The 142,692-nt window shown below is 48.2% G+C and overlaps 4 protein-coding genes across 4 annotated transcripts; all 4 read right to left on the bottom strand.

Annotated features, from left to right (window-relative positions):
* Positions 1-13,982: 13,982 nt before the first annotated feature.
* On the bottom strand, positions 13,983-31,671 carry KIF23 (kinesin family member 23). The gene is made up of 23 exons (XM_050903537.1): positions 31,661-31,671; positions 31,418-31,484; positions 31,122-31,250; positions 29,600-29,705; positions 28,736-28,872; positions 27,979-28,088; positions 27,208-27,378; positions 26,210-26,251; positions 25,663-25,775; positions 25,394-25,515; positions 24,729-24,831; positions 24,316-24,395; positions 24,105-24,224; positions 23,414-23,573; positions 22,694-22,861; positions 22,304-22,461; positions 21,746-21,919; positions 20,844-21,023; positions 17,998-18,228; positions 16,850-16,932; positions 16,473-16,554; positions 16,285-16,355; positions 13,983-14,695 (listed from the first exon to the last, which is right to left on the bottom strand). Exons 1-23 carry the CDS (start codon positions 31,669-31,671, stop codon positions 14,680-14,682), a joined length of 2,634 nt encoding a protein of 877 aa, XP_050759494.1. The 3' UTR covers positions 13,983-14,679.
* A 4,486-nt stretch (positions 31,672-36,157) lies between these two features.
* On the bottom strand, positions 36,158-44,280 carry PAQR5 (progestin and adipoQ receptor family member 5). Its single transcript, XM_050902941.1, has 7 exons — positions 44,230-44,280; positions 43,825-43,952; positions 43,489-43,694; positions 42,683-42,809; positions 37,780-37,876; positions 37,108-37,249; positions 36,158-36,476 (listed from the first exon to the last, which is right to left on the bottom strand). The coding sequence occupies exons 1-7, from the start codon at positions 44,278-44,280 to the stop codon at positions 36,229-36,231; spliced, it is 999 nt and encodes a 332-aa protein (XP_050758898.1). The 3' UTR covers positions 36,158-36,228.
* Positions 44,281-59,495: 15,215 nt separating this feature from the next.
* GLCE (glucuronic acid epimerase) lies at positions 59,496-112,462 on the bottom strand. The gene is made up of 5 exons (XM_050902937.1): positions 112,412-112,462; positions 94,234-94,333; positions 67,552-68,120; positions 63,652-63,897; positions 59,496-61,018 (listed from the first exon to the last, which is right to left on the bottom strand). The coding sequence occupies exons 3-5, from the start codon at positions 68,105-68,107 to the stop codon at positions 59,994-59,996; spliced, it is 1,827 nt and encodes a 608-aa protein (XP_050758894.1). The 5' UTR covers positions 68,108-68,120; positions 94,234-94,333; positions 112,412-112,462; the 3' UTR covers positions 59,496-59,993.
* A 9,179-nt stretch (positions 112,463-121,641) lies between these two features.
* On the bottom strand, positions 121,642-132,118 carry NOX5 (NADPH oxidase 5). Its single transcript, XM_050903536.1, has 15 exons — positions 131,999-132,118; positions 131,327-131,477; positions 130,227-130,437; positions 129,305-129,539; positions 128,720-128,873; positions 127,150-127,325; positions 126,609-126,791; positions 125,736-125,868; positions 125,091-125,233; positions 123,665-123,712; positions 123,169-123,293; positions 122,690-122,774; positions 122,398-122,497; positions 122,074-122,240; positions 121,642-121,773 (listed from the first exon to the last, which is right to left on the bottom strand). The coding sequence occupies exons 1-15, from the start codon at positions 132,116-132,118 to the stop codon at positions 121,642-121,644; spliced, it is 2,163 nt and encodes a 720-aa protein (XP_050759493.1).
* Between the last annotated feature and the right edge of the window lie 10,574 nt (positions 132,119-142,692).

Below are 142,692 nucleotides of genomic sequence, written 5' to 3'. Positions count from 1 at the left end.
CGCCGCTCGTTCCTGCTTTGCCCGGGGCTGGATGAGCAGCCAGGCAGGAGGGGAGCAATAAACCACTCCAGGAGCGCTGGCACAGACCCAGGCCTTACTGGGGCTCCTTGGAGACCCTCTCGCCTTTGCTCTCAAGCTCTTCCCCTCCACTGTGGGTGCATTAGGGACATGTCCCACCTGCACCCTTCACCACGGGGCCACCACTCGTGTCACCCCAGGCTGGCCAGGGAGACAGCGCTGGGCAGGCGGGACAAGCTGCTCTCCGGCCAAGACTCAGGGCTTGGGCTTTAGGTCACCCAGCCTTGCAGAAATCCCTCCCTGCACGGGAGGCACCGAGGGTGGCTCTGGCTCCAGCTCCCAAGTGCTGCCTTCCCCGAGGCACTTGTTCCACTCTCCCAGTGCCAGCGAGACCCTCCTGGGCAGCCACCACGGCCAGACAGCCCTCGTTGGGACCAGGGATTGCCCAGGAGACACGTCCCCCTTGCTAACAACAGAAAAGTCACCTTGATATTAAATGGAAGCCCCGGGGGATTGCAGTACGGAGAAGCAGCTGCCTTGCGTGCACACAGAGAGCTCTTGGCGCAGGAGCAGGTAACCTTTACACGGAAAAAGACAAAGGCGGCAAAACAAGCAAGCTTGCAAAGCCGGCATTATGGCCCATCTTCCACGGAAAGCACAGAAATTGTGGCAGCCTCAGCTTGGTCTTCCTGGTCTGTTAGGATAAACCTATACAGCTTCATTAAGGTTATTTTAATTTCTAGCATATATTTGAGGGGAGAATGGGAACAGTTCCCCTGCCCGCACAATGATTACGGATGTTTGAAGCCCTGGTACCGACTCGTTTTGCTTGTGCCACGCGGGAGGCGGTTGCAGGGAGCACCCCTCGCCCAGCCGCCCGCTCCCCATCCTGGCAGGACACGGCAGCATCGCCGCTGCCGCTGGGCAGTGCCCCCGCACCGCTGCAGCCGGGGGAGAGAGGGGTTTCGTCTCTGATGTCCACCACTAACAGCAGAAGTCATTCTGGGTGCCGTATCTGAACCCTTCATGAACTTCTGCACGTCTCCGATAGGCAAGATAGTCTCTGATGCACCCACACTGATCACATCTCCAGGTCAAACAGGCTGCTGCGCAGGCTGCCTTCCTTTGCCAGCCCCACCAAAACAGAAGCTACAGGAGCACAGCACGATTTGGGGCAACGAGGCACAGATTTTTGCAAAGCCCCGCCAGCTGCAAAGTCAGATGAGATGTTATTTGATCATAAAGCTCCGGTTTCCAACGTTGACGTGGAAGCAGCTGGGTGCAGCGCACACGACACGGCTCGCTGGGTCGTACGGGATGGAGCTGCTCCAGGGCGAGCGGATTCGAGGAGCCTTGTTAGGGTACAATAGCAGCTTTGTGGGGAAATGGCTGGAAGGGCGTTTGGAGAACCAGCCCCTGCAGCCGAGCCGCTCGGGCTGCGCGCTTGCCGGAGGTAAGCGAGCCAAGAATGCAATGGGCTGTATTAGACATGTCATCACGGCCGGTGCTGGGGAGCAACATGCTGTAAAGAGCCATTGCTTTTGGAAACGTTTGTTCCCAGCAGCTCTTTAGGGAAGTGCTACTGGTCCCCCTCTCCGACCCCGCTCCCAGCGCTTTCCCATGCGTAGGTACCTGCCTCCATCGCCCTCCCGGACCCTGCGGTACCTGGCCTGCGGGGCAGGGGGGATGTACGGCGCTGGGTGGGATGTACAGCATCCCATCCTGGGATGCTTTTCCAGGGATGCAGCTATGTAATGGAGATGTGTCCTCCAAATCCAGAGCAGTCATCTGGAGAGAAGGGGGTCATGCTCCCATTAGGATAACTCACCGGCCACAGCTATCCTATAGCCATACCTATATAATACCTGCTGTACGTTACAGTGGTGGCTTTGAAGGTGCAGGCTGCAGATGCACAGAGATCAGCGGGCGGCTTTAAACGAAGCAAGAAACCAGCCGGCAGCGGCATCAACCCTCAGCTTCCCCGGGAAGAGACAGGGACCCGCGAAGGAAAGCTGCTGCCCTGGGACGGGGTAAACGGCCACTTGGTTTTTTTCAGGTTCACTCTCCAGCCTCTCAAGCGACTGGTCCAGCTTCTGCTGACCTCAGAGGCTGTGCAAAGGGGGAATATAATTTTGTGTGGACGGCATGGATTCCCCTCTTCCTGCTAAACAAGCTCTTATTTCTCTTGTCGCCTTTCCTTTGCTCCGTTTGGCTTTGAAAACCTGCCAGGAGAGAATAAGGAGCCGCATTCAGGGCGGATTACCCAACCTCAAAAAACAAGGCGATGCTTTTAGAGCCACATCCACTTCGCTGATGGTGAAAGGCAAACTCAACCATGAGAGTCAACCTAGGGAAAGAAAAAATAAAAAAGCCAAACCCCACCACCTGCATTTACTTTGTGTGACCTCTAGCTCCGACTATCGCTCGCGTAGAATAAATACAGAGGGGAGAGAAAAACACTGTGTCCTAAAGCAAACAGCAAGGACAAGCTTGATGAGAGTATTTAAGCGGTTATTAGAGAGCGCTTGATTGCAAACCTTGTAGGAGCCCCACGGAGCATGTGATGTTTGTTTTACCAGCACTTAGCAGCTGTCCTGTTAAGGAAGAGAACAAAGTGTAGGTGTTATAAAGTCAATATTGTTACAAGGAGGCATGTGACAAAGGGCCACCGAGCTGCAGTTCAATGAAATCACTCTCTCACCGGGTTTATACAGCTTAGCTGAAGTTTATGTTATTTCCCCTGAATTACTTTTCCAGATGTGTATGACATAAAGGATTAAGATCATAGACCCAACATGATTATTTCCACTGATGAGATTAATGTGTGGGTTTGGGGATTTTTTTTTTTTTTTTTTTTTAAATCTTAACTAGAAGATGGATTTTTTGATTGAAACAAAAGCATATTTTCAAATGGTTTCACATCCCCTGACGCAGCAGCCCCGCTTCAGGTGAGGAGCTGCGCTCCTCCTCCCGTCCCATTTTTTCCCAATCCTAAGAAATTATCCCTTAAATTGAAATTTATCCTGTTTATTTTTGCCAAGAGGTGTATTGAAAAGAAATGCCGCAAATCCCATTGGCATCTTCTTGAATGGCTGGACTCTAAACAGCAACCTTCAGAAAAATAAAAAAAAATACTTTTTTTGCACCTGGATCATTAGAGCATTAAAGCTTTTAATTGCCCATATAGCCATCCCTGGGGCAGACACCTCCGAGCTGCTAGTCCACGGAGAGTTTTATTTTAACACTTGCTTTTCAATTGACAATTTTTTGGTGGCCTTTGCCAAAAACGTTGAATTGCAGTAAAAAAACAAAACCAAAAAAACCCCCACACATTCACAGAAACACCCATGCTAATAAAATGGATATTTTCCATTATGAAAATAATTCCTTATAGAATTATGACCCAAATCCCATGGAAGAAATCTGCCCCCCCCCCCCCCCCCCCCCCCCCCCCCAACCAGGGCTCCTGCTCCCAACCCCCCCAGCCCTGCAGCGGCTGCGGGGTCCCCACGGTTAACCTGCAACCATTGCACAACACCCCAAAATAAAAAACAAAAGCCCAGCCCGTATTTCCTGCTTCCTTCGCGGGAACCGCTGGGGCAGAGCCCTTCGAGTTTCATGTGTTTAAACTCTGCTCTGATGCCGCAGTCCCAGATTTGTGCTTTCAGGAGGGAGGATTAACTTTATCCTTATTGCAGCTATTAACCTCTGCCTGCGAGGACACTGGAGGTAAATGAGTAACTTCATTTCTTGGGTAACGTGAAAATATACACTACTGTCACCAACGCACACAGAGAAGTGATTTTCTTTCCATATGTGAGACTAAAAGCTTTTTTTTTTTTAAACACACTGGATTTTTTTTTTTTTTTAAAGGAACTTCCCGGTTTGCAAATTTTCACATTTTTATTAGGCATGTGCATCCATCAGAGGCTTGGCCTCCGCTCCAGATCCAGAGCCGCGTTTTCTAATCCGTAACTTATTTTTTCGCTTTATAAAACCAGAGGTGTCAAACCCAGACCTTGAGAGGAAGGTGGAAATCCAGGCTTGAATCCTAATACCGCAGCCTGACCTCTTCGCCTGTATTTTACACCTCTGGAAATACCATCAGCTAAACCCTGCTTTTCCACTTAAGCGCCATTTAAAGATGAAACTATCTCTAAGCTTCGCCTAGAATAACACAAAGGCTTTTGCGATACCTGCCCTGTCTGGGGGCGGGTGGAAGCATCCCACCCCGACATCCTTTGCGTGTGCATCCGCCATCCTATTCGGCAGCAGACAAGAAACCACAGCCCAAGAAACGGATCATTTGTTCTTGTCTGGGTTTTGCTGCATTTTCCTACCGAGTCGGTCCCCCCCCGGCTCTGCAAATAGCAGCTCTGCCTTGTTTATAAAGGCAATGTTGACATTTTGTTATAAACCGTAATGTCAATTTGATAAAGTTAATTACTTATTATTTGGAATCTAATTTGCATTGAAGGTTGAATTCATTAAAAAGCAGAACTCGTGTTTAACCAAGGAGGTGTCAGAAGCAGCCGGGGGGATGCGGGAGCGGGCTGGCCCGGCGCCGGTGATGGGCAGCTCCCCGCGCGTGCCGGGTTCGGCGGGCTGGGCTCCAGCCCCGCTGTCAGAGGGTTTATTAACACAATAGATGAAAGTATTAACGTACCCGAGCTAAGAATTCCCAATGCAATAACGCATTCGGATAGTCCAAGCTCAAGTAAATATTTACTTTGTCTTATTTTTCAACTGAATTTCTTAAAGCGGCTGAGGAATTGCACTTTCCAACTCTGCTCTGGTTTCAAGTCCACAGCAAAACACCCTTCCTGCTCATACTAATTTTAATATCGGTATTATGTTTAAAATACTGTTATTGCAACTTTTTTTTTTCCTTTTTTTTTTTTTTTTTTTTTTTTTGCATTGGTTCATTCCAACAGCACTTCTTCTAAACCTCGGAAACCCAAGCCCTTGCAGAAGGCCCACCCTGCCAACTGCGCTCCTTGGTTTTCAGCCACCTATCATCCCTCCACCCAACAGCCCTGAAAATATTCAAACCAGTTGATTTTAGCATATCACGCGCAGAAAGCAAGCCCCAGACCCGCTGGCCCCTAATGCAGAGCCAAAGCCACATGCACTCACCTTCTTCTCTCTATCTGGAGATAAAAACACATTTCCTAGTGAACAATTTTCCTTCCTAAAGCCTCTGTACTGCTCAGATGCTGCTACTAAAGTCTGCAGTGCATCCACCAAAACGCTGCTTAGCGCCCGTCTCTCCCTACGTGGCTGTCTGGGAATAATTTGGGGGATTCCGGCTGGACGACACGAAAGCAGAGCAGCAAAGCCCCAAACCCACCACCAAATAGCAGGCGCCTCTCCAAAACTCACCAGGCATCTTGGCAGGACCTGACCAAGCCCCCCATCCCCTGGGCTCCAGCCCGCTGCCTGCCCGCCCTTCCTCCCCTGCCAGACCCGAGGGAGAGCTCGTCCCCCCGGGCTCGGAGCAGGGGAGGAAGGAGGTAACGAAGCCCCAGTGCCCCGTCACACGACAGCCCTCCCCGGCATCCAAGGGCCACCATCAGCGGCTGCAGCCACGGTGCTGAGCAGCGAGCAGGGATCGGAGCCAGGGGAGGCTCATTTCACCCTGAAAGCACCAAAATGCAAGTGGTGCATAGGTGTTGCGTGGGGCATTAACCTTCGCAGCGCTGACAGCCCTCCACCCGCAGCTCTGCGTCCTGCTTTTGCCCCCGCTCACCACCTTTCACCTGCACAGCCGAGGCCAGGGGTGCAGACACCCCTGTGTCCCAAGTGTTCTTATCCTCATCACCTTGCACTGGCAGGCTCCGAGGCACTGCTCCGCCAGATTTATTGTCAAAGTGATTGCCACTGACGTTTAAGCCATCCTAGTTTCCCTTTATCTCCTCACCCTTTTGCATTGTAGCTTTTAGTCTCTAACTCCACAAGATCCTTTCACCTCGTAGCATTTAGTCCGTAGCTTGCTAGAACAAACACAGCCTCGCAGGTAAGAAGCGGGTAACACTCATTTTAATGCCATAAATACTGCCCAAGACTGTACCTGCACAAGGCTTAACAACCAATTAGTGCACAACAACCACACTTAATCAGGCATATTCCAATCAGTGCTGGTAGCATCACAAACAAGCCACTGAGAGGGAGCCTGAGCTGGTCTTGAGGAAAGGTGCAACTGTACCAGGGAGACAGCATCACCCCCACCGCTGGAGCCTGGCCAGGGACCCAGAGGAGGAGGATGCTCGTCCGGGGTCCCTGCTGCTTCTCCTCCAGCTGCCCACTAGCGAGGTTTTCCCTTTTCTTTCTCTCTCCTTGTTCCGTCCCCCCCGCCCCCAAGGAACATCAGGCTTGATGGGTGCTGTCAGCAAAGGGTGCTGCGATTCACACTTTGTGCCTCGAAGCCTGCCTTGGCTTTCTTAGCACAAGGAGGGAAGCTGGATTCGGGCCCACCAACGCCTCACGAGTCAAATCGAGGCAAATTCCAGCTAGCTCGGTATGCGGAGCCACTTCCCTTCGCTCCTGCGTTTGTCCTTGTGCTCGCTGTCGTGGTTTTTAAACCGCTGATGGAGGAAAACGCGAGAAGAACATCCTCCGCCCCAGCCACCTCGCAGCCGCGTGCTGCCGAGGCTGCCGGACCCGCTGGGCAGCGTGCTCCCTCGCAAGCACCAAGACGATGCGCTTCACTCCGGCCGCCTTTGGCTCTCACAGCTCTGTGCAAGCACAGGCTCGTCTCTTCTTGCACCAGCCCGGTGGGAGCGAACACCAGTGTTTAACCTGCAACAGGTGTGCATTCCCAGCAGCACCGAATACATCTCTCCCGCATCGGTGTCCTGGGGAATTCACGCAGAGAGGACTGCCAGTAAACGATGAAGCACAGCATGGGAGGTCTTCCTCTCTTCGTTTTTTGCTGTGTGCCATGAGAAGGCAGGGTGCTCCAGGCAGCCACGCTTCTCCAGAGCATCTCCAACACCCTCATTAACCGCTCCCAATATTTTTCTAGCTGTCCTCCAAAGGCTGCATCCCCTGGGTGCGGGGGTCCCAGAGGCGTTTCGGGGAAGGCAGAGGGGCAGTGATGGGAGCAGAGCTGGTGACAACACGACCGAGCACCATCTGCCACCCCGTGCTGCTTGCGCGTGGACTGGCGACCACATGGGACCCACACCACCAGTGGGGGGGGGGGAGGCAGCCCCACCGGTGCTGATGCAAACCCCCACGGCTACCCCACGGGCTCAGGGAAGGGGGGGAGCCCAGCGAGGGGCTGCTGCAGGACCCCAAGCCCCCCCTGCACTCCCCTTGCCGGGCAGAGGCTGCACAAACAGCTGCCAGGACTTGGAGCAGCGCAAGGGAAAAAGGCTAATCCAAGCCCGAGAAGCTAACAAACGGTTTCAAACATTTCCAAGTACAGCAGAAGGGCTAGTTCACTTTGAAACACAGTAGGATACAAGATTTACTAGGCAAAGCTGATGTTACTTACTGTACGTGTTCTCTGTAAAGGTTAAAGCTCTGCGAGCCAATACGGGTTTAGGGGCTTCGCCATGACCCGCTGCTCCACATACTCATTTAATTTCATTTCTCTGGCTTTTGTCTGCCGAACACCTTCTACCCCTTTCAACAGTAAAGGGCCAAAAGCCCAAAGCTAATATTTATGCCTTAGATCTCCTTGATGATGCAATCTAGTAACAAATCACTACTTAAATAATCCAGCCATTTAATCATCCAGAAATGTGTAGAAATAAGAGGATTAGCCTTCTATCCTAGGGAATTGTATTTTACAGGCTTTAGTTTTTTTTCCTAATAAAACAACAAGAGCAGATCGTGGCATTTTAAAAATAAATCTAAGTATCCAAAGCTCCAGAACAACCGAGCTGGTGGGGCAGGAGGAGGCTTCTCCACTACCGCCTAAAACTCCTTGCTCACTAATTAAAGAGTTTTCATCTGAACCACAGGTTAAATGACGCGTTCAACTCTTGCACGTCCAGTCTCGGGGAGCTAACGTGACTTCTTTGCAGGGACAAACTGGGAATCAGCCTGCTGCCCTTCCCTGGGAGCTAACTCGGGGCGATCCAACTGTGCCAGCGCTATCCCTGCCCCTGGGTAGCGGCTCTGGCCAAGGCAGAGAACAAACTTCTTTCATGCAGAAAACAACTGTTGTTCCCCATCACCACCCAAGCACCCTTTTACTCATCTTTTTATAGGCGCTTCATCCACAAAGCTGCCTATAATCAGAGACAATATAATTTTAGCATGTGGGTGGATTATTTTTAACCGCATCTGAACTCCACATAAATCAAGGCAGACACTGGAGACGAATGCTATTTCTGGGAAGTGGGGAGCAGCTCATTGGAAAAGATCGTTACTTATATGCCATTCAGGCTGCCAGAGCAGGTCCTGCCCAAAGGAGGACGGTCACCAGCGCTGCCGGGGGATGTCTGCACATAAACATCTGCCCTGTTTATAAGGAAGGATAAAGCCCCGTCCTTCGGACGCGGATGCTGCCAAGCTCACAGCCACCAGCCGCTTTTCACATCAGCTGCCCTCCCCAGTAAGATAGACGCTTTTGCCTGAAGTAGTAAGGTTCAAGGCAATTTTCATCGTCCGCAAGCCCTCAGACGCTGCTCCCAGCGTTGTCCCCACGCAATGCTAGCCCGCTCTGCCAACACAGGCTTTGCCATGTGCCAGCGGTTCATCTGCTGCCATGATTTCGTGAGGGTTGCTCCTGCCTGCCAGGATTATTGCTTATAATTACTCTCACCGTGCCATGAACAGTGAGCCCTCAGAAGAAAAGCAACTCCAATTTTTATTCCTTTGGGCAATCTAAAGCTTATTCCTGCAAACACTTACAAGTCAGCTTCCAGCCTTCGTACCCAGCCCCTAATTACCACTCGCAGACCATCCCCGTGGATGTAGCTGCGGGGAGAGGGAGGCCACCCCACCAGGGACCACCCCAGGCCAGCAAGCACTGCCTGCACCACAGAGCCACAACACAGGCCGCACACGCTCTGCAACAATCAGGGTTGGACACGAGAGAGGAGACCACAAAAGGGAGTGGAAAATAGAAAACAGTTCACTGCGAGAAAGCGTATTAAGAGCAAAAAACAATCACTAAAAAGTGAGTGTATCCCAAGCATCCGGCAGTGGCTGTTCTCTGATCCCAGCCTGCATTTTGGGGGATGCGTTGCTCAGAGCCAGATGAATTCCTGCATCCCTGTTACACGCTGAGCAACACCTGATGGAGACGGGGCGGCAGCAGAACCCCAGGTTCGCACATCGCAGGTCAGTGCCTGGCCCTGCGGCCCGTTCTGCTTCCCCGTCACACAGCGAGGACAACGCAGCAGCACCAAGCGCCCGACTCTGCCCGCTGCCAGCACGGCTCGCGTGCCTGCAGGCAGCGCTGCTTGGCAGGCACAGCCAAAGCATAGATGTTCTGCAACGACTTCGAACCAAAAGCTGACTTCCACTCCAGAGAGCCTCCATTACCCCTCAGACAGTCAGGTTTTTTTGGCCATGCCTTTGATCCCTCTCTGCAAATAGCTTCCACCAGGCAACACGGGAGGATCTGGAGACTGACAGTCCCCGACCGAGAGGCCAGGCTGAGAACAGCTGTAGCCATTCGGGTCAGGGTCGGAGCATGTCAGCATGCAAGTGCGAAGCACGCACAGGAGCTGGCAGGTCCAAAAGCAAACAGGGCTCCTCCGGATCAGCTTCTCCCTCCCCTGCTCTCTGGCAGCCTGCCTAGCGCGCAGCCTGGGTTCAGCCAGGACGCTTTCCACAGCAGCAAAGTGCAGGCACCTTTTTTATTTTTTTTTTTTTGCAAAGCACTTGGCAAGAAGAGCAGGCAGGCTAGCGAGGTAGGCAGTAAAACCCCGTTAACTTCACTGGGAAGAGTTCAGCTAATCCTACAGGCTTCTGGTACTTACATCCTTAACGGTGATTCACTGCTGCAGACGCAGAGGGGCAGAACACGACCTGGAAGAAGATTGGTGTCCTGAACTTTCGTACCCTATCTCGACCCATTTTCAACGGCAGACCTTGGAACAGCCCCAGTTCAAGAACAGCTCTACTCCAGCTCGCTGTGTCTACGATTTCAGGGTTGAGCCTGCATATTATTCTTCTGCTTTTCATTACTCAGCAGAGGCTGCAGCCAGTTAATGCCAAGAACATCCAAGCAGCACAGGCAACAGAGTCCAGAGCCTTCACCTTTTGCCAGTAGGAAACTCTGACAATTCAGAACTGGTAGGAAGATCGGGCAGCGTTAGCTGCAGACTTCAGCCCATTGCGGTAGGAATTTGTTACCTCAAAAGGTAAACACGAATTCAGTTCAATATTCCTGACAAATGCTGGCTTGCAAAGGAACTAAAAGACAAGCAAACTGACCAAGATTCTTCTCTGACACCAGGCTTGCTCACAGAGCAGGGCATCTGCTGCTCATCAGCTCTCTTCCAGATAGAAGCAGCTGACTGGAAGCACTGAAATTTTGCAGGCTTCCAGCTACATGAACCAGAAATCACAGAAACAAGCCTCAGAACAAAGGCACTGAGGAGCCGTTTTCACCAGCGGGCTACAAGCCTTTGCAAAACAGCGTGATGCATCACGCTGGAGTACGGTATGATCCTGTTGGCCAACAAGGACTGGCAGAAACAAGAAGGACCTGCAATGAACCCTGTTTAAATGAAGAAAAGCACTAATCACATAGATTATCGTGCCTTTACATCACACTGGTTACTTTGTTTCCATGTATAACAGAGTTCTCCTCAGCAACAGGTTCAAGCATCCCAACAGGGAGGCGAGCGGGCAGCTGCCTCTTGCAAGCACGGAGCAGACAGACCCCGAGCAAACATTCCTGCTGCTGACAGCGAGACCCCCAGATGCCCTTGGGTTTAGAGCCCTTGCTCTATAAATTGCTCCAGCCCAATAAATTGCTCTGTTATTGGGCAATAACAAATTCAGGGCTAATCCCCCCAAAAGCTTGCCTGTTAGGAACTTGAACTTTGTGTTACTCCATAGGGCTACTTCCTTACCCACTCTCGGGAAACACTAGCTGCAATCAGTGCAAAGCTGAAGGGGAAAATAAAGGAAGGTATACATGCACTGCAAGGAAAAAAAAAAAAGCCAAATTTCCAAAGATGAAAGTTTTTCCCCAAAAGCCCACTTGCTTCAAAAAGGCTTTTCCATCCTCACTGACAGCAGACTGGTGGGAGCCAGCTCTGGCCAACATCAAGCAGGCGGCCTCGTTCAGCTATTTCACAGAGGAGCACTGGTGGAGGCAACCCCTCCTACTGCGTGCTGCTGTTTGTTTTAACGCTTCCCACTGAACGTCAACGGAGACTAAAGAACGACAAGTACGCACAGATACCCACAATAAATGCCAGCCCTTGTTAGCTGAGTAAATTGTGTGCTTAGCTGAGTCTTAGAGGAATCTTTGCAGAGTAAACACTGCCAGTACTATGTGCGAGAGTAAATATGTGAAGAAGACGCAAAGACATGAAGAACGACTTCAGAGGAATGCGATTGAGTGGCACCGAACACAACTCTGCCGATGGAAAAGCGTTGCTAGACCTGGGCTAGGAAACTGAGCTCGGTGGGCACGCTGAGCTCCTCCTGCCATTGCTGCCGCAGGAGTCCCCGTCTCTTCTCCTCCCCCAAGCTAACAGGCTTCGGGAGACGAGCCCGAGTCCTCGTCCAAGTTCTGTTTCTTTCCAAACATGAACCCAGGGCAGCTTGCGAAGCTCTTCTCACTAATTAGGTTTCAATCTTTAAAGTTATCTATGGCACCCATCACAGGAGGTAATAATAGCGTTTGAGTAATTAAAGATGTAACCAATTAAGATAGGAGGGAGGTGCAGTATGGTTGCGTTGGCTGCACAGGGGTGATGACTAGTTAAGTCTTGAAGCCAGGAAGAGCAGCCCAGCCTTCACCCTACCCTTAAACTCTGCTCCGAGGCGCAAGGCAGCACAGTTAGCTCAGCGATAGACCTCAAGGGCAGCTGAGGCACATGAAGAACAAGTCACAGACTCGAGACAAGTAGTTACCATGCTGCCACCTTCCTCACAGCACTGGCAAGGACAGATCTCCTCCTCAGCGAGGTCTTGTATTTGCGCTTTTGATTAACCTTTACAATAGGACGAGGTGGCTGCAGCAACTGTTTTCTTTGTGCTTAACAGCTTTCTCCTTCAAAACAAGAAATTCCCGAGCAAAGCTCTTGCAAAACATCACGTGTCAAAACACGGAACTTGGCAAGGACTGAGAAATAAACACTTTGGTCACACGTCCTTTGCTACCAGTGATATAAAAACCAGCATTTTGAGAGCTAATTCAGAACGCCTTTCACATCGCTCTTGAAGCAACCCAAATGAAGCCACATTCTGTAGCTAAATATTTTTCCTTTACGAAGTTCTGAGTATCAGTTTCTCATGTCTCCCTCCCAGGTTTCCCCAGCAACACTTTCAACATGACTTGCACCGACGACAGGATGATTGAATCCAAATCAAAGAGATAATGCGTTTGTCAGCTTGCTCATCATTAATAGTAGCTTAATTATTTTAGTGTATGTGAAGGAGTTAATTTAAATGCCAGAAATAGGAGCACAGGCCTTATTTAAGTTTTTCATCGTTATTTCTGTTGCCTGCCCTTCCTGTACCTATCCTCCCACAGAGTAGCAGCAAAAGGCAGGAAGATGGGTGGCAGCAGGGAACCCACTGCACAGGTTAGGGGTATCCCAAGACTCCGCAGCAGCATGGAAAGGAGGAATTCCCTGCCCCACACCCAGGGCAAAACCTACCTCCCTGCAGGGCAGAGGAAGAGGGCTCCAGCACCAGCCCCGGATGGTTATTTCACACCATCTAGTGGCATCAGCTCACCGTGCAGCTACACCAGCGCAGCTTCCCACCGCTCCAGCACCGGACACAGCATGGGATTTGCCCGTCGAGCTCAAGTTCACAGAAGCCTCTCAAATAAACCCAGGTGTTTCTTCAGGCTGGTTCTTCCCCTCATTGGTTTTTCTTCTGTTTGCCACTTACGACTTAGGAGCTATATTCTAAGACATTGCATTTAACTAATTCGTCAGGCAGTAAATAAAAGCAAAACTGTATCCTGAACACACATGGAACAAATGCATGCCTGCCACACAGAGCTAGCTATCTCTGCTGGTAGCTTTTTGAAGTAGGACTTTTGTTTCCCAGACCAAGGCAGAAAGCCTCTGAAACCATCAAGCAGCGCTGCCTGCTCAAGACAACAGAATAGTGATGCTCTGCCTCGTGCTTTCTCAGGGTGATTACGACCAAGCCCGCTCTTAGCTAGGTGAACGTTAAGACTGCTACAGAGGACAGTGTTAGCGCTAGCCATTACTGCTGCTGTACAGCTTTCTGCTCCAGCTGTGGGCCTACCAGACCTGTGGAAAAGATGGTGTTTCTTTAGAACCTAAGCCTTTTCATGGACAACCGGATTTGTTTATACCAGCTATGAACAGACACTCATATTGGTCCATTTTTTCCTTAAAAAAAAAAAGCCTTAAAAAGCCCCTGGGCTTTATAAAAATGTTTTTTAAACTACTTGGTAAAAAAAAGCTTTTTCTTATGTTGGAAAAAGCTGAAAGCTTCAATATCTTAATAAGGCAGTCACTCAAAATGGAACCAACTGCCCTCAACAGCAATTTGCAGACAAGATAAGCTTGTCCAAAACATATCTTGGGATCCGAGCAGATTCCTTGGTTTAAGCTTCAGAAGTATCCCAAAAGGTACATTCATTCACAGTTCTTTGCACAAGACACAGTCAAGACGCTGCGGTGCTTACCCTAGTTTCTGTAGCTTAGCATACCCCTAAGTAACAAGAACATGGTTTGTAAGGGCCATTGAATAAAAGTATTTATTTTAACATGTTTGCAGAGCCACACATATAAAGTTCTCACCATATCTGTGAGCAAATTACCCTTTTACCCCATATCTACAGATGTAAAACATTTAATTATTTACTTGCACTACAAAATAAAGTAGGTCTGATGTCAAGTCACCATTACTCATCATATTGGTATTCTCGCTTCGTTACTATGAAGGTTTGAAGATTGAAATGTTTTCACAAGCTGATTCGCATGTTAAATAATCAAAGGTAATTCTTCCAAGAAGAAATCCATATTACCAAGCTATTGCTAGTTATAATAAAATATGAAATGGCATAGAAACACTCTTAAAGTGCGTTACTGCATCTAAATAAATAGCAGCATTTATGCCTCTTCAAAACAGAGGACCTGACAAGGAAGGGATAGTGACCATAACAGAAGTATTTTGCACTATAAAAAGAAAAAGCTGAAAAAAATATGCAAGGCAAAAGCCTTGTGTCATTAGTCTATAAAGATACAGCTTAATAACAAGGGCTTCATACATACGAGACAGGTGTTCTTCAGCAGTCCGGAGGACACAACGGCAGAACCCCCCTACATCTACTGAAAATATACACGCCCACACATACGCTTCTTTGGGGTCGCAAGAAGTATCTCCCATTTAACCATTGCCTAGCACAGGCCATTATAAAAATATAAGCCTGTAGTGACAACAAAGCAGTTTTTGTCAAGTGTATCACTGGCAGCAGGTATTACATCAGTCTGATAAAAATCAAGAGGATTCCAACGCAGCGGTACGTTAAGTTCATGGCTTTCTTCGCCTAAAAAAGGAAAGAAGAGAGCCACAAACAACTTTCAGATTTTACACAGCAGCAATTTTCCTTAACAGTAGTCAATAGCCTATTCACCTATTCTGTGCTGTATACACAAGTCTCACATACCTCCTATGCTAAGAAATGCAACAATTAACAGAAGAAAACTAAAGAGCTTATTTATCAAGAAACACTTGTATTTTGCTCTCTTTTTTAGACAGCCGTGACCGTAAAAAAGTTTTATTTAAATTATTTAATGAGTTAAAATAAAAATACAAGCTCCAACTCCATACACAGGCAAACTAAAAGATTTACTACAATATTACAAGGCTGCAGCAAGGCTGCAAGTAGCGGTAGCCACCTTGAGCAGGCCCCACTTTCTAATAAGAGATGTAATAAAGTATATGCTAACATGATGAAAGGCACATATTTGTCACCTTGTCTGAAAGAGGGGTTACTGTTTTCAGATACTCTCCAAAACACCCTCCCACCATAGTTCTAAACTTTTTGGATTCCAAATGCAATAAGTTTAGCTGACTTTGGCTTCATAGCAACCTCTACCTCTCCAGCCCTCTCTCCTGCCTGTAAACATCTTGCAAAACTGCAAATTTTCTTCCCCTGAGCTGACTAGGTGACTTCCACAGCACTGCCAGCATCTATCTGCAAGAGCCCAAACCTGGATATTGAATTCTGTTCTGCAACACCTACTTTAACAAAACCATCTTATCTGAAGCATTTTTTTTTTGTCAGTGAAGTGTTTTGTTAGACATGGGGGCTCGAGTGCTGGGCACCAGCCTTACAAACTGCAGGATCATTCGGACTTTTTGTTAGCAATTAGGACTTCTGATTTGGTAAGCTTGCATTTATGTGTGCAACCACCACTGATCCCACCATGTTACAGAATGATAAGACAGCCCTGAAGAATTCAGACTGTTATCTATGCATTTGGAAGAGAGGAAAGTTTCTTCTAGCATGACTAGAGCCCACGCTTCCTTAGCAGGTACCTTGACAATTACAGAGCAGGTAGCAGCTGGAATATGAGCTACATTCAGGTATACCATTAGGTATATCCCACAGTTGCTTCAGTTTCCTCCTCCCTAAACTATACTGAAATGAATACTAAGGTATTTGTAACTTTATTTAATTTAAATTTATCTAAAGATACAAAAATGAATATATTTTACTATATCAGCATCTGATAAAGGCTAGGGAGGTGGAAGAAGAGGGATATAGCTTAGTACTTTGTCACTGCCATCCCAAACCCTATGCCACTCTGGACCTGCCAGGCATCCTACAGTTCCCAGCTTTTTACAGTCAAGATAGCACAAGATCAAACTTGACATTCTGCTCACTGCACTGAATGTCAGAGTTTTACGCACAAGACAAGTTAATAATTCAGCTTAGAGTCTCCTACTGATCTACCCTGTCACCGGTTTCCAACACTGAATAAGCCTGCTTATCTTATAATATTAAGGAGGTATGCACCCCAGACCTAAAGCGCAAGGGCAGCAAGGTCAAGGGGGGGAAAAAGTTCTCACTTTAGATGTTACCAGGAAAGAGAATGCAGTACCCCAGCTACAAAGGAGAGATGCACTTACTTGGGCTGAGCATGATGCTGATATCCAGGTCCAAGAGCTGATCCTGCCCTCATCTCCACTGCCACAGAACACTGAGAAGACACAGAAAATCAGTCTCTACTGCTAACCCCCCGCCCAGCTATCAGCATTACCCCAAATTCTCATCCAGATCAAGCATGAGATGTCCCCCTTCTTCCTTTTTAGCTTACTCTGGTTTCTACATCAGTCCATTCAGAGTCTGCAGCATCCTCAGGTGGGTCAGGATTGGAAGGGGACGATCTTCGCTTTCGACTGAAAGAGGAGTAATATGGGGAAAAAAAGTTACAAGTGTCATGTATTTTGGCAGATTCTCACACACAAGAATACATTTTATACTTTCTAAATAAATACCTTGCTCACAGCAGCAGACCTACCTTAAAAGCAGCTACAGTATCTATAAGCCTCTCTGAGTTACTTTTATATGATTTCAAGTTACACGCAACAACTTTCTGTTCAATCCCTTGGACCAGAAGCAGTTACACATGCACTACTGGAGTTACGTTATCTCCAGCAGTGTCAGAACCTAAAATTAAAGACAACAACTCACCCAGTTGGAGATTCTTGCTTCAGAGTCTCTATCTCTGTGAACTGCACAGCCTGTCCACCACCCCTGGTTTTGAAAACATCACCCTGGAAACCAAAAGTAGTTAACAAGGTACAGTCCCTAGGTCAGTATGATAGCTACAGCACCGGTTTTCACATGAAAACTTAAGTGCTTACAAGTGTCCTTTCCTTGCAGGTTAGTAGCCAGCAAGCATATGCACACAAATTCGCTCTCCCCCATTACATATCTTCTCTTATTATACACGGGACAATAAAGAGTGAACACCATCTACCCTGATGATCATGGAAGACACCCATAGAGCAGTCACTACGATGACAAAGATTTCTGTATGATAATGATGACTAAGTAATACTACAGAAATCATGTCGTAGGCTTAGTTTCGATAGTTCCATTCCACAGCATGAACAGGTATGTTGTCAGCTATACAAGACTTTACTTTTGGAAACATCGCTGGAACCTACAAGGTTACCTTACAGCAGTGAGAGCTTTTTTAAAACTCAAAAAGAAAAAAAGACAATATCGGAAGGCCCGTGACCGCAGGAAAAATAAACCAAAAGCTTCTTGCTACAAATTACAAAGAGCTCTCAATTTGCCTTAGGTAAGTACAGCCAGCGTTTTGGGACACAAGCATTGCAAGCTTTCAAAGCCTAGGCTGTCTCACCAATTCGTTTGTCAGTTGACTACTAGAAATTATGTCCTGGAGCATTTGAGCATCAATCACTGCAGCAAGCTTACTCATACTGCTAGTGGAAATCAAATAACATCACTCCAACAAGGCTGACTCCACGAGATTAGCTGCAGTCACGAGTCTAAGAAACTTTCACTACAAATGGATTATTGCATTTTACTACAGAAAAAAAACCAAACTTAATTACTTTCAAGGAAAATGGTGACTGAGATAAACAAGCCTGGAATGGTTCATATGAAGTAATGAAAAAGTTCAAGAAAAGTATTTTCAGACTCTAAAAGCTCCCTTGAATCCAACCGCACAGAACTTTCAAATCAAATCTCTTAGCAGATTGAGTCAAACGTACCCTTTCACAAGGCAGTAAGCCCGTAGCACAAATACATTGCCAGAAATAGGTTTTGACAGGGTTATCACAAGTTTACGATGAAGGCGTTTGTTTTACCTTAATTAGTTTTGTTTCAATCTCCCCATCAGAGGCTAGCTCCTGGTGCGTCAGCATATACTTGTCACACTTAGCTAGTGCCTTTTCACTTGCAGCCGCTACCGTGATGGCATGAGGGACGTGTGGCTGCATGACTGTTTCAGTGGGCAGATTAGAAGGTGGCTTATGATCTACCCATCTCTCCCCAGCTGAGCGTGACCGTCTGTGTCTGAGGCGAACTGGAGGTGCATTCTGATCAGAGTGGAAGAGAATCAGAAGAAATCAGCATACAGTAAATCTCTCGGGGGATATCATTAGCAGAAGTGAACTTTGCAGGTCTGGTTAAGATGTGTTTGTATGAAGATCAAAGCTTCGCTCCTAAAGTGCTTTCAGAGTGCACCCTGAAAGGCACCATTACCAAGAGCCTTGCATACAATTATTAATGGATTATTTCTGTGCCAATTCCTACTTCTTGTAAATTTTAGCTAAGTGTTATCCAATCTGTTGCATTCCATACCTAGTAAAGTTTCCTCAAGGAGGATATCTTTGTTTGGTAACACTCCTCCTGAGTTTCCAAATCAAAACGGATTGCTATGAACATATTAACCAACCAGAAAAGAGAAATTTGTGTTTCCATGGATGCATTCATGAATCAAAATGTATTTCTGAGGTAGCAAAGCAAGCAGACTGAGCATGGATTTCCAACATCTCTAAAGGATGCAAGACCTTATAACACTTCTGAGTAAACAGAGCAGAGGAAGCATCCCCTGTGCTAGTGCTACCGCTTCTGAACCCAGCTGTTGGAAATCCATGAGAAGTGGTTGCAGTTCATATATTTTTTATTTTATGAACATTATTGTCAGTTGCTCAGGAAAATCAGAACATTCTGGAAACTTGTTTGAAAACCCGGGTCCCTTCAAGATCTTTGAATGGACTTTTGAAAGAGTATTTGTAGACTCTCTGTTCCATTTATACACTAATTTTAGAGACCTCTGAATCATGGTGAGATTACATAACCCAAACCTATGAATGCAAATCCCATCCACTGTATTTTCAGGTGATGAGCATCAATTAGGCTTTCTTTGACCAATAGACATGAGATTGGCTGTACCCTTTACAGATAAACCTCTTACAAGTTTAAAGCAGCTCTTAAAAATTACACATATATAGGGAAATGTGGCTTTCAGCAAAAATCTTCCATTAAAATAAAAAAAATAAAGAAAGAATTTCAATTCCCCCCCCCCTTTTAGTGGGCAAGTACTTATTTCCGTTGATGGTTTTTTGAAACAATTCTGCCAAGGTGCCTTAGAATTTATGTCTTAAGGAGAGAGTACGCTACTACTGGTCACATTTTACTACGGCAGAGACCACATCCCTTACTCCGCTGACAGTGGTTCGTGTACTAGTTAATTGGAAGAGCATTTGCTTAAAAGCATGTCCCTGACTTCAGAGGGCCAGCAAGTGACAGAAATTTTGAGAACTCTCAAAAATGAATCATACCACAATAAACTTTCCTCCTCTCAAGAAGCTCTCTCAAGAGGCTGGGGTTGTACCGTTCTCTTCGATTTACCTGAGCCACTGCGACAGTGCTGTAATGCGATAGACACCACCGATACAAACATTTACACGCATCAGTTTAGTGAGGGGAAAAAAAAAAAAAGTCTCCCACCTGTAAGCAAAGCCCCCAGTTAACGCAGATGTGAAAATTAGGGAAGACTATTCTAAGAGAGTTAAAGCTAACAGTCACACAAGTGAGATGTTTGTCCAAGCACTGTTTCCAGGAGACATTTGCAGATATGGCTCCTAAGACCACCTTTTAAGCTGCCCAAACAGACTATGGTAAATTGCAGGCTGCAAGATAGATTTGAGGAGACAGACACAAGTTAAAACACAAGGACATTCATAGCTAGAGAAAAAGTCTAGCTAGTTCAGAGTTCCTTACTAGTGCTATCTACGTGCCAGCAAGAGATACACACACTGCTTTTAAGGAGTTTCTAAACATCAAGTTAGAAGTCAAAGAGAATGAGTAGTGAGACTCAATTTGGAAACAGTACTGTCCTATGAGAAATACATTTAGGGGGAAACTCCAATCTATGTTAGGTGTGCTCAATGTAAAAGAGCAGTTGTAATAAGCTTTTGAGCCAGACTAAGCAACACTACATTTAGCTTTTGACAGGAGCAGCACTAACCCTGCAGCATTGATCCTCTTCTACTTCTAGCTCATCTCTACGCCTGGGAACCTCAATGACTCCAGTCCAGCACATCCCTCGCCTTCTGTCTGAGGTGTTATAGTCTCTACTTTGTTCTGGTTCTTGTTGTCTACTCCTTGCATTAGAAGTGCCACTCGTATGCTTGTGTGAAGGGGTTTTCTGCTCCCATTCCATAACACAGGATGCCACAGAAATGCTGCTACAAGAATTAGAACGTCTGTGCACCTGCGGGTTGCTCACGAGCCGCTGGCTGTTAGGGACCTGAGTAATAAAGTTACTAGAAGGCTAGAGAGAACGGGAAAGAAGTTAGCGAACATACAGAACTGTCAACTTACAAGGCAATAAAACAATGAATACTGACAACGTGCAGACTGCCAATTCAGCTATTCAAGCTTATGGTTTTGGACAGGTATCGTGTTGCAGTGACAGCATTAAGAATCAGGTATTCTTCCAATACTAGTAGCATTAGAAGGCAGGAACACGAATAAAGAGCACTGATAAATACAATAGGAGATGAAGAATTCAAAGCAAGTTTAAGTTATCCAATTTCTGCGCTTGGGAACTATTTTCTAACCACTAAAGAACTGGCCTGCACTTTAGTTCATTCTCATAAATACGCTTTTCCCTATATCAAGAAGTGTTTTAAAGGCAACTTACAGGTACTGGTGAAGGAGACACTGATCTCTGAACAGGCTTCTCTCTGTCTCTCTCCCGCGAAGGCCTCTCTGGCTTTTCATTTTTTGGTTCAGTAACAATGGCCTTCAGTTGCTTCAGTTTTTCATCTTTGACCCAAAGTTTGTTCTGCATCTCCAGCTGCTTTGCTGCTACACGACGCTCCTACAAAGACAAGTGAGGAAAAGCATGAAGTACCTTACACGAACGCACAAGTAATTGTGCTGAAAGTTTGCAGGGAATTGCATGTTCCACATGGCATGAAATTCTTCCCCACTGAGACACAAGCTATTGGAAATAATGACATATCAAGCTAAAGAAAGACTTTCCAGATTATAAAATAATACCACGTTTAATGCCATAATCATTTTGCTTCCTAAATTATGACAAATGGGAACATGTCTAACTATAGTTCTATCAATGATCCTGAAGTAGTAAATAGTCCTGCAGCAGTAAAAGTTAATCCCTCAGATTTCCTTTCCTTATTGCTTATTCACTTATTCCAAGTGCATAGCTGAGCAAGAGTTTATATGAGGATAAAGGGGAAACCCTGACGTTAGGCGTCTCCTGACAACTGACTGAACAAGAGAATCACTCCTTAGAGTGCCACAAACCCAAAAGAACAAATTCTAGATACTGAAATGAAGTGACACAGTGCTTAAGAGAGCTGCTCTAGCTGCACCAAAATTCCTTGAAGAATTTATCTTATCATACCACATTTACAAAAGTTAAGTTCAAAATGTCTGTTCAAGTCCATAATTAAAAGCCAAACACATCTCCATCCTTAATGCTACTACTATATAAAAAACCCTCACAAAAACAAGCCGCCCAGCTCCCCCCAGCATTGCTCCGTTACACATTTCTAATAGATATGGTAGCGTACTTACACACTCCTTCTCCCATTTCATGGTTGTTTCTGCCACCATGCCTTGCAATCGTGCCTCCAACCGACGCTTGTCAGAAGCCTGACGTTGCAGTTTCTGGCTCTTGCTTTCTAGTTCTTGCTGAAGATTACGCTTGTCTTCTTCATAAATTGTTGCAGTTTTCTCTAAAATCTCAATCTGGAGGAAGAGAGGAAGGACTTGGCTATGCTTCTTAGAAGTGCAACCATCTAAGTCCAGAATTGCTATTGTTATATTTGACTGTTAACACATACTAGAATATATTAGCTGTTATACAAATATACCCAGATAAATAGTCCACATTCCAAAAAGTTTCAGAGATTTTACAACTTTCTTATAAGTTGCCCATCTTAATGTATTAAGAAAAGCCTCACCTCATAAGAAAGTCAAAAAACTAAAAGTGTTCAGTAAAGCTCCCCACAAAACACTTTTAATCTTGTTTCTAATATCCATCTTGCAAGCAACTTCTGATGCCAAGAAGCTTGCCAAATGGTACATAGAAAATGCATTTTGTGCTTCGCTTTAGACAATGAAAAAACTGACCTTGTATTCCAAAGTTTTAATTTTCTTCTCCAGGCGTTCTAGCTCCATTTTCTGCCCTGCTATTGTTTTCTCTTTTTCAGATAGTTTTCCTTGAATATAGTTTTCCTTGGATACAACACTGGAGTCAAATTCTTGCAGCATTGTTTTAAATGCAAGCACTGCAAGAGAATCGATATATTTTATCTTCTCACCGTATCTCCATAATATCAAAAGCAGTTCTGTTTTTCTCCTACCAATTTAACACTACCAGCTATTTCATTACCTCGAAAAAGGTTTTTTAAATGATCGATCTAGACAAGACACTAATTTCACGTTGGTAGAGAAGAGATTCCTTGAGTAGTAATAAGGGTGCCAAAAAAACTAGCTCCACGCTGATGTTCAAATTCTTACCGTTTTTGGCAAACTCCTCTGACAACATTTGTCGTAGTTTATGGCGTTTTTCCAGGACTTCAATAAGCTTTGGAAGTGTTTGATCATCATTAACATCCAATAGCTCACATGAAGGCAATGGAGGAAAGTTCTGCAAAAACATTTCTGAAACAGATTGCTCTTCTGTTTCTGTAAGATTTAAAGCCAAGAAAGTCTGTCAGCAAGCTACAGAACAGAAAAGTTCCATTTGACAACGCAGAGCCACAGATCATTCATTCCACAGTACCATGAAGCAGACAGAACTTTGAGTAATTAATGAGAGCTAGAAGTTTTCAGAAGAGATGACAGCGTTGAGAAAAGATTAAATGTGACATTCTCGATTCATTGCTTTGTAATACTTCCAGGCAACTCTTGATTTCTAAAGTAGGCCCTAAGCATACAAAAGCATCAAAGCATCATCCTCAGCACAATTTCCTTTCAGGGGCTGCAATAACGTGACCATGAATTCAACTTCATCACCAACAACAAAGAATTACCTTGAGACTTACGCAGTAACTGGGTTTATACTACAAGGAGTGCTGCAGCATGAAAAGAGCAGCACCTATTGCAGAGAAGGCTCACAACTAACAGTTAAGTGAAGTTCCTTTTGCACTTCCAAGGCTCAAATAATTTGTTTTAAAATAGCCTTCAACTCCTGACAGAAAAAACGGTGCTGTGATCACCTAGCATTCTAGTATTTACCTCCATTTATCGGGCCACCCCGCATCTCCAATTTCCGTGAGAGTTCCTCTCTGAAGGCCTGATTCCTAAAGCGCCGTCCTGGCGTCAAGCCACAGAGCGGTCTATCAACAGGTCTTGCAACTTCAACTTCCTGGGTCATTTCTGCAAAGCGCATGACTTGCTACAAAAGAACAAAAGCAAGCTTGACAACAAAACTAACCAGAAGCAGTCCAATATAAGTTTGAAAGTGATATTTTAGGTCAATAAAAGTATTAGAGGAGACATTATCAAGCTATAATCTCAAGTAGTTCCCAACTAGATAGCTTGTGATTCTGAAGCGGAGCATCCAGAAACCTTCCCAGTAACACCTCCCTGACCTCAGCCCCCAAGGAACCATGAAACCGACTGTGCAGATAGCTGAAGTTTTTGCAAGTACAGTCATAGTAGGGATTAAGCACCTAAATATGGCTATTTGGACTTCTGTAAATAAGAGAAATCTTTCCTATTTTACAAGCAAGTAGCAGCTGTAATTTTTAAGAGGAAAAATAAGACTTGGAGGGCACGTTTGCCCTACAATATTATATTTCATTACCTGAAGTGCCCAAGCAACAAAAATTATCATTCCTTTCATCTACTTAAGTACAAGAATTCAGTGACAAACAGGAAAAAAACAGAGTAGGAGGGAATGAGGTAAGATCTGCAAGGAAGTTACCAAGCTTTCCTCGTAGTCCTCAGCTTTAGGATTAACGCACACAATCATACGCACTTTTCCTTCACCATCAAAATAGTTCTTGAAGAGATGAGTCAGTTTGGAATCTCTGTATGGAACCATCTTAAAATAAAAGTACATGAAAGATCTAGTAAGCTTTCATTACACCAGATCTTCATCAAATCAACAGATAGTTAGTTAATGGGTTACATACCTTATTTGTTCCATACATCTGGTTTTCCCGTAGAACTTCAATACATGTTCTTAATGTCATTAGTGACTGATTAATATTACCTTATAAAAAAAAAAACCCACAAGACAAAAAACTCTGTAAGCAGCCATTTGGATTATGTTGCCAAATTATTTAGCAGTTTACTTAAGAATAAATTGCCTGGACTTAAGTTATATTTATTAAGGATAACTGCTCTAATTAACTGAAGTGTCAGAATAAGTGCTACTAAAAACTTCTGGTTTCCAAACTGGAGGATTTAAGGTCATCAAATCAGACAACTGAACACCATAACAGAACCCTTAAATTCTTCGTATGATGTCTTCACTAGGAGACAAGACTAATATGAGCATATATTAGCACATAAAATTACCAGGCTGTCTAAAGATGGTACATACCTGCTTCTCGCAACCTGTTCCCTTCAGCTTTTGTTCTATTAGTTCTTTCACTTCCAGCCAGATCAACTAAAGACAGCTGGCTTAAAGTGATCTGTTCTTTCTCCTGTTACAGAAAACAAATTATGTTAGGCTAATGATTAGCTCTATATTCCTTCTAACAGGGTGGGAGGGAACACCCCCCCCCCCAACCATAAATCAGCATGCACACTTAAAAAGAACACATATTGTGCCTTTAAATAAAGTCTGAGGGTGTTTTCATAGCCCTTAATGCAAGACGCTGTGCACCACTAGCTTTTTTTGTGAATAAGTTTAGCAGATCCCTTCTGTCTCGGGCCACAAGATAGATACAACAACTGCACTCATTCAAATCCTCCAAGTTTCAGATTCTTAACAGTTTTTGCTCAAAAGAAGCAGAGGTAAAAACCAAAGGAATAAGCAGCCTCACACTCCATTTTAATGCCCTACTTTCATTACAAGAAGGAGACTAATTCCGTCAAAGACTCAAAATTTAATAATTTTGATTTCCTTCAAAATGAAATTGCTAACGCTCAAGACGCGATATCTGTTTTGGTAGGCCATACTGCAAGGTTCAGCACCTTTTCTAACCTACGTATACATGCATAAGCACGTGCAGTTCTCCTTTAATAGCCTGCCCCGGAATTCACCTGTAGCACATTATCTCCGTCTGCATCCAGGGGTGCCTGAGCCAACTTTATTATAAAAACACTGTGAGAGCGACTAGATTCTCGATTCAGCTGAGTGTTTGCAATACGCCTCTTCTTTTGACCTGTTCAGAAGAACAAAAACAACCCCTCCAAAAACCTGTTTTATTTAACAGGGTTGCCACCTGGCGAAGCCAATTCTGTTTTCAGCACGATAGTGTAAAGGATTACACATCGGTACTGAATTTAAGAAGTTATATTCTAAGATTTACCTCTCCAAAAGACTTCAAAAGCTTCTTCTGTAGATTTCACCTCTACTTCTGTGCATCCTGTGACATACATGTTGTGATTCTGGTCCTCACGAAGTATTTTGGACTGTGGAGGTCTTAAGGGCAGGGAGGAAATAAAACAAACAAAAAACACTAAAATTGAGTGGAGATTTCTGTACAACAATACAGTGTGTCATGCAAATTTTCTTTTGTTTAAGTACAAAATTCAGACTGAATATGTCAATTATCCATACAGCAGATGGAAGAGGAAGTACAAGTACATGGACACACATTCAGCCAAGATTAGTTACACTTCAGCTACTGCTTTAATTTAGAAGCTACGTTTAATTGCAATTCTTACTGGAAATCATGGGTTTGGATGGCAGCTATTGTTTTTCTACATGCATACAGAAGCAAGATGGCTTCAACAGCGGTCTATATTCGCTAGTAAAGCAAGAAGAGATAGGGAGTCAGTCTGAGTTTATTTTCTGCTTCTACTAAAAGAAAATTTCACTTTTCAATATTGGGAATAATATGCTTATGCACGTACATAAAGTCACCATTTCGCACAGGAGTGTTGCAACTGTTCCACCTACCAAAAAAACAGGGTTAAAAAATATTAAGTCATTCAGCTTGTGTCTAAAATCTTTTCATATATAATACACTATAGCTTCCACAAACAGAAATAATCCAAGATTCTTCATAGGCTGATTTTTGGACATAAGCACAATACCAAACCAAATAATTTTTTATTCTTTAAAAAGCATTCACATACATTCAAACCCTTTTCAGATCAGTACCCTGCAGACAGCTCTTGATGTTTCAGAGACATAGCATGTTTTGCTCTAGTTAGTCTTTGTAAATCAGCCAACTCTTCAATTAACACATGTACCGATGGACAGGCATAGGGTTTTCTTTAATGGATTTAGATTTTTTAAAAAATGTATTCCAAGTTGAATTTGCAGACTGTTTTTTCTGACGGTCTCAAGATTTACCGATTTTAGACATCAGCCAAGTACACACCTTTCCAAAAAACACCCAGAATTTCATTTATGAGACAATTCATTTCTGTTTTTATGGAAGTTACTGACATCAAGTGAAATATGGAAATTTGAGTTAACTGTAAAGCAATAACAAAATAGCAACTTTCGCCCAATACACTGTTTCCAGGGGAAAAGTGTCAGCTACGAATGGCTTACTCTTCAAGTTGCAGTCACCTGCAAAGAACCGTACCCATAGAATAGCACAAACAGACTGAATCTCAGTGGGATACAACACACCACCTAACAAAATAAATATTTGCTTATTAATCTCCCATTATAACGAGGAAGGGAGCACCAAGTCTTAGCAGCAACAGAACAACCATCAGTACTTGGCACACTTAAATACTATTGTCTGGACTCCTTTGCCATCACCTTTTTCACGGGATTTTTTTTAAGTGATTCCCATGAATTGAGCCAGACTCGCCAAGACTACAGCTGCAAAGTCATATTGTAGTTCCCGCAAAAGCATAACTGAAGTAGGAGTAACGATATTCATAAAACTAACTTTGGTTTTATAGGCTCAAAGGGAGCTTCCTCCAAGAGGTCATATATGTAGTTGTTGTAGATCTCAATATAGGAGACAAAAACACTGTAGACATTATCTTCATCAACTTCTTCCACTTTGCAGTGATCTTGCACATTGATCATATCGGCAAATTCTGGATCTATTTGTCGCCTGTTGAACACACACAGTAAGCGATTGTAACGGAGCATCCACAGCCAGCTAACACATCAGACAGTGACTACACAGTTAAAAAGCAAGTCTACTGACAGATAGCATGATTTGAGTATGGAAGTGCTCACACTAGCAATTAATGACAATGCATCCAGTCACTTTAGATTAAAAAAAGCACTCTGAAAAGTTTAAGTAGATAACTTAGAACTTTCATCTGACACTGCCGTACTCGGCTGCAGCAAGAAACGCCTTGCAAAATTCCTGGATAGTCAACATTTCTATCCTCCATTCAGCAATCTCTCTATTTTGCAAAATATCCCCAAGTTAACTTCACAGTATTCCTACTCAGTGAAGTCACAGCATTTTACTCATGGGTTAACAGGTACAAAAACCGGACTTCTGTTGTCTGATTCCAAGTCTTCTAATGTAAATACTTAATTACGCAATTGCCCAAACCATGTGAAATGTACTAGCTTTCCATTAATATTTTTCTTTCCTTTCTTCAAGGGAAGGATAGAGACCAAGTTAAGCTAAAACCATAATTTCAGAATAACATTTATATTAACTAAATTCATTCTGCATGTTACAATAGTTACTTACTTGCCAGATGGAGTTTTTGGAACAGGCATGGCATCTCTTTTCTGGCGCTCTAATAGAGCATCTACTTCACACTGAACATCCACACCATTCTTGTCATCAAGCTTAAAAACCTGAGCAGTGAGTATGTTTAGACAATATAATGAAAAACACTGGAGAAGATAAGGTGTTGGCCAGCAAAACAAATTATTTCATCAAGCTGTCTAGCAACCAGCAAATACCATGCCCCTCACTAACACTCGATCTGCTGGCTAATGCAAAGTAGATCTGACAGAAACCAGATATTTCCAAGACAACAATATTTCGTAAAAGCTCCCAAGCTAGCATGCTACCAAGGAAAAGACTTCCAGTATTATTTCAAATATATTTAGATACCAAAAATCCAGAGATGTTTGACCACAAGAAAAGCCTCACATCGTGTCCTATATTTCAGATACAGTTTCCTGTTGTGGGATTTCATTCCATAACTCAGAAAGCTTCCTCTTTCCTTTTTTTATTGTTTTAAAAAGTTAACTAAAGAATAAGCGACAATTATAAGGATAGCCAGACCATACATCTCCATGAAATGTCCGTCCTAGCTACTATGCCTGCCTCCTTGGCCCTGCTCTTGGGAGCGGGCGGTTTTTTTGTTGGCTTTCTTATTAAAGTGCTCCAGTCACATGACTAGACAGGAGATAAACACTTTGAACAGAACATTTTATCTAGTGTTTTTAGGCTGTTACAAGCAACAGCATGAAGAATTCAGTGCAAAACTACTCACAAATCGCTTGGCCTGGAATGGTCCTATGCTGTTGAAGATCATATCCAAACACCGCGGGAGAAGTCCTCCGTCACCAGGAGACCCTGTCATGGTGTGTGTTTTCCCGCTGCCTGTCACACCATATGTAAAAAGGAGACCTAGGAGGGACAGGAAAGTGATGTAATCATGCTTGCTGTCTCAAAAAAAAAAAAAAAAAGCTCAGTTATAATCACACACCCTGTCTTTCCCAGGTCAAATGTATTTGGAAAAAAACAATGACTGCTTTTGAACAGTTAACAATAAGCTATTCCAGCCCATCAAAAGCCACCATCATCACTGGTGTTTGCATCTCTCATTGACAGCCACTTCAACTACGACTGACAATACCTATCATCCTCTCAGGGGAGAGTGCATTTGGAAGCCAGAACGGAAGGAAGCCACTAAGTCCCAGGTGTAGAGGGCCGATTTGTCATGCCTGTTACTGAGGAGTCTGACATAAGCCAGATACTTCAAGAACCAGCACCGTGATATCAAACCACGCCCAGGAGATCAAGCCCTACAAATTGATTTCTGTAGTCAGTCTTTAGGTGGATAAGTCATCCCTTTCTGCAGAGAAAAAGCTTCTCCAGTTAATGGTGTACAAAAAGTTTAGACCTTGACACAAGTAACATGCACGTCATAACAAAGGTAAATAGGTTTAGAAGTAATGAAAGGCAAGAAGAGCTTCCAAGGATGTTGTATAGGGGAGCTAGTCTCATTGCAAACAAGGCATACGTGGTTTTACCTAGACAAGCTAAGAAACCTTGAGACATACAAAATCATAGCAATATAAGAAACTGCATGGTAGACATACAGAAAAGTGGTAGAGAACAAATACTTGCTTACCATTTTTCCCACGAATGAGATCTTCCACTAGAGGTTTAGCCACCACATCAAAAAGCTCCTTCTGAACAACAAGGGTGCCAAACACTTCTTTGAATGAATACTGCGTCTGAAGGAAAGAAGATACGCCGTCCTAAACCTTAAGTTTCCCTGTCCAGAAGTCCACTGCTTCAAAATGCTTCATTGTTTCACGCCTTAGAACCGCTTTCCATCAGCTTACCAGAATGATAAAGATTCTACTTTAGGATTATACCAGGGTTTGAACACAGGCAGTTGCTCCAATGTAACTATTCTGAGAATAAGATGTGCATAATGAAGAGCAGCAACCGTCTCATTTTCACAGAGCTCAAGCCCAGAAATAACCAGAACGATCACAAAGCCTGGCATCCCAGCAACTAGAGAATCTCACAATTTACAGCTTCAAGCTCAAATTTCTGTTTGAGCTCCCACCATAATCTACGCAAGCACTGAGTGAAGGAACACTCACAACAGCCAAAGTTGAGTTGTTCCAGCATTTAATAATTTTGTTTTAAGCTTGTGTCTTTTTCCAGTTTAGCCTCAGCTTCCAGTCATAGGTATTCAATACCTTTTTTTTTTTGATGAATCTGGTCACTTTTCAGTCAAAACACCTGCTTATGTAAATATTTGAATTTTAAGCTTTTGAGCAAAGGTTTGTTTACCAAACTTTTGATTAATCTCTGCCTATTTTATTTAAGCCTTTGAAGAACACTATGTACTTCCTAGAAGAATTTCCCATACTGAAATCAGAAACAAAGCAGTCTACATCCCAACCAACTTTTTTTTTCCTTAGAAACACTAGGACCTTGTCTCATTTAGAGTTACAGCACTGTGCTAGGAACCTGCAGTTAACTGTTTCACTACCAAATCACGTTCAGTGCTACAGTACTCTGGCTCCTCATTCTGTACGCATGACCTAAACCCTCCTTTTCTAGGAAACGTTTGTATTGACCAAGTAACAATATGAACTGCTCTGTGACCTGCCACCTACTTTTCCACACTTCATGACATTTCCCTACTTTGTATACATAACCTACAGCTTAACCCCCCACGTATTCAATAAATAGGGAAACGCTGACTTTTTGCCCAGCTTAAGTTTAGGATAAATCAACTGTTAATTCATTTGTGTCTGGTTTAGCTTAGAGCTGGCTTCCTTCAATTAGGAAAGTCTTGCAAGTGGCCTAAATATTTGCCAGTTTTGCTTTTGTTCCTTTTACCCCCTTCCTTCACCCTGCAGGAGAAGCCTTTTCATACATGGAAAATACATTTGATGGCTGAGGAAACGGTGCGTTTTTGCTCTAGATGGTTTTCTGGTTTTGAAAATTCTTTTTTCTAAAAGTGCAAACCGCTGATTTGCACACCGCAAGAGACACCGCAAGCCAGCGGAAAACATCAACAGCAGGGAAAAGGACCTCGATCCCTAATTCCAGGCAGCCCCTTCAGCCGTGCACAGCTCCAAGGCGGAGGGCACACGCACGGATTTCCCCGCCGACCCCCAGGCCGTTACCTCCCGGTACTCTCCGTTGCGGAATATCCTGTATCCGTCGGGCGGGTGGATCTGCACCGTGGTCTCGTTGATCACCTCGATGCAGCACTCCTGGTCCGGGCGGCTGAGCGGCCGCACCCTGCAGTACACCTGGGGAAGGGGAGGGGGGAACGACACAGGGCCCGCCGTCCCTCAGAGCAGCCCCGACGGGCGGCAGCAGGCCGAGCCCCCAGGGGCCCCCTCACCGGGGGGGGGGGCCACGGCCCCTCCCCGCCCGCCGCCCCCGCCTCAGCCGGGCCCGGCGGCCCCGCACTCACCCCCACGGGATCCTTCAGGCTGGGGTTGGACGGCTTCTTCAGCGCCGGCCTCCGCGGCGTCTTGGCCCTACTGGGAGAAGGAGGGAGGCGTGAGGGGAGGCCCCGCAGGACCGGGCCGAGCCGGACCCGGGCCGAACCGAGCCCCGCCGCCGAGGCGTGAGGGGAGGCCCCGCAGGACCGGGCGAGCCGGACCCGGGCCGAACCGAGCCCCGCCGCCGAGCAGGGGCTGAGGGGGCGACTTACGCAGCCTTCATGTCGCGAGGAGCCGGGAGGGTCGCGACCGAGGCGGGCGCTGCCGACCGTGCTCCCCGCTGCCTCCGACCGGCGGCCCGCGCGCTCGCTGTGATTCAAATCTAACCAATCAGCGCGCGCGGCCCCGCGAGCGTCACCGCGCAGCGCGCGGTGACGTAGCCGCGTCGCCGTCCACCACCACCACCACTCCCCCCCCCCGGGGCGTAGGCCGCAAGCGTTGCCATGGCGACGCCAACGGGCGCGGCCCGGAGCGCGGGCGCCCCCTGCTGGGTCCGGTGGGGACCCCCCTCCCGGGGCGGGGAGGCGGCGGCGGGGGCCGAGTCCCGGCACCGCGGGCCCAGAGCCCGGGAGGGAGGGGATGGGAGCCCCCGAGGCCTCGCTGAGGCCTGCGGCGGTTCCCCGGGGCCGGGCTGGAGGTGCTCCCGCCTGGGTGGGCCCAGAGCTGGGCCTGGAGGCTGGAGACAGGCCCTGCCTGAGGGAAATGGCTGAAGCCGCCGTGCCGAGGGCTCTGGGTGCCCCAGAGGGGAGCAGGAAGCCTCCCATTCCGCAGCCCGCCTTCGCACCCCGGGGGCCCCTTTTCCGCCAGGCGCTTGAGCAGGGACAGAGACAGTCTGTCACTGGAGTTCAGGGCCCGGGCTTCGGGCTAGGCCGTGGGAGCCTCTCCCTGGAAGGCTGCCCGGGCTGTGTCTTGTATTTGCCTGTTTTATCTGCTCAGTGTAAATAAAGGTTGGGGCTCAGCAAAAGAGGTGTCATCCAGCAAGTTCGCTGTGCCAGGGCCTCCCTGTGGCTAAGCCGCTACCTGCCTGGAGGTAAGTTAATTAATTCCTAGCCTAGTTAGTTAATCCCTACAGGAAATGCTTAACGGTGGAAAACAAAGCCTAAAATGTGAGGTTAAGACACGCATAAAAAACCCGGCCAAACAAGACCACTGAAAGACCTAGCTTCCTGACAAGGAAATGCACTTCTAATTCAAATGGGGAAGCTGGGGTAAAGGCTGAAGTAACTTGGGTTTTAACCCTGGGTAGCAGCTCTAAAGGCCTCCAGTGGGTTGAACTCAATCTCGCTTAAACCACAGACTCCAGCCAGTTCTCAGTTCTAGTGCAAATTAACTAAATCACGTAAGCTTACCCCCTTAAGGGAAAAAAAGAAAAAGAAAAAAAGAAAATCTAAAGAAATCCCAAGAATGTCTGTCTTTCATTTTTTAGTGTGACAACTAGCAGAAGAAGGCAGTGTCCTGGGACAACCTTCACTTCTTAAACAGGGTTTTAAAATACACGGAAACAGACACATTTCTTAATGGTCTCATAACACACATCAAGGATGCAAACAGTCAAAACTGAGCTGACCTCCCCAGGAGCAGACCCAGAGCCCCACGTGCAGTCCCACCGTCACGGAGCGCCTCGCAAGCCACGACCCTCCTTGCCCTGCACCCTAAAACTGGTAAGATGGGGCTGCCACCCTAAAAACCAGCCTGAATTCCCAGAGCCCTGGGAACAGCGCCTGAAGCTACACTTCTCACAGCAAAAAATTCCGCTCACGCTTCCACTGACTGCTGCGGCAGCGTCTTGCTTCTCCTGGATCCCAGACTGCTTCGGACTTAATAAATTAAACCCAGCGTACTGATACCCACCTGGAAAATGGTACACGCAGGATGGATGAGAGCGCAATTCAGTGTCATCACAGGAGGAAAGGTGGTTTAACGAACGAGCTAACGATTCGCACACCAGACGCCTTTCCCAAGACTGAAGGTACAGCAAGCCCGACGACAACGCCTGCCTCGCCTGGGGAGGTGTTCCAGAAGACAGTCCTAACTCTTGCCGCAATCACATTCGTACCCTCATTCCAGCTCATTTAAATCCACGTCGTGCGTTATACTCTTCTGGAAAAAGACATGCGTCTTTTGGATTAAGCGTTATTCAGGAATATTCAGATTCACCTTTTACCTTAACCCAAAGGAACTCGATAGACCTAAAAATCTGGTGTATCTGCATAGCTCATCAGCGCAGTGAAATCTGCTTGGCTGAAGAGCAGATGACTGACGTTCACTGGGATTTGGTCATAAAGTTAATAGTTTTGTTTGGGATTTGCTCTGGATTGGGCGCAGACACAACAAAACAACATGTTCCAACAAATAAATATCCTGTGTTATTTACTCGTAACAATTTGACACAGAGTTTTTATTTCTTTACGCGAATAAAATCTAGTACATTGAATAGATTTTTGAAGGCCTGTCTCCAACTGAAGAAGACATCTGGCTGACCTGTGCTGCTTCAAGAGCAAACATTCATCGTTCAATGTGTAAAGTGTGTGCCAGACAAAGCGTCCATGCACAGCGCTGCAGGATCCAGAGGGATTACGGTAGTGTATAATACGGTGTTATATTTTTTAATGCAGTTTTCCTACAAATAGTTTCACCTGAAGAGGACGAGAGGAATTCCCAAATTCAAAAGTTAAATGACCAAGAAAAAATGTATAACGATTCATGTAAATTTTACAGATTCTTAAATCATGTCTTGCACGCAGAGCCAGATTCCTTTCCAGTCACACGAGTACACAAGGTAAATAAGCTTTGCAATTATTAGCAATTATCTCTGAAGTGATTCATTGTCACAGACAGTGAAAGTTTCGTTTTTATGAAACTATACAAATCAGGTTAGCATATATCAGTGCGGTAGTTGTATTAGTTTTCTCTTTTAATGAAATAAAACTGTTGAATAAACAATTATGTTCCAGTGCTTATAAATATTAATATAAATCTTGGTCAGCTTTCAAAAGAAAGCTATTTTTCAAAAGACTTATTTGTCCCATAATACATTTAACGAACCATTGTATTGTCACTCAAAAGTGCATCAGTTATACCTTGATAGAGGCAATTGTACACAAAACAGATTATACACCCGTATGATTATCAAGAAGCTTAATAATATTCCCTAGCAGTAATCTTTGCACCCCATGTTCCTGTACCTGCTGCGCGGCGTTAGGTGAATCCAACGCGACAACCTCCGTCGCTGGAGCCACCAGCCGAGCTCTCCCCGCGGGCTGCCTCCCCCTCGCCCGGACCAGGCTGAGACCTCCAGGCTCTCTCCAGAGCTCTCTGCTTCTGCTTGTAAAATCCAAGCAGCAAAGGAAAGCAAGGAGCAACAGCCGGAGCACAGGGCTATTGCCGGGTGAGCAGAGATCTAACTCTGGAAATGCTTTAAAATTACAGGTTTTGATCCCCCGTGCATTACCAGCTCAGCTGTTCTAAATCCTGCCTTTTGTCCGACCATGCTCACGTCTCTACGCTGTACAGACTCCCGCTTCTTGCTCAGCTGGTGTTTTATTCGCCCCAGACACCTCCATCCTATTCACTCATGAAAAGAAAAACATTCTGCTATGCGAGTGGGACCAGAAACGAGAGAGGTTCAGAGGTGACGGCTCTACCATCAGTCACCCCCTCAGCCCAAGGGTCTGCCTAGCCCAGTATCCTGCCTCCAGAAACACCCAGGAGAGGATGCCTCGACGTGGCAGTCATGAATTTCTCAGCCGTCGCCCTCAACACGGTGTCAAAACGCCTTTTCGGAACAGCACGGCTGCCCGTGGGCAGCTTCACACCCGTGTTAAACACTCGGCACCAAACAGTGCTTGTAAGGAAGCCCGTGTCATCACCTCGCGGGTGCAGGCATTTCTTCCTCCGTTTATGTTTGATGCCACAAATGAGGTTAGAGAAGGAGCCCAGCCGTGAGTACAGGACGGAGGTGTCCGGTGCAAGGAGGGAGGGACGGTGCCCCCCACGCTCTGTGCTTGGGTCTGCATCAGCCGCCAGGCAGTCGCATCGCCCGCGCAGGCGAGTGCTCAGCTCTCCCATTGGAATTAATTTCCCAGGACTTACCTACGCACTGGAATTGGACCCAAAAAAAAGCTATTCTGGAGGAACGTCCCGTGGAGAGTCCTAGAATAACTCTTTCTGGGTAATGATTAAAAATGGCTGAATTTAAAACGTAGGCAAACTCTAGTCTCTCTCAATCCCACATCTGTCAGGCACTTGGGTTTAGTGTAAGGCTGTGTAACACAGATATTTGAGGTTTTAATCTCCAAAATAATGCCACTTTCAAGGTGAAAACCTTAGTTATGGAGCCCCTGCGAGAGCCCTTGCTCGTGTCTTCACCAAGGAGTCTTGGCTATCCATCTAAGCTGATGGCAAGGACATCTGTGTCACCAGATGACCAGCGTTACCCACGTTCACTTGCCTCCCCGATTCCTCCGTAAGGCAGACCTGATGAATGCCTATTGCTTTGGAAAGTATTAGCACTTATCTCCCTTTTACAGAAAAAAGTTAAGATAACTTTAAATATTTCTTGTGGTGAAATAGCAACTTGATTAAAAGCATTTCATACTCTGTTCCCAGCTTTAAAGCTCTATGTACAAAACCCAGTGCAATGTGTTTCGCTCTTGAGAAATTCTTAAATAAACATTTTCTCAGAGAGCGTAGGCGAATAAACTCCTCCTCATCCATACCATACACGTATTCTTTAGGGTCTGTCCCGTGGAGCAGCATAAGTACTATCTAGACCCGAAGCCTAATGCCCGTGTGCTTTTTCTCTCTGCAGAGGCTCTGGCATGAAGCGCAGGGACATCGAGCAGAGCCCGATGACAGCCAGGCTCACGGCCATGCAGATGCCCATCGACCCGAGCGTCTGCAGGGAGGAGGGAAGCAGCGAGGCGGGCAGGAGCCGGTCGTGGCGCTCGGCCATGTCCATCATGATGGCCTCCATCTGGAAGTGCGTGCCGATGATCCCACAGACGTGGAAAACTTGGTGGCTGTGCCCTGCAACAAAGCCAAAAGCACTCACCAAAAAACTCCTTGGGCTTTATTAAGACACCGCCGTGAGGGCTCAGCAGACCTTCTGCCTAGCATCCGTTGCCTTTAAATATTTATTCTGCTAATTTCTGTGGCTTTTATCGTTGTGCCACCAGAGCACAGAGATCTTCCTTTCCAAAAAGCAGCCTGCTGTAATGGAAGCGAGGGACGTGCAGCTCGCTGCTGCCGTCCTGGCACACGCGATGTGCTAAGGAGCACTGTGCTTGTGCACGGCATGGCGGGGGGAACAGGGAGAACCCCGATGCGGCCAGGACTGCCATCCAGTCTCCTTGGTGGCTGCTCCTGCAGTGCCCTGACATGGCACTGTGAAGCACCGCTGTGCCACCCGTGAGGTTTTTTGCATCAGAAATGAGTGCTTTGCGGTTATGAAACCCTCTGTGAAACGTTTAGGAAACAGCATGTTTCCGGAGCTGTTCCCACTTTACCTAGGCAGGACTGCTGTATCTCATATGTAAAACTACATTTCAAATTTCCAGCAGGGAATATATTATAACCCCTGGGAGTCACTCATGCATTAATGCGCTTTCTTCCTGAAAATAATGAGAAGACAATGCCAACTCACCCTTTTGGCACTCACCAATATAATCAAAGTGTCCTGGCGCAAGTCTCTCTGGCAGATGGCTAGCGAAGATGAAGCAAGTGAGGAAGGCAAAGACGGTGTGCTTGTAGTGGACCAGGATCGCAGCCTCCGTGCAGCTCTCCGCCGCGCACAGGTAGAACTGCAGCAGCAGAGAGGCGTCCGTGCAGGGGGACCGTGCAAAGGAAAGAGGGGAACAACACATTTCTAAAGGAGGCAGCGCCATTCCCTGAGCCCCCGTCGTCTCTGGCTGCCCATCACCCCGCACCAGGGCACGTGGTGCAGGACCCAGGGTTCAATACAAGAGCTGTCGCCTCCATTTCATGCAAACCCCAGCCCTGCACCTCCTGTCCTTAGACCTCACCGCAGGAAAATTCCCACCCCGCTCCAGTTTAGGAACTGGAAAACTTGCTGCTTTCAAAGGCAGTAACTTTCCAGCACGGGCAAAGTTTGAGCGCAGTGCTTTGAAGTGGAAGGAATCTGCCTATCAATAGGTGCAGGAAAAAATAACCAAATCTCTTTTCCTGCCGGAGTTTGTTTTCCTTTAAAGAAAAAAAAAAAGACTGGCATATTTTCCCAAATATTTTCAGACTAAGATGAAGCAGCTGATATTTCCAACCCTGCAGCAAGCAAATGTCTTGGTGCTGTGCATACGGGCCGTGAGAGGCGTACCCTGTAGAAGAGAGGGATGCTGTCGAAGAGGTATGGGTACACAAAGGCCAGGGTACGGGAAACCTTGCTGAACCTGGGCCGCTCCACCTCCGGAAACCTAGAGGAAAACAGAGAAAGTATTTCACATGGCACAGCACGGCAGATTAGGCTAACGCAAGCGCTGGATTCTGATTGTCCGTCGTTTGCTGGGGACTGTGAATTGCAGTATATAGGCTGCACATACATCCTCCCACGGATGACTGTGAATTCAGCCAGAGCAGCGCGCTTTTTTGTCTGCTGAGAATATTAAAGCTGCGACCACCCTCAGCTCACGTGGCTGAACCTTCCCTGGCTGAACCCCGAGCTGGGGGAGGAAGGATTTAGGGGTTCACCCTCCCCGGTTCTATGCTCTGGCTCTCGCAGGTGCAGCTCTGCAGCTCTGAAAACAATCTTTTTTACACCGTCCTGGCGTGGCTGATTTTGCTTCTTTTACCATTGCTCATTAACCATTACCCATCAGCAGCTAGGAACGGAGCTGGTCTTTAAACGGCTGCTGCCCCTGCAGTTGTTTTTAACTGAGCTTTCACTCTGGGTTTTGAATCCAAGCTTTCTGAGCACAGCAATCAGGGAGAATACATCTGCCTTGGTTTGGAGGTAATGCAGCATGCAGGCTGTGATTGTCACTGGTTGTTAATTAAGCTGTATTGCAGCTTATGTCTGAAATGCATCAAATGTCGCAGCATCCTTCTTTTTTACATCCTGCCAAGACTTTGCGATTGTCATTTCAGAGAACGCATGGAGTTACTGAAATCACAAACTAAATTAATTAGACAAGTTACTTTTTAATGACATCACCGTTATAATGCAAGAAGGAGCCTGTTGGTTATAATCATACCATATATGAGGAGGAAAGTGTATGTCTGGACAGAGAATAATATTCTCCATTTTGTTCCCCAGGAAATCACGCTGCTGAAACGTAGGACATACTTCATCGCTGAAATCACAAAATAATTGACCACCCAGGTCCCCAAAAAACCCATGATAAAACCTGGAGCTGGGTCGCAAGCCCTGTGCCAAGCCCCAAGCCTGCTCTTGCCGCATGGGGAACACAACTCAAACGAAACCTGGAGATGGAAAGCCCAGGGGAGCCTCAAAGAAGCCCAGCAGCACACGCTGGCACAGCCGCCAGCCATCGTGCTCCGTACAGCATCTCCAGCCGCCCGCGGCGAGACCGGCACGGTCAACGTGCCCCACACCAACCCCTGCCCCTCCGGCTGTGGGGGCAGTTGGGGGGCAGCACGGCGGGCGTCAGGATGCTCCCTACCACGAGGAGGGCTCCAGCAGCGAGCCCCTCACCCTGCCCTCCCGCCGCAGCCACGGGAGCTCCAGACCGGGAACAGAAAACCTCTCCCTTCGATGCCTCCCTGCTGGGAAAGACCAACTTTTACAGGGTTTTAGCCCGATGTGGAAACAAGGAGATTAACTCGAGCAGAATTACAACAGACCTGCCCGCTAAGCAGACGGGCTCTGTCAATATGACCCAAATTATGGGTTGAAACCCTAACAATTCAACTTATGCTCAAGAGCCACTAACCGCATAAGGGCTTTCATCTTGCTCCTCCTCAGTTTGGCCTTCCACCATGGCTCATAGCTTGCTCAGAAGACATCACGATGATGCTGAAGATGCCTCCTGCTCTATTTTCTCCTGTATTTCTGCATGATTCCTGCCGTATTTTCCTACCGTGGTTTCACCTGCCCGGCGCTGTACTCCCGTCCTGCTCACCTGCTGCTGCGCGGTGCTGCGCTCACCCTTGCCACACATCTTCCCACTCCTTCGGCCACGTACCGATCAAACCCGCGCTCCTCTCTTGCCAAAATAGAGCCACCGTATCGCAGCCTGGGCACACGGCCAGGCGCATGGTAACCGCGGGGACAGTGCCCTATTCACAGAGGACGGCCTGAGATGCAGCAGAGTTCAAGCGTACTCTGTTCTCATCCTGAAAAGCCCATACAGGTTTTTCTGCTTTCGCGGGGACGTCCGCAAGGAGATGCCAAATCCTCAAGCATGAACGAAACCTTTTGTGCAGCTGCTCATCCTGCATCGGGGTGGGGGATGCAGTCGGACGCTCTCTATTTCAGTGTGACAGGGGTATCTAGCGTCACGTAAAGGATAAACACGCTTCTTTCAGTCCATCTGCACACATTTCCCTGTTTGGCAATTCAATGTTCCTAGGGCACAGGATGCAAAAACCAACCAAACAAAAATTCTTACTGTTGACTCATCAACCAGCCAGCTAGGATTGGAAAATTTTCCTGAGAAGCTGGTAAAATTTGGTGCAGTAGCTTAGCAAATGCCTTGCTTCAGATGCCCCACTGCAAGTCTCTGCCTTCATCACGTCGCTGCAGGAGGAACCCGTCCTCCCCTCGACCTTCACAGCGTGCATACGAGAGGCTGAGCATACTCTGCCGCTGCATTCGGCCACGGTGCAGAAGCTCAGCTGGGGTCAGGAGCCCTTCCCTCACCTGAACCTCTCCGAAACAGCCAGGCGTGCTGCTCGCCTCTCTCTCCTCGGATGACTCCAGTCCCTGGCAGTGCCACGTGCGCCCAGGGCCGCCGGCAGCCACGGACCCTCCCGGCTCCTCGAGACAGCCCTGCCCAGGGTGCGGTTGGCGGAGCAGCCCCGACAGCATTGCTCTGCTGCTGCTGAGCCCTCGGCGAGGTCCCCTCCGACCTCGGTAGCATCACCGCCCGTTGCACAATTCGGTTTCGGGTCCGCCGTGGAGGGACGTTTTGGCTGGCGTGACTCAGGCGGCACGGCCCGGGGGTCGCACACGCAGCTGAGACGCTCACAGGCGTGAGCCTTGCCGAGGGGCACGGGGCGAGAGCGGCCGCCGCGGGGATGTTGGCAGCCCGGTGTGCCGGGGCACCGTCCTCGCGGCTAACGCGGTCCCCAGCCGTGACCCGGCGTGCGCAGGGTGCGGTGATGAATTACGGGGGCTCATTCTCTGCTCACCACCGCGGGGGTAAGCCAGCAGCATTGCTGGCCCACGCTGGTATGGTATATTCGGTATTCCTGCTCACCCAGGGATCTTTTGTTGATTTTTTAATTTTTAAGCCTACCTTTGATGGATTTACTGCTTCTCTAATGAAAATTACTGAGACAACAGGAATTGCTATTCTATCACAGCGATATTTGCATGTTTTTCACATAGCTGTACTTACAGTTTTGTAGTAGAGAGATGCTGACAATTAAATTTGCGGATCAAGAATTTTTTTAAACAATCCAAATTAATCTGGAACTGATCTCAAGTTGCTGATACTTCCTACGTGTTATCTTCAAGCGGTAAGTACTAGGATTAGCACACGGTCAGTGAGCTTCGTTTGCTAAGCCCATCTAATGAGACAATAAAGAGACGCACAAGACAAAAATAAGAGGGGGAAAAGAGACAAAAAGAAAGAGAAAGAAATGAGGAATATAAGGAAAAAATACCAAGGCCCAGCTGGCATCATCCACTGACTGATGCAAGAGAGATCCTTGAGTTTGCAGTACTGCTCAGTAATACCAAGGATAGGTCCAAATCTTCCACCCCAGGGAGTTACTCCAGTGAGTAACCCACAGACCAAAAGGCGAGTAAATCCTCCCGTACCCAACAGACACTTAAATGAGCCAAATTTGCAGGATCTGTAAGGGATATTGAGAGCTTAGCGCTCTCCCTCTCGGGAAGACAGGGTGATGCTCAGCTGCATCCCACCCTGCGGCAGCCCCTCTCTTGCAGCAGAGCCAGCCGGGCAGCGTCATTTCTTCCTGCTGCGTTTGCCACGGCGCAGGAGCATCTTTCTCCCTGCCGAGGCAGCAGCATCGAAACACAGCCCTGTGCCGGGACGGGGGGTCCGGGGGGGGCTGCCCGGGCCACGGCAGCCAGGGAGGAAAAGCCCCCCGGGGTTACGTGATGCTGCGACAGGCGACCACATGCCGAAGACACCCCAAAATACAAAGACGCCCCAAAACAGAAGGAAGGAATAATGCCGAACGATTCACGCCGCACGTGAAAACAGGAATTGTACGTTTTGCAAAGCAAACTGCGTGTCGTCGCAGTGACAGACACGAGTGCTTTACAAACACAGCCTTCAGGGAGGTATCTACCATGACTTAAATAAAAACCAATCCAGCTAGAGATCTAGCACGGCATGTATCGCTGGAAACCAGCCGAGTAGTTTAGACATTTGAGTTATTCCAAACAAATTGTCTAATGCCATTCAGGAACAAAATACCGCGCACGCAATGCTGCTCGTGCTTTAAAAATGATGCAATCGGCTGCGGGAATGTTGAGGTTCCTCCTCTGCAAATCTGTTCTACACACATATAAACACACACACGCATATAAACACACACACACGCATATAAACACACACACACATATAAACACACACACATATATAAACACATACACGCATATAAACACATACACACATACAAACACACACACACACATCAACACACCCGCACGCACACAGCACTCAGGCTGATCCGTGCCTTTGGCAGGACCGTGCTCATCTTTAAACCTAAACCCATACTTAAATGTTGGGGGCACTGGAGCCCGCTCCTTTTTGCAGGTTATGTTAGAAAAACAACAGCCCAAACAAGGCGCCGGAGGTGGGTATCTTCCTGCCAGGCACGTACCGTACAAAATTACCTTTTGAACTTTCAAAACTTAAAGCTGCTTCAATTGTTGTGCATTTTTGTTCATCAGACTCTCCTAGCGCCCACATGCAACCCGTTTCCCAAACAAAAAGTCCTCTTCTTCCCCATCCTGAGCTCAAGGCTCATATTGTTACAATACAGCCTGTAACTGAAAACCTTTATTAATAATACTAATTAACGACTATGCTGTGGCAATCGCGGCAGATAAAGCAGAAGCTTACCTGGAATAGCAGGACAGACTGGTGCTAATGACAGTGTTAAACACCGCAATGGGGACGTAGCAGTGGTGGAAAGTGCTGTTGACCCATTCTGCTGGGAAAACGTACGCCGAGTATGCCAGCGCGGACCCTGGAAATACAGGAGGTGCCCGGTTAGTTCTAGGTCCTGCCGGGACCCTCAGCATCCTCCTGGGCGCAGCCGTGAACCTTCGAATTGGCGCTTGGCATTGGGTGCTCTCAGGAAAGGGAGATACGAATTAAGGCAGAGGAGCAGCTAAGTAGCTAAGGGGAGCATCAGGCAGATGCCCCGATAGCCAGCTCCTGCAGACACCTTTCCATGAGGAGCCGGAGACGCGTTGTGCCATGCGAAGACCCCGGCTGCTGCTGCTGCTCACCCTGGGCTTGCACCCCAGCGAGGCACCACCGACTTCACTGACAGCATTTGTCTTTAATGTGGGGGTTTTTTTCCTTATTCCATTTACTACAAAGACCGAAGAGTGTGTCACACAGCCAGGCCTCCATCCCAGAGCTGCCCGGTACGAAACCCAGCCCCAAATTATTATTTGTGGCGGCGTCAGAGATGCTTCATGGTCCCTCCCAAGCACCAGGCTGCAGGGAGGAGGAAGAGGAGGAGCGGAAAATACACCCAAGCAGCCGCCGTTTCTGCTTGTCCCGTGGATACGAGCTGCCTGAGCACCCGGGGTTCAGCCCCGTCCCTGATGCCTCCCTGTGCTTCAGCTCCTGCTGCCCCGGGGAAGCGCTGGGGACTGGCACCCCACCAAAACCTCTGCGGACTTGCCCCTCCTTACCCAAGCTGTACATGCTGAGAGCCGCGTAATCGAAGAAGTAGCAGATGTGGCGGGCATGGGTGGACATGGTGCTGAAGGTGTGGGCGCAGCTGGAGGCGAGGGGGTAGATGCAGCAGGTCAGCAGGTAGGCGAGGAGAGGCCAGGCGTGGGGGTCCTCCCGGCCCCCCGGCCCCCGCAGCCGCCCCACCAGGGTCCATACGAAGTACCTGTGGGGTGGAGGAAGGTCAGCATCGCACCCTCGGGTGTCCCCCATCCCTGCTCCCCTAGCCTTGCTCCCACCACGGAGACCCACCGCCTCCTCCCACGGATGCTGAAGACCCAGAGCATGGTACTTACCAGGCAGGCAGAAAATGCGTCCAGATATTTAGGGTCTCATTCGTCATTTGGAAGACGCTGAGGAGGCAGTCTGCTGCCGAGCTTCTGGGGGGGCGATACCCAAAGAGGATCCCCTGCTCCCGGTACCCCTGCAAGGCAAGGACTGGCACTGGTGGCAGTCGGAGGAGAAGGAAGGACACATCGGAGGAGAAGGAAGGAAGGCTGCCGAAAGGAGGGTGCCCGTCATTCAGGACCCAGGACCCTGCTGCGAGGACAGAGCCGTGTCCCCGCCGTGGGAGGTGGTCCCGGGGAGGGGCTGAGCACTGTCCCGGGCGGGAGATGGCCACCCCAGCACCCTGCTCCCGCCTGTCACCTCCCAAAACCCCACCGAGCCTCGGGCTTAGGGAAGAAAAGCTCCTTTCTGACCTTAGGCACTTGGTTGATGCTGAGCAGCCGGGGTAACTTGAGGCTCAGCATCGCGCAGGTCGGGGCTCCAGCTCCGAGGGACGTTTTCGGCTCGGCTTCCCTGGGGACGAGCCCCGGCGGTGCCTCACACCCCGCCCGGCTGCATCTCACAGCCCGCTGGGGAAGCGACGGGATGGGGACAGGGCTGCCCCGTGACGGCCAAAGCGATGCTCCCCGGGCTCAGGACGGGTGGCCTGGGGGAGATGAGTGTTCACGGGGACGTGGCACAGTGTCCCCGTGGGGGGGTCTCAAACCCACACGTGGCAGATGCTTCCTGGGGGGTTCCCGTGGCATGGGGAGGGGAGACGGCATCATCCCTGCAGGGGATGTTGGGATCCCTCCCTACCACCCGTACCCACAAGGGACAGGGGGAGAAGGATGGCATGAGGGACTGAAACCCCCTATTATCACCCCAACAGAGCCAGGGGTGATGGGGGAACAGCACCCACATCCCCCAAGCACCTTGAGGTCGCACAGAAAGCCCTGGGCATGGGCTGGGGTGATGGGGGAACAGCACCCACATCCCCCAAGCACCTTGAGGTCGCCCAGAAAGCCCTGGGCATGGGCTGGGGGGGGCTGCGGGGTGCAAGCAGGTCCCCTCAGGGAAGCGGGGAGAACAGGGGGTCCCGGGCAGCGCCCGGGCTGGTTCCCCTCTGCCCGCTTCCCATCAAACTTCCCAGTGCCACGGTGCAGCCCCTCTGGCCCCAACATCTCCATCTCTTACCCGCTGATGGCTTCGGCAGCGCCGCCTCTCCCCCCTCCGCCTCCACCACCCGGTCTGTGAAATGAAGGTGAAAAAAAAAAAGGATCATCTCCTGCACCCTCCTGCAAGGGACCACCCGGCCCAGGGGAAGCCGGGCGAGAAGGGAGCCCGCGGCTCGGCTGGTGAGATCAGCCTCCCGAGAGCTGCTCCTGCGACGGCGTTTCGGCTGCCCCAGCCATCCCATAACTTCACACCGGGACACACCGAGCTTCAGCCGTCAGCACGCATTGCCGGCGCTGCACAGAGACTTGCCTGTCCCAAACAAACCCCTTTGCTGCCCTTTCCCGGCCCCTGGCATTACCCTTCGTCTTCCCCTGCTCTTCCTCCCTGCCCATACTCTACCTCTCCGCGCAGCCAAGCAGCTCCGCTGCAAACCAACATGGGCAAAACGCCACGGGCCACCGTGCGCAGGAGTGGCCGGAGAGAGGGAGGTGGCTGGGAGGCGGTTAACAGACGGGAAAAAATTAACGAGGCAAGAAAGCAATAAACCCGACACAAAATAAAAATGGAAATGCCTTTAGTTAAAGATTAGACTTAAATCAGGAGCTTTTTCTTGGCTGTTGAACTACAAGCGTGCTGCCTCAAAGCTACGTGGAGCCTGCAGCCCCCCGCGATCCCCTCGGTATTCCAGCACTTCTCCATGGTGGAAAGGGGACCTGAACCCTGCGGTGGCCTCCAGAGGCTCAGGACCCGGCTGGAGGGCAGGGAGTGAGGGCAGGGAGTGAGGGCAGGGAGAGAAGGCAGGGAGTGAGGGCTGCCGTTGGTTATTTGCATGCTCCAGAAATGAAGGGCAGCCTGGCACAGAGCTCTGCCTTTGCCTACCCTGCCGCACGGCTGATATAAACGCGTATGAGGGCGATGATGGGACGGAACAAAAATAACGTCCCTTATCTCGGTGAAGCCGAGGAAGCTCGCACAAGCTCTTCACAAAGGCACGCCGCGGGGTGCGGGAGCCCTGATTAGCAAAGAGCCCTTGGACGGGAGCCCCGAGCTGGGTGCGCTCGGGTCCAACCCAGGCAAACCGTGTCGAAAGCAGGGAGCCGCGCCGGGCTGCCTCCGCGCAAGGACGTGGGAAGCACCGGGCCCAGGCTTAACGAAGAACTTGTATGTTTAAGAGCAAAATGAGTCACCGGAGCTGCGGGGCGCAGCGGCAGGCCCGGCACACCCTGCAGTCCCGTGTTTTCTTCCTCCTTCGGGTGGCTTTTTCCAGCCGGGGAGCAGTGCTCCCGTGGCAGCGGCGTGGGACGAGGGACGAGGGCACATCGCAGCCGTGACCTCTGCAAACGGCTCCTTTGCGACCGGCAGGTTACAGACTCTGCAGGCTCACCCAGCTGGCTGCAAGCATAACTCTTCCTCCTCCTCCTCCTCCTCCTCCTCCTCCTCCTCCTCCTCCTCCTCCTCCTCTTCCTCATCCCCCCATGGCCATGCATGAAGCCCCGTGGCGATGTCAGGCACCACCGGCTGCAGGTCCAGCCCGGGAGCCTTTGGTTTGTGCCGAGTTCACCCGGGGAAGGTTCCTGCCTGGCACCGGCTTTCACCCTTAAAGGCTGCGGTTTGTCTCTGGCGAGAGGAGCCCTGACATGTCCCCTGTCACCGTCCCTCCGCCGCGTGTCCGGACTTGGCTCCAGCGAGCGTGGAGCGTGGCTGCGGCAGCTCTTGCGCGGCACAGCTCTCCCCGCCAGCACCAGCCGGCAGCTGGTGTCTTTCAACGGAGGGAAAAATATTTTAGCTGTTAATTATTGACTTTTATGACTTTCTTGCGGCGGCGCAAGGAGAGAGACTGGTTGAACTGTAACACTAGCGGCTGGGCTCCTTTGAGTGCTCGGCACCGGCGTCAGCAGCATGGGACATGCCAAGACCTTTTCCAGCAGAACAACAGAGGCTTTGTAGGAGGTTGTTATTGCTGCGGGTGGCTGCTGGTATCTGCTCGGGATCTGAGACGAGCAGGCAGCTCTGAGCTTACGCATAAGCTTAAGGCTTTCCAAAATCAGTGCGTCTCAGGCACGTGCTTGAGCACTTTCCAGACCCAGCGCTTTCATCCGTCCTCCTCGGGGGACAGCCGCGTCTCTGCGCCCCGTCCCGCTCCTAAAATGCTGCTGAGTGAAACTTCCATAAATTCTGCAAACGACCAGCACAGCCACGAGCTGCCGGTGCTGTAGGAGGGCAGAGAAAAAGCAACGTACTGCCGGCCCCGCCGCACCGTCCCTGTCACACGCAGCTCTTTCCCACCTTCATCTTTGCACAGCGTGCGTGAAAAACTCCCAGCCTCCCAGCGCGGACCCACGGGCGAGCATCACGCCGTGCAAACCCTCGGGCATCCCCGGGGCAGCGTGAAAAGCAGCGAGCCGAAATGATTCAGGGGAAAAAAGCAGAGCGGCCGGTACTTACGGCTCTGCTCCCGGGAGCGGGGCTGGGTCGGATGCTGCGTTATCGTCGGCGCTGGCTCCGGGCGACCGCGTTACTCATCTGTGTACAAACACAGCCCACATGGCCAAACGGCGTTGGAAGCTCGGCCGGGGCGTAGGCAGCCAAGCGAGAGGGCTGGGGCAGGTTTGGCAAAGCCGGCAGCCCGGCAGGAAGGGCAGGGAGGCTCTGCCAAAAGCCCTGCTTGCTGCCGGCACCCGCCGGGACGGTCCCGCACCCCGGCTGGGCTCGGGGCGGGGGGGGGGTGGGTGGGGGGAAGGACGTGGCGGAGGTCAGCCCCGCCGCCTGCTTTCCCAGATTAGGAACAAATTAATTCTGGCTCGTCTTTTAGTGGAACAGGAAAAAGGCAACAAAATAAAACCGGAAATAACTGTGGCCAAACGCTCTCGGATCGGGCTCTGGATTAGCTTCAGCCGGGTTGCAAGGAAGTGGAATAAGGGCAGGAAAAAATAGTAACTCACAGACCTCCCTCCTGTGCATCTTCAGCTCCCAGGCCCCTCTGCTTTAGCACCGGAAAACACCCGAAACTTGCTTAACTGTCTCCAAGGAGACTGTAAAGTTAAAACCCTCCCGTAGATGAAGAGGGAGGTGCTCCCAAACTGGAAAGGGTTCTTACATCATTCCCGGCTGGACGGAGGACTGGATGGGGGTCCCCTCGGCCACCACGGAGCAGGAGCCACCGGCTCTCCCCACGCCTGCGCCAGCTGCAAAAGCCAGCGTGTTTCCCCTTCTCCTCCTCGATACAGCCTCTATTTTTACTGCAGCCGTTGGTAACGTGTTTCACAATATTTGAACAGAGCGGTAGATGGAGGACCACGAGTTGCTGGAGAGGGATGCACGGGCATTGCTCCTGTATTATTAAGTAGCTGGAAGAACCGGAGCCAGGCGTAATGCACTGCTCACAGGTCGCGGGGAGAAGCAATAAGGGTCATCTGAAATCAGGGCTGGTGAACGTGCAGCACTATCCTGCATTTTAATCACAAGGGAATGTCTCTTGACATCAATTTCTGAGTGTAAGTGTGTTAACCCTCCCCTGCCGGCACTGCAGCGCGGCTTCCCCGCAGACGACGGCTTCCCAGGGCTCTGCAATCTCCTTTCGGGTGCCGTTCCCACCGTGAGGGATGCCCGGGGGCTGAGATCGTGCCCGTTTCCCGATGTCGGAGCCTTGCTGGCTGATCCACCCGCCGGCGGGAGGTGGCTGCAGGGTGGGCACAGGGATTTGCACTAATGGGTCCGGTAACGGGTTCCTTCACGAAGCGAACCCCATGCAGAGAGCCAGATCCCACCAGCAAAACCCAAACCCCGTGGCCATGACCTCTGCTACCACGAAACTCATACCTGGCAGCAAACAGGAGCTCGGGGGTGATCTCGCCCCGGCAGGGATGAGCCGGGGACGCGGGGATGGATACGTGCCAGCAGAAGCCGATGCTCACGTTCCGACGTGAGCCCACGCAGGGCTGGGTTCATGAACAGCCCTTTTATTTGGATGAAGAAAGTAAAGCCGTCCGCGGGCAGTACAAGGAAGACAATTTCATCACAGCGCTGCTCAGAGGAGGAGCTGCGTCGTGGATAACTGGGTGCCTCTGGGCCACCCACAGCTCCTGCAGCCTTTTCCCCCCTTGCCGGCGAATTGGCACAAAGTTAGGATTTGCTTTGCGGGCACGGGGCGGGTGAGGCCACGGCCGGGCTGGGCACACGCATGTCTGCATCCAGCTGCGGGGCAGGGGACAGCTCGGCTCCCGGGGGAGATCGTCACTGCCTTCATCCCCCCACGGCCCCCGTCCCCGCAGGGCTACGGGCCAGGAGAGCGGCGAGCAGGAGGAAAACGCTGCCTCTCTGCCCACCCCACGCTTTTGGCACTGAGTGTGTGTTTTAAACCATCTCCCGGGCTCTTTTTTCCTCCAAACCATTGCCCACAGAGACCAAGATGCAGATTTTACTCTACTTACCCCCTCTTTACTACCTCCCCTTACTTCGGCCCCGCTTTGGGCACGACCTCCAGCCCGAGGCAGGAGTTTCTTCCCAGCACCGTGCCTGCATACAAGCAGCCTGGAAAACCTCGTGTTTGCAAAACGGGCGTTTTCAGCACTTGCAAAGGCTGCGCCAGCCCCGCGGTGCCTCCCGCGCAACTGGTGCAACGAGTTTTGAACTGGTGGAAACTTCCCAGCACCGAACGGCTGAACCCCAGCTACGGTTTTTGCAGCAAAATAGGAACCGAGCAGAAATACAACCATGCGAGCAGGACGTCCCGGGGGTCTGGAAACCAGCAGCGAGCACAAACCAGCCGAGAGCTGCTGCTGGCTCTTGTTCCTGGGGTCAAAGCACCGGGGAGAGGCACTTGCGGTGGGGAAGCTCCCGGCTGCATGGCTCAGCTGCCTCCCAGGACGCTGTGCTCTGGGTAAACGCTTTGCCGGCACAGCACCAAGCCACTGGGAGACGGGGTGCTGCCGGAGCACCCGCACCTTCGGCGAAGGTCTGTGCAGCCCAAAATCCCATGGGGGTAACACGTGCGAGTGGGACATCCAGCCCTGCATCGGTGCAAATGCCCGGGCAGCTCTAAACGGGGCTCGGCATCCTGACCGCTCTCCCCAAGCCTCACTGCTGGCACGCGTTTGCCGAGGGCTGGCCAGGATCCATCCCAGCAGCATCCAGCTCCGCTCCAGCCTCCAGCGAGGTTCACAGCTGCCGCCGCAGCCCAGCTCCCCAGCAGCCGTGCTTTTACCGAGGGCTGTTAAAAGCCAGAGAGGATGAAAAATGAAAAATAGGTGTTTGAGCATTGGCCGGATCCTGCTGCCCTTGCTCTGTCCTTAACAGAGAAGTGGGTGAGCTGAGCGTGGCCGGGCACAGGGAGCACCGCTGATCTCGGGGGGGTCACGGCCGCTCTCGGTGCGTGCTGTGGGCAAGGGGTGCCCATGGGAAAGCCCCAGACAGGGCGCCCAGTGCGGGTTTTGGGGGGCCCAGCTTGGCCCAGCAGGCAGCTGCTGGGAACCTAGGGGCACAGTGGGGACATCCCACGGCTTGGGGACAGGGACAGCGCTGGCTCTGCCACCGCTTTGCCACCAGCCCTGGGGCACCGCGTGGCCTGGGGAGCACTGGGCACATGCACACCCCCGCACACCATCCGTCCCCCAAGCTGTGCACAGACACAGCCTTGTGCAGATGTGCACGCCCACTCCGGCTGTGCACACCCACCCCCAGCTGTGCACACCCATTCTAGCTGCACACACCCACCCCCAGATGTGCAGACCCACCCCCAGATGTGCACGTCCACCCCCAGCTGTGCACGTCCGCCCCCAGCTGTGCACGGCCGCCCCTGCAGATGTGCACGTCCACCTCCTGGGCGTGCACACCCCCTGCAGGCATGCACCCCGCCAGATGTGCCCCCGCACCCCCCCGTGCAGATGTGACCACCCCCACGCAGCCCCTGCACGGCCTGGGGACAGCCTGGGGACAGCCACCATCCAAGGGGCAGCAGATGCTGGCGGCCCCCACGCATGGGACCGGAGCAGAGGCCGTGCCGTGGGTGCCAGCGCTCATCCCACCCATGGTCTCGGCTCACGAGTCCGGGCTGCACTCCCCTGGCACTCACCAGCACAGCGCACTCTGGTTTTAATCATTCTCTGGTTTTTATTTGACTTATAACTGGGCAGCAGGAGCATACAGGTGACTTTTCCCAGCTGGCCGTACCCCAGAAAACCAGCGTCTGTTTGCTGAACTGCGGACAAACATCCCGCCCTTCAAAAAAATGACTCGGTGGGAGCTGCGGGGCTCAGCGTCGCAGCCGGAGCTGCCTGTAAAGCCCTGCCAGCCTGGGAGAGAGCCCCGGCAGGCTGCCCAGCCGCCAGGCACCCACACAGCCCCAGCCCTGGAAGCTGCAGGCTGAGCCCAGCTTTCAGGCCGAGCCCAACTTTTAGGCTGAGCCCAGCTTTCAGGCTGAGCCCAGCTTTCAGGCCAGCTCGCAGCACCCGTGGCAGCCAGGGCGGGCAGAGCCCGGCCCTCGCAAGGCTGTGCATGGGCTGCGTTCCCGCCGCCCAGCTCTGCCCGGGTCTGACGCACGTGGCAGTGATGGCAACGTGCTCCAAGCAAGTATTTCTTTTGCTTTTTTTTAATTCTTTAAATTAACTGGAGATTTTGGGCACAGGCTTTCCCAAAATTTCTGTCGAGGGGTGAAGACCAAGCATGGGAAGGGTTCCCCCCACCCCAGAAACATCCAAGCACGTGAAAGCCGTTGCACGGGAGGACCGAGGAGCATCCCTGGCCCCGCAGCCGTCAGGAGCCGCGGGCCGGGCTCGGCACACAATTCCCCACAGAGCCAGGAACCAGCACGGGCAGAGGCGATCCTCCGGGATCTCTCACCCGTCCCCTGCCCGAAGCCTGGTGCGTGGCCCCATCGGTCCCCCACCACCCCTGGGTGACGGGGCCAACCGTGCCCGGCACAGCAGCGGGTCCACCGGCCGGTGCTGAGACCCTGTGCCGGATCCTGGGGGGGGTCACCACGGCCAGAGGGAGCCTGGACTCCCGTCCTCCTCGCAAAGGGGACCTTGTCAGGGCAGCCTGGCTCATCCCTGGGCAGCTTACCCAGAAAGGAGCCGCTGCCGCCTGCTCTCCGTGGCTCCAGCCGCGGGGCTCCCCAGGCATTCTCCGAACCCCACAGCATCGCGGCGGAGCCGCTAACGGGAGGTGCAAAGGGAGAACTGGTTAATATTTAATTTAGCCCTAAGCCCGCATGTTTAATTACGCACATTTAATTCTTCGCCGTGTTATTCATGGTCTACCGCAAACCCCGCCGGGGACCGAGCCGGCACATCCCAGCTCCCGCAGCCCTGCGGGGCCTGATCCTGCTGTGCCCGAGTGCCAGGCAGAGAGCAGCTCAGCACGTGTGGACGCCTGCCGAGGGCAAGGGCTCCCGCTGCAACCCCTGCCTGCGCTGCCTGCGCTTCAGCAGCAGCATCTTTGCGGCAGGCATTGCTGCCGCCCCGGCTGGCGCTGCTGGGCATGACCACAGTGCAAATACCGACACGGAACAATTCACAAGGTGACAACTGCGGAATATCAATGCAACGGTTTATTCTGCGGGTCCGAGTTGTTTTTTCCCCCATAAAAGGGAGTTAGTTGTCTGTAAAGTTAGTTGTTGTGAGCTGGAGCTATTCTAAATGAAGACAATCAGTTGTTCCAGACCTTGTGCTAGTTCACAGCAAAGCGGAGCCGAGCTCCTGATGTGCCTGACTTGCAGAATTACAAAACGTCCGTAGGTGACCCGGGGCTGGCGCAGGGGCTGCAGCGCGTCCCACGGCCCCCTCCTTCGGTGGGCGTTAATGCCACGTGCTGCCAGCGGGACCTGCAGATGTGAGCAGCTCCCCAAGCACAGGCTGGCACCGGCAGACCTCTGCTGCAGTCAGGGCCGCAAAAGGCTTTACAGAAATCTCTGCAAATAACAGGGCAGGATGGGGAAAAGCAGGTGGCACTTGCAAGCCGAGCTGCATCCCTGCCTTGCCCGCTTCTGTATGGGCAGGGAAAGCTGGGGCGAGAGCAGCTGGGGGCTTTGCTATGGGATGAGGTCGCGCCAGGAACAGTGCTGCACCAGCACTCAAAAAACCAAAACCAACCCCAAAACTTTAGAAAATTTTAAATTCATCCAAAAAAAAAAAAAAAAAAGAAAAAATTAACATCAGCAGCAGCTCTGTCATCACTGTTAGCGCCTGTTGTGTGAGCAGAGGAGAAGCCCCGCTGCAGCCCCCCAACGCCTTTGGAGACCAACCCCCTCTGCCCTCGTCTCCGGACCCGCCGTCTCCCAGCCCCCTGCGCCCCGAGGCTTAGGGGGCTCGCGATGGCGGCGTGGGGTGGGCTTTCCCCCCGTGGGTCACCGCCGAGCCCCGGAGGTGCCTGCGGAGCAGCTCTGGCTTCGCCCCAGTGTTTCCTCCCCTCCTGCTCTGCCAGCACCCGTTCCCCACCTCCCACATCCCGGCGGAGACCCCCGCATCTGGAAAGCGATGTGGGGAGCACCGAGGCGGCCGAGCCTGGATGGAAATGGGGGGGTGTGGTGGGGGAGGTCGGGCCAAAATCACCACCCCGGCACATCCCGGGCAGGGAGCAGGACCCCCTGCCCCCTCGGCCCCCGCAGGCAGCCGGCCCCGGCTGCTGGCACAGCCCAGCTCATGCAAGACGTTTCTGGCTCCGGCCTGCCTTAATTAATATTTTTAATTACAAAATGAATATGCTGACACGTTCTGCTTACAGGCCATGTGAGATGGCTTTACGTGTCAGTGCTGACATTCCTGTTCAATGTTTGGAGGACGTGGGGGTACGGCAGCCCCAGCCGGGAGCAGGGATGCTGCGGGGAGCGGAGGGGAGAAGGAGGAGAGCGGCTGCGGAAAACCGGCGGGGAGGGAAGCGGGTGCTGAGGAGGAGCCGCGTCGTGGGAGAGGAGCCAAACCTTTGCTGGAGCGCTGGGACTCCACGGGGAAAATCACCCCCGGCCCTTCCTCACCATCCCCAGCGCAGGAACCCAGCCCCAAATGGAAACCTACGTTTGGAAAGTGCTTCCTCACACCCTCATCATCGCTTCCCGGGATCTTCACCCGCTGCCCTGCCTGCCCACGGCACCCACGGGCACAGCTGGATACGACCCCGCTCCGCATAAGCCAGGCCCAGTGCATTAGAGAGAGCAATACCCAGTATTAATATTTAATTCTCTCTAAGCAGCTCAGGTCTCAGTTAAGCACCCAGCAGCCAGTCCCGCGGTCCCCGGGCAGAGGGAAATGGCATTTACCACCAGCTGCTTCTGCTGACATTTGATTGTTCAACCAAGGCCCAGGGAAAACAAAAAAGCTACAGTGGAATATCGGAGCGTTTAATACGATCCAGCCAAGCCCTGCGAGCGCTTGGGATAAAGACGAGATTTCAGCAAAAAGGCTTCTTTATGATCGAATTAATGGGTTAGTATTCCCCACCCAAGCGATGCCATTTGGATTCTCTTTCTTTCCCCTCCCAGTAATGGGCTTTGCAGAAGTAAGTCTTTTTAGATGCTTCCTGCACACAAGCGGCTGAAGGTGCCGGGAGGTGCTGGGTGCCTGGGGGGCCCCGGCTGATTCGGTACCTTCAAGGGCACCGTGCAAAGGGCGGTTTGATATCCCACCTGGAAAACAGGAGGGAAGGGAGGAAACCGCCGGCCCAGGGCCAGCGCCTGCAGGGTCCCTCCACAGGGGCTGGGGAGCAGAGTTGGGTGCTGGGGGAGGGAGCAGAGCCGGGTCCCACATGGCACCGCCATGGGACGCAGCCAGCCCTGAGCACACACGTGCCCGTGCCCACGCAGCCCCGAGCCCTCGCAGCATCCTCAGCGGGTGCCGAAGCCGGCCCCTGCACAACAAGCCTCTTCCCGAGCATCCTCAGAGCCTCTTTTCACACCCAGAAAGGCTCGGCCGAGATCTCGCTCGCAAACAGGCACCTGGGCCCGGGAAACACGTCCGTGCACCATTTGTGTCTCCCAGCGCAGGTAAAGAAGCTGCTGCCTCCTTCGCCGGAGCCCTGCTGCGTGGGGAAGCTGCACATCAGCGCCGTCTCTTGTATTTTCTCATCAGGGTGACAGAAAGCCACTAAACCACAATGAATCCCTTTAGAAGGGAGTGCCTGAAGGCAACGGCATCGCTTAAGCTCAGGAAGGCAATCAGACTGGGCTTATAAACAGGGAGAACTCTTTAGAGCGGCATTTCTGCTGATAGAGGGGGGCCAAGAGGCAAGGGATGGAGGAGGGATGGAGCCACAGCGGGATGGTGTAGAAGGGAGGCTGTACATGGAGCATTTTCCCACTAGCAAATACTACTAACCTAGACTAATCTAGAAAAACAGCAAAAAACCCGAGAGAGACACCTCACCTTCACTACCGCCAAGAGCATGACCCGGTACCAGCATCTGCACATGCCGAGGGCAAGAGCAGAACCTCAAGTGCTTGAGGCCAGGCCAATACTCTTGTTTCTTCCCCCACTTAGCACCAGAAGCCTGACCTTGCCATAATTAGCTATCAAATATTTTACACCGCCTCCTTAGGGACAGCAACAGCGAGCCCCTGGCAGCCGGTTGTCTGCGGCCACCCAAGTACGCTGAGAAATAAAGCGCAGTTGGCATGTTCACAGCACGAGGGTCTGCCAACTCCTTGGCCCAAAGGCTCGGTGACACCTCGAAAGGAGCAGGGACTCCTCTACCCCGTGGCTGAACGGCCTTTTCGTGGCAGCTGGCAGGAGATGCACAGGATCCATCTGTCCTGGCGGGTGCAGACAGACAGACAGAATCCCCTCGCCTGCACCGACTCCGGAGCGTGTGCGGCTCATGGGACGGCTCCTCCGCTCGAGGCCAGCGGCACGGCGGGGTTTGACCCCTTCCAGAGCAAGGCAGGCACGTGTAAATCCTCTTCTCCGAGATGGGAAACGCGTGAGCAGCCACGAGAGCGGGAGCAGAACCCCTCCGCTCCCGGCTCCTAACTGCTCGTTAGTGGTTATTGCCGCGGCACAAGGTGCTCCGTCCTGTTAATCTTCAGTTCAACCCAACGAGAGCTACTCGGCAAGTTGCTTAGAGATACAAATTCAACAAGATGAGCTCTTAAAATATTTACTGCCCTGACGATCCAAGCCGGTGAGTGCCAGGATGTCTTTCAACATTTGCACTTCACCGTTGCAAAACTCCACCTTGTTGAATAGGCTGAAACACTGAGCGCTTGGCATTTAAATAGCTCCTGCCGTTTTTGGAAGAGATTAGTAAAGTATAGAAGCAGCTATTTAACATTCAGGAAGCGCAACGCACACATGGGAGTTATCAGTCACTCCAGGCAGATGGTAAATGTATCTCCTTTCACCACAAACTGAGCAGCAAACATTCAAATTCATCACCAAGACAACATATTTAAATCCACTTCTATTTTCAATTCATACGTTTTTAACAAACTGCTAAGTAATGAAAATCAATATTTTCACCCAAGCAGTTGGGAGACAGTCCTGACGCTCTGCCCGGCTGCAGAAGATTTGCTCCATGCGTTTCAGCCACGCAAAATTATTCACGACCAAGGCAAACGTGGCATCCCGGGTGCAGGTCACGTTTACAGCCAAGGAGGCACCGACTTCCCCTCGACCAGCTCCGATGTAACGGCACTTCTGCATCAAGGTGGGAAGCGTCACTTCAGGCATGGGGTGGCTAAGACAGAGGTGACTTCAATCCCAATTTTGGGGAGGGGGCGGAATTTTGATAGGACTTGCATATTTTTAGCTGAAAACAGGAATTAAGAGAGTGGTGCACTTCTTGCACATCACAGGCAACCTCAGCCGACCACTTGTCGTCTCTGTTAGGATACTTGTTAGCGACCCGTCAGTTAAAACTGTTATTTCACAAAAATCACAGAAACTCAAAATGAGATGCATTTAGCAGAAATAACTCACACCAGCAACGTACTGCGTGAACTCTACTTGAGCAGACAGAGAATATAGATCTGCGGTCCTTACCTCAAATCAGCAAACTCCCAACTGTTGAAAAAAGAACGTTTTCCACCTCATTTAGAAGAAAAACCTTCCAGAAGACCCTAAAAGGAGACATCTCAAAACCACTCACATGACTGCTCATCAGGGCTTATCTGCAGCCGCACGTAGGGCAGAAGGTACGGACCGAAACAATGAAGACGCCCCACGTTTGTCTTAAGATAAAAAAATTTATTTTACAGTCTTATAAAGCAGCTTTACATTAAGCACAAACGTTGATCCATTTACTTTGTATATAAACATAGTAGAACCTTTCCCGCTGCAAAAAGTCATGTCTTGCTGTATATAAAACTAACCTGTGCACATTGTGCTTAAACTGCAAAGTCTGTACAGCTTTACAAAGGACTACCCTTTACAAGAGCATCCTGTAAACAATTTATTGCATATTTAACACATGGTGTATATCCCACATGTAAAAAAAAAAAAAAAAGTAGAAAAAATAAAGTACAATTACAAGGTGAATGAAAATAGCAGCTTTCAGTGAATGTCTTGCACAATGGCCGAGAAAAACAGCACTGCCACACTTGTACAGTTGTGCTTGTGTGTCACTGGTTTGCATATACCCATGCGCACTATGTTTCCGATGAAGTCTATGTACAATAAGCCCCATGGAAAGATCACACAGATCTTAGTCCCTAAGACCTTTGTCAGTTTGAAGACTGAAAACAAACAAAAACCCCCAACTTAAGTGAATTCGATGAAGTTATAGGCACCAATGTCCAACAATCCTCTTCCACTGCGCAACTCAGTTAAAAAGAATAACAGGAGAAACCCCACGCTAACTCTCTTCGGTTCTACAACCTCTGATGGCGGTTGGCTGAAGTTACACGTGTGCTAAGGCCAACAAAAACGCAATGGAGATGTTAAGGATAAGGTGGTCTGACAGGATCGACGGCGTTGGCACGGCCAACCTACGCGTCTGAGCTCACCTAGCCCACAGCTGCCGGGCGGACTCTCACCAAGCTCTGAAAGATCAGCGACACCGCAATTTTTCAACTGGCATTAATTAAAAAAGAAAGAGGAAATTGTGGCCTCCGTAAGGCACCGATACCATCTCTTGAGCAGTACCCAAAGAGTCTCTCTAGATTCTCCAAATCCAAAACGGGCAAAAGATGGAGGAAACACGCAGGAGGAAGATGTTTCTGCGTTTGCAGTAAGGACCAGTCGTTTGTAAAGGAAGCACATTTTTCTGGGTTTTGCGTGTGTGCGCGCGTGCGTGGGTGTATACACATGTACGTAAAAAAAAAAGTTCACCTCTGCTACCTTTGGTATTGAAATTTCTCCTGTGACATCCACTTCTCATATCAATTGATATAATCGTAGCATGCGTTTGCAAAGATCAAGTAATTAAAAAGTTGTTTCAAATATTTGCGAGAAATAGAAAAAGCATCAAAAACTAGAGAAAAGAAACAAAAAATAAAATCAAGATGCATATTGTCCTTGTGCCCAGCCTTTTTGTGATTTGAATGAACTTTGTCCTCACTATGAACGTCTTAAGCTTAACCCCCACCTACACGTACAACATGTAATAGGATCAGTGGAAAAACCCCAAAGCTAATACATGTCCTTCCCATGCCGGCATCCATCGGGAGCTTTCGGGTCTGGGTCTCTTACAGCAAACACCAGCATGCCTCAACAGAGCGGATAACCCGATATTTGCTACGCTACCAAACAAAACACCCCTGGATCTAATGATGCAATGGGTTGGTTTTACTCTTCTGGATCAACCGGGATGCTACAGGCTGAGAAGGCAGACTAACGGTGGGTGTAAAGGACCGATAAATAGGAAAAAGAAACCGCCTGGTTTCTTCTGCATTACAACAGTACAGCGAAAGCGTTTGGGTTCGGACGCGCGTGTTCGGTTATTGCACGGGTACCCTTGCTCGCTCGGCAGAGCCACGAAGCCAAAGCACACCCGAGAAGCCAGTGCTGGAGATGTAACGACCCCTTACACGACGAGTAAGACAGCAGGCAGAGGTGAAACTTGGTATTAAAGCACAGGTGGAGCTGGAAAGCCCTCTGGGGTAATTTTAATTTTTAAAATGCTTGATATACTCAAGCAGGTTAAAAATGAAAATCACCATAGGAAAACCGTAAGTAATTCCAATTGAATTTCCTGCGCGCTACTCAAAATGAGCTCCACGTCACACTCAGGAATTCAAGACAAGTCTCCCAAAGAATGAAGTTGCCAAAGCTTAGAGAAACCTCTCAGACGTAATTAAAAAATACAGTACAAAACATCGGGCTCCACGACAAGATTCCAGCTACCAGGGAGGAGGTGACACCAGCAAACCTGACGGGTGATGGTAAATTTGGCTGTATAAAAAGGGGGTGGCATGGTTGCAGGCTTTGTGCAGTCTGTGAGCCCCACCGAGTTGTGCTTACGTGACGTGACTTTGAAGCCTGCACGCTGTCTGTGTGTTTTCCACCCACACGTCTGTAAAGAAACCATACAGCTAAAGGATCTCCACACAGAGATTTAAAAAAAAAAAAAAAAAAAAAAAGTGTATTTTTCACCCCAAGAAAAGAATCCGTATTTAAAAAAAAAACACTTTTAAAAAGATACACTGTCCACTACCCAGGCTGCAAGTAAATACACATTTACGGCGTTACACCACGTGATCTGTTACGCTGTTCCAACATATACACATACAACTCCATTTTAAAAGAGGCCACAGACTGACTTTTCAGGCAAGTGCTGGACTTTAGAGACCTGTATGGCTTCTGCAAAGATTTTCCTACAAAAAGGAAAAAAAAAAACCCAACAAAAAACGTCCCCAAACTCAGGAGCACAAAGGGATTTTGCTTCGTGCAGATAGTTTCGCTGTGGAGCACTAAGGACAGGTGAAGTTCCCGAACGCTACCCATCAGACCCAACTGTTTTCACACTGGAATGCAATGATTTCAGGAGATCAGTTTTAAGGATCACTTCTTTGAAATGGTCCGTAAAAAATTTAGGATGCAACCTTTGAAACCGTACCTCTGCGAGGCAGCAGGACCGAGGGGTTTGGTTGTAAGCTCTAGTTGTGCTTTGCCCGGCCGCCTCGCAGGTAGCTCTTCCACCTCTTGACGAACTCTTTGAAGATGGGGGACTCGTCTATCGTGCTGAGGAGCTGGAGCTGGTTGATGTGGGTGGTGTGATAGTCCCAGCGGGCCAGGTTGGGAGCAGTGCCGAGCATGAAGTGCCGAAGGTCGTAGATGGTCCCTGAGCCGGTGTCGTAGAGGGGAAGCATGGCCTTCAGGGACTCCATGCCCCGCTCGTAGAGGACCCGCGCCTCCTTCCCCAGCTTCTCCCCGGCCGTTTCTTTTAAGTCGTACAGCCCGATTAAGGAGTACATGAAACCGTTGAGCACGAAGGAGCTGGGTGAGGTCGGGTACTCCTCGTACCAGTCGTGCCGGTTCATGAAGACGGCTTTCACCCCGCGCTGCTCCGACGGCAGCTTGTACGGCGCCGTCGCCCGCAGAGCCGAGCTGAGGAACGCGTGGTCCTTCGTCAGCAGGTAGGCCCGCACCAGCGTCGAGATGGCCTGTCCTTGTGCCATGGCCGAGTACCAGCCCGGGTCCAAGGACTTAAAGCCTTCCCCCAGCTTCCTCGTCACCATGATGGGCCAGCCGCCCCTCTCGTCCTGGTTCCTCACCAGCCAGTTGCTGGCAGCAAAAAAAGCCGCCATGTGAGCGGTGGCCGAGATGGTGACGTTATCGAGGAAGCCTCTACCCTTCGCTACCAGCCTCACCACTCTCTTGGGCATGATTTTGGTCTGCTTCACGGCTTTCGTGTTCGAGAGGCCGACGCCTTTCCGTAGGTCGGTCACCAGGTCTCTGGTGAGGGTGCTCCAGCTAGTCCTGGGACCGATGCCGTAGTAGATGTCTCGGTCCTTGAAAGCGATGAGCTGGGTGTTGGAGACGTAGTGCACGGTGAAGAGCTGGTTCTTCTCCGTCGTCTCGAGAACCACGGAAACGCTCCCGTTCGTTATGAATTTGAGATCAAAAGAAATAATAAAATCTCGCGTGTTCCCAAGCTGCAGAGATACCCCCTCGGTATTTTCTGCAAAACAAACCAAAAAAAGCCTTGTTCAGTGGTAAAGCACTCATTTCTCCATGGGAGCGCAGCTTCCAGAGGTAAGCCCTCTTACCAGGCAGGATCCAAAAGCTTTTAGGGCAGCCCATCAATAATTCAATCATTCTTTCTGCGCACTATCATGTATTATTTAATTAAGCATAAAAGTAAATCCGCGAGCGAAGGCCGACTCCCGCAGCACCGGGGAGAACTCGTTTGCATCTTACATTAACACGCTGCAGCGCTTTGCTGCGGAGCAGAAGTGCCAGGGATTCGATCAATGGCTTTATCAGACGCTTCTGGTACCTGATCGATGGGAATTAGGGTTAGGTACCCCCCAGTAACGGGGGGGTACGACTGCTGCCTGCAGCCGCCTGCTGGCAGGATGCAGGACAGGCAGAGCCGGACTTTCCTACAGGACGGGGCACAGCAGCCAAGCTGCAAGAACGTAGGTGCTGCGTGATTTTCCTCTTCTGTAATTCAAAACGTAAACCGACAACCACCTTTTCGTTCCAAACTGAAAATTTCACTTGGCAGAAAAGACACCAAAAAAGCGGCGCCGCTTGAGCGGCTGCATTTCTGAATAAAGCTCTGCTTTCAGAAAAAAAAAAAAGAAAAAAAAAAAAAAAGCCGGGAGCACCGAGAAGCAGGTATTTAGGATCCCCCTGGGGCTAATATTTAAATCTACGACTTTTTTCTTTCCCAACCTGACAGTTCCAAAAACCAGTGCGCTGATTAGTTTAATGGGGGGAAAAAAGAAAAGAATATAGACAGACTAACATGTTAAAGTATTTATTAACCTCTCCGTTGGCAAAACTCAGTTTAATTTAAAAAAAAAAAAAAAATTTTAAATAAAGCTCCTAGGCAATGCCATATAATAAAATCCAGCGTTCTCTTGCAGGCTAGATTTTAAAACGTAAAATCAGCTTTTCCCAAAAAAACCTATACTAGAAGATCAAAGGGCTAATCAGTTTGTAAGGCTGCGTGCAAATCCGGTAGCTTTGAAGGCACAGAGGAATGATAAACACTTAAAGACAGTCATCTTAAATTAACGGCTTTCCATAGAACAAAATTCTCCTGCGCGAGGCAATTGTTTCCTTTCTGCTACTTCTCGATGTGTGAAATACCCCGTAAATGTTTCTACGTTGCAGCCATTGAGTCATGGTCAGCTTTTTCTGCACAGCAGAGGCTTTTCTCCATCTCCCAGACTAATCTACGGCATTTTGCAACGTCTTGTGTTGAAAGGTGCTATTGTACAGTACCTATTATTTTGACTGAATGTCATGTTTTCCAATCTTTTAAAGTAAAAGCTTCACTCCTTTGAGTTTTGGAGACCAGCATCTGCTTCGGGAGAAGAAACCGAGCGCTTTGTTACACAACATTTTGCTCCTATGAAAAATCTAATTAAAAAACCCCACTCGCAATTCCTGTCAAGTAAGTTTTATGGTTCCTTGTAAATAAATGCTTGTGCGATAACGAAGTGAATTATAATAGAGGGGGGGGAAAAAAAGAGTTTTAAGAAGCGAAGGAGAACTACAGGCTGCCCGTTGTTTGCACTGCCTTAAGCGCCTATAAATCCATTACTTAAGGCCATCTAAGACGAGTGGATGCATAGCACGGCCTTCGAGCCCCACAGATTACTCTGCCATCAATAAAGGATGAGGAGAGAATACATAACAGATCTTTTAGCCTGTCCTCTCCTCGTATTTATCTACTACAAAGACAAGACTGTTCGACAATTTTTTCCCTAGAGACCCAGGCCTAAGGTGCCAACTGAATATTACTTCATTGTCTTTTTAAGTAATGGACTCATTAATTCTAATGGGTATTGATTGAGGAAAAATACATTACGTCCTTATTAATGAGCCTGTCCTAGCACAAAGGAAACTCTTGCATGAAATAATGAATTTCCCTGCTAAGTACGAAACAGAACACTGTAAATCGAAGAGACAGCAACAAAATGCATCTTGCACGTCTGCAGGTGAAGGAGAGCGCCTGTATGCAGCCCCAGATCTTCACCGTCCTCCCCCAGTCCTCTGCAAATACCTACGCAGCACGAGGGCGGCTGCTCCCTCTTGCCGCCTTGTTTAAGGCAACGTGGGTTAGCCAGAACTAAGATCTCAAATTTTGCAAAAATAGTTGCATCCCAATGAAGAGAGAGATCCCGGGTCCAACCGGAGAGCCGCACGTGCTACGCTTGCTCCAGGCTGAAAATAGACCTTATCTATCATCTGTCAACGTCTGCTTATCACGCGTCAGTGCTATTTCCCAGGCTTCACAACTGGTTCCATCTTTTTTTTTTTTTTTTTTACTTCTATTTTGAGGCAGAAGCTGAAAGGCTCAGGAAACGTGACTGTAGCTTCTCATTGCCCTTCATGCATAACATCCACTCATTTTTTCATTAAAATAAGGTTGAAAAAGCAGTGATGGAGAGAAAACAGAAGAAAATTAAAACTCCAGAGGTATAGAAATGAGATGACATTCTCAGGTGAGATCTTAAGGATGGGAAGTCACACAGGATAAATGAAAACACATTAATCCCAGCAAGTTAAAGCTCCCCTGATACCATCTGTGCAAATTAACAGACATGGCTTAGCTGCCACGCATTTAGGAGAACCCACCTGGAGCGACAAACTGTTTGACGCTAGTGAACTTGGCTTTATCAGACACTGTGGACAGAGAGCAGCCTTTCGGCACCGTCCAGTCCACGGACCTGCCGGTTTTGTCCTTCTCTTCGGCCGTTTCGTACACCTCGATGTGAGGTGGTTTCTCCGTCAGGTTTTTACTGTAGTGACTCAACCCGTACTGTGCAATCTGGATGGGGTAGAAATAGCCTTGAGGTCCCCACTGCGTGGACAACGGCACACCTACGAGAGAGGAAGAAAATGAGTATTTCATCAGCATATTTTCAGAAAAACAGTGTTTGCAGCCCTGCACGCTCCTCCTCCTTACCCCATCACTCCTTTACTGCTAGCAAATGATATTTCTGGGCTTCACCGTTAGCTAGACTCGAGGAAAGTCCTGTTCAAGGAGTGAATTGCTCCCATTTACACTGAGATCTGTGTCTAGTCAAAACTAAGTAGATTTGAGTGGCAGAGAAGTCCTTATCGTGGTCTTCCATACATTCTCATTTAATTGTTTACTGAAGCATCACACTTGTATTTTAAAATACATTTTAAATGCCCTAACAGATTTTCCCCCCCTACCCCAGAGACCACTAAATCTCCCAACGATGTTACATCTAACACAATCCCTTTAATGCCACATAAATCTCTGCAAATTTAGTTTATATGTTATTACTAGATTTTGGTAAGAGTTATTCGATGCTAAAAGAGCAATTTACCCAGCATCTACAAATTTGCTCCAATTACCTTGGCTCCCCCAAGAGTATTACAAGCACAGTCTGAAGTGATGCCTGCGGAAACCAGCCAAGCTCTCCATGCAATACCAGCAGAATATGCCCCAGTTCTTCCACCCAAAGCTGTCCCTTGTCTTCAGAGCTACTGCTCCAGCCCAGCCGTCCCTGGGATTAACCCTCCACACACGACTTGCTGTCCCAAAAGCTGGTAGCCTCGCAGGAGAGCACACTTCTCACCCTTAATTTCGGGTTAGGGTGATTTTAGATTTAAAAGTTTGCACGGACCAGAAGAACCCCCTGGAGCACCACCTCTTTAGAGGATCCAAAGCAGGGAGATCACAGAGTACATCTTCTGTAGCCTGATGCATTGCATTTCACAGGCAAAACCCATTGAATGAGCTCAGACAATGTCACGTAGCCATGCTCGAGAGAAAGCTTCCACCCTCCGTTATGATCCTTAGCAGAGAGGCACCTGCAGAAAGCCCTGCCGAGCTCCAGGCGCTCCTCTGCCTGCCCTTCACCAGCTCCCAGGAGCTGCAGCCTCGGGGTTTGGGTGGAAAAACCCTCACGCCGTGAACTGCTACTGCATCCCCGGCTGTGTGGGAAATGAAAACAAACTGTGTGGAGGAGACTTACTTATATGCATACTTCCATAAGCAAGCAAACACAGGATACTTAAGATATGGATAAAACCAGGATTCTCCTAAAGTCCTGAATTTTACTTGGGACAAATTCCCAACCTCTAAATATGAATCCAAAGTGGGAATAGATCACTGTGACCCTCTTGCAGGAAACCAAGGATATTTAGTACTGTAAACCTTTGCATGTGCATAAGAAAAGAAAAAGGAAGATGAAAATAAACAAGTTGGCATTTGTACCATTTTCCCCCGTGGCAATGTCAAGCTCAGAAACCAATTTCTTCTGAAATCTGGTACAATAAAAAGATTACTTAAATTAAATGCAAAAAGACACACTTTCATACATATTTTGGTGCTTTGTGTTACTAATAAATATTACTGATGGAGATGTGATGGTTTACTGCTGCCTAAAGAGAAAACCATCGCAGGAAATATTTAAATACCACGTATTATCTCAACTCCTGGAAGCCAGCTCACTCGTTAATGCTAAGCATTTTCAGTTAAGGGTGCATTCATTGAGACTGAAAGATGCAAAAAAAGAAATCTGCTGTAAGAGCTTTACTTGAAATTTATACAAGATGACAAGATTAAATTCTCCAGGTCATAGGACATAACAACACATTAACCTTGCAGAAAGGGAGAAGGTGAAAATATAACACGAGGTTTTTTTCCATCATGCAGCAATATTAGAATCTCTAGGGCTGGAATGATGCAAGGCATGAGCCTAAACCTGTCTGAGAACATGTTTTAATACTAAAACCCCTTCCCTACAAACTACAACTATTTCTCTTCTCCGACCTGTTTGCTGGATGCCAATAGCCCTATTGCCTTTACAAAACCCAGGCTCTGGCACCACGTTTCATAATGAGAGCTCTTAAATCACACGCTGCAAAAAAGCAAGGTTTATAGATAAGTAACCACGTTGCCAAGTGTTAAACTCGCTGGTCTCTCGAGGCTTAAGTAGAGAACAGCTACGCACAGCACCCTGTGTCCCCAGCACGCACATCTGGCAAGGCAAGAGGCTGCAGAATCCGGCCTGGTTCTCAATTAGTTCTTACTGAATTTCAGCTTTTTGCCGAAAAACATCACAAGAACTGCGGAGTCCAGTTGCAAGGGGCATCTCGCGCATCTTCCACATTTCATACAAAAACTGGTGGGGCTCCAAGACCTAGGTCCAAGCCTACCCCCCAACAACAAAAGCAGCACCCACGGCTATTATTCGTATTCACAGGCTGTATTTAATCAGCAATGACTACAGCAATTAGAAAGGAAAGCCATCTCCTCAGCCTCTCAAAGTGGAGGTAAACCCTGAGCAGCACCTTTGGGAAAGCTCTGAGTTTCAGAGCCCTGTTTCCGTTCCTTGGCAGATGTAACGAGGATGACAGTTAAAAAAAAAAAAAAAAAGAATAATAAAAACATGAGAGTAATCTTAAAAAAAAAAAAAAAACAACAGACATATCCTATGCATTTGTTTACGTGAATTCTTTACAGACAAATTAATCGCAAGACATGCCAGCTTTCTGCAGTGACCATATCATGGGAAGAGCTCATATCAACACAGCAGAGCATCACCCATCACTGAGATGCATAAAAATTGATGTATTTTATTCCGTAAGTGAAAGTTGGTCTTTAATTTATGAGGGATCACAGTGTCACATTCCATAATAGTTTTATAAAGTCATTGATTTTTTAATATGAAACCCAACAAGAATTTTCTGTGATCAAATCTTTGCCGAGATGCAGGAAGACCTTGGGTACTGATTACCGACTGCACGGTTTAGCACAAGTGCAAATTGGAAAGGTTTTACCGTGTATTAATTTTATCCAGGGACACTTCAGCAGCTGGAGAGCTTTTTGACCTTTCAGCAGTTCTCCGAAACTTCCTCACCTTGCTGCCGATTCACCCGGACTCGCGCACAGGACGAGCTTTGGCAAGAGCTAATCCCACACTGCTGAGCAAAACCCTCACCGTTTGCTCTGGAGCAGCCCAGCAGGGAAGGTCTGACTGCTGTATCTCCAGCACTGCCCCAGCAATGGAAGGAGACGGGATATTGTTAAACCTGAAGACAAATATCCGATATTAAGCTGCCCATGAGCAGCCAGGCTGTTGCACAGGTGCCGGCAGTGTCGTTTGGCTCAGAGCGTGGGGCTGCGGCTGTGCCCGCAGGGAAGCAGGAGCCTCCTCAGACAGCAGGGCCAGGCTTTTTTATTTAATTTTCTATTTTAAAATAATTGTGGCTCCCTGACAGAGATGACAAGTGTCAACGACAATGCCAAAACCTGACAGCAGCACTGTAAGAGGAGTGTCCCGGCACCTCCGGAGTTTGGTGCAACCAGTAGAACCAGAGATGCAGGATGGGAGCTGGTAAACCTGGTACGAAGCAGAGACTGCACGTGATTTCTCAGAGTAAGTGGGTTTTATCGACAGTATCGTGGCAAAATTAAGATCACTTTGCATCTCAAATGATGGCAGCAAATTTTAAGAAGCATTTCAACTATTTAAAAAAAAAAAACTCAACACAAACCTTCAACACCACTTATGCACTTCACTCTGTCTCGAACCTCTACGTTGTAGCCCTCGAAGGACATGAAGACCCCATCGGGGTGGTAAGGTGCTCGCTGTGTGTATACTTTGGAGTAGCTATGAGAGAATTCAAACCTGTCATAACCATCGTACTGAGCAATTTTCCCATAAACCTCAAAGTATTTCTCTACCCAGCTGAACGGCAGGAAGACCTCGTTGCCTTCCCTCCTCCCTTTAACGGTGTGCTCGTCATTGATCAGACAGTCAATCTCCTCGTACTTCAGCCCCGGGGCTTTGTTGCCGTTGAAGCCTCCCGCGATGGGGGGAGCCTTCTGCTGCTCCTGGGGCGATGCCTCCTCGCTCTGCTGCCGGGCCGGGTCGCTCTCGGAGGCGGCGGCGGCGGCGGCAGCTCGGCGTTCGGGGCCGGTGAGGCTGCGAGGGAACGGGCCGGCTCTGTCGGAGGAGCATCGGTTCCAGAGCAGCACCATTACCAGGGTGAAGAGGGCACAGATGATGATCAGAGTCTTGTAGTTGACCCGAGCTGCCAAGCAACGCATATTCACACCATACCTGCAAAACAGAGAAGGGAGAGGTTTTTAAGAAGTGGTGCTTACAGATAGAGGTGTCGGTTCTGCTAATTCGGAGCCCCGGTGGAGCCTGTCCAGCAGGAGCATCGCCACATGCACACCACGATGGGGTTCGGTGGGAAGGGGACAGGCAGGGGCACCTAGAAGAGAATTTGGGTTTTTCCAGCTCTCCATAAGCAACGAGATCAAACGTGTACCAAGTCACGATTCACCTCCCAGCTGCGACAGCAGATTGTTTCACCAAATGCAAAGGACGCAAAGAAACAGCAGCGATTGCAGGGCAACCGCTTCTAAATAAAAAGCTTGATGTTAACGAGATGCTCAGCAGCCACTGGGAATCAGCAAACAAACTCTCACCGGCCTCAGTGCACAAGGGGAAGAGAAATCCTCAGGAGAATATAACCGCCACCTACCCAGCACCATGAAAGAGGAATTTCCAACAAAACAGCCCTATAATCAAAACCTGAAGCCTAGAAATATTTGTAGTTCACACAGCTGAAATCACTGAGATACCTACATAAAAAGGGATGGCTATTTTTGCCTTTTTTTTTTTTTTTTTTGTTAAACCACAAGATATAAACATTTTCTGAGAAGAAACTCAATGCTCAAGGCTGGATCGATTCTTGATGTTACCGCCCCTCAAATGCGCTTTTAAAACAATAATGTGTATGAGGAGGAACAAGCAGGCTGGTAATGGAGGACTTTACAGCCAGAACCCCGGTGGGGACGGTGCCAGCGGCCCCGAGCCAGGAGCCTCCAGAAGAAGTGAAGGAGGGACTGGGAAAGTACCGGACTGCCCCCGGGGACGGGACCTCCACGGTGTGCTCGGGGGCTCACGTGTCCTGGTCCCCCAGGAGAAGGCAGAAACTATGTAAACCCTCTCTCGGGATTTTCTTTTTTTTTTTTTCTGCAAGATAAACCTTCTCCTGCACGAAGCGTGCTCCAACGCCACCGTCACAGCCCCGACAAGGAGCAAGGCTGAGCAGCATGAAAACAAATCCAGAAGTTGAAGTGATTTAAGCACGTTTGCTCAGAAGACCCTACTTTTGCTGAAGAACGAAGTCCTTCAAACAAATGACGTGCATTTTTCAAATGCACAGGAATATTTAAGATACACTTCATAAAATCCTTATTAAACAGAAGTTTAATTTCGCTTCCCTACAAAGCCGCAGCATCAGAGCCGCTGAGTTAAGTTTTAAACCCGTTGCTTAATTGCAGCCCCATCTGACATCCCCGGGGACCGCTCGGCAGCTGAGCCGGGGAGCTCATACAGCCCCAGGCATGCCAGGATGGTCCAGCGGTGCTGGACCTGGTCAGCGGTGATTTCAACAAGGTGCTCCAGAAACGGCTGCAGATATTGCAGATATTCTGCTGACAGGCAGGAGTTAACCATACAGCAATTAAAAGGAGTTTCACCTCCAGATTCCACCCCCCCACCCCCCCTCGCCTTTTTAAATGGAAATAATCAATTATCTCTCACCAGTTTTATGCTTCCATACTGTAAGCACCATCTGGTCATTTAAAACTGGACTTTAAAAGATAAGTGTCTTATTTTCTGAAAGCCCAGTTTACTACAAGCTTTTAGAGAACATAAATTTATATATAATTGTATTTTTATGGAAATGCTAACATAAGAATAAATCCAATTTTCTGCATCAGCAGATAATTTTTAGTGATGATGCTTTCAGGATGACCTCAACAAATATGCTCTGCTCTTTTTACACAGAGGGATAATTCACTTTTAAACAGGGAATGACATTTCTGACACACTTCACCTCTACCTATAAAACTCAAAATTAATTAAACCATCTGGATTACCAGGGGATGGGGAGAGAGGGAAGGGGAAACACCATCGCCACACTTTTTACATCCCTATTACCCCATGCCCATTACTCCATGGTTTTAAACAGACTCCATAGCTGTGAAAGGGTCCTGGCTATACCATTATACACAGCCTTTATTTTATTTTGGTTCTGCTGCCTTGTACAGTAGAGAATTTGGAGCGGTGCAAAGCGTTTCCTATGCTCGCCTTGCAGCTCCAGGGAAGAGCAGGAGATGCTGCAAGGTCGGGTCCAGCTGCATCCGCGGCTTCCTGGCAAGGCTGCTGAAATATTTAGGTTTTATGAACTATAAATGAACTGAAGAGGACTCAGAAAGAAAAGTGGAGTATTTTCAGAGAACCATCGCATTAACTCTCACCAGTCACTGAAAAAAATCTGGAAATATCAGTGCAGGAGAGAGGCTTATTACATGTTAAATGGATAGATGGATTTTTATTCAACTACAGAAAAAAAAAAATTCAGAATTTCAACAGTATAATTTAAACCCACAAAGGGACTGTGCTAAATTGGTTTATTCCCTTGCTGCTCTTATGAAAAGGATTTCATCATACCATACTTAAAAGATTTAAGGAGTACAACACGGGAAAGTAGTTTTAAGTTATGAAGTAATATATCCACGAGATCCACGTTTGCTTCTCCTCATTTTGCTGGATGACATACCTAGCCGCTCTAAGGCTATGCACTGACACATCTCCCACCTAAATTTCAAGGCGTAGGCTGTTTATCATAAAAGTCAATCCTTACCCCTCAAGTAATACTGGAGCTACAAGTTTGAAAGGGCAAATACTTCTCAGAAGTCTGGCTAAAATTCCTTTAATCCCTATGCTGAATTACTGGGCTACAGAAACGGCTGCAGCAGAGCAATGCACCGCTGTTACTTACAGCTGGGACTGACACCCGCACTGGCCTACAGCGACAACACAAATAATCTATAAATTAATACTTGTTTAGTTTTACATTGTTTACGCTTACATAGTTGCTGTACAAATCATTATATAAATTCTAATTAAAATGCAATGAAATAGCATTTCTTACAGAGTGAACGACTAGTTTCAAAGGTACCCCAAAACAGGGATGCAATTAGAGAAACTTATTTTGCCAATTCAAGTGAGGTGTCAAGGCTTCTGAGACACTGTTTTTCATATAAAGAACAACTGGGTTAAATAAAAATAAAATCTTGATACTGCTGCTTTATTAATGATGCCTGGAAAAAGGACAAATCTTGGTATTCCATGCTGTGAATTAGGAATCCACAGTCCCAGTTATGTATCTGAGAATGACAGATTCAGTTCTGGTACTCAGTTCTTACATAAAACCAAGTTAATCACATTCTAAAAATATATATGTCTCTCTCTCTCTTAGGAAGTCCCTTATAAGACAGGTTTTTTTGATCTGCAAAACTGTGTTGAATATATAAGAACTTCTCTGAAGTCCAGACTATTGCCAGGTTTCTGTGTACTTGGCACTGGAACCATCCCGGTGCTTCACTCGTCATTGCTCAGCTTCAAAGCCCAGGACGAACACGGGAGGCTCGCCTCTTGGATATAACCATCCATTTAGGCCATTTGTAAATCCAGCAGGCAATGCTGTGGTCTTTTTGCGCACGGTTGTGTTTTTAAGCGATACCCTCCAGCACAGGCAGACCTTGGGGTATTTTCTAGGTGGGAAGATGCAGCTCCCCAGGTTGGGAAGCACCGTCTGTGCCTCCTGGAAGGGGGGAAAGGGAGGATGCACTCCAAAAAGCACTTCTGCTTTCCCAGTCTTAATCAACATGATGTGGCGAATTCATTTTAAACGAAGTGGTGTGGAAGCGGGTAACCTGCAGCAATCCTCGGACTTACCATCCCAATCTTGTTTCAGAAAGTGACGATTTAGTTTCTGCAGAGGGGTGAGATTGCAGTGCTGCTGCTGCCCATCTGCCCAGTGACAGCATCTCCTCTCTCGTGCTTGCACTGGTCCTCGCAGGGTCTGGGTTTCCACAACCTGAACGTACTTCAAGTGGAACGGGAAGACTCTGCTGCGAGGAGGACCCCGAAGCAGCAAAACGGTCCAGCTGCCCAGAGCCCTTCCGAAAAAACACATCTTCAGGTGTTTTTCAAGTCTCACTGGCATTCAGAGTTTAAAAAGAAAGACTATTAAAAAGTGGCCCGTGCTGACACTGGACATGACAGTTTGCATAAGGGCTGACACATTTGACCCAGGCTAGAGACGAGAATTATTTAAAGCTTTCTCACAGCTCCCAAAGGCCCCATCTGTGCAGGTTACTGGAGACACTGCGGTGACAGTGACAGCGGGATGAACGCAGAGAGGAATACTGCTGCTGGCCATGTGCTTTTATTTATTTTTAACCATTATGCCTTTTCACCTGGGTGACACAGATACAAACCGCGCTTTCAGATAAGCACACAATACGAGCTGCCGGTGGCTACTTCAGTGCTGACATTTTTTTTGCTCACATTGCATGGATCAGCTTTTAATAAACCAGATCAATGATTCTCCAACCAACAGAGATGACTCGCATTCAACTCGCATTAAAAGCCCAGGAGGATGCATCACACACAGCAAGAGCCCGACTTCCACGGTTCTGCAACCACCTGACTAGCACGAGCAAAGAGCACAAAGTGTTTTAAGCTGGTTAAAAATACTAGACGTCTTCCTGAACAAATAACTGAGTAAGGACTCAAGAAACCACATCACAAAGTACGTTTCCCAAGAACATGTCGGTTGGCAGCAAGTTAAAGCGTTCGCATTTAAATTCTCTGCGTTTAAACAATAATCAAAAGTAAGTTGCCTGCTGAGTCTCGGAGGTCTCCAAATAGTCTAACACACCAGCTCTGTGTTTGCTCAGTAGGAAGACAGACAGTATTTTTACTTAAGACCAGGGATTTCTGCTGAATAGCGATAAGCTACCTATTTACTTTGAAGCCTCTATGCCAGACTAAGCTATTTAGTACAGAGGAAAAAAAAAAAAAACCACCCTGAACAGTGACTGCCAATCTGAGACACGTTAAATTGACTATTTAAAGAAAAGATACACCACACAATTTAACAAAGTAAAGCAACAAGACTAGAACTTCAATATATACCCAGACCCAAAAAAGTTAAACTCAGTTACACACAAACCTGACAGAATTTTTTTCCCCCATTTCCTGTTTATTACACACAGCAAAATACTATTTAGGCTAGTCATTACAATGTTATATAATAGAAAAAACAAAGAACTCAGGAATTGTTTTCAATAACTGTGAAAAATTCTTTTTGATAATTGTAATGACATCAAAATTTCAGATCCTTTGCCAAAGCTTACTTATGTCTTAAAATGTGATATTTATGAATCATCTAACTTCCTGACAGCTCTGCATTTCCCAAACATGTTTTACCTGCGTCCTCAATCTGCTCGTGTTGGCTCCTTGGACTTAATTCCTATCATCTGCTTCATTATGCATTTGCTTCCTCACTACGCATACAAACTAGCACTGTTCTGCAAAACACTGGACATGGAAGTGTTATGCACTGAGGAAAACCATTAAAAATATTCTGGCAATATATACAATTTATCAGAATGCTAACCTGGACAAGCTGGTTTCAACAGACAAGCCTAGCTTCTATATTTTATTTATACTTGATTTGCACACAGCCGGTATTCAATTAGTATTTTAATACACAGTGCATTGTCAAGATTGCTTGTTTCTTCCTTAAGTGCTAGGAAACTATAAGACTGTACAAACAGAAATGAATGTATCTGCCATAACTGAATCTAGATTATCAGCCTCTCCACTGGCTCTTTAGCACAGATTTACTATCTAATCTTCAGTGCTTCCAGTGCTCCATCTGTGGATGATTAGACAGAGAGGATCTAAAATATAAAGTGAAGAAGCCGTATCCAGCAGCTTATCCTACAGTTTTCCAGTCCAATTAGAGCCTAATACGGTTTTATTTGTATCAACACATCTATTATTAAGCATCAGCAAAGTCTGTGGCTATATAATAGTTAATTCAAAAAGCCAAAGTACTTTTCTATGGATACTGACGTTATCATTTATTAGAAAGTGAGATTTGCATCTGATTTCAGCATCAGGCGCGTTCAGTGCTGGTATGCATGCAGCTACACAATTTGCAAGGTTTTCAAACAGGTTTAGCTGCTGCCTTGAGACACGTAGGGAGTGACAGCACCCCACCCTCACCCCACTCCCCCATGGGGAGAGCCGTCTTCTCCTGCCCTCTGGACAGACATACGTTTCTCTGCACGCAAGACAGTTAACACAAGTTAGAGCGAACTATTTCCCCACGCAAGAGCAGGACTTTAGTGACTCATGGGCCTTTGACTGTAATGCAATCAGGAATGTTTTATGATCTAAAAATTAGAAAAAAAAATGTAAAATTGGAAAAAACTTTGCACACTTCATTGCAATGAAGTGGAAAAGTTGCCTCAAGACTCGACAAGGCCCTGGATAACCTAGTCTAAGCCCTGCTTTCAACAGGAGGTGGGGCTAGATGATCTCCAGACGTCCCCTGCAACCTCGACTTTTCTATGGATCCACAGTAAGACACACACCTTTAAAGAAGGCACGTTGACGTAGTCAACAGAAAACACAGGAGCTGTTTATGTTGCTCCTACACAGCAAGCACTGGTCTTCTTTCTCAACTCCCGCATATGCTGTACGCTTTGAAAAGCATTCATCAGCCTGTATTAAAAAAAATCTAGTATAGCTCAGAGAGTAATTATAATCTAAACTAGACAGAAACAAAGATTTGTTTCTAAGATGCTAGGAGGGTGCTCACTTGTCCTGCACTGCAAATGATGGCTTCATCCATGTTTCTTTGCACAACTGCTCAGGCCGTATGCATTCGGACCAGCTGGCCAGTCCCAGCCACTGCAAAGGCTCTCAGGCACAAAGAGACTATCAAGGTGCCTTTGTTTTCTAGTAAATCTAGTACAGAATATCACTACAAAACTTTGAAGATTAAGTTACTTGTATATCATACTTTCATGCTATATCAGGACAACCAGTTAGTAGGGACTGCTGCTGTAATTATGAGCCCATTTATTGTACAGTCTAATAAATCTACTTGCTTTCCAGATGGATTAAGCTATTAAATCCCTCACTAATGGCACAAACAGTAACTCCAAAATCTAGCTGCTGCTTACAGAGGCATTACACTGCCTCTTTCCAAGCTATCAAGTATTATACTGTTACTACACAGATTAATGAAGCAAAAGATGAAACCATTTCATCGGTCTCCCTTATATTCAGGCTTTGAAAGCAATGCCCGAGCAAGTCTCAAGACAGCAGCATTAAGGACTGTAACAACACTCTCAGGAGGAGCCTTGCAATATTCTTTCAGGGAGCTGGGCTCTCTCTTCGGGCAGCAAAGGAAAGCCCACCGCATCGCTGGTTTTACAGCACCCCCAGTCCCTTTTTCCTTAGCAGTACTCTGGACGGCACTAGCTATGGCCGTGACTTGCCTCTCCTGGATGCCGCGGCTACCACATTCAGCTCTGATTGCTTTTCAATTAGCTATACCTTTCTGACAGCATATCTGACTGCCGGGGAAATGCCAGCTGGGAGGGGAAGCAGGGTGGCATACGCACCCATCGTCTCGGACTCCTGCAGGGATCGGATGGGGGCTGAGGAGCTCCCACCGAACAACCCCAGCGAGCCGGGTGAGGTTCAGCAGCTTTAAGCAGTAACTGAACTGTCGGTTCTGCTTTACAGCGATCCCGGGACCTACGGGGAAAAATAACCGTACCTGCCAACTGTATTTAACTTACAGGCGCTAGCACAGGCATGTGCTCTGAGTGCACTGCCAGGCACAGGCCTTAGAGCTGCTCATTTTTCTGCTCAGCAGCACATTATTACCTTCTTAGAACAACGTAAAATGCATCATTCCAGCTATTTGTCTTCATAAAGTAAAAATACAACAACAAACCAAACAGGGGAAGCCCCGCACGCCTTTTTCTTTAGTGCTGTTTGGTGAGATGTGATGAGTGGACTGTCAGGAAAGGTCTCACTGTGGGTTAATCGTTCAGAGCAAACAAAAAAACATCTAAATAAGATGACTGCGGGCAGCATTTGCTGCTTTGTGGACATACACATATCATCCACTCCATCCTACTGTGCAGCCTGGCAAGAACAAGCAATTGGATCGTTTTGTTCCTCTGGATCACTAGTAACTTCCTCATAATGAGGCATCTGATCACAGCCCCGAAGAAGAAAAAGCAGACTTCACATCAAGAAAGTAAGAGTGAGCACACGTCCTTCCTCCCTCTCCCTCTCCCAAAACTCCGATCTCCCTCCCTGCAGCAGCCGGCGGGTCCAGGGGAGCTGGGCGCCCAGGGGTGATGCTTCAGCCTCCCCGACCGAGAAGGGTAAGGCAGGGGCACCGCGGGGGAGGACAGCCAGCCAGCTCACACACGAAGCATTCAAACTATTTGAATCCTCAGCTGCAATGAGTACAAGTAATCTGAAAGGTTCATAAGAGTGTAATTTGACCAAGTATTTACATTAATAAGCCACATGTTTTTACCTAAGTGAAATACCTTGATTAACACCGTTTTTGTCCTTAAAAACAGCCTCCACGGTATCTCCGTTACCAGCTTCTCCAGTCCTGCCGTCTCCATACAGGTCACATTTAATCATCAGCGCTGGCAACTATTACATTATCGTGTCAGCTCCTATTTGTTACTGACTTATTAAAAAAGAGAAGCATTTTATACTGATGACAAAGCGTGGCAAAAATTTAAATGGATATAAATCCCCATCCCCACTCTGCTCTGGCAGCAGTTCTCTCGCATACGTGTGTCACAGAAGTGCGGGTACCTGCTCTCACTGAGCAGCACTATGGTTTTCACTGCAACTATTTGCCTTTCCCAAAATATAAGCATTTGAGCTCAGAAGTTATTTTTGTCCAAAAGTTATTTTATCTGCTTATTGGAATGAGTGTGATACAGAACATTTAACAGCTACAATTACAGCTGTGATCCTCACAACACATCCTATCCCCAAACACCCACGTACCAGCTCTGTTACACAGAATAATTGTGAAAGTGTGTTAACATATGAAGTACACACAGGTTTTTGGCAGCACTATCTCTAATGGACTGATATGCTGATTTATATCCTAAGACAACTTTGCTGATAGAAAGCCTGCAGTACCTGCCAGCTGGTTAAATCAGTATAACCTTTATCTTAAAGGTGGGAAGGTATTTTACATTTAAGCCACAGTCAAGGAACAGTCAAATCATAAGGAAAAGGAAGATAACACATTTAAACAGTAACATAGCACACGCTTTCTAAGTAGACGGATAATGTTCAGCCAGGTATTGAACTGAATGCACAGACGTCCCAGTGTACGTGCCACGGGGGACAGAGGGGACAGGAGCGCCCAGCTGAAATCTCTGCCACCCCAGCCGCACGGCTGCCTGGAAACTCATTACTCGGCTCTGAGCTTTCTGCTGGAGGCCAGCATGTAAGGCCAAATTCCTTTAATGCAGGGACTGATCCAGTACAGCGGCAGTAATTTAAATTTTGATCATGCCGCTGGAGGGAGGATAAGCCACATCACTCATGGTCTATTTAGCCCTAAAAAGTCAGAACGTATCTACTTTGGAAATCCCTTTCTACAGCTCAACGTTATGCACGTACATCTTTAAGGTTGGTAAGACAAAAAAAGCAGAGTTTTCCCCTTCTGCTTCCCTTTTCACAGCATGGTGAATAGCTATCAAACCTACACACCTGGAGTACAGTTTTGGAGGGTCTTTGAGAGAAAAAACCCCTGCTTCTCAAACCACAGACACAGGATTTCCAACCTCATTCTAGGCTGGATTTAGGAATCATACAAAAAAACCCAAAAAACCAAAACCGGTGTTTAAGGTGCACAGACCACAACAACGCAGGACAAAGCATCTAGCCACGCATCATGAGGTTACGTATCTGTGGCTTATAGCAACAGAACTTAAGAACAGAATCAACCCTTTGCTGAACAAAGCAGGTTTAACAAAACAAAAAAAGCCATGTCTCCTTTTACCCAGCCCAGTATCATCGCCTGCTTCAGGACAGGTCACACACGGCTACCCCGATCCGGTTGTGGGAAATCATCCGGATCTCTTACTTCTTTACCTGCCTCTATTGCAAATGTACATTGGATGAACTAAAATGCAAAGCCTGAAGCTTGGTTTCCCTCATTTTTTAAAAGAGGGGGCAACATCAAAAGCACCCCTCTCCGCCAGACCCGATTTGCTGCCTGGCTGCTGGCGCAGAGCATCACTGCTGCTGATTTCACAAGTGGGTGCTTTTTCCCTGGAAATTAATGGAAAGTGAACACATAACCTAGGATCAAAATGAGATTTTTCACTATCACTTTACATTTTACTGGCTTATCAGAAATGCTTAAAAGTTGTCTCATGCAGTTATGTACACATTAGCAACTACGTTCTGCAACTAAATTCTTTCACAAAATGACATGACACCGTCACCCAGGCATGACACCGAGCCAGCTCACAGTTGAGCTCGCTGTCTCCTTTGCTTTCCTAATGAATTGGGAAATAATGGCTGTAAGTATTGAGCAGCCAAAGCAGCACGAGCTTCCTTCATTCTGAAAAAAAGTGTTCATCTATTTTGCTCTCAGCATATGCTCCGAGAGACCTTTCACATGAACAGAAAAGGAATCTTTTACCCCGGTGCCAAGAGAGGCAGCACAGCTCAGTGACCCTGACCGCATTAGACCTGTTGTCTCTTCTTGCTGCCTAGAAAGCCCCAAGTTCGCTTTGTGCTTTTCATTGCCTCCCTACCAGGTTCCCTCTAGGAGTTTCCACTAAAAAATCCCGATTATTTAGAATATCATCATTTTCCTCCAGCCATTAAGCAGCCTGATACGCAACGTGCATTTTAGTGGGAAAGACGGAGTGGTGTTTTCTTTCCTGACAGGGTTTCACGGACAGTAACGGAGCAGACAGAGATGCAGGCACTTCTGCTGCCAACTCATTACAACGCCTACAAGAATTCAATACAAAGTGTGCTCCAAATTACAGCTCGGACAGCTGGCAAGTATTTGGCATGCCTGCTCGCATGCAGCCTTCAAATAAAAATAGAAGAACCCTTCTAGTCTGAACGCTGCCACCATTTAAAAGGAGCAGGCATGAGACTTTGCAGAGTATGCACACCTCGCCCTAAAAATTACACGGTGCCTATCAAGCAGATGAACTTTGAAGAGACAGTCCAACATCTTCACGAGAGCATGGTTTTGTTTGGCAATTGCTAGTGAGCGTCATGTAATTTCTGCAGTTAATCATGACTTATCTTCCAGTAAGTGATGGATACACAGATTCTGCAAACGACAGTGCTGCAAGAGCCAGTGTCACAGTAGTAAATGCATTAGCAGTTCAGTTCCCTCATGCGCTGCTTCTAAGTGCTCGCCTGAAACCTCAAATCTCTGGGAAGCCCAAAACCCCACAGTTTTGCTTCACTGATGTTTACAGTTTATTATTGGCATAAACCATTCACAACCGTACCCTTACATACTCTGAAGGTAGTTTCATTGGCTTTTTCTTTCGCTATGCAAAAAGCAGAGGTTAAGGAAGTAACACTGCTTATAGCAGAGAAATAAATAAATCTGTTTTAAGTTAGAGGAACTGGCTAAAAATGCCTCATTTTTCTTGCTTAGCAAACCCTGGCACTCTATACAGATGGTTCTCCGGGAAGGAGTTACTGACAGTAGTTACTCAATCGCAGAATTAAAGGTTTCAGCGAAATTTTGCTGCTTCACCAAGTACTTCTAAAGAGAATGACCTGGACAACAATAAGCAATGCCGCTTAAAAGCTTTATTAAAGGGATTTTGCCAGGAAATTTTGAAGCTTTGATTGTAATTGCTTTCACAGGTATTTTCTCACAGTGTTCACTTAGGAAAAAACCACTGAAAATACTTTTTCTCAAAGTACATCATGTAATCTTATTAGTAGTGGCTGAACCTCAACATTAGTAAACACAAGTTAAGCAGCAACATAAAGCATAAAGTTTTCCATACGTGCTGGTTTGAACAACAAATAGCGAGGGCAGAGACCTCGGCGATGGCCACCTCTGGGTTTCACAGCCTGGCTTAGACACAGCCCGGCTGCGTAAACCAAGGCGGACGGGCACCAGGAGCGTCCAACTGATGGCTGAAATAAAGCAGTGCCTGTGCATGGCCCCACTTTGAACTATCACTTTCTAAGGATCAGTACACGAAAATATACGCACCAGGTAACGGTGTCCAAGCTGTAGATAACAGGGTCGAGGCAGAAGAGCAAACACCCGGCAGCGGGGTCTCCGATCCACAAGACGTCTATTTCTGGGGAGAGCTGCTGTGTTTCCTTCTCCTAATCCTTCAAATCAAGCTCAGTCTGGCACTTCATTCTCCAAATAACAGTCTGTCCCAGCAGAGTTTATGTTTAGACTCTGGCATTAACCCTGGCAAATGTGTTTGGAAACCTTCTGTTTCTAGATTTTTTCCATATTCAGCACGCCAGAGATTCCTCGGAGGCAGCGGCGCTGGGTACTGGGGAGACCAAGATAACGTACAAATCCTGTTTTTACTGAAGTTCACCACAAAGGCTGAGCTAGCTTTTACATAAGGCACAACAGTAACTTTAATTCTGTTTTTGAAAATACAGCCCATGAATGGATACAGGCATGTAATAAGGCATAAGATAGAGACAGCCTTTTATTTTACCTTTTTTCATCCTACTTTTCAGCTCCTTAGAAGAGGTGATGAAAAAGGAGGGCAGAACAAAATTAGAAGCAATATAAAAGCATGCTGAAAGCTACTTGACAGCAAACTGCTTTGGCCGTTAATTATTTTGTATAGCTATGACAGTGAATTATTTATTTTTAATTACAGGAGGTGATTACTATTAAACATCCAATAGACAAAAACCAAAAAATTACCAGTGAAAGGAAAGGTCAGAACAACTGCTGAGAAGAGATAAAACGTTTTCAGAGATGACTTCTCTCTTCAGAAGAGACGCAGGTCAGTCAAGTGCAAAGAACTGTTGCGTGGGGAGAGATGGAATATTTTTGTCCATGGCTCCTGTGTTCTGCTCATTTCCGAGATTCTTTGGTTCTTTGCTTCCAACAGAACTGGGATGCATACCTACAATTATTACAGACTTGCATGTCCAGCGCAGAACCTAACACAGGCTTGGCAGGATTTGTAGCTTTAAAATTCTAGCAAACAAAATATAACTTGAGGTTGATCAGTCAGAACAGCTTTTCTTTGTAAGAAACAGAATTGCAAAATCCTCAGACTTCTTATTCAGGGGGGCCAGAGCCACAATGCAGGATAAATGCAGGGACCTGGCTGGGGGATACCACACGCCTGTCTATTCTCCAGCTCTATTCAGGAAGGCCACGTCTGAGTTTAAATAGTTTTGCCAGTTGAAGCAAACAACAGACTTCGTTCTCAAAGACAGCAGGAAATACCAGACATGAAAATTCTACAGTAGTGCCAAATTCTTCATTTTTGTGACTTTTTTATGCCTATCCCTGCTTGAAAAATAAATTCACATTTTACAAGCATTCTACCCCAATATTTTAAGCATCAAGATCTCAGTTCTTGTAAGATTTGTAGACAGGAGTATTTAATCCATGATTTAAACCTATACTTTTTAAACCAAACACAAACAAGCCTAAGAAGCAACTCCATCCCACCAGGAACAAGTCCCAGTGGTATGTGTTATTTGACCAAAAGCAGCAACACTGAGTTGCATCAAACTAGATTGCCGTGCAGCAATTTTCACAGGCAAGGCAAGGACAGACGCTGTGCACGAGTGGCTGCTCCAGCCGGTGGGTGCAGAAGGGCCCAGGGAAGCGATCGCCCCTGGAGATCACCGGCTAAAGCATCAAGGGCACAGAGCATCGTTTGCGGGACTTTCCTGTTTCTGTTCAATGTTTTTCAGTAACAGTGATTATTGTCTCCATCATCCAGTACATCTGCAAAGCTAGGAAAGCATTGCAAGTACAGTGGAAAATAGGATGCGTAATAAACTAAGAAAGTGGTCTGGAAAAGAAAAATTCAACAAATGCAAGTTATTCAGACAGGACTAGCCAACTGCACAATGAGAAGACAGAAGTCGTCCCACTAAACAGGACGGCTTTGGGGTTTTTTTGTTTGTTTGTTTTTTAAAGTACTTAGAGGTTATATACTGCATTGCAAATTAAACTCCAGCAGGCTGTCATGACAAAAATCACCACAGGATGGGTATACACATGGAAACGGCTTACAAGTTGCAAGACATGAAGCAACCCTTCTGCTCTGCTCAGCACTTCTGGAGATGCAGCCAGAACCCTGACCCTTTGCAGGTACCGCTCCAGGACAGGGACGATTCAGAGAGCAGCGGCAGGGACAGATCCACACCACCGTTTTGTGAAGGCACATTCCCAGTGCCCTCTTCAAGGCCACGTATCATCCATTCCGCATCCCTACAGACACACTCTCTGCTCCAGTGCTTGGATATCAAAATCAGTTGTTACAATCAAAGTTGTTTGTTTGTTTTTTATAGAATATTTATGTCATTTCCTGGAGCAGTTGATTTAATTTCATCCCAGTCTAATGGAACTTGAGCAAGTTTAAGTGGTTTGTCCTTAGGAGAGGCAGCCTTACAAAAGTGCGTCCACGCATCCCCTACAGAAACTCCTTTTTTCATGTCATTCACTGGTAAAGAGGTAATAATTGTATTGAAATGAGAAAAAAAAAAATATTTCACTGTGCTTTACAACATTTAGAAACAGTTAATGGAGGATAGATGTTACAGTAATGGCTCTATTCAGTTTGTCTAACAGCTTAAAGTGGAAGCTTGTAACGTATCTTTTTGTACTGTGGCAAAAAAAGGTCTGTGTACGTTCTGGTGGCTACATCTTTCCAGTCTGTGTTTTAGAATTCAGGTCAACTCACACTTAACCTAACAAAAAAGTCCTAATGATCGATTAAACTCTCAAACTCTCTTCCAAAGCAAGTTTCCCTTCTCTAGCTCAACCTCAAGACACAGTAATTCAATCCTGAAAAAGAAAAGAGCCTTAGCCTTTCAAGAAAAAAAAAAAGGGGGGGGGGGGAAGTTTTACTTCATCTAGATATCCTGGAACATAAGAAATGGAAGCAAGCAAGCAGTTCCCAAAGTGTCAAATATTTTCTACTGGTCTGTCTCTGGACATCAAGCCTTTTCTAACTTGCCCTGCTAGTGCACAGACGCCACAAACCTATTTCTCACTTTTGTGGGAGCACAACAGAGCCTGATTTTGCTCCCTGCTGCCACCTTCTCGTAATTAGGAGAGGGACCGCTCCACTTCTGCTGGGATGCAGTAGGTTTGGATTTTGCTCTCCTGAGCGGCTGCTCTCAGGGGTTCCCGGAGACCCTTGCAAAGAGGGGACTGATGGTTTCTTCTCTGCGCAGAGAGCAACGTCACCCGGCAGCGCGCTGACAGCCCTCCCGGGGGGGTTCCCAGGGCAGGAAGCCACGCACCCTCCCACGCAGGGGACCTCGATCCCTCGGAGGGAGCTGGAGGCACAGCTGCGCTGCGCTGCTTCTCACAGGCTAGAAAGAGAGATGAAATGACTCCAAACTCCTTGGATTCACAATAGATTCAGAAGATGAGGCTTGCGTAATTTCCATTTGGATAGAAAAGGCTTTTGATAAAGTTCATGTGCAGAGCAGCTCTCTGCCTACACGCAAAATCCTCCGTTTGCTACGAAAGATGAGTAGCTTCTCAATGAAGTTTGCACAGTCCCCCCCATCACACCCTCGCTCTCTATGCAATAACTGTAATGAGTGCTGGACCAGTTAAGTCATAGCAATAAAAAGAGTTCTTAAACCCCAGAAATCATAAACTTACACAAATATCCCGACTATACACAACCGTTCTTCCTTATGAAACTCTGTTCTCTATTACCCTTTGTAACTAAGACTCCTCCCGGCTTCCACCTCAATAATTAGGGGGCTGAAGATGTCTTGACTGCAGTTTCTTATATTCAGGAAAGAAAAGAATTTACGAAGAGACAATGCTCAGCTCCAAATGCAGATTTACAGTCAATGTTAATCCAGAGGGAGTCTCTAACGATCTTCTTTGGCTCCACTTCTCAAGATAGATTTTAGCTGTTCTTCCTGTTGCAATACACCAAATTATAATCTTATAACAGGATACTCACTATTCTTTAAGAAGTGGCACTCAAATTTCTTCAACCTCTAAATGCTGAGCAACTCACAGAATAGAAAGCTGCAACCCAAACTCATTGCTCTTGACAACATAATCTTTCCGCTTTTCTTCTTGGGATCAGTCTCATGCAAAAAACCCTAGAGTCAACCGTAGTGTCTAGCAATACCATTAAACAAAAGGTACAGACAACAGATACTTCATGTGTTTCAAGGGAAATAACTGGCAGTGGAATAACCTCGATCCTAACAAGCACAGACTGATTTTGGTCTGCGGCTACCCGATGGTTTCTATTTCCTCTACGGGCTCTTAGTTTGATTGGATTAACTTTAGCTGCAGACCCTCCAGCAATACTCCCAGTTGGATTTTCACATTAAAAAAAATGTGGGATGGGGTTTTGGAGCTGCTGTTCGGCTGGGATTGTGGCGTTTAATACCTTCAGTGCTACCAGGACAGACTAAACATCATGCAGCCATCGAGTAAAGACTCTTGTGCTCAAGGATGCTGTGATGCCCCTAGAGCAATGATGTCGTCTTTAAACTATTTCAGCATACAAGCAGCTGCTGTCAATAAATTCTCCTAACTCTCCTCCCTAAATGCTTCTGAACATCCCAGATTAACTGAACTCGTGACCTGGCTGCACGTAACGCTTTTGGATTACGTTTGCGCCCATCCAAACCCTTGCACCTATCACACTACTATCACCTGGCACACGCATGTCACCGCAGGATTGGTACCTGGCGCTGAATCTCCTCTGCTTTTTAAAAAAAATCACATATTATAAAAAGGTGAGTAGTGGGGGAGAAAACTACTGTCTCCTTCAGCCAAAAATACCATTTCACTGGGAGCGGGATCGCACTCAGTGATGCTCTGCCCTTTTTCCCAGGCAAGCAGGCCATTTAAGAAGAGCCGTATTACAGAACAAACGCTCAAGGAAATCAGCACATGTTTTTTAATCTTTGACTCTTCAGCTCCATTTGTAAACTTTTTATTGGCTTGCAACTTGCCATGCAAGTTAATCAAAACGCTGTGGGATTCTGGTGGAGACACGGTTACGGGAAAAGACCAATTTTACCACCACAGACTGCAGACGTGCCCAACTTCAGCTAAGCATCTTTGCTTCCTGACTTTTCTCTGCACCACCTCCCCAGTCTGAAATTTTTCTCTTCTATTCTCTTCTTGCATCTCATTTTACACAAATTAACCTACAGGAGTTTTGCTACAGACTTCAGGAAGAACACAATTTCACTTCTGGATTGCAAATTTTTACCACGTGCCTGTCCGACAGTCACTGCCCGAAGCCTGCAAGCAATTGCCCGTCCCAGCGGGGAATGGAGGTGTCGGCAGCTGTATCCACATAACCGGTATTCCCGCTGAAACCCAGGCGGGCACCGGCCCAGAGCTGCTGCAGACAGAGCCCTCCTAGCTCCCCATCAATAGGGCAGAAGAGTTAGATTAGACTTCGATACTTACACCGAATACTTTGAGTAGCCCCATTTAAATCAGCAAAGATGCATTCAATATCCTTGGAAGACGGGGACATTTTCACAGAAGCTGCACAATGTAAATCCTCAGAGTCCCAAGATTTACCTACTACTACTTACAGAATTCCATTTATGAAAAAACAGCTATTAACATGAAACAAGCAGGATAAAGGCAGTTCTCTCATTCAGTTGTTTTCCTGCAAAAAGAGGCCACAATTCCCTCCGTCTCCCGTGGCACTTCAGGTAAAACGGAATGATTTGCAATAGATGTGTGGTCTTTGATCACTACTCTGAGACTGAATCTAATGGACTGTAAACTACCAACCTCTCCCGAGTCAATAAATAATGTATGAATACGTATTCATACAAACACACACGTATAATGTATTGGGATAGCACGTCAGAACTGGCAAGAAAATATTCTCTTCTTTTCCAAAATAGGTTAAATCATCATCACTTTATGCATCCATTCCTGTTGCTAAAAGAAACTCAGTTTTGTGGTTTACCTGTTTTTTCCAACACAAGTTCTGTACTGCAGAAGTAGGAGTCGATTTTTCTATTTTAAATAAACTGCTGTGAAACACCAACAAGCCCAGTGCCCCCTCTCCCCCGCAAAAGTAGGCAGCATTGCTACCACATGCTTAATAGCAAAGAAGATTTCAAAGTAAGAAGGAACAAACAGGAAGGATGCAATCAAGTTAGCTATTTTGGGGAGAAGCAAAGCAAACTTCAAGAAGCTTTAAGAACAGGCTAAAATTTAAGTAAGTCCAATATAATTCAGAATTCCTTCATTATGAACTATCTCCAAAACAATCAGCATATGCAAAAATTCTGTTTGCAAGCAAAAAACCCAAACCAACCCAAAACCCTTTCACAATCATTCTGAAGATGAACCTAATTCCAAGGACGCTCCTATGCTTAACTCCAGATCAGCACCTTCGAGCTTCCAAGCGTGACTTGTAGCTTATGAGGTGTCTATGACTAAACTGATGCTTTTTTTTTTCCCAAAACCACACGTCTTCCAATGGCAAAAAGTGTTGTCTTAAGACACTGGGGCAGAAACTTAAAACCCACGCAGAGGATATTCTCCACAGCAAAGACACAAGTTACAAATACTTAAAGTGAACAGAAGATACTGACGCAGGAAGGCTCCCAAGCAATCCAGTTACATGATGAGCACTGACCTTCTCTCTCCTCTCCACACCATCTCTTCTAAACCATGAAACATGCAACACACTGATGGAGGAAGCAGGGAAGAAGAGGAGATGAGTCAATTAAATATTACCTCCTGCTCTGAAACACTTTTATTTACATTTCCTAGAAGACCTTTTATTGTTAAAGCAAGAAAAAGCACATTTTGCAGCAGCAGTTCCTAAAGTGCTCATCTAAATACAAACTGCACTACTTTTACCTATTTTTACATTATTATAAATATCTGGTTTTGCTGCACAGATTTCAGAAAAAGATAGTATTTCCAGTTTTAAACTGGCAGTAGCATATTTTAGTATTCAACTCTCTGATGATAGTGTTTTATGCTAACTCCTGCTGATTCACAGTGAACAACTACCACTATTCGCTACGTTCCAGAACAGCAAAAATTATAGATGCTCAGGTCACTAGAAGATACTCTAGAGACCAGAAGTCTCTTAACTATTCTGCAAATAGTTAGAGAGGTTAAATTTTAAGTGTTTCAAGATTTGAATAGCTTTGCTTCTTTGGAGGAAGAGCTTTTACCAAAATGAAAATACCTTTACCAAAAATACCAGAAAATATAAACTGTTTAACCTCAGCTAAATACATTCAGAATGAAGCCTCCAGCACTCAACAAGCTTAAGGAAATCTCCACTTGATGAAAATTCACTCAACAGGTTCCCTTCTAGAGACTTTATGAACATACTCATAGTTCAGACACTCAGCTCAGTTCCAGAAATAAGAAATTCAGACGAGAGTATTCAGAAACAGCACGAGCTGACCTCAAAACCGTACTCTCCACTGAACGCAGAGAGGAAAACTTCACTACTTCAGAAGACTGACAATGGTGAAAGTCAGCGTGCACAGCACCAGTTTATTCCGGTTCCCTGCTCGCCAACTTGCAAGACGACGAACGCAAGAAATGCAGAGTTGAAAGAGCAACCACCACGAAGGGAGGAGAGCTTTATCAATCTATCTATGTACAAACATAACTATTGCTTTATAGACAAGTTATGTCTATCCTACAATGAGGTCATTAATCTAATGAAAATATATCAAGAAAAATGTGTTGAGACTGACAACGATACTATACCTCATCATTAATCTTGACCATATAACATTGCTACAGGCAAAGAGCTATTAAGATGAAGACACTTAAATCACTCTACAGATGGAACTCATCACACCACTGTAGAAATGGTTTATTAGCAATACACTTCAAAGCACTATCTGAAATTTTCTAACAAGTTATTTAGTATGTATTTAATATTTGTTGTGGCTTTATTGTTGCATCTTAGTTATTTTAAAAAGTTTGTACTATTAATGATAGGTCTGCCACTGACAAATGTAGCACTGCAAGCATAATTTGCTCACAAGTGGGTTCTTTGTGGGGAGTTTTTCCTTTTGAGCAACTGGCAATGGCATTGCCAAAAAATTCTGCAAACATGCAAAGATCCAGTTAGCAATTAAGCATTAACAATAGTTTCGCTGATTATACTGTTTATGCTGAACACATTCAGCAATATGCACTGCAGCAAGAGACTGCATAAACAGACAGGATAAAGTGATTCATAGCATTTCTGTGCTAGCAGCTTTACTGAAAATTTAAATAAAAAGAATTTTCAAAGTAAACATTTTAAGCAGAAACGTAAGCATTTAGTATTCTATGCATATATAAGCATTTCTATTTTACGCATTAGAAGCATTGACTAATAATGCAAATAGAGCGTTTTCGACTTCTTTCCTAGCATTGCTGATAATTTTCAGAAAAGATGGGGCCTGGAAGATACCAAGTAAAGGCACGAAAAGCTAAAACTACTGGTTACTTCTGCCCTTTGCATTGCTGACACCACCAGCCGCCAGGCGTGACACAAAGCGGGTGGGTTCCTGATATTTCAGAGGAGAAGACATCAACGCAGTCTTCCCACCATGTCGTACAGCCAGAGGCAGACAGGGCTGTGGGCTGCCGTGCCATCACTCCGCCACGGAAAACACGTGGATTGAAATAAAATTTGTTAACTGCAACCATCAAGACGTGCAAGCAGACTACCTCCATTAACGTAAGTTACTGCAGACCAACGAGTTTGATCCAGAAGCATTTCCATTTTAGCTGGAGCTAGCACTGCGCTACAGGAAACGCGCTTCTAAGGCTTAATGTTGTTAGATGGATGCGAAGACAAAGTATTTGCTTGTGAGCAAGATGTACAAAATGCCATTAGCAAAGCTGCCAGAGAGAACGCTAATGCCATATTCATCTCAAAGAAATTGTCGGTGGATGTATCTCCTTATTCGAGTGGTTGCTAGTTCTCGCGAGTCACTTGCAGAAGACAGGGGAAACCCAATTATGGAAAATAGCAGTATCGTTGTCAAAAAACAGCAAGCAATTAAATCTCCCCTACACATGGAAACATGTATTAAAGCTAATTATTCTACATCGGTCAATGTAATCGCAACTCAAATGCAACATGGTCCACGTAATTAGTTGGCACTAATGGAAACCTCGTAATGCAACAAATGTACTAAAACCCTCTGCGTCGAGAATATTTCTCACGGTACCAGGAAGTCGTGCTACTTCTCTTGTCGAATTTAAGGAGCACTTTGCCAAAGAGAAGACAGATGGATATTCCCACCCCCGCCCCCCTTCCCCAATATCAACACCTGGAGTTACTGAGGTCCTCACACCTAAAGGAAGGTGCCCAGTTGATGGAAGGTCCCCCATGCTCCAGTGCAGCCTGTGCATGCCCCAGCCCAGAGAAAGCTGTTTGGGCTCGCCATCGAGCTCCCCGCGACCTGCTGCTAGAGGCTGCAGCAAGAGCTACTCTCAACAACTTGATTTCGGCACATCAGGTTATCAGCTTTGATAGCCTCGTTAATACACACGACCGAAAAATATTTTGTTTTCCCTTTTGCTATTCTTGTTACCTCAGCTTCCTTTTGTTCCGTTAGATATAACCCTTGCCGTTGAGAAACGGCTTACACAACTCCAAGATGCTCTCAGAGAGGGCATGGCAACATTTTCCAGCCTTCAGCTGGCTACTGGGCCAGTTTCACTTGGATTTATAGCGCTTGGCGATGCTCAGAGACACTCTGCCAAAGCGGGAACAGCAGGAAGATAAAGGAAGATTTGCAGCTGCAGCCAAGTGCGGGAGCTCCTCCCGTCAGGACACCCAGAGCATTATTAACTCCTCGGGCAATGGGAACACAGCGGCGGAATTTAACACCTGCACCCGGTAGCTACTAAAGCCCGAGAAGAACCACATGCTTATGGAAGACCACATTTTACAAAGCCCAAAACGTTGGGCAGAAAACAAACACTATTTTGTTGCAAGTTTCACAGAATTAGTAATTAGTGTCAGTTAACTTAAGTGATTTTACCCCTTCTGCCAGGTGTATTTCTCCAAGAAGAAAAAAAAAAAAAAAAAAAATAGTTTCACCTTCTGTGAAGGGCATGGTTGAAAGACCAGTTTTTGACCGCAATGGCAGATCTTTTTCCAATGACAGAGGACTAATACTAGGCTGGGTGCAGCACGTAACCGTGCCAATAAAGGCCAGCATGCACCTGGTATCATCTCAGTGACCGTCAGATGTATATTACCCTACGAGCCAAGTCTGCAAGCAAACAGCGCAAGAGAGATTTTATAGGAGAAATGCTGAATTTACTAGAAAAATTCTTTGTGAGGCAAGTTTTTCTCAGAGCAAATGGCCATCACTCTCCTTTGTGACAGCTGATTATTTGCAGGCTCCAACAGCTGTAAATCAGTTTAACATTTTGTCTGGTTTTGTTTTAGTTGCAGATACCTGCCCTGTTCCTCAGTGTTTTTGAGCTTGTAATCTAACATCACCACTTATCCACCAGTAATATGCTCTGGCCTAATAAATGAGTGGTTTAACGCACATTTAGTGACTTATTTCAAGTAGGTACAAATTAACCAAACCACCTTTTTGCCATCTGCTTGGAGAAACGAATTCCCACATTAGGGTAATAAAATATGGTGATGTGACATTTCGACAGCAGCTACAGAAAGGCGTGCTTGGGCACAGCCCCCAAAACACAGCCCATCTCACCTCCGCAGGGAAACGACACCGCACTTGTGGAAATTTCCAAACAGAAGCTGGTCCTTTGGGGAAAAAAAAAAACAAAACAAAACAAAAAACCCCCAACACCCTGCTAGGGAAGCAGCTCTGCCAATCTAGACTCCACCACAATCATAAAACACGGAGGAGGAAAGGAAAGCTTATGCATCTGTTTCCAGCAAGGGAACTAGGTCACTCAAGAAGCAATTAACAGGCTCGCTGCAACGATCTTCTTCCACCCAGCCACAGTGCATCAGATCCCAGAAATTATTACAGAAAAAGGTAATTTAACAACCAGCTCTGGAAACATTAATTGAGGCCATCAGTAAGGATGAGAAGACTTCACAGAAGGGCATCAGCCTCCAGAAATAATCTAGAACGCCCTTGCTGCTTTGGAAAGGCAATATTGACCTGGAGATGTTACATGAAAGACAGACTGATGCAGAAGTTGAAGACACAACCTGGTATCCATGAGCATATTTACCACGTGGGTGCAGCCAGCGGGTTGCTCCTGCCTGTAGCAACCTGGTGCCTCTAGTAGTGAGTGAGACGAGTGAACACACAGGCAAAACATTCTGTTCTCACCAATACTGTAAAAGTTTCTTTAGGAAGTTGTACCCGCACCCCCCCCACCCCCATTGCCAGGAACAGAGTATTCTCCTAAAGTTTCTGTCCAACAGCTGTTCAATATTCAAGCATAAAAATAAAATTAATACTAACCTATTTTCTTCTGCATGCTACAGGCTCCCTTTTTCATCTAGAAATTCAATGCATTCACTCTTTATTCTCTTTCAACCCCACTGACAACCTATAAATTATTACTTTATATTGCAGGGCGTCCAGAGGCTCCAGCCAGGGTCAAGGCAACAGCTAGAATAGAGGCACTGGCTCCAGAAAGCTTCTCAGTCCTGGTCTATCAAAACATGCTTTTAGCGGATGCTAAAATGCTCCCTGTTTGTATAAAATAAACTGTTCAGTCTATGTCAATAGCTTCTCTGCTGCTGTTCCCCCTGGCAGATTAATTATCAGTCCACCCTGATAAACTGATGCAATGTCATTTAAAACATATTAAATACGGCAATATCCCAAACTTGAAAATTTGAATAATTCATGAAGGCAAAAAAAGGTGTACACAAAGCTAGGAAATTTTGCAAACATCATTCTTTCATCTACCACCCTCCTCTGTATTTTTTTAAACCAATTCTGAACTTGGGGGCAATTAATATCTGATACAGTTCTAACAGCAGCAAAATAATTTTTAGCATCTCCTTCAAACCACTGTTTCATACCATCCATCACTTACAGGAAAACACGATCAAGACAGGAGTCTATGAATAACTCTGCTTTTTCTCCAGGATTCAATCTAGACTGCTTCTAAGTATGTATAATGCCCAGACTACATTAACACATTAAAGCTTTGTAGATTGCCATCAGTGCTTCTGCAGCTTAATTTCATCTGTCCCTCACAATTCAGATCTTCAACTACTTTCATCCTAAAGAAAAAAAAAATTCACTCCACTTTAAAAACTCATGATGCTCACATAAGCAGATTGCTAAGCATGTTTAAGAGGATATATATTTAAAACCTGGCAGCAAAACTTTATTCCCCTACTAAACAGGAGTATTCTCTCAGATTCTATTGCCTCGATGTTAATAAAAAGCATATTCTACGATCAGTTACGCTTGAAAAAGTCTGGGAAGGATGATGAGTTTGACAAGCCAAACAATTCAAGAGTAGACTTGGAGAATATAGCAAGTGATAGAAGAGTGAACATTTTAAGCAACTGATAAAAAAACCCACCACCACAAGGGATTCAGTGTGTTTGTTTTTTACTCCAGCTGCACAAAGGATAGAAAGGCACAGTGCAGTAACCCAAAATGGATGCTTTTTTGCAAACACCACCTTAATTTCCAAACAAGTTTGTCTGTCCAGTTAAAAATTAATTTCCTACTTCTGACTGAAGATTTTAATTGCTAACACAGATGCTCTTTTCTGCTCATTCAAAAGTAACGAGAGAATTTAAAACATTCTGTGCCCGAAACAGTCCTGCTGCACAAAGTAATTGGAAATGACAGATCACATACACCAGTGCAGGCTTGACGTTTGTACATGCAGTTCTGAAATAAACCTCGGCAGATTCACAGGAGTACTCACCCCAAGCTGAATGAATTCAGCAGCAAAAGCCTGAAAAATAAAACTTACCAATTTCAGATCAAGCACGCAAGAGCAGCATGTATTAATTACTGGGCAGAAGTTTAAAGTTTCCTTTAATCATTTTGAAATGCTTTGAAATCACTTGTCTGGTATAGCAGCTCCGAAAGAGCTTTTATCTTTCAGCTGTAACACAGGAGGCATGCTGGAAACCCCAGACAAGATTTCCTACCTTCCAGTTTTGGCATCTCTCCTTTTGAATTAGGTTTCCTGAAGTTGTGCACAGTGAGATATACCACAACTAGTAAAGAAACTGTTTAAGTACAAAAAATAATCACTAAATTTAACATGAGGAGAAACGTCACTTGAAAATTAGTCATGGAAAGCCAAGCTTCAGTTTAATACGTGTATTTTATATGGTATCCCAAAGCCTCTATCCAAGTACAACAGGTTAAAAATCCTGCCTCTTCTGTGCTACTGAGCTCATGCTTACAGCATGGATAATTATATACAACATACAAAAGAAAGTAATTAACATACTTCTCACATAAAAACAAACAGCTAGGCTACTAGCATGCAGACCTGTTCTCACACACCACCTTACTCAGAATAATTCACCATTGATACTTACAAGCACTCACACTGGAGTGATTTATGGATACCATGGTAACATAACTACAGCTCACCAAGTCTCACCTTTCATGAAATTCATGCAACTACCACCTCTCCCAAGTGAGATTTTTTCACCACCTCCACCCTATTCCCCCCCCCAGCATCCTTCAGAAGTTACCGAGCTTACTTACCATCCAAACGGGGAAAATAAAAACCTCTGAAAATTAGGTTTGAGGCATGACAGCCCTTCAGCCGTACAACAAAACCAACCAGCTCATCCCTGCCCGAGCACTACAAACAAGCTGCTGGAGTCCCTGCGCTAAGCAGCCTGCTTCCCTTCCTCTGGGCAGGCTGAACCTGGTTATCGCCAGGACACCTCCTGTAAACACACAGCCATATGCCTTCTGCAGCTGCGAGTTATTAAATTGGATGAACGTTAACCATTTAGGCATCGACAGCAGGCTAAACATTTTAAACACATTACAGAAACTCCAGCCCGAGAGTTAACCAAATACAGACATTTTTTAAGCAGGGAACAGGGAGAATCTGCTCCTTTCTTACCTTAAGCAAAGGGAGGTCTCTGAATTCTAATGCATCTCAGATTTTTCAACTTCAAAAATACATCAGCTGGTGATTTAAAGGGATTTCCCTCTCCGATTTCCTACAGGGGAGATGTGGAAAGAAAAAAAAAAAAAAGGAAAAATTGAAGTACTTAAGGATCTGCAACAGCCACTGGAGTTGATTTTTTTCCCCCTCTATCTGTAAAAATCCTCTTACTCAGTCCTGTCTGCTCTTAAGACAGCACTGCTGACGAATTTCAAGGCTCAGCTCTTGACATGCAGAATCACTGAAGGATCAAGAGCATAAATGTCACTTCCTCTAGGCAGCACATCAACTGCAAAGGAGCCTAATCTGCTCTCCCCACCACAGTCCTACCCAATTGAAGAGTAAATCCTGACATCTGCCTCATGCAGAGCTTTCATTAAACGTTTCTGAAGAATTCCAATTTAAAGCCCCTATCTAAAGGATCCCAGTTTTAGCTAAACCATTATGTAGTTTCACTTGAGAAACTGCACAAGTGGAAGAATATAAACTGAAAGCCTAATAAAACAGAAGTCAAAGACTAACCTTGAAACAAATTACAGCTGGCTACATCTGAGCGGTAGCAGAGGCTCTGGAATTATTAAATGAGCTTCAGAAGAGATTTAACTAACCAAATTCCACTGCAATGCTTTATTTATGGTATGTGTGCCGGTCCCAAAATATTTGCTAAGGTTTTTCCATCTCCTTTATTGCTTTTGCATATTTCCTAATCAAATCCGACAGGCACAAACCCTATGGAGGCGTGAAGGTTTTGGGTTTTTTTTTTGGACAGTATTTTATAATGCAGTGGCCTAAAGTTCCTTAAAAGAGAAATTAAGATGTTGTGTTCATGACATCTAAATACATGCTATATGTGGATTAAACAGAAATCAGGACACCAGCATCGACTTGAAACACCATATAATTAACTCCTAAAATGGCATTTTAATGGTCTCTGCCCTTCCTCAACTTGGCAATAGCGTGTATAATTACTCTCTTATTAGCTCTCTGCATCCTTTCCTCGCATTGCCAATTTAACATTAAACAAAAACTCTTTTGTTGGAGTTTGCCTTGAAGAAGTCTTGTTTTAAAAGGATTACCTGTCACTAAAAGCAAACTGGATTCCATAAAAGGAGGCTTATTTGTGCACTTGAAGTCTATTTCTTTAGGTATCTAATACACACCTGGATCTTTTAAAAATCTGTTTGAATTTTCTTACTGAATTAGCTCAATAAAGTAAATTTTATCACCCATTAAAATTTATGCCAATGCAACTTGAGCCTGCACGGTATTTCTTCCTATAATCCTCTTGCTGGAGGCTCAATTTAATAAACAAAGGCAGCTCTAATAATTCAAATCTTACTTTCAAAGATGTGACGTGCCTGTCAGAAGCTTTCTGCAACATAGTCAGTACATTTCTTCAGTCTCTCTCCAAGGCTTTGCATACGTTTAAGCCTGCGTCTTGCCTTTTGAATGCTGATAACTACTGTGTTTCTTTTCTCTCCTTTAAAGGATTAAACGCAACCACACAGACATTTTTATTAGTGCATCATGCACCATTAAATTGTCAGCTTGTCTTCCACAATTCTCTTCAAAAAAAATAAATACATGGCCTTGAAAACATCTTTACAACAAAATACTCATTTTCTTGGCACTTATTTATAAACTGAAGCAAACAAAGCCAAAATCTGACCAACAAAGCACCACATGTATTTTCTTTACAGCCAGGTTGCAGAAGACGAGAACCACTCTACACACAACATGTATTTTTAAAGACTGCGCAGTACGTTCACGTAACATCTACCAGAAAGCCCTTCACTTGGCTCCCCCAAGAGATTTATTTTTATTATTTAAGAGTTCACCCTACTGCCTTCAAGTGGCAAGGTGAGAACTCCCCCATTTTGCACTCTCGTCATATGGGAACAACTCCCAGAGAAAAAATACAAGTTTTTAACAGGAGAAAGCAGTGATATTTTTGTCCGAGACAGTCCTCCGTACATGAAGGATGGTGCCAACACACGTGCTACGTGTCCCACGCCAAGAAGATGACAGCTTAGCATTCCCTGCAGTTACTTGCTAAGGGCGCTCTGGATTTTTAATACCTCTCATATTTTTTGTCAATATTTCTATCTGGGAGTGAATCGGCTCTTTATCTGGAGCTTCTTTCTCTCAAACTCTAACCTACCACCGAAGGTGCCCAAAATTTCCTTCAACAGGGCTGTGCCTTGGCACAATTTTCAACCAGCCCTGCAGCCCTAACTTGAGAAAAAACGGCCAGCACTGCAGAAAATCAGTTTCTGCCCAAATCAAACCCATCTAGAGGATTCTGCCCATACAAATCTTTTACCTTGCGTTTCACTACCAAATTTTAAAAGTAATCAACATGTTTGAGATGTTTGACTTAGACAAACATGTTTGACAAGACCCATTAACACTTCAGATTTGCACATTCCTTGTTTTTCAGCATAAGCAGCAGAAATATCCCTGCATCTCTTCATCGAGGAGAATTCCTCTCTAAAATACTGGTAAAATTCCAGAAACTGTTGTAGTCCTGTTCAACGTTGATGCAGAGATCAGTGCTGGGCAAAGGTCCCCTTGCTCCCCGCTGTCCCCAGATGGGCAGGACGGGGCTGGTTCGTTACAACAGGTCAGCAGAGAATAAACAAGGAGCATCCCTGCAACAGCTTGGACACAGTCAGGAGAGCCGATCTGGCCAAGTTGTTTCTGTCTGCTCCTGCCTTGCAGAAAGAACAGCTGCAGAGTCTGGAAATAAACCCAGGAGATTGCCTGAAGGCTGAGCACGAAGCAGCCAAGCAGGTGCCTTACCCCCGTTTCGCTCGCAAGACGAGAGGCAGCTCATGCAAACAGCTTGCACTGGGGGCTAGACGAGGGCATTGTTCCAACAGCAAAGAAATCCCTACGGGTACCTTCAGAAGAGGGATCGAGATCTTGATGCAGTCAGACATTCAGCCAGCTCCACAAGGACTGCGGGAGATAGAGGGTGAGAGGACAGAAACCGAGCAGGAGAAGGCACAAGTGACACTTAACGCAGCCCCGAGGGACGGAGAGCGGCTATTTTCTGTTCAGAGAAGGCCAAAGCCACGGTGGAAGCAGCAGCCCAACGTGCTGGCTTCCTCAAGAGGCACGTCAGCAGAAAATCTGTTGACTTGCAGGTTGAAGGTAAAATTCACATAGACACAGTTGCACATTTATCAAGAGCTTTTCTGAATGCATGCATAAGATGAAAGATTTCTAACCATCAGTAGAGACAAGTTTTTGCTCTCTGGTCCAAGCCATCTGCTTTATTTTAAGCCTTGCTCCACTCAGCTTCACTTCTCCAAACTCAGCTTCAGCACTGAAACGAAGCTTTGGATTCCTTTTGTTCTATTTCTGAAATTATACTGATTCCAGCACGGTTTGGTAAGTCACTAATACATGGACTGGGCGATTAGAAGCCTTTGCTTGCAACCTGCAATTTCAGCACAACCACAGCAGTGTTATCAGATCATGTGTTAATAACCTGCTGTGCCTAAATACGGTGTTACAGCAATAGGCATGTGCTGGTTTCAAAACAACAAAACAAATAGCCAAGCATGCAGATTTTACACAATCAATTCCAAACTCCCGACTGAAGATGAAATCCTGTTTCTAGATGTAGGCTAACACTTTATAAAACACTGTGAGAATGCAATACCCTAAAACAGCAAGGACTTGCTACACTATTTTTAATTATTTTTTTTACTATTAAATTTAATTGTTTATGATTTTTTTATTTTTAAAAAAATAAAGAAAAAAGAACTATAACTGCCCACAGCTTGCCTTAGGAGGTACAGCCTTTCCAGTAGCAGGGTAAGGTTGGACAACAGTGTAACTCCAGCTTTTATACAAAGTTTTATGTGAGGCTCCCTCCAGGGAGCATCTTAAAAGAACAAGACTTTTCCATCTTTGATAATGAAAGTTTTGACTGTAGGCAAAGCTAACAGAGGGGACAGGCTAATGAAAGCTATAGAGGAGACAGGTTCTCAGCCTCAGCAGGAAGGACTCGCAATAGGAGAAGCAAGAGGATCTCATCCTAAGGCTGTCAGGATACATCCCGAAGAGGTGGTCCAAAACCAGTTTAACTAATTTTGTTCCTATTACTCTCATGAATCCACAAAAATAAGATTTTCTCTTCATGCCCAGATAGGAGGATTTTATCTCGTTTCTATTAAACAGAACAGTAAGACCTCGTATTTTACTTCGGTGATCTATAAAACAGAATTTGTTGTTTCTAAAGCCCAAGATTATTAAGAGGAAAAAAAAAATCTCTACTCCGCTTCCAGCTGTTGCACATTTCTGACACTGAGCCACATCTACAGGCACAGGCAGGACGCACAATTCCTTCTCCGAGCTGCGTTTTAACATTTTCCCATCTGAGTCAAGAATCTGACAGGTTCAAGTTACACAGTTCAGATCAGGCGTCTGACGTGGCCATAAACCCCAAGATCTCAATTTCTGCTCTCATACAATGCCCGTTATCAACGCGGCTCCTCTAAATGCGTCGTGCCCATCCATCGAGACAGAGATGGATGTCTTTTCCATAACCCAGCATTTCTGTCGCCTCCCAGCTGTACGGGACAGTGGTACGGACAGTCAGAAGAGCAACGTGGAAGCTGCAACCTGATGTCTCAGCTAAGATGCCAAAGGCCAGCAAAGACTCACGGGTTTAAGGTGATGGATCAGCCTGCTAGAAGAGGGCAGAGGAGAAAAGGTGCAGGCACAGCAGCCTGCTTTCAGTGCACTGAACACACCGAGTTTCACACCGACATTTGTCGTTTATTAAGAGCGCTTTTCAATTTAAATAAGGTTGTTAAAGTGATAGCACCCAATTAACTGCTCAGTGGGAGGATGGCATTAATATTCATGAAACATTCAAAGCAGACGTGGGATTCTTAATTGTCTGAACCCACACACAACAAAGCTGCACTAATACTGTACCATCCCCCCCAAAAATATTTTTAAAAAAAAAAATCAGTATTCCTTTTCAGTAGCTGATTTGGGTTCCATTCTGATTTTTGCCCATTTAAACACCACCGTTCAGCTTTACCCAACTCTGTTCCTGGTGAGAGGGGAATTTTTGGTCCCATAGAAAGAGGAACCAGCCTGACTCAAGCCCACGGGGTTAAACCTGACTAACCCACGCGCCGGCTGTTGCAGCAAGTCCCTCAGTTTGAGCCACCGAGGCAGTAAAACCATTCCTCCCAAGTGCTGCCATTCCAGCGCACAATCCCAACACGGCTGGTTTTTCTGACTGCAGTGTAGTGCCAAGTGGTTATTTAGAGTGAAGGAGAAAAAAAAACAAAACAAAAGAGTGCCCATTTTAGATTGATCTCCTTGTCCTACAAGGTGGGGGCTGTGTTAGCTTACAAAAAATAGGATTACAAAAAATATGCTCAGACTAAAATTATTTTGGAGTCCTTTCTGGGCTAAACACGAAGGACCTGCCTGCCTCCGGTCACCGACGTCGAGCAGGAGCTCCTGCAGCTCCCTGAGCAGGGCAAACCTCCGCTGAACAGCAGCAGCATTGTAAGCTTCGCTCTTGCAGCTGCACTGGTTTTATCGGCCTCTCGTTTTCCATCTTCGTCAGGCTCGTGAGCCTCCCCCATGCAGCCCCAGCCAGCAGGAGCGGGGTGCCGGGGGCTCTGCGCAGACCGCTGCTCCCCATCTAGACAAACATTAAGCTTGCAACGCAGAACGGTGGAATAAGAATTTTTTAAAGCATGTCCCAAGAGAAATGATTGCAAATAGCAGGAGACTGAACTGTACGTGGATACCAAGGGGACTGAATTGTACTCGGGATGCCAAAGGGAGGGGGTTTGCGATGCACAGAAGTGATATCAAACATCACGCAGGACCTGCTGCAATCCACGGAGCAAACTTCATCCCTGGAAGGAGAGGAGCGAGTGCCAGCAGAGGGCACTCGGATGCCAAGAGAGAACAAACCCACCGTGCGCAGGGCGTGGGGATGGCTCTGCCAACACCTCCATCGACCGGGAGAGACGAGTTTTGCCTTTAGTCCTCAAGCAGTCGCAAATGTAACACGTTCGATCCAAGGTCTAATTTCGGGCTCTCTTCCAGCCACAGCAAAACGCCTCTGCTGCCAACTCCCGTTTTGAAAGATCTCTGCGATCCCACGTGCTGGACACGGGTGGGTTTGCTTTGACAGCAAAGACCACAGAATAAGAAACCCCACTCCAGTCCCCAAGGAGTCCTTCCACTTTGGGAAACTGTTTAAGGGGAAATGTGCACTACTGTCAGTCACGCCAGCAGTTAAAATAAGGAGGAAGCAATGTCACAAGTCAAGCCAAGCGTCTTGTTAGATATTTTTTACGCTGCAACATTTTGCAAAGAAAGCTTAAACCTTCTTGGAGAAGTGGCCAACTTTATAGCAGCAAAATTTGAAATTCACTGTCAAGCAGGCAGGGAACTTGTTAACAATCCTGTGAGTATTAAAGTACAGTGCATCACAAGTCGTATCTCGGCAAGAAAACCTCCATTTGCTCAAATGGAAACTGAATGTAAGGACTGAAACCAGTAGGACCAGTTTCAATTGTAGTTACTTGGGGAAAAAAAAAAGTTTTACTGGTCAATGGTCCTGGAGCAAGAAGCATTTACCTTTTATTTAAGGTAGTTGTCACAGCAAGGATTAAGCCTACAGTTACAGCATACATCTCCAAGCAAATGCAATGAGCTGTGCACCTTGGATTGTGCGCAGTATAAACTAAGCGGGATGAGAACTGCACGCTATATAATCCACGTCAGGGAAAATGCAAATGTTTACATGCACTATGAAGAAAGGGGAAGATTGACAGTTGTGGGCTTTTTCATTTACATAGGTTTAGAAACTTATATGTAAGACAGGTTTTTAGAATCACACAGGTGGATTTAAGGCAAAATCAGAATGCATGATTGACAAGAGTCCGCAAAACCAAAATCCTGTGTGCTCCTCCACCATCACAAGAACATGCATCCTGCAAGCACTATACCCCTAGCAAACGCTGAGAGAGTAAACCTCACTGTTCCGGGGCCTGAACACCTAGGTTTTCCAGGCACTGAACAGATCAACTTTTGACCTCCTGATCCTGTGCCCTTTTTATAAACACACATGTCAGGAGACAAAGCAATTCAGTAAGTGTCAGAGAAACGCAGCCGCACCTTAAGTCTTCTAAAAATGAAAAATGGCCATCAAAACGTGGCAGCTCTGCAAATAATCTGTACGCTTTCATTTTCCCAAGCCACCAATACCATAAAATGTAAAAAAAAAAAAAAAAAAAAAAAAAAGTATTTAGGTAAGAGACTTGAGAATTATAACTTTAAAAAGGTGAGAACCTGATAAATCTCACTCCTGCAAGAAAGCCAATTTTTGCAAATAGCTAAAAACCGTGTCACAATTATGCATTACTATACAGCCTGCAGTGTTGTGGCATCCCATTTGCATATCTATTACTCTATAAATTTTACAGTCCACAAATACCAAGAATACTTTACTGTTACTGAACGCCGATGCCAAGACTTGCCTTTCTAAGAAAACTCAGAACTGTGCAAAATCCTTTGTCTAAAGCATAACATTCACTGCTGGTGTTTACTGTAATTCTCACCTCTGTGACCCACTCGGCTTAAAGTTTAAGAACAAATTCACCTTCTATATATGTAATACTTCTGTGAGATATAAGGCACCAAATATTTACTTCTAGATGTAGTTCAAAGATCAAATATGAGTTTAAGGACTAGATGTGTATTGTGACCGACTTTCTCCATGTTATACCAATAGGGATACATAACCTCCCGTCCAGAGGAGCAATAAACTATGCATTCAGCAATAAAAAAGCCTTCTATTGAAACATCTAGTGGAAATAAGACCCATGACTATTGAGGAAAGCATCTGGCAGACATTAAATCCAAAAGCACACCTTTTCTCGCATCTGTCCATTCCCACCTCTCAGCGAGGCGCTGATCCTACTCCTACCAAGGTTTTTGATACTGCATGTCAAAAATGTGTTTGTGTGCATGCACAGCTTATTTTGGTATAAGGCAATTTCCCTACCTGAGGTAAGCAAATGTACGCCTTTCAGTAACTACAAAGGGTTAAACACCAGCGCACGAGTGTACCTCCTCTCTTTTTTTCCAGTGTGATGTTATTTTGTACATTATGCAAAGGAGTCCAAGTGTTGTATTAAGTTTTCCATAATTCTTCACTTTTCATGATAACATAATAGAAACAGTTCTTTTAAAAGTCTAATTCCCGGCAGGCTTAATATGAACATTCTCCGAGAGTGCTGTTCATGCTTAAAACCAGGCATTAAACAGCTAAAACATTTGATGTTTGGAAACAAAGTTACCCATCTGCCAAGGGTTTTGGAAGCATTACATACCACGAAAGATTTTCTGTTCTAAAACCATTTCATGTTAAAGAAAAATCTCCAGACATGCAAAGCTTAAAGCTTAAAAATAATCCTTTCCACTTACTTCTAGCTCTCCCTTGCAAAAGCATTTGTTTACTGTGAAGCACCAGTTTTCTGTTGCAAACAGCCACCCATCGCATAAGATTGAGTATTTAGATCTACCTTACCTCTATAAAATAATGGCATTTATAAATTAATCATAACACTTAAAAATAACTGACCTACTTTGCTTGGCCACCTAGGACTCACTGCATGCAAGCATCCAAGCTACGAATTATCACCGTGCCAATGGAAGTGTGAAGGTACTGCACATCAAGCTGAGATTTCACGGCACGTTGCTGCACAGCCTGCGCTGTGTGCATGCTTAGCTGCCTTCAAAACGCTGCTGCGGGGGCTCGCCAAGCCTCCCAGCGTGAAGTTCCAGTTACCTCCATCAGGTTTCCTCAAACAGAAGTGCTACAGTCTGGCTGGCCCCGGCATCGGTGGCACGCTCTTACGCACCGGAGGTACCTGAAGCTTCTAGCTACAGAGCAGGGATTTGCAGAAAGCTTGTTGTCTGCTCAAGGAAGCACTGAAAATAGCTTAAAAGAAGATAAACAACACATCCCTTGGTTGCAATGCACCCATGAAGCTAGGGACAGGCTTCCAAGCAGAGCAGCTGGAAGACAAGCCCAAGAGCCGGTTGCAGGGAGCACCCTCGCTGGGGGGCAAAGGCAGTGTGCTTGGGGTGAGAAATAGCCTGGTGCTTGTGAGGCCACAGGCATCAAGAAGCAATTTTGCAAGCTAAAGGACAGCAGTACATCTGTAACAGCACACACCGAGTGCCGGGGGTCCTGGTCTGTCCAGGCTGTGGAGGTGGCCGAATTCTTACCCTTTTCTAATCCTAAAACTCTGCTGGCTTTAAGTTACCACTAACATATGGCTGAGCAGGATGAAGCTGTTCCTCCCACCTACCCAAAAGCGGGTAGCTTTTCTGACAGTTTAACTTCCTGGGAAATTCAGATTTTTCTGGAATAATACTCGAAAATGCACGAAAAATATGGCAAAACCCACTAACATGTGGAGGAAGGCGGCTGTCATTGTACAAAGCACGCAGATCACCGACACCTCGGTTGTGGGACTGGCATATAATGGAGGTTTTATCTAAATTCACCTTCTGTATGACAGCTCCAGTGCAAATTTGTCATGTGGGCAAGGAAAAAAAAACACTCAAAACCAGTTATAACGTGAAACAGAGGTGCACAGCTCTATTTAAGAGTAGATTAAAAAAATAAATAAATCACAACAACTCCAATTATACCTAGCATCTTCCCTGTTCTTCCACAGATGCCTCATCCTTCATTTTCTTCATCTGCAGAGCAACCATAGTGCTGTTCATGTTGTTCATTACATTTTTATTATCAACCAGTAGAAAACCTCGCAAGCCTAGGGAAAGTTATTTCCAGCAGTTTCTGTGGCTGTGTTTCCGTGGTTAGGATGGCTGCTCACAGCCACCAGCACCAAAGCAAACCCCGGTCACGCACCCATGGAGACAGCAAGCTCCCGGGCAGGCACAGGCAGCCCTGCCTGCACATGGATTTTCCCTTTGAGTACAACCAGACGGCCCCAGAGCAGCCGGTGGATCCCACTGGCAACCACGCATCACCAAAACGCTTGCCTTCTTTGCAGTATGAAGTATGTGATCTATTTTGGTTTCTCAGCTACATGGAGAAACAGTATATCAAAAAAAAAAAAAAAACCAAACCAAAACCACATTGAGAAAATTACTTCTCCCTTACTGCAGCAGATGCTCTGATCTCGTTTGTTGATATTTATCATTAAGAAGAGAGACATCTGAAAGCCCTACTAGGAGAGGAAAGCTTCTTAGGGTTTTTAAGAAAGCCTACATTAAACAGCAGGGATGGCAAGAGCCGATTAGTCCTTCAGCTTGAGATACACAGTACCGTTAACACAATTTTATTTTTTCAAAAGAACTTAACAAAATCAGCTAAGACGACATAACCAGCAGCCTTCTGCATTCAACTTTGTATTCAGGTACCTTTTTAACAGGACAGCTTGAGGAATAAATACGTCTTGAAGTCATAGCTCAACTTCCCAAAAATCAAAGTTGACATTTTTAACAATATATGCTAAAGAAAAATTTTTCTGCTTATCAAAAAGCAGAAGTGTAAATCAAACGGACGTAGACAAAAAGAAAACCCTACTATTTTCAAAGACCCCTCCACTTCAAACCACAAGCCAGAATCCTGTTTTCAGACGAGCATGTTAATTTGACAGAGGCTTCTGCAGACGTATGACATCTTCTCTCTCTAAAGTCTTGAGACGCTCAGCAACTAAACACATCCAGGTCAGCTCACTAACTCTGCTCGCTTATGACAACTAGTTGCAAACACAAACCATGCTCGCAGTCAGCTCAATAAGCAATTTAACAATTAATCCTTATATCTGTTCAAATGCTGCTTAAAACACATCATTAGAAAGAAAATTAAGCCAGCAGCCATCCATTATTTCTTATTCAGTCAAAACAGTATCTAGCCATCTCATATAACATCAGACTACACAATGCAATCCAACAGCTTTTCAGGGAAAATATGAATGCAAAAAAGAAAGTAAAATCAAGTATTGTGTGAAGGTTACCTGACTGGATAACCTTCAGGTCCATTCAAACAACTCAACTCTGTCTGAAAACGTGGCAAATACCACAAGCATTCAAATATTAAATGGAGATACCAACCGCACAGGTTAGGAAGCCTGCAGATCCGAAAGCTTCACGTACTTCGTGGGAATGCATCCCACCATAAGCAACAAGAACTGCACTTGTAGGGCATGATTTTTAAAGATTATTTTCTTGCCACAGTTACCTTTGCAGCCTGGATGGCACTGAATGCCTGTAGCTGAGCTAACGGGCTGTTAACGAAGCAGGGTAGGAAGCATGGTTGACATTCGCCCACTTCGACTGACCAATAGAAAGAACTTTTTTATTTCTTCAAGTGTTTTTTGTAGGCATTAATTGGTATCTTTTGGTATTGTTGAGAAGATTTCTATGGGAAATTAAAATATTCATTAAATATAATAACTGGTAAAATAAGCTTATTCTGTTCAGATTTAGACTTCCTTGTTGCTGTAAGAGAAGGAAAACAGCAACAATACTTCTTCAGGAAAACCACACCCAGGAAGAACCAGGGAAATCATTTCACTTTCAACATGAAAACTAAAGTTTAAGAGGAACAAAACTGCCTTTTCAAGCACCAGACACACTTACCAAAAGTTGACCTCACCTTCAGTATCTCCAAGATTGAGAAGCACAAATAAAGATCCTCAGTTTTCACCTCGAAGGGAAGCCCCACGGCCTCACCGGCTCTAGGAGCTCCTGATAAGCTGCTTTTGTTTCAAAACTTTCTGGAATTTCCTGCATACCTTAATGCAATTAAAGAGAGGAAAAGAAACGCACCAACAGCCCCATTTCCCGTGCTAGACCAGCTCGGGGACAGTCCTATCAAACTTGCCTGTTCAGAAGGCTTCTCACTGAAACACACAGCCTAAACCAAACTCACAAGCACCCTACAAGGGACACAGAAAAAGTTCTAATACTCTGGAATAGACTTCATTTTTCATAGCAAGAAGCAGGACAGAAAACACTGAGCTTGAATGAAGCCACTTTAGAAGCTAAACCAAGCGGTAACCTTCCCACCACATACGAGAAGATCGAGTGCTCTACCGCCAAGTCAAGCTCATTTTATGCTCATTCACTTCAGCTCTGTTCTTACCTTGCTTTTTTTGTGGGTCTATGCGTTAGCCCTAAACTCCAGCAAACATGGGTCACCACCACTCCCATTTGCAGAGCACGTGCTGAACCGTGGTACCTCCCCAGCACCTTCTCCAGGGAACATCCAGAGCAGAAACGTTGGACTCTGCTAGACATGGAAACCCTTTGCTGAAGTGAGCTTCCTTAGGCAATCATCTATGCATGTGTCTCAATCTGGATCCAAACTACATGCACGCTTGCTGAAGTTTAAAAATCTTACCTGCTGTTTTCCATATTCTTAACCTAATATTGCTGTGGAAAGCCCATTTGAAAAGAACCTTAATCAAATAGAAGCCTTACTGTTCTCAACCTTACCAAGGTCAGCAGGAGATACATTTCAAAGCTCAAGCTAAAAGGGTTTTGGGAGAGGGTTTTTTGAGTGGCTAACCTTACTGCTTAGCATTTACAGTTGCTTCAGAAAATGCTGTGTTAAGGTTTTTATTATAGTGAAACAGGGAATATATCATTCCTGAAAGAGCCGAGATTCAATGCTCCAAAGTCCCTATCTATACGGTAGATATTGCACGGGCAGCAACATGGGTATTCCCTGAACATCTTAATTTCCAAAAGTGCGACTTTAGACAATAAATTCTAACTCCTGAAAACATGGCCAAACCAATTTATTTTGTGATCAACAAGCTACATGTAATCAAGAGTCTGTAAATCAGATTTTATAAAGTGACACCAGCCAACTGGTTCCCATATCAGGGGACACCAGCTGATCTTTAACGCTAATAATACAAGCAATATAAATGAGGAAAAAAGAAAAGGTGGCATACTTGAGATAAGACACTAATTAAAAGCTCATTTCCTTTGGAATTAGCAGTGAGCTTTCTTTCGAAGGATCTCATTACCATGCATTTTATCTGTCACCTCCAATATTTCAAATTCAATATTAACATTTAAAACACAGCTGAGAAGCTACGTGCGGTTTTCAAGTAAACTTCGTTAAATATTAGCTAGATCATTACAAAGTCTTTCTATCCTGCCGCAGGTTTGCGCACTGCTTCACCCAGATTAAAAGCAAGTGCCGAGGCTCACCTGCGGCTTTGTCGGCAAGTACGGCACAAAGTTCAGCAGCGAGGAGGGATTAAAAAGCCAGAAGCCCACTCATCATGCACAGAGGACGTGCCACGTTCCAGCGCCAACAAGACACCGTGAAGGAGCAGGAAGCAAAAAGGATGCCAAGAGGAGATGAGGTGAAAAAACAGAAACAAAAGCTGCAACTGTGGAGCACGGAGAGGGGAATCAAGAAAATAGCGAGTGCTGATAAGAAAGCAAATTTACATTTCGTTCTAGAAATGCTAAGTGAAAATCCAGAGTAACTACAGAAAAGCTAAAGTTGCACTAGGCTTACTTGCACGAGTAAATAGTCCCCAAATATGAGCGTTTATTCCCCAAGTTTTATTTAGGAGCATCAGAATTTTAGCATTAGGGAAAAAAAGGAAAAATCACAAAATGGCAATATTGTAAAAGGGGAACATCTTCCGACATTTTAGGTCTGCAGCACAAGGCTAAACTGATGAGTCAACTTGCTTTGAAAACCAGCAGAAATTAGATCTTAAAGTTTTGACTGCGGCTCAGACATGAAAGCTAGTTCATTAAAACCATACCCAAAAACTAAAGTAACCAGTTTAAGAAACACCACAAGTAGATGCCTTTTAATCTTACCACTCAATTAAATGTTCAGAGAAAGAGAGCTACTTTAAACGTAACCTCAGCGAAATCCAACTTATTATTTCCCTTTTCTTACCAAAGGAGTAGAGGACCTGAACAGAAAGAAAGAAGAAAACCACCGAAGACCACGAGGCAAAAAGACCACAAAGCAGCAGTTTTGATTATCACCCGCTGGTGCTACGACGGTACCGAAGGCGACCATTGCCACTCCTGCCAAATACTATTTTGGGGGGCTTCTGGGTTTTTTTTGTTTTGGTTTGGTATGGGGGGTTTTTTTTGGTTTTTTTGTTTGTTTGTTTGGTTGGGGTTTTTTTTGGTTGGTTGGTTTTTTTGTTTGTGGGGTTTTTTTTTGGTTTTTTTTTTGTTTGGGTTTTTTGTTTTTTTTTTTTTTTTTTTTTTACACATTTTACCTATTTCTCTGAAGCAGTCACTCAAGACCCCTTGTTTACTGCAGCATGTGCACTAGCTGGCGACTAGCGCACCTCTTGTTTTTCCTGCTGGAGTAGCACTATAGACTCAGCATTACAAATGGGAGCGCTATTGTTAAAGAATCAATTGGACAATGAAAGAGCTAAGGACACTTGTCTTACAGAAAATTACTGTCAAATGCTGCCAGACCCAGCTTTCCCTCTTTCTGGGCCACCAGCCAGATACTAATCATTTCAGGTCCCTACTAATTTTTAGCTGTGTAACACGCTGCGTGATACAAAAGGGGCAGCTTCATCCAGGCTGTGCTTTAGGATACTTTTATTGATTATTAAAAAAAAAGAAATAGCTACCATCCCAAATGTAGACAGTGACATTATTACCTCATGAAAAGTTAAAGGACTTCCCGAGGCACCACCTGAAGGGACGCGTGCCAGTATCTCCTTATGAAAGCAAGTCTTCCTACCTTATTACAGCACAATGTCAAAAGCTGTTCCGCAAGCTGGGCAGACAAAATAGTCGTGGAAGTTACGCCGTATCTTGGTAAGAAGGGATTCGCTGTTTTAAAAAGGTACAAAGAGCACCTGGAAAATCAAGATACCTTTGACCTCAATTATATTTATCGATCACTGACTGTATCAGAAGGGTTAGCGGTTCACTGAAGTGAAAACAATGCCTTTTAATAAACAGAGTGCAGTATTTCACCCAGATTTCAAAACAATGCCAAAGAATATCTTAGTAGGGCAAGATGCCTCTACAGATATATTAAATATTGTTAAGGCTTGTTACAACTGGCCAAGTTTAAAAGCACATAACGTCCTTAAAAACCTTTCTTGCTTGGCCAGCTCTAACTAGGAGACCTATTAACTACTGGCAACTCCTGTGTCTAATGGAACAAGTCAAAAGGCTCAAGTTCCTAATAGTCAAAAGAATAAAAAAAAAAAAACCCAAACCCCCACGCTTTTTGGGCTGCGCTCCCCTGAAGCCAACAAGCATCGTGCGGAAGAACTGGAAGATCACACTCCTGTACGTACACTGATCCTCTTCTACTACCTGGGAAGCTGTGAGGTATTTGCCTTTGTGTCCTGGTTTCGGCTGGGATAGAGTTAATTTTCTTCATAGTATCTGGTAGAGTGTTCTGGTTTGGATTTAGTATGAGAATAATGTTGATAACACACTGATGTTTTTAGTTCTTGCTAAGTAGTGTTTATACTAAGTCAAGGATTTTTCAGCTTCTCACGCCCAGCCAGCAGGAAGGCTGGAGGGGCACAAGGAGCTGGGAGGGAGCACGGCCAGGACAGCTGACCCCAACTGGCCAAAGGGATATTCCATACCATATGACTTCATGCCCAGTATATAAACTGGGGGGAGCTGGCCAGGAGGGGCAGATCGCTGCTCGGGAACTAACTGGGCATCGGTCGGCGAGTGGTGAGCAATTGTTTTGTATATTCTAATTCTTTTTTTATTATTATTGTCATTTTATTATTATTGTCTTCCTTTCTGTCCCATTAAACTGTCTTTATCTCAACCCACGAGTTTTACTTTTTTTCAATTCTCTCCCCCATCCCACTGGGTGGGGGGAGTGAGCGAGCGGCTGCGTGCTGCTTAGTTGCCGGCTGGGGTTAAACCACAACACTTTGCAACATTAAAATTTTGCTTAAAGGCAGAATATATTAGCTAAAATTTTGCATCATAATACTACTATCATGCATCCTTCTTACGCTTTTCAAAATGGGCAGAAGCAGAACAGCTCACGGACGCTCAAACCTATCTGCAACTACAGCATAAGCACATCTTATTTGTGTCCTCGTGACTTTGCCTTACAATAAAGTGCCCAAAATCTCTTTCATTATGAGACATCTTCCACAGTTTCATGCGCAAGGTCTGTAGCAGCTGATGTACATGCTGTATTCTGAAAGAAGCCACAGTACATATGATCCTGGAACGTACCGTCCTCATTATCCGAGCACTCACCTGCACTCATTCTAGCTCTTACAAAAACCATGGATATTATTTTAATTTTCCCCTTCCCAGAGAGCACGTTGATCAGGTTTTCTCCTCTTCACGCTGTTCAAGTGGGTGTGAATTCCAGAAGGCAAAATGAAGAGCACGTATAGGTCTCTTTCAATTAAGTCCCGTTAAGGAGGGTGACTGCTCCCGTACTAACATACCTCCAGCACAAAACCCACTTAGCTGCAGCCTTCCTAACAAGCTGATTTCATCTTGTCATGCCTGCTACCTTGGAGCGCGCAGCGATCCTTCACGTAAATAGGTGTACAGGTGGCTGTTACTTCGCTGATTCCAAAAGCACCGGGAAACCTGCTGTTTGCTGGTACAGAAGCAGTTTCAGAGCTTGGTTTGACAAAGTCTGACGCACCTTAAGCTCCCAGTGAAAAAACTGAAGAACAAGAAAGCATTCTGAGTTCAGTTTAGCTTTACGGACACCTGACTAAGCATCTCAGCCTTACTGCGAGTGCCTTCGCGTTGTTTTTGTTATACCTTGACGTCACAGGTACAGACACAAATGCATGCAAAATGCCTTGACGGAGCAAAAGAGCACCCACGCCTGAGGAGGGGCAACCCAGCACCTCACCGGGCCACTTCAGCGTTTTCCCTAGGCGTATATTCACACAAGCTGCCTGAGCAGTGTCTGTCATTCCGTACCGGGAGAGCTGACCTCTGAAAACATTCACACTCCTCTCGCCCAGCAGAAGCTAGGTTGCACTACGTGATTAAACACGATTCCTTATTATTCTCCAAGCCTATCCCGATATGGTACACAAACCGTGTCGCATCTCACCAGGTAACACCCCCATTACGCTGCTGAGGCGAAGCAGGCAGCTTTGCCTCCCCTCCAAGAAACACAACCGCGTTTTACCAGGACTGGGAGGCCTCAATTAGCACAATTACTCCTTCTAGAGTTCGGTTCACCTTGAATTGGAGGCTTTCCAGGCAGGACTCACAGCACTGGAATCCCACCGGGTGGAAAACAGAGAGCTCCTCCGCGTATTCCTGCAAACCACAGCCCGTATTCCTGCATTTTCCTTACCAGGCTCTGAGAGAAATCCCAAACCTCCCAACTTGGGCCGAGCACGTCCAGGTACCGATGGTGCGGGGCGAGGCCGGCTGGCCCTGCCTCCCTCCCCAGCCCACCCGAGCAGCCCCGGGCCGCTGGATGACACAACCCGCCGTTCAGAGAGCCCCGAGGCTGCCGTTACCGGCGACCCGCTGAGGGAAGAGGGGGCCGCGGCGGTGGGGGGGGGGACCCGCCTAGGGCTGAGGAGGGGGCGCGGGGTCGTGGCTCCTCCGGAGGGGCTGAGAGAGGCCTCCCGGGATGAAGCGGAGCGGTGCTGGATCCCCCACGGGGCGGAGGAGGCGCGGCCGGGGACACCGAGCCGCGGGAAGCCGGGCCGGGCCGGGCCGGTTCCTACCTGCCGGGGCGCGGGCCTCGCTGGCGGCGGAACCCCAGCGCCGGGGAGGTGGGAGCGCACGGAGGGGCCGCGCCGCGCCCCGCCTTCCCCGCCGCGCCGCCAATGGGAGCGCGGGGGGCGGGGCACGCCGAAGGCCCTGGCCAATGGGAGCGCGCGGCGCGGGGAGCGCGGCGCGCCGTGACAGCGGCGCCGGCGGGGCGGGGAGCGGCGGGCGGGAGGGGCCGCTGCACCGGGGACACCGGCCCCGCGGCGGGGCCGCTCCCGCCCCTCCCATCCACCCGGTGGGCAGCCCCTATGCCGCCCCCACTCCGTTCCCCCTCAGCCACGGCTTCACCCGACCCCGCTCCACTCCACTCCAGCCACCGGCGCGCCCCTACCTGCGCGGTGCCGCCGACATGAGTGGCGGGCGGGGCGGGGCGGGGCGAGGCGGCGGGGCCTCCCGGGGAGCGGCAGTGCACAGCGGCCGCGGCGGAACCCCAGCGCCGGGGGCGGGGGGCGCGCGGGGGCGAGCGGGCGGCCCGGCCCCGCCCCTACTTCCCGCGAGAACGGCGGGCGCGGGCGGGGCCTGCCGCCGGCCAATGGGGTGCGCGGGGCCAGGAGGCGGGCCTGCCGGGAGGGAAAGCGTTGCCTATTGGCTGCGCGGCGGCCCGCCCCCTTGGCCGCGCGCACGTGGCGGGGGCGCGTGGCGGCGCGGCGGCGGCTGCAGGGCGGGCGCGGTTGCAGCAGCGCGGTGTGCTCGGCTGGGCTGTGCTTTGGGTGGGGGGTTTTGTGGGGTTTTTTTTAAATTAAAATAACCTGTGAGGGGTTTTTTGGTTTTTTTTTTTAATTCAGATAACCTGTAAGTTTTTAGCAATCCTGTAGAAAGCTGTTTTCCTGCGGCAGGGCGTTCGTTTTGCTGCTGAGGAGCTGGCACCCCTTACGTATGCTTTGGCTCTGATGCAGAAGGCGTCCCCTGCCTTCCCGGCCTCTGCTCCCTTTAGGGTGTAAATCCTCTCAGTAAGACCTGGTAGGCGGTAGGTTTGCAGCTGCACCGTGGTTTCCCAAACAATCGCAAACTTCACCTTTTACAAACTTTATTTTACTTTTCTTGTCTAGCTCTCTCTTGAAGCAAAGGTAATTACTTACTAACTGAACTAAACTTTACCTGTTCCTATTCAGCATGCAGAAATTGCCTCCTTAACCCTTTGCTGTCACGTCAGATGACATGTTAACTTGTGTGCCACTGTCCCTTGTGTTCTCAGAGATACCCAAACTCTTCCCTCCAGAAATAGAACAACTGATCCCTGTGCAGGGCACAGATGCCGAATTTCCCTTTAGCTGCTTTTAGCTTTTGCCTGCAGCTTCTGTAAAGCTGTTTTGCTTAGCGCAAGCAGTGCTTGGCCGTCCAAAGGCTGGATCCTGCCCAGGTGGGTTTGCATAACCTTGCATGCTGCTTCTTGCAAAACCCTCCTTTGCATTTTGCAGCCTCCCCCTCTCCGCTCCGGCCCTTGGGGCAGGGGTTTGCTGCCCCAGTCCACTCCCCCTGCACCCACGCTCCGGCCCCGCGGGCTGGCTTTCCCCTACGCTCAACCACCAGCTCCAAAAAGCCTTTGCTCCGTGTTGGTGCTGTGACAACGTGGGCTGGATCTCAGAGCAGGGAGACGAAGCTGCTCCGGCAGCAGCAGAGCGCGCTCGGGCGCATGTGCTGAGCACGGGGCCCTTTGCATGTCCCGGCTGCACGGGCTGGACTGACCCTCTCAGCCCGGTTTGTGCACGGGTTGCACGGAGGTGCTGGGCACGGAGATTCGCCCCACGTCATCCAAGCCTGCCTGCTTCCAGGTCTTTTATACCGCTACAGACTCCCCGTGCTAAAATCCAGGTTTAGGGAGCTCCAACTGGAAATGGTGGATTGACCTTCCACTGATTTTAAATTAACCGAGTGAGAAGACGCTCAGCGAGTGTCCTAATTACAGCATTATCTTCATTACTCATTAGCAGAGCCGGGAAGGTATTTACTAGAGGCGAGGACTCGGCATTGCCGCGCCACCTTCACCGCTTCGCCCTGCGGTTGCGGAGCACGGTCCTTCGGTCTTACCTTCTCCAGTGCAAATACAAGAGAGCCCCAGCACGCGGTGTGCGAGGTCTGGGAAACAAGCAGCAGTGGAAAGGGGGTGCGTGCATCGCTGGGTGCGTTACTGGGGTGCACTTAGGTAAGCAAGACTGTGGATAAAAAGTGCAGAGCTGGACGCTGACCTTTGGTTGGTTATGTTGCACGAGCTGGTGAAGGACGCGTGCTGCAGGGACCTCTCAAACGTTGGGATTCTGGTGGCTTTGAAAAGCGGGAATAGTCTTAAAAGAATTATTCTTTTAGCTTGGCCCAAAGGTTGTTTCCATGGCAATAAACACACATACACACCCCACTCCTTTGTCAAAGTTATTCGTTAGTCTTATTTGTCACACACTGTGAAAACAAAATCATAGGGTAACATGCAAATTTTAAGATAATGAAAGGTTATTGCCTTCCGCTGTTCCTCGGTGTGCGCAGAGGGAGCGTGCGACCAGAGCCAGCCGCGCCGAGAAATTTCCATTGCAAATGAGTTCAAAATCCCACCAATGCTTTTACATACTTTGGTGGATGTAACAAGTCGTTACTGCCTTCATGTAAGAAGTTCTCGAAGTGCAGTACAGGAGATATCAGTAAATGAAAAAAAAATTGAGAGTTTCCTTCATGGAAATGCAATAGTAGAAATAAGGTGTCCGAGTAAAACTTCAAGGCGCCTTTCTGCCTGCCCCACGCCAGCGTGCCGGCAAGTCGGCTGTCCTGGCTTGTTTAAGTGCTGTTAGGAGTCTATCCAAAAGCAAACAGTGTCCTCAACGTGTGTTGTAAAGAAATATCACAGGTGCTCTTGTTCCGGCACAGGATAAGGGATTTCAGCAGAGGCCCCGTCTACCGTAATGCATTTAAATAGAGCTTAAAAGATGCGGTTCTCATGCTAGAGTAAAAAAATTTACATTGCAATTATTATCTTCTTCCAGATTAGCGGCTGTGCCCTGTCTGCGGAATCCTTTCTTTCCGCCAGCCCGATATCGAGCTCAGTTATTCTCCTTTCAGCCTCCTCCTGCACTGGGCTCTAAGCTGATGATTCATGTATTAATATGTGGTTATTAGATGACTCCTCTACCTCCACTGCTGCTATCTGTCTCTGGCAATGGAAGGAGGAAATGAATTCTTAAAACCTCAGGAACAAATAGTCCGTGCATGGAGATCAATCCTGCTCCCGCTGACGTCAATGGAAACATTTCCATCGGCTTCCATGGGGGCAGAATTAGTCCTACATATCAGATATTAGCTTGATTTGTAACCTCGCAAAACTCGGCGTAGCTGAAGGGGGAAAGCTGTATCTGTTAAAAATAACTCGTGGGAATTAAGTGACTGTCCAAGGTATTTCTCTTTCAGGGGGAAAAACAACTGTTGGGGCTGTTGAACGGGGGGCTGCCCGTGACGTGGGCAGCATCCCAGTCCCGCTCAGCTGCTGCCCGCGCCGAGACACCCAGCTCTTCAAATGGGGCTTGTAACGAGTTACTGCTCTTTAATTAACTCCTCCATCTCATCCATCTCCCCTCTGGAAAGCCGGGCGGGAGGGCAGCAGGGGGAAGCGCGGCCGCCGATGGCTGCGGCAGAGCCTCTCGCTCCCCCCCGGCTGCGGGACAGTCCCCGACCCTCCTCTCTGCAGGCTTTCACCCGCTTTCAAAACAGTTTTTACTGCCCGAAAATAAGAACTTAATTGAATTCCGAATTTACCACTGTGGCCACACACACGGTGCATTGAAGCAGCCGCGCTGGGCATGAGCAGCGGGCAGAAAGAAAAGCCCCAAATAATTCTCTTCTTACCACGGTGCTAGGGACGAATGCCGCCTGGGCTCGCCACCCCCCATCCTGCTGGCGGTGGGGATGGAAACGGCAACGGAGGGAGCACGAAAAAGCACCAGTGCCCTTCCAACCCCACCTCGCCCCGTGGGCCGCCCGCCCTGCTGCCAATAACCTGGGACGAAGCCGGTATCAGCCCCTCCAGCTGCGCCCAAGGAGGTGTCTAACATCTGGGTGCTGCCGCCTTAAGTTGCAGGACCCCCCCCCCCCCCCCCCCCCTCCTTACGTTCGTGGTCCTACGCCCCATGGCCCTTCCCCTGTCCCTGGCGCCCCCGACACCCCCAGTTGGGTGTCCCAGTTTGGGACCAGTTGTGCTGGGGACAGAAGGGGCAGGTCATGTCCCCTCCCCATACAAAATTTCACACCCAAACTCCCGGCTCCGGAGCATCTCCCTCCCCTGCCCCGCCACGCAGAGGGAACAAGAAGATCCAGAAATCACCACCGGTCCTTCGTTTCCCTAATTAGAAGCCACCGGCTAATGAGATATCATCCAAGCAAAATATTAGGAGTCGCATAATAATTACATCAATGAAATCAACAACAATTTAACAGCAAAGGTTAATTACATTTATTTAAAAATCTGGTAGACAAAATGATGCTCAAACAGTTGGGCAGACTAATTGAAAGCTAATGTTGCTCCTAAATTGAATTTCAAATGAATTTTACATCCATAGTTCATTTTGCTAATTTCATTCCCTGTATCCTGTAATTTGTTGGCAGTGATTGATTACTTAAGTGAATAATATCTATGTACCAGGACCATTTAGTAATAGAATATGCCAAGTGCGATCATACTGTTAATAAATACAGTTTCTTTAAGGTTTCCCTCTCTGTCTGGGTTTCGGAGGAGCAGGGACGCGGTGCCGGGGGAGCAAAGGGCTTTCGGCAGCTGGAAGCTCCTATTTTAGTTTCTTCTCAACAACAGGTTGCAAAAACCTCCCTGTGCTGACGGCAGCTGCCCCTCGCAGCCCTCCAGCAGCGTCGATACACGGCAGCATTTCATCACCTCTCAAATCCTCGTTTTCGTCTGTCAATGGATGAAAATTTATATATTGAGGGTTTGTCAGGGAATATTCTGCGCACAATATTCTGTGCGAGAGACGCCGCAGCCCAGGTGCCCTCGGTCAGCCCTCTCCGACCTGAAACCCAGCGCTGAACCCCGGCCCGGCCCTGCGGACCCCTGACGTCCCGACACCCAGGGCTGATGTCCCGAGGCTCAACCATCGCTCGAAAGCCCATCAGCTGGAGCGGCGGCTGGGGGTAAGCACAGCAGAGCCCCAACAAGCGCTGCTGCCTCTTCTCCGCATCTTTGAAGCATCCGCTGCTGCAAGATGAATGCAATTATATCTTAATAAAATTTTAATACAGGGAATTATGCACTTTGCATCCAACCAACAATTAGCTGTTGCTATGCTACAGCCAGAGTGTAATCACAATAATGAAGCCAGCCAAGGGAAGGCATTAATCAGGAGGTATATCATTATCCAACCTCACCCCCTGCCTCCCCAGCTCCTGGTTCGGAGCCTCCTGTTGCTTTAACATGAAAAACAACCCCAAAAGAAGGCGAACCCCAGGTCTGGAGGGAGCAGCCCCTGTTTCCCATCCAGCTCTGGCTTGGTTTGGCCAAGGAGCCGAAGCTGCCTGTACCCCGCTGCTCCAGCGCCGAAACCCCATGAGCAGCAGCAATCCCCCCTCCCCAACTTTCACATCTTTTAATCATTTATTCCTGGGATCCAAAGGAAACATCCGACGAACCGGAGACGCGGGGAAAAATGGCAGCTGACGGAGCTTCTGCAGATGGAAGGGGAAGAAATTCATTAATTTTTCATCGCCGTGGCTGGGACGTGAGCAGCTCGGTATTCATCATGTCAGCAGTGACCTTGATGCTGCTTCCATCCTCCCTTGGAGAGCGTTTCCCCCACCATCTGCTGAGCATCAGCCTGCCCTCCTGCCCGCCGACGATGGAAAACACCCCGGGGGTGGGAGCGAGTGCAGGCAGGCGGGTACCACTGCTGGCATGAGCAGGCAGGGAGCAGGCAGCTGAAAGCTTGCAAGATGCTTGCATGCTCCGGGGCAGCAAAACTACCTCTTGCAACGTTGCAAGCCCCGAAACAAGAGGAGCAACCAAATTCCTCCCGATGAACCATATGCACGACTGCAAAAGGCCGGCGGTGTGCTTGCTGGCGGGCAGCCTGCCAGCCGCAGAGCGGACACGCTGTACGTCTCGGCGTCCCCAAACACCGACGCTTTCCTCTAAAGGGAAAATAAAAATCAAAGCCCAGCCGGCTTGCGAGACCCTCCTACCCTTCGAAAGCACGGCTGCGTGCTTCCCATCAGGGTGGCATCCCCGTTTCTCGGGTGTTTTGCATGATTTTCCCCCAAAATCCCTCTGCTTTGGGCACCCTGGTGCCACGATGCTCAGAAAGAGCTAAATTTGCTTTATTTTTTTTTTGGAGATGCTGCAAGCATCAAAGCGCTTCGGCACCCTGCAATTCAGCAGGGATGCAGAATGAAAATGATTATCAGCAGACGCATAATGATTCATTCTGTTTATAATTGCTTCGAAACGTAGGGAGAGCGGGGAGATGTAATTAACTCTTCTTTATGATGGAGATGAGTGTGTTTTCCTCGGCCACGTGACGCTGCCACATACAGCCACAATTTTTTTCTGGCATCTTTGGCAATGTGAATGCATAGATGTATGCACGTGAATGGAGTCAATCTGGGAGCGTAGCTTAAAGATATCCCTGAAACACTATAACTCCACGTGCAGAGGGGGTATTTATTTCCCTGCAAGCCCCGGGAGGCTGCAGCTCTCCTGATTTTCCCTTGGATGTGGCGAGCAGGATCTTACATCATCCCCTGATTGAAACAGCCCCTTTAATTACAGCGCGTGGGCTGCCATTGCGGTGATGCTGGTAAACAGGCACCCTGGCCCGTGCCCCAGAGGATCAGCCCGTGGGTTTGGGGTCACATCCAGGCTCCGTTTCGCAGCGTGGGTCTCTAGTAAAGACCCTGAGCGGGTTTGTTTTCCTCGGCCGAAGCTTGGAAGGGACACGGAGCCACGATGGGGAGTGCAGAGCTGAGGAGACTCTTTGCAGAGCGAGCTGAAGCTGGAGAATACGTGGTCAGAGGGATGCGGTGGGGTGAAGAGGAAAGGGGAGCTCCTCTCCCACGCTGACACGGCCGGAGGAGCTCAGTTCAGCGAGCTGCCTTACATTTCCATCCTGCCGCTAATCGAGGAGGCAAGAAGCCCGCATTAGCCAGGGTTAAGAAAAATTGACACTTGACTTCGGGATTTTCACCTCGTGCTGCGTGTTCATGGGGTGCTGAGAGCTCGCCGCTGTCTCTCCATCCATCATGCGTCAGCCCCGGACGTAACCCAGAGGGGATCATTACCCAACCCGTCTATCATACTGTCTGAAGCAGATGCAGCCACAGAGTTTATGTCATGGCCCCACGTCAAATGATTTCTCCTCTCTGGCTCCAGATCTCACCATATCGCTGGAGCTGATTGCACAGCCCAGCTCCTCGCCGCCTCCCAGATCAGCTGCCGATTTAGGCTAAGTGATAAGGGCAAACGCGCAGGCAAAACAAGGAGCATTGGATGCGATGACCCAGGATGGGGATGGATGCTGTGGTCGGCTCCGGAAGGCAGCGGGGTTCAAGCATCAAATCCCGGCCAAAATGGCCCCAGCAAGGAGGAGGGAGGGAGCAGGAGGGAAGCAAAGCTGCGGAGGGGGCGAGTGCCGAGGGGCAGGGCAAGGCACCGCATGGCTCTGCAGCCCTGGGCGCGCCGATGGCCACCCCAGCCGTGCTTGCAGGCCGGGCCAGGCTCCCGTGCCCCCCCAGCACCACACCAATTGGCACCCGTTCTGCACGGCATGGTAGCCCAGGGACCGCAAGGTGCAGAGTGCTGGATGCTTTCCTCCGCTGTGGGCTCCCACCTCACCGAGGGGTGCAATCCTGCCCCGCGACACAGCTGGGTGCTCAGAGCCTTCCCAGGGCGTGTGGGTCCCTCAGCACCCACGTTGCGCCCTGCCGTGCCCGGCTGTGCTGGCTCTGCGGGACAGCCGGGAGCGCACCGTGCCGGCAGCGGGCTGCTCCTCCGGCTCTGGGTTAGACTTGGCTTTCCCCACGGGTGACTTTGCCATCAGATGAGTGTCTCATCTACATTAATCTTTCCTTTTTTTTTATTTTTTTACACAAAAGCATCAGCGTATTGCACAGGCGGGCCGTGAAAGGCCGTATAAATCAGCCAGGGAAGGCAGCTTCACACGAGCATTTGTTCTGAATGGCGACGGGTCCCCACGGGCCACTGCTGCTCCCAGCACTGCTGGCCACGCGTGGGGGCATCCCTGCACCCCGGTACCCAGCGTTTTGGAAGTCACCCCATCCCACCAGCCATCCCGAGGCGGGTGGGCTGTGCCGGGCCCCCTCGGCACCGCCGAAATAATCTGTTTTCCTGATGCAAAAAGAGGCAAAACCCTTTCTGCACTGCTAAACCAGGGCTGGGACGGGACGGGGTGGAGGGGCTGCTGAATTATTTGTCTTTGCAGAAAAATATTCGGTGCCCTCCGGAATGGAGCAGCCGGAGCTGGTGGGGCTGCCCTGGGGTGCAGGGCCGGGCTCGGGGCGGGCAGCGGGGCAGGCAGCGGGCTGTGGCAGGTCTGCCCTTGGGCAGGGGGGTCGGGGGGGCCCAGGCCAGCGCAGCCCCGGCCCCGGGCGGCCGGCACGGCCCTGGTTGCCGAGTCTGCAGTGCCCTCCTGTGGGCACCGCTCCGCCGGCGGGGCCCGGCTGCCCAGCGCCCCGCAGGGTCCTGCGGGACCCCCGGCCCCGCCACCCCGAAGGGCTCCATCCCAAAGCCCTGCAAGGTGCTCCAGGACACTCGTTCCCTCCATCCCAAAGGGCTCCAGGACCCTGTCCCCTCCATCCCAAAGCCCTGCAAGGCGATGGAGGACCCCATCCTTCCCATCCCAAAGGGCTCCATCCCAAAGCCCTGCAAGGTGATGGAGGACCCCATCTTTCCCATCCCAAAGCCCTGCAAGGCGATGCAGGACTCCATTCTTCCCATCCCAAAGGGCTCCATCCCAAAGCCCTGCAAGGCAATGCAGGACCCCATCCTTCCCATCCCAAAGGGCTCCATCCCAAAGCCCTGCAAGGCAATGCAGGACCCCATCCTTCCCATCCCAAAGCCCTGCAAGGCGATGCAGGACCCCATCCTTCCCATCCCAAAGCCCTGCAAGGCGATGCAGGACTCCATTCTTCCCATCCCAAAGGGCTCCATGCCAAAGCCCTGCAAGGCGATGCAGGACCCCATCCTTCCCATCCCAAAGCCCTGCAAGGTGATGCAGGACTCCATCCTTCCCATCCCAAAGCCCTGCAACGTGATGCAGGACCCCGTCCCCCTCATCCCAAAGTGCTCTGGGACACTGGTCCTTTCCCCCTCAAAACCCCTGCACGGATGCTCCAGGACACCCCGAATGGCTCCAAGATCCCATCCCCTCCACCCCAAAGCCCCGTGGCCCAGCTCAGTCCCTTCCCCTCCCTGTCTCTTGCTCGCTGTGCATCCCACCCTCCCCAGCCCTGACCGAGCGGCAGCCGGGAGCCAACACGGGCAATGCAGCAGGATCCAGCCACCGGAGCCCATCACTCCACATCAGGGCTGGCAGAGGCAGGCAGGGAGGCAAGGGCTGTTGGTTAGAAGTTTTCGTTGAAGAAGCGGAAGCCGAAGCGCTCGCAGTGCACCCTGATGACTTTGGCAAGCGCCGGTGAGCCGCAGAAGAAGACCTGGACTTTCCCTCTCTTCTCCTCTGCCACCTTCCCAAACACCTAGGGCACAGGCGAAAGGAGAAGAGGAGGTGGTGGCACAGCCCGCTCCCGCCCCGGGGATGGCCGGATCCCTGCCTGCTTTGGCAGCTGCTTCCCGGCACAACTCAGCCTCCCTGTGCCCCCGTGGCACTCGCTTTCCCGTGGGAGGGAGAGGCTTCCCCGGGTCTGGATATCCCGGTGCATCCTCCCGCTCTGAAACGGGGCTCTCCCGTGGTGTCCCCCCCCAAAGAGCGAGTTTGGGGAGCATGGTTCCCTTCGCACGAGCATGATTTTGGTGGTGGAGCGGGGCCAGCCCTTCACCTTGCTCCAGTCGGGGCGGCCGGGCTGGGTCCTGGTCCGCAGCCCCGTGATCGAGTCCTTCTGCTCCTTGGCGGCCAGCAGGTCCAGGGCCATCTGCAGCCCGATGGCCTTCATGTCGTTCTTGCTGAGGGCCGACGTCATGTACATGTGCATCTCCAAAAAGCGCCCTGGGCGTTCAAGGGGATCCCGGCTGCAGATGGGGGGTCCAGCCCCACGCCGTGCCCCCTCGGCTCAAGCTGGGCTCTCCCTGGGGTGATGCCAAGCACGGGGCTGGGCACCCCCGGGTCAGGGGGCTGTGCTGGCCGGCCCCTGCCTCCCGCTCACCTCCCGGCTCCAGCTCAGCCTGCTCCATTTCCAGCTTGGTTAGCAGGCTGACGAACCACTCAAAGTGCTTCTGGTCCCGGTTTATCCAGATAAAGTCAACCTGGAAGGACACAGCAGCCTCTGCTTCGGAGCTGGCAGGCAGCACGGGGGCCAAATCCAGCCACCCACCGCCCCAGACCTCCTGGACCAGCAAGGGATGCTCGTAGGCTCTCCACCCCCAGGAGCCTGCAGCCTTCCTGCCCCCATCCCCAGGGCAAACCTTGGTCCCGCATCCCCCTCCACCTCCTCCTACCTTCCTGAGTGTCATCTCCTCATCCCTCAGGTCCTCGCACCATGAGTACTGGCAGCTGGGGCAGCTCTGCTTTCGCCGGCGGTACCTGCACGGGCAGACACAGCCCTGCCTGCCCCTGCCTGCCCCGCTGCCCGCACCCCTCAGACCCCAGCAGACCTTTGCAGGGAGGCCCCGAGCACCCGTTCCTCACCAGCTCTGGTGCATGCCCATGGCTGACCTCCTGCCAGCGGGGTTTCCTGCAGCAGAAATCCCCAGGGGGAAGCCTGACACCGAGGGAGGACCCAGCGATGGGTCTCGTGGCCGTGTGTTATGAGTCCCAAGGTTGGAAGTGAGGAGGGCCAACAAAGAGGTGATGGGGGACAGGTCTACCATGGCATACATCACATCTTGTGCCTCCCAAAGCCACGTCAGGGCTCGTATCAGGGATCGCAGAGCTCCACCGGCGCGACCGCAGCCTGAGCTGCTGCGACGGCACCAACCTGTACATGATGCTCTGCAAAATGGAGGCGAAGGGGGTGATGCCGATGCCCGCGCCGATGAGCACGGCATGCTCCGAGGTGAAGATCCTCCGCGTCGGGGTCCCGTAGGGGCCGTCGATGTAGCACTAGGAGAGACGAGAAATGGGGAGAGATCCAGCAGCCCGTGGGTGCTAAAACAACTCTTAGGCTGCGGATAGGAGCTGGGTTAGTGCGCAAGGTGCATTGCAGGCTTGTGGAGCCCAGGCAGAATTTGGGGTCTTTTATGGGAGTTTTATGGGAGCAAAGGAAGAGGAGGACGGGGTGGGCAGGAGCACGAAGCCCTCCAGCAGTGCGGGGTTTGCATCAGCCCCAGACGGGACCATCCGTGCACAGGGACACGTGCGTGGAGCGGTTGGGCACACGCATGGGGTGACCGGGCACACACGTGGGTCCCCCCTGGGGATGCTGAGTGCAGCCCTGCTCAGCGGAGCCGGGGAAGGATGGAGGCATCCCTCACCTTGATGCCGCAGAGCCGACGGGTCTCGCCCAGCCCGGTGGAGATCTGCTAGGTGAAGAGAGCAGTGACCATTACTCCCCACCCTTAAACAGGTAACACTAAACCCACTTGTTCCTTGGGTTTGCTTTTTGGGTGTTCTTTTTCCAGCTGGGTTTATCCAGGCTGCACACGTGCTTCCAGCCGCATCCCTCGGTCAGACCCAGGGTGCTGCTCGAGCCAAGCCCGTGCTTCTGGCGGGATGTCCCACCAACGTCCAATGCCAGGAATGTGTCACCTGATGACATTATCTGGATCGTAATCAGTTTTGAGTATTGATTAAAAAGGCGATTATCCAAATCCCCACACAAGCTGGGGGTGAGTAAGAGGTTTCCAAGGACCACGATGGTCTGGGTGGTGGGAGCAGGCGTGGGGAACCTCTGCTCACCAGAGGACAGATAAGAGCGTAAGGGTGACAGGGAGAGAAACTCATTAAAACCGGTGCATGTAAATTCATTATCTGCAAGGACTGCTCCTCCAGCCCAGACAGAATCAATATCCTGAGAGCTTTTCATGTCGGGGGATAAAAGCTGCTAACAGTAGATCTCGGCATCCTGGCATTGCCATGATTTATTTCCCAGAAGTTTCTTTTAAAAAGAACTTTTTAATGAGCTTTGGCCCCTTTGGGATGGAAGCGATGCTTCCCCTCGTTTCTCCAGGTTGGTCCTCTGGCCGCTGCTGTGTTGATGAGAGCAGAGACCCCCTCCCCGCCCCGCAGGCACCAGGGGCTCTGCCGCTGCTCCCCGGGGAGCGCGGGGGTCTCGGTGGCGCTGGGCAAGGGTGGGAGACGGTGCTCACCCCCCCGCCGGCGGGTCCTCTTCTGGGGCAGCAGCGCCGGTGGCTTTGTACGATGTCAGCTGAACGGCTCCGTCCCCACCGGTGGCCACGGACCCCCCCTCCGAGCCGGCTCTGCTGCAGAGACCTGCCTGGAAGCCAAAGGCCAAGGCATCACTGGCTGGGATGCTCGCGGGCATCAGATGCCCCATCCATCAGGGTCATACGGCCTCGGCGGAGGGGTGGGACACGAAATCCTCCAAGGCTGCACAAGCACCTTGCAGGGGACGTGCACCACGAGAGATACCCCCAGCACCCAGCCTTGGTGCCGCACGGGCAGCTGAAAACTGGGGTGACCCCGGGGGGAGCCGCTCAGCAGAGCGCATCCAGCCCGGACCTGTCCTCGCTTCTTTGCTTTTTTGGAGCTGGCCGGGGACAGACCACCCAGCAGAGCCCTCCGCACGTGCCAGACCAGGACATCGGCTTGAGAAACCCATGGGCACGTTGTGGGGTCCTCAGCTTGGCAAAGCCACCGCCTCGCAAACGGCTGCCAGCCGGCAGCAGTTTAAGGTCTAACCTCTGCGTTTGCCGAAAGCTGAGCCCCGTCCGCACCAACCTGCGCCCAGCGCCGGCATCTCTTCTCCTTCAGGCTCCTGCTGAGCGGTTTCGGCTCCAGGCCGGGCGATTCGGGCTGCTGGAAGTATTCATACAGCTTGTTGGTCCACTGGCCCAGTGACCTGATGTGCAGCCAGAGGGTCTCTGCGGGATGAAGCGAAGCAATGAGTGGGCATCCTACGTAAGGAACTGCCCTGCAGCCCCAGCACCGCGGGCTGTGTAACGCACAGCTCCGGCCCCAGGGACCCGGCAGCAATCCCCGCCGACGTCCTTCACATCAGCCCCAGGCTTGCAGCAGGGGACCGGGTTTGCTCTAATAGCTGGGTGAAGCCTAAATCCCAAACCTTGGGCACCCCCGGAGCCAGGCAGGGCATTCGGGTGTCATTCGGTCCCCACGCCTTGCTTGAAATAACCCGAGTACATGTTTTTATACAGCACTTATGTACAGGCAGAGATGGAGGCAGGTGAGCTGAGGCATGCATGAACGCACGCCGCCCTGCTCCGTGGGCATGGACACCTCTTTGCGTGACGCTCAGAGGGGAGCCAACCGCCCAGACAGGGCTCGTGCGTTGCTAAACATCATCCCGGTGATGCAAAACATCATCCCAGCCATGCAAAATGAGTGAAGGATCAGCTCATCAATCACCTTGCTGCTCAGGAGCGCTGCTGATGGTGAAGGGATGCCACTCGTAGGTGGCAATGGCCGGGATGTTGAGGTAGACGTAGTCTCCAGGCTTGTAGTGGAAAAACTGCGGTCTCTCGATCACAAGGTGAGTCACCTGGAGGAAAAGGAGGACCAGGGAAGCTGGGAGCATCCAGCGGGCACGTCACACCAGTCAGTCTCTGCTGGGGTGGTCTCCCTGCAGCCCACGAGCACCCGGGTTTGTGCCTCCCATTTTAAAAAGCGGCCAGCATGAGATGGACTTACAGCTTCGAGCTGAGAAAGGGGTTTGTTCTATTCACTGCCCAGCTTCGCTATCAAACAAAAATTGCAGTTAGGGCTGGCCTCGAAGAACAATTTTTTTTGAAGAAACTGAGAGTCAAAGCGGTTTTCATTTTGTCTCCAGTTGTTCTATGATTTTAGATTTTTTTTTACTTGAAAAATAGGCAAAAATTCTAAATGAAAAAAAAATTGCTTGAAAACAAAAAAATTGCTTTCACCTTTCACTGCAAACGTTCACCAACGCAGCCCGAAGCAACCCAAAACCGCATCTTTTCCATACAAGCTATTCATTGCACCCCGTCCCTCCCGCACATGGCCGGGGGAGCATCCCCCTTCCAACTCGCCGTGCAAATGCATCGGGGCCGTCACCCCCTTCCACGTCCCACTGTCCCTCCTTTTCCCCTGCGGCAGATAACCAGCGTGGTCACTTGCAAAGTGCTTTTCCCCAAACTGCGAAACGCTTTGCAAATATTAAAGGTATTTCTGTGCACCGTAGCATCTTTGTTCTGGCTCTCAGAAGAGGAGAGCAGCAGGAGGGAGGTGGGAAGGGGCACGGAGACCCCCGCGGGTGCAGACCTTGGAGGGCAGCAGGTTGACCTCCACGATGCGCAGCCCCCCGGCACGCCGCCAAGCCAAGCCAACCACCTTCTCCAGCACGAAGAGGCAGCCGGGAACCGCAAACCACTTCCAGAAGTGGGGACCGTGGAGGATGAGGAGGGTCCAGACGGAGATGTAGGAGAGGTGGGTCCAGTAGAAGATCTGCGGGCAGGGAGTGGGGAGGGTACGGGGCAGGGCTGAGCATGAACTGAAACCGGTGGAGGTGAACGATGGTTCATGGTGAGGCTGTGCCGGGGCATCCCAGCAGGCAAAGGCAGCCCAAATGATGAAGAAAAGCATGGAAACCCCGAAACTGCAAATCTGAGGAGGGCAGGGGGTCTCCAAGGGAGGTATCGGGAGACACCGCACCAGCTCGAGAGCTCTCCCCCACCCATGGGGCAGCACCCGGATGGGCACCCACCCGCCGGACGCTCGCCCCGGTCCCCCTGCTCCCCGAGACAGAGCAGCTTTGGGCACCGCTGAGGTTTTCCAGGTCGCACAGAGCCGCGGCGGGACCCACCTCGAAGTGGCCGCTCCGTCGGACGCAGGGGCTGGAGAAGGCGAGCATGGCGGCCAGCAGCCCCTGGAGCGCCAGCCCCGTCTGCGAGGCCGTGCCGCCCAGGCCCCCCACGCCGGGCCGTGCCGACAAGAGGTACTCGGCGAGGGCATGGCGCCCGTCCCGCCGTGCCAGCCTGCCTGGGCACACGCAGGGTCGGGATGGGGCACGGGGCACCCGCAGCACCCACCCGCTGCGCACCCGGATTTCTGCTGCGCGCCCCGAACGGTTGCCGATTATTGGGTTTTTTAACTAAGAAGCGCCCAAGTGCTTTTCTCGGACATTTTGAAAAAAATGCAACGTGTCTCCTTTCCAGAGCCCGTTCTCGGGCCCGGCATCGTTGCGAGGGGGGCATTTTGCGCGAGGGTGGGTAGCGCAAGCAGCGCGTGTGCTGCTCATGGCCCCGAGCGGGGGGTGCAGCCCTGGCACCCCGCCGCGGGGTGAGGGGGGCCGTTGGGGTGCAGGGCTGTGGGGCGCAGAGCCCACTCGGGAGCTGCGTGGGGAAGAGCGGGAGCCCTTCGCCGCCCGGCTGGGAAGCCGCTAGAGGGGGATAACAGACAGCACACAGACTGTGCGGCACCGCACACGCACCCTCCGGCTGCCTGCACCCTGCCTGCGGCCTCGCAGCCCCTCCCGGGCATGTGCACCCCCTCTCCAGGCTCTGTATCCCCCTCCCTGGGACGTGTGTGCCCCCCAGGACATGTGCATCCCCTCCCTGGGATATCTGCATCCTTCTGGGACAGGAGCATCCCTCCTAGGACATGTGCATCCCACCCCCAGGACATAAGCACTCCCCCAGGACATGAGCTTCCCCCAGGACATGAGCATCCCCTCCCTGGGATATCTGCATCCCTCTGGGAAATGAGCATCCCCCCGGGACATAAGCATCCCCCCTGTGACATGTGCATCCCACCCCCGGGACATGAGCATCCCTTTCCTGGGACATCTGCATCCCTCCAGGACATGAGCATTCCCCCTGGGACATGTGCATCCCACGCCCAGGACATGAGCATCCCTTTCCTGGGACATCTGCATCCCTCCAGGACATGAGCATCCCCCCTGGGACATGTGCATCCCACCCCTGGGACATGAGCATCCCTTTCCTGGGACATCTGCATCCCCCCTGGGACATGTGCATCCCACCCCCAGGACATGAGCATCCCTTTCCTGGGACATCTGCATCCCCCCTGGGACATGTGCATCCCACCCCCAGGACATGAGCATCCCTTTCCTGGGACGTCTGCATCCCTCCAGGACATGAGCATCCCCCCAGGACATGAGCATCCCTTTCCTGGGACATCCGCATCCCCCCAAGACACGAGCATCCCCCCTTGGGGCTCGGTCCAGGCCCCTGCAGTTTTTCATCAGTGCAGTGTGGGTGATGCCCCCTGCACCGAGGGGCATTCTCCACTTTAGCAGCAGGACTGGAAAGGGGGAGCCCACCGCAGGGTTGATGGGGTGCGTTAGAGCAGGGCTTGCCCGGATAAAGCCAGTGCAGCCGAAGGGCCTCCCCTGCCCGGGAGCTGCTACTTACTGAAGTTGGCGACGTGGGCGCCCGTGTGAACGGCTGCCAGCGCCAGCACCACGTACCCCACGAGCTGGTGGAAAACAACGTGCTGGTCCAGCGGCAAAACCGTGGCGATGGGGGTAGCTCGCAGCCAGGTCAGGCACCTCCGCAGCATCAGCACCTCCGGGAGAGGGAGAGGGGCAGTCAGAGATGCTGGGGGGCAACTGGAGATGCCAGGGGGCAACTGGAGATGTTGGGGGGCTCAGCCAGGGGCTGGTCCCCTGGGGCTCCGGAGCCAGCTCCCCGCTAATACAGGGCGTCATCCTGGAGAGCACCCAGAGGCAGAAATCAGGGACCCATCTGCAGGGTGCCATGAGTGCCCTTGTCCCAACGAGCTCACAATCTCCCTAACCTGTAATTTGTATATAATTATTTAGAGGAGACAGCCTGGTCCCACAACTGCAAAAGTCCACAGGCTCCAATTACTGCCCTCCAAAGAGCCCCTGGCACCAGGGATAAGGTCCCAGTGTAAATGTGACTGTAAATAGCCCAGGTAACCATCACCCCGCGCACCCCACGAGCTTGGCATCCCTCCTGGGACCCGGCACTCACTGCGAGGAAGGCACAGTTGAAGTTCAGGCACTGCCCGCAGCCCCGGGCCACCGCCACCCACCCGCCGAGGCCAGCGTGCTGCAGGGCGGCCAGGGCGAAGAGCAGGAGGTTGAGGCTGGCGTAGCCCCCCAGGAAGGCGAGCTTGCTGCGGTGGTTGTGCCAGTACGACCGGGTCAGGTACCGCGGCCGGCGGCCCCTCTCTGCGGGCGGTGGGGGCTTCAGCCAGCTCGCTGCACTGGGAGCAAAGGCATCGGATTGCTCCTTGCCCAGAGAAAGGGGGAAGCTGGGGCAGTCCGGCACCCAGGCTGGCACCCAGCATTACATCTGAGCCCTGCACCCAGCGTGGCATCATCCCTGCACCCATCCATGCATCTGAGCCCCACACCCAGTGTGGCATCATCCCTGTATCCGAGCCCTGCGCCCATCCCAACACCATCCCTGCACCCATCCCTGCATCTGAGCTCCACACCCAGTGTGGCATCATCCCTGTATCCGAGCCCTGCACCCACCCCAACACCATCCCTGCACCCATCCCTGCATCTGAGCTCTGCATCCAGCGTGGCATCATCCCTGCACCCATCCCAGCACCATCTCTGCACCCATCGCTCCAGCCGAGCCCTGCATCCATCCCAACACCGTCCCTGCACCCATCCTAGCACCTACCCCTGCATCCAAGACCAGCACCCAGCTTGGCACCATCCCTGCACCCATCCCAGCACCCGAGCCCTGCACCCAGCTTGGCACCGTAAGGCGCTTGAGTTGCTCCCAGTGCTGGCCAAGCACCTTGTGGCCTGGGCACCCCATGAGAGCCTTAATGAGAGCATAAATCCCATGCTTTTTCCTCCTTGCAGGAGGAAAAAGGTGTTCGCAAGGGAACCTGCAGCCCCGTGGGGCTGCCGGAGGCACCCACCGACGCAGCTACCTGATGGTCAGGTTCTCCATGACCTCTGGGAAACCCTCCAGCTCCTCCCTGAGCTCCTCGAAAGTGATGGAGCCGCTGTGGTCCTTGTCGGCGGCCTCGAAGAGTGCCAAGGTGAGGTCTCCCAGCCGCTCCTCGGGCAGGGCGATCGCGCTCTCCCGCAGGCACCACCGCAGCACCACGCGCAGCTCGTCCGGGTCGATGGAGCCGCTGCCTGCGCGGGGCGAGCGGGCACCGCGGCGGGTCAGAGCAGGGACCCCGACACGCCGTAGCGCCCCGACAACCCGTGGTTTTACCTTCATCTTGCACCTTTAATCTAGAAATTGCCTCCCTTCCATGCAGAAATTGCCTCCCTTCCGTGCACGCAGGCTCTTTAGGAGGAAACCGTGCCCAGCCAGAGCAGGACCGTGCCATTGCTCATAAACCAGCAAACTCATGGATTTAAAAAAAACCAGGTGACCTAACCGGCAGTTTACCTGCAGCAGCCACGTCGTCGCTGGGCTGGCAGAGCTCGGCGCTAGCAAAGCGATGCAGACACGCTTATCTGGCAGCCAGGCATGAGAGCAAACCAGACAGGCAAGAGGCGAGGCTCTCAGTTCTTCAGCCAGCATTTTATGCCCAAGCGGGTCAAAGCAGGAAAAGTAGCTCAAGAAGAGCTTTGCTTTTGTCATTTCCACCTTTCCCAGCCGATGGAGGAAGAAGAGAGCATACTGGGATTCACAGATATCAATGGGATTGAGAGTTGATATTTGAGTGGAGCGGAGACTGCTCCTCTCCGCGGCTGAAGGTGAAAGCAAATCGTGGGAAATCCTGACGTGTGGCCGGTTTAATTGCTGGCTTTCAGATGGATTTTTGATGCTTTCATCACGGGACAAAGACAGTGACGTTACGCCAGGTAGATGCTTACCTTTAGTGAAGATCCAGCAGTGAAGACCAACCTACACTATTACCAAGCTGTGCTTAACCTAAGAGGGGACACGACACCAGCACTGAAGCCGAGCGGCGATGCCCGCACTTGGATGCTCAGAGGAGAGCCGTGCTGCCTTGCAAATCGCAACTTTGTTCAAAAAGAATAGAAATTAATCTATCTTTCATCATCTTACCATCCACGTCGTAAACCTGGAAGAGGAATCTCAGCTTGTCCATCTCATTCCCATGTACAAGCAGGCTCAGGGCTTTCAGCAGCTCCTCCAAACTAATGGTCCCGCTCCCATCCGTGTCAAACAGCGCAAAGAACCTCTCGGCGAAGAAGGACTGCGGGGAGGAGGAGAAACGCTCTCACACGGCAGTGGGATGCTCTCCACCGGCCGAATCCTGATGCTACAAACAAACAATTCACCACCAGCAATGGGAATCGCCTGACAAAAGCTGAAAGTCATGGGGACGGCCCAAAAACGGGAGGGAGGAACGAAGGCTGCTGTTGGCAGGGGTGTATTGGCACCGCAGCCGGAGAGGGCTGCCCAGGGAAGGGAGGGAGCTCTGGGGACCCAGGATGGGATGGGGGAATATTCACTGGGAATAGCCAAGTGTGTTCAAAGACAGACTGTGGATATCCAATCGATTTTGCATTGCGGATGGTTAATCCGTGTTTTCCACTCCTGCTTGCTGCAGAGTACCGGTAGGTTTCTCTCTCCCTGTCTCACACAACGTCATGCAATTCTATTTTTAAGCTTAATTTTCCCTTAGTCCGATAAGAGACCACAGCTCGGCGTCGGGCTGCCGGTGCTGCCCGGAGGAAGGGACCCCGCACCCCAGCCCCCCGCGGGAGCCCTCACCTCCTTCACTTGGAGAGCGGTTTTGAACTCTTCCAGGTCGATTTCTTTGTCCTCCCCCGCGATGCTCCCGAACTGCTTCGTCACCCACCGCAGCCACTCGGCATCCTCGGCCTCGCTCATGGTGCCGGAACCTGCGGGAGGGCACAGGGCAGGACGGGCAGCAGCCCCCAGTAACCCCCTCTAGCCTTCAAAAGCTGCTTTTTTACTGTTCCTGCCATGCTTTCACCGCTCGCAGACTCCTTGCAGCCTCGTGCTGCAGAGCAAAGGGGCGGCTGCTCTCTGCCCGGGCAGGACGGGGCATCCCTCGCCGCTGGCCCCAAACTGGGTCCCGCAGCAGCCGCCCTGGGATGCGCCGGGACTCGAGCAGCCACGATGGCTGCGGCGATGATCCACGTCTGAGGAGCATGTGGGTGCTGCATCACGTGCAACCCCAAATTTCCATGTGCCGGAGAAACGAGCTGCTGAGTCCTATTGGTACCTGCCACACTACTGAACACCACTGCGAAGGTGCTGGAGATGATATTAGTACTAACAAGGGGTAACTCCTTCCTTCTTGACCTTTCCTCCCAAGGCTGTTTGAGCCACCCCGCGCCTGCACGCCCCGTGTGAGACTCTCGGTTGCTTTTACGGACCTGAATTAGCGAGCACCAACAGACGAGATGATAAGAGCTAATGCATTTGCAGAGAGAGGAGTCGGGGCTGCCCCTGCGAAGCATCTGGCAGCTCCCTGGTCTTGCTTTGCCCTTGCAGGAGCAGACATTCCCGGGGGGGGGGATAACCCCCCCACCTCCCCCAAAAATCTGCAGCTGCCTGTGCTGCTCGAGGACCGTGGGGCTGACATGGCCACCGTGACCTGCCAGCCGTGGTGGGAGCAGAGCATCCTTGAGGGGGGGTCAGCCCACGGCCCGGCTTCGTGCTCCCACTCCCCTCCTGGAGACAGAGCTGACGGCTCAGCCCCAAAGGGGCCACGGGGGAAGGAAGGTTTCTTGCTTCGCTCCCTGGCAGTCCTGCGCAGTCTCCTTCCCTTTCATCTCCTGCTCTCAAGCCTCTGCAGCTCGTCCGTCAGGTTAACCAGGTACATCGGGTGCAAGTCCCCGGGCTACCTGGGTCCCTTTAATCACCCGAGCGTGAGCAGCGTCGCACAACCTGACGTGTTTCACAGCATATGCTCAGCGAGGCTGAACTTCTTGTCACACCCACACCTTAATCCTAGGATTTCCCTAACTTTTGAGAGCTCAGTTTTACAGACGGAACCGTTCCCAGGCCCTTTCAGCTCCCAGCGACAGGGAGGTGCCGCTCCTCTGTCGAGCCGGGACGAAAGGAGTGTGGCAGCAGGAAGATGCTCTGGGGTTCCCCTTGGCAAACAAAACCGGAGGAGGGAGATGGGAAACTCTGCTCCCCTCTCTCCCCTTCCCTGTCCTCTCCTGGATGGTCCTTGCCTCCGTCCTCCTGCTCCATCCCATTTGGTCCCTGCCTTCTCGCCTTCCCGTCCTCTTCTCCATCTCCTTCTCCAGACCTCCACACTTCTTCAAATCCCCCATGCTTCTGTCAGATCTGTCAGCAGCTCGCCAACAGAGTCCAAAATTACCGCTGGCTCTCATTATCTTGGGAAACCAAGAGAAAATCAACACAGAGCCGCTGCATTCAACGAGCCTTTTTACAACTCTGAACCAGCCTGTGCCGTATTACCCCAACCCCCTTCCGTTCATCCTTCTCAAATGGCTCCTGTGGGACATAAAACGGGGGGCTCGGCAGAAGGACACGGTGTTCCTGGGGAGAACAGGCAGCGATAGAGCAAGTTTGGGCAATGCAGCTGGAAACAAGGCGCAAACTTCTGCTCACGCACAGGGAGGTCACTCCCGAGCCCTCTCCTGCTTCACACCGGTTTTAATTTATCGTGTCTCCTATCTTACAATCGCACCCAGATTTGTCATCGGGTCTGTAGCTGCAGCCCGGTTCTTCTGTTGCCGCATAATATTTAAAATGTAGCTGATCACAGCTGTTGTACGTTATTCTTTTAATTTCCTTTATTTTATATTTCTTGCGCCATTAAGCAGTCTAACCTTGGGAAGCGTGCGCCCTGCCAAATCCAATAAAGAGCTCGTATTCACCCGGCGCTTCAATCCTTATTTACTGGCCATCAGGAACACATGGGGAAGTGTCTTTTTCATACTGCAACCTTTATTCCTTTTTGAACAAATCCTACTTGTACGGCACTAAACTGTGACTAAATTGGGGAGGAGGTTGCCATGGGAATGTCAGAACCAGAAACCAGGTAGTAAACCATTCCTGCTTTACTACTCCGGCTGATGTCACGGGTGCTCCAGGCAGAAAACAAGCCGGGAAAGCAGGGAGATGTTTTGTACGCTAAGCGGCAGAGTTTCGCTTCATCGCCGGAGCCGAGGCAGCCGATCCCAGCTGGAAAACTCCCTTGGTCTACCTACTTTCTTGTTTATTAGAAAGTTCGCCGAGCTTTGTACAAAAAATCCCCCTCTGGCTCCTCAGGAAGCGCAGACATGGCTCAGGTCTCCGATGGAGAAGTTGCCCAGGGACCAAGGCTTGTGCTGCCCATAGACCCGATGTCAGGAGCCCCCACAGCCTCACCTCTCCTACCTTACCATCCAAGTGCCAACCGTGATCTATGCCCCACGTACCGGACTGCAGAGAACAGGGAGAAACATGGATAAGCCAGCTGAGTCCGACAAAACGTATAGGAAAGCCGTATGCGCTGCCCTGCAGTCAGCACCTTTTCCCTCCAGACTCATATCACGATAGAAAGTATCAGGGAACAGAAAATACATCACACAAAAAGCATCTCCTTGGGTCACGACTGAGTCATTCCTCACGTAAGGGCTTATTTCCCTAACCATGATAAGGCTTTAATTTGCAACGATGCTGAAACAGTATTACAGGAAGCAGGTTTTAAGAAAGTACCCAAAAATAGACAGAACCATTTTAACCCAGCTAAGAGCTGAGAAATAGGTGCTGTAGGCACTGCATGCTACTGAGCTTCACTGCAAAGTAAGACAGTTTCAAGGGGGTTATTCTCCCTATTTCCCAGTACAGCAGTATTTCTTCTCAACTGTGTGTATTTTACACGAAGTTGCAGCTTTCCCCACTGGGATCCAGCAGAAACTAAGCAGAAATTCTGAACTGAGCTAAAAGTGTCAATTCACAATCCAGATAAATTCACTTGAAAACTGTGGCAATCCAAGGTCATGAAACCGTTTGCTAGGGAAAGGGGAGAGTAAAATATAAATCATCTTCAAGTACGTGCTGGATCTTACAGACACAAGCCCCCCTTTATACTCAGAGTATTTCTACTATACAAACATACTGTAGATATCTAAAATAACAAAGAAGAGACCTTAAGTTTGCTAATACGACTTAATAAATTGTGGTCAGGCTGCTACAAAAAGAACATAGTATATTATATTCAGACATCGGACATTGGACGGAGTGGGATACTGGATGATTTACTCCCCTTGGAGCTGGCGCATGTACCAGTACAAGTCTGTTTTATTTCAGTTCTTGTCTCAAATTCCTCATATAAGTTTATGAAAATAAGCCTGACAAGTCAATCTCTCAAGAAAAGCACTTCTGTTTTCTCTGCCTGCAGAGATTCCCCTCTCAGGCTTTCAAAGATGACCGCAAACCCAGAATTTTTGCACTGTGCTGGAATGTGTGAAGGGAACCCATGCCATGCAAGCTAGCCTGAAGACAAGGACCCAGCTCTACGAAAACCTAGAGCAGGCTTAGGGAAAACTAGAGCCCAATGCAGGCTGTTTCCATTTAAATCACTAATTAAAACTACTTTCTAGAGTCAAATTATACGTCTGTAAAACTTCACAGGATGGTGCCTCAACTGCCAAGACCAAAGTCAAATGTCAAACACATTCAATGGCCTTAGAATCAGCAAAACACCCGAGGATGAGAAGTAGGTAATTTTGTATTTACCAACTCTCAGAATATTTGCATTAAGGCAAGAAATGATGTATATAGTAACAAATTATGCAACTTATATCTACAAATACTTAGGTCTGCTCAGACTTTACACAAATGTTTCTACAAAGCAGAAAATTTAAAGATGTTTAAATTAAATTTTAAAAGTGGCAAAAAAATCTTTCCTTGAAGAATAGTCTACTACATTCTTAATACTTAAACTCACCTTAAATCAGACATTTGATACAGCTTTCATTCTTGTTTATTCAAAGATCCAGTGCTCTTCAGTTAGCTGTGGATTCCAATCTAAATGATTTTACCTTAAATGTCTGCACCACAGAGATGCGTACCCTTTTAAAGGTTTAAGCTAAGTCAGCCCTGGTAAAGCTTTTCATGTCAAATAAAAAAACAGATTTCAACTGAACCGTTAAGGAGCATCTGGTTGTGACATTTCCGTAATCACCTAGTTATTTCAGAACTACTTTGAGAGCGGCTTAGGGGTCCCTGCCTAAATACTCTGAAAACCAGAAGAGAGCACACGGCTCCTCAAATGCACGGAATCAGGTTATTCACAGACACCGCCACCGGCCATCAGCCGAGCAAAGGCGAACTCTTCGGCTGAGCCGCGAGCTCTGCGTCCCAGCGGTGATGGAGAAACCTCTACGCACGAGCTCTCCGACGAGACACTCTGAACACAGCCAGGCATACAGTAGGCCACAGTTCATTCATGTTCCTAATAGTACCGTATTTTAGAAGTAAGAAGGAGGTATAAGTCCATTTATATCTCATAATTTTGAACCCCACAGTCAGACATGCTTCGAGTGGCTCTAGCTAAGAGCACCCCAACCACCACCCGAGTGCAAGCAATCCGCGGTGCTGAGGGCTGGACCACGGCACCGAGCTCCCAAAGCTCCATCCAGCAGGCTCTAAAGCACTGGAAGGTTGTGGTGAATCGGGGTATTTTTGAAGCATCAAGCTACTGAAAAACAGACAAAGTGTTTTGAAACCAGAAAAAAACTGATCTACAGACTGGGGAGGAAGGGCACTCAGGTCAAATCGGGTAAGACATCGGGATGCAGTTCGATTGGGATTCTGCCGCATCCACAGGGTCATGCCTTTGATGTGACAACGCCATTCACCGACTTGGCAAACCAGACTCTAATCTCATGTTTTGTACATATTTCAAACTCCCGTAGAGGAGATAACACGCCACACGCTCATCTCACGCATACGTCAATGACATTGGCTAATGTCATGGAGGTTGTTTCCATTTTGCATCCAAATTGTGCAAACTCAGAAGTGATTCTTCCCTCAGGTCTTGCAGAAAGTCTTACAAACAATTTATTACTGTCAACAGGCAGGAGTCCAAGCTCATTATGTCCACAAACTTGTGCCACAAGGAAGTTGCACTCCAACATACTAAAGGCAGTGTGGTTTGTTTTTTTTTTTAAATACCTCTCTCTACCAAAACACACATATATCAGCCTATATTGATACAAGCATGTGAAAATAAGGCATCTGTTCTGAAAGCATTTGACTCTCCAAAATCCTGCACTTAAAATCGTCTAAAGAGTCTTAATCATTCTCAATACTGCCTGCTTACCCTTGATAAGTAAAAAAGTCAGAATTCACGTGAAGCAGAAAGATCCACTTACTGTGACCTTACTGTTACGCTGACAGTGATACCCGTTGAGGCAGCTACCTAGAGTTGGTGAGAACATTTGCGAAGCCAGGGAATTTTAAAAACTCCGTCAGAACTGATTACTTACACAAAACCCTGTCGTTCAGAGTACTGTATTCACTATTCATTATTTTTCTGCCTCAAAGTTCCAGTGACCCATCGAAGGAACATGAATTATTAACTTCAAGCAAGCAACGTCAATAATAATAAATGAAACGTCAAAGCTGTCAACAATTTATAAATAAACAATTTATAAATAAACTGCATACTGAAAATTCACTTGTTTCTACATAAAAACTTACACAACCACTCCACACAATCAAAAAGTCCATTTGTTTCTGTATAGTTCTACGTGGAAAAGCAGAAGAATTCATTGCAATTCCTCCCACAGGAGAAGACAAACGAGATTTCGGATTCCTTATCCAGCCTATGCCAAAACTTTCCCACAACAGTTCAGTTCTGACCCCACTGACTTTAGTTTTTGTCTTCATTACAAAGATTGTCCATATTTCTGACGCCCCGTCGTGCAACAGTCAGGATCTAAACTCCGTTGCTTTCTGTGATGCTTTCCGCTATCTCCACATCGCATTTTTATTTCTCTGTACCACTTACTTTTGCATACATTAAAGGTCAATGGTGTAAAGCCAACAGCCTATTGCTTTTAATTTTCGTCAGGCAGAAGAAAAAAAGCTTTAAGAAAACATTTTAACTGAATATGCCAAATTTGTGAAATAATGACTATACTAGAAAGTTAGAAATATATTTTAAAATTAAATATAATGATTTTCTTTACTTGGTATTAAAACACCAAGAATGTGCACGTTGTACTTCTCTGAATACAAGCCTTGTATCATCATGGTATAAACCCATTTTTAATGGAAAAAGCAATAAAGAAGTGTGTCATGGATACAGAACTAAAAGACATATTTAGTTTAAAAACATCTTTATGTCAAAAACCCGAAAACTTCCATTTTCAGCTTTCAACCCATGCAGAAGACTATGTTTCAAGAAAGAACAATATTTAACAGAAGCCTTCTAAGAATTTAGCTAAAACCAAAAGAAAATCCAAATAAACAGTAGGAAAACAGAAATAACACAGAGCGCCAAAAATGTGGCAACTAGCAGCAGAAAATGTAAATATCGCATGGTACTATTTTTAAGTAAGAACGTATTTTCCAATGCTGGAATTTAAATTGGAATATGTCCACACACACAAAAAAAATAATAATTGGAGAAATTGTTGGAGCCAATTTATTGTTGTGCCATTAGTATAGAACACCGAGTGTATTCTAAGAATATGAGTGACTTGGCTTGTCTTCTCTTATACGCACACATGAAACACAGCAAAATCTGGAAAAGCCGAATAAGCATTACTCTATTTCACTACGGTCCAATTTATCATTGTCACATAACAGATGTGCATAGAAACATTTAAAAATGATAACTTTTAATTAGTGGGATAAATACAGTTATATCTGGTTCGGGTGACTGACAAAACTGAAAATTGATCTTCTAAACCTCAAGGAAAGACAATGACAATAGTCCAGATATGAGTATTTAAGTATTTTTTAGAGTGTTTTCACCATTCTTAAAAGCTGGAATATTTTTCTCAACATAACTATCAATATATGTATTTAATTGATGACTAAAATCATAAAGCAGGTTAATCAAAGACCATATTTTCCTGGTTTCAGTTGAGCTCTCTCCCAGACCTAGTGGACAGAGAGATGGAGACAGTGGAGCAGAGGAAGCGTTAGAAAAATTACACAGTTGTTCTTACAAATTCTCCACTTCTTTTCTAGTGCTTGAGCTTTTGCTGTCTAGATTCCCCCCAGTTCAACACGCCCACTGAGATGTGGTTTATTTGATGCCCATTGAGATGTGGTTGGCTTGATGCCCATCGAGATGTGGTCGGTTTGATGCCCATCGAGATGTGGTCGGCTTGATGCTCTCAGGTGCACTCTCTACTGTTATCTGTAACGTTTCAATCATTCCCAAGATGACTTTGCCTTCAGCTTGATGTTCCACCTCCTTAGACTCACGCAACCTTTTTCATCTTTTTGCTGGTAGGTTCTGGGTTTTCAAACCTAATTGTGGTTTTTAACCTTCCTCTTTTTAAAACATTCTTCAAAGATTTCGCTAAATCCATTTATTAACTGAGCGAGAGTCTTATTTTTCTTTTTGGTAGCAGCAGTTTGAACTATTAAGGCTAGCTCTTTCAGTGCTGTCGTCAGCTCAGTAGACTCAGAGACACACAAAACAACAGAAAGACCTGGGTCAGTTTGGAGCGTCAAAACTGATGGTGGTGTAGATGGAGCAGGTTTTCTTGTCACTGCGACGTTTTCTAGGTTTTTTTGCTTTTTAGCATGTTTCCTGTATACTTTTAACCAAAGAGCGTCAACGGTATCATGAAGAGTGGGTGTAACGGCTGAATGCAGAGCTGGTGTGCCCTGCGTGGGCACATTTCGCATTACTTGCTGCAGAACGTCCACGAGGCTCTTCAGGGTTTCCTCTTCTTTAGCTGCTTCTCTCCTAGAGGGAGTTGTTCGAGATGCTGCGAAAAGGAGTATTAAATAGCTTTTCAGTTGTGCGTTCACGCAAATGTCAGATGTGCATTGGCTACGCTCACCTTTCAGTCAGCGTCACAAATAGCACCAACTTTAGTGCAAATGCACTTTTGCTAGAATAATAATAATCTTCGTATTTACAGAAAAGCCGTTCGTTTTGCCATGCTAGATGGTAACCCTGCTTTCCCGAATGGATGAATAATGCAGTGAATTCTCCAGTTCGCTCTGTCTCTGCAGTGAAATGGAGGTTTTCCCACGCCGCTCCCGAAAGCCGCAGTTTTTACGCCCCAACGAGCACGGGAAATGCGCATGGGATGCCTTCCTTAAGAGCTTATTGGTTTGAAAACGGTCCTGTTGCTCAGCATGCAGCTGAACCGCGGATCGCTGCTGCACAGGGGAGAAGTTCTTGCCGTGGACTGTAACACCGACTGCGTCTACAGCGGAAATCTCAGTAGAGGAGGATGGATGAGGCACCATCATCTGTCAAACACAAAAACTAACTTTAATCACATCAGGACTTCCAGCTCATTGAAGCGATAATATTCCTCACCATATTATCGCACTGAATTTTTTTAGGTTCAAATTAAGACAAACTACTGTAAAAAAAATGGGGTGAAAGGAGACAACTTTAATCAAAACATTATGCCTGGAGAGGCCTGGAAACTCAAAGTTAAGGCTACTATTTTTAGTAAAGAAGCAACCAAACCAGGCCACGAAAAAAATCCCAGTATATTCATGGATATATTCCTTACAATACTCACAACTCATAAATTTGCTTCTCCTCTAGATGCACTACGCGGGGGAGAGCATAGGCTTTTTCAAGTTTAAAAATGTCAAAATCCAACTTGCAAATGAACACTTGCAAATGAACATTTTAATTTACACTTTGCTTTCCTACCTTCTTTCTTGGAAAAAAGTTACAGCAGGTAGATTCTGAACAGCTACCCGGTCTGCGTGCTGAAATGCAAGAAATGTATGTACAAACTTCCACACGCGCAAAACTTTCAACATGAATTAACGTACATTCAGGCCTAAAAGCCTCATATAAGGCCAGCGGCCCTACGTGAATACAGTATATTCTTTTACCATTAGACTTAGTATTTTTGAACAGTACAGCACAACTGAGAAAGTACAACTTTTGAAGAGTACCGTACAACTACGAAAAAGTACCGTGCATTCTTTAAAATGACTTGCATCTCAGAAGCAGCAAAGTTTCTCTCCCCAGAGCTATTCTAAAATACTGAACCAAGCTGGTCATCGCTAACAGCTACACTAAAATGTCATAAAATTCACAGCGTATCACACACTTTTGAAAAACATGGAAACCACATTATTATGTTCGAAAAACATGAAATCAGAAAAGCACGTTATGGTTATTGCTCCTACGTCGTCATTAAAATCCTAGCACTGGAATAGTGTGACATATCAAAACTCAGTGACACATTAGAAGAACTGCCACTTGGTGAAATTAATCCTCTTCACTGGGAATAAATAAGCGTCTTTCTGAAAGGTTGCACCTTGCAAATTTTAAAATGAAATTCATGCCAGTCTTTCCATACTGGGAACCTATGAGGATTCCCTTTTGTCTCCCTTGACATTGCTCCCATAAAAATCAACGGGAAAGCTTCCTAACAGTTTCAAGAGCAGAAGAATTTGGCTTACCATATACTCAGTAGCACCAAAAGAGTGAGTAATTAATGAGAAAAGAATACATCCATCTTCCAAAATTCCTCTCATTAAAATTACCTTCACACGTTTCGCATTCCTGAAACTATGCTGCAATGCTAAAAGCAAAAAAAATTTTTAGAAACATAATCAGTCACTCAGCACAAACACAAACAATGTGATCTCAATTTGATACATAGGCTTGAATTTGCTGTTCTCTGTACTTTATAATCTTCTGCTTTGAATAGAAGTTGCCATGTCATAAGCAGTTCTGGTAAAGGAAAGCCGCCCAGCTCTGTTGTGAAAGAACAGAAGAGAGCGGTCTCTTTTTTACAGCTAGGTTTCTTTTTTTGCAATGAGTCCTCTGAAACTTGTACGGGTTTTTTCTGAAACACAGATTCCCTTCCAAAGCTGGCATTTGCTTCGGAGGATCAGAACCTCTAAAAACAAAGAGAAAATGAATTATTTTCCCATGTAGCATCTTAATAAAGATATTATATTGAAGCATCCTACCTAGTGACTCAATATGGTCTAACTACCTCCGATGACGTGCTGTAAAGCCTTATTACTGACCCTCTAGAGAATATGATACATCTCCTTTCCCTGTGCCACGCTGCCCTCATGATCCCCCAGGTACGTATTTGAAAGCGTTCAAGTGTTCACAAAAGTTCAGAGGTTTATTTTGGGGGGACTGACTTCCACCTTACCTAATCAGTTCACCCTAACAATGTCAGAGCGAGTTAGAAATAAAGCTACTCGCAATTTGCCTGTATGACACTGCACGAGTACAGAAAATCTTACCGGTCCCTCCTGAGCAATACAAAAGAGCCGCTTTGGAA

This window comes from Gymnogyps californianus, chromosome 11 (genome assembly GCF_018139145.2).
Source record: "Gymnogyps californianus isolate 813 chromosome 11, ASM1813914v2, whole genome shotgun sequence".
NCBI classification, from domain to species: domain Eukaryota; kingdom Metazoa; phylum Chordata; class Aves; order Accipitriformes; family Cathartidae; genus Gymnogyps; species Gymnogyps californianus.
This window is presented reverse-complemented; position numbering and strand designations above follow the sequence as displayed.

Excerpts from the sequence above, each read along its gene's own strand:
- KIF23 (XM_050903537.1), bottom strand. Across the intron at positions 31,251-31,417 it reads GCCTGAAGGATCCCGTGGGG|GTGTACTGCAGGGTGCGGCC; the intron begins GTGAGTGCGGGG and ends CCCCTTCCCCAG. Across the intron at positions 28,873-29,599 it reads TCTCATTCGTGGGAAAAATG|GTCTCCTTTTTACATATGGT; the intron begins GTAAGCAAGTAT and ends TGTCCCTCCTAG.
- PAQR5 (XM_050902941.1), bottom strand. The coding sequence starts at position 44,280 with ATGCTGAGCCTCAAGTTACCCCGGCTGCTCAGCATCAACCAAGTGCCT. Across the intron at positions 43,695-43,824 it reads ACGCATTTTCTGCCTGCCTG|GTACTTCGTATGGACCCTGG; the intron begins GTAAGTACCATG and ends TCCACCCCACAG. Across the intron at positions 42,810-43,488 it reads TCTCAGCATGTACAGCTTGG|GGTCCGCGCTGGCATACTCG; the intron begins GTAAGGAGGGGC and ends CTGTATTTCCAG.
- GLCE (XM_050902937.1), bottom strand. The coding sequence starts at position 68,107 with ATGCGTTGCTTGGCAGCTCGGGTCAACTACAAGACTCTGATCATCATC. Across the intron at positions 63,898-67,551 it reads GTGCATAAGTGGTGTTGAAG|GTGTGCCGTTGTCCACGCAG; the intron begins GTTTGTGTTGAG and ends CCTCTCTCGTAG. Across the intron at positions 61,019-63,651 it reads CAAACAGTTTGTCGCTCCAG|AAAATACCGAGGGGGTATCT; the intron begins GTGGGTTCTCCT and ends TTTGTTTTGCAG.
- NOX5 (XM_050903536.1), bottom strand. The coding sequence starts at position 132,118 with ATGAGCGAGGCCGAGGATGCCGAGTGGCTGCGGTGGGTGACGAAGCAG. Across the intron at positions 128,874-129,304 it reads TCAACTGTGCCTTCCTCGCA|GTGCTGATGCTGCGGAGGTG; the intron begins GTGAGTGCCGGG and ends CCTCTCCCGGAG. Across the intron at positions 127,326-128,719 it reads CGCCCACGTCGCCAACTTCA|GCAGGCTGGCACGGCGGGAC; the intron begins GTAAGTAGCAGC and ends GCGTGTGCCCAG.